The sequence below is a fragment of the Macaca nemestrina genome, chromosome 1 (genome assembly GCF_043159975.1).
Source record: "Macaca nemestrina isolate mMacNem1 chromosome 1, mMacNem.hap1, whole genome shotgun sequence".
NCBI classification, from domain to species: domain Eukaryota; kingdom Metazoa; phylum Chordata; class Mammalia; order Primates; family Cercopithecidae; genus Macaca; species Macaca nemestrina.
Window position 1 is genome coordinate 179,623,140 of NC_092125.1, and position 139,516 is coordinate 179,762,655.

The following is a 139,516-nucleotide window of genomic DNA, read 5'->3' on the forward strand; positions in this document are numbered from 1 at the left end:
AGCTGAGATCACACCACTGCACTCCAGCCTGGGAGACAGAGGAAGACTCCGTCTCAAAAATAAATAAATAAATAAATAAATAAATAAATAAATAAATAAATAAATAAATGTAAACTTTATTTCTCAATGTAAGCTCCATCAAGTTCAAGATATTTTTGTGAGCAATGATAGCAGCCATTTAGTCCGTCCGTAAAGAACTGAGGGTCCTGGGAGTTTAACCATGTCAATGCAATCTATTTTACATTATTAACAGAAGAAAAATGAATGCCCTTTAAAGATTTCTTAAGATTAGGAATCAAAAAGAAGTCAGAAGGAGCCAAATGAGGACTGTAAGGTGGAGGCCTAATGATTCCCTAATTGTCGCAACTGATGAGAGGAATGAGCAGGAGTGTTATTGTGGTGAAGGACTCTGGTGAAACTTTCCCGGGCATTTCTCTGCAAAAGCTTTGGCTAACTTTGTCAAAATACTGCATAATAAGCGGATTATATTGTTCCTTGACCCTCCAGAAAGTCAATAAGCAAGATGCCTGCTGAAAAACTGATGCCTTGACCGTTGCTCCTGACTGGTCCACTTCTGCTCTGCCTGACCTGCTGCTGTGATAGTGCTTTGTCTTCAGGATCACACTGCTAGAAGGCCATGTTTCATTTCTTGTTACAGTTCTTCAAAGAAATGCTTCAGGATCTGGAGCCCACCTGTTTAAAATTTTCACTGAAAGCTTGGCTCTTGTCTGCAGTGGACCTGGGCACAACAGTTTTCACACCCATTGAGTAGAACGTTTGCTCAACTTTAATTTTTCAGTCAGAATTGTATAAGCCGAGCCAACTGAGATGTCTATGGTTTTGGCTGTTGTCTGTACTGTTAGTCATCAGTCCTTTTCAATTATGGCATGAACAAGATGAATTTTTTCCTTACAAATTGATGTGGATGGTCTGCCGCTGTGGGCTTCAGCTTCAACATCATCTCATCCTTTCTTAAAACGAGTGAACCATTTGTAAACTGCTGATGTCTTTGGGGCATTATCTCTGTCAACATTTCATAAGGCATCAAGGATTTCACCGTTCTTCCACCTAAGCTTCACCATAAATTTGATATTTGTTCTGGCTTCAGTGCTAGCAGAAGTCATGTTGCTCTGATGGGGCTCTTTTCAAACTGGAGTCTTATCCTTCTCAGTGTCTCAAGCTAGAGCGCGTTCAGACACGTTATAACAAGTTAGTACGAATTTATTTTGGTGCAAAAAAAAATTGAGGCAGGGCACAAAGGCTGATGCTTGTAATCCCAGCTACTTGGGAGGCTGAGGTGGGAGAATCACTTGGGCCCAGGAGACGGAGGATGCAGTAAAATATGATTCCACCACTGCACCCCAGCCTGGGTGACAGAGTGAGACCCTGTCTCAAACAAAAAATTGAAATCCACATGTAGTTTTTCATAATCCACATTTTTCATGAACGTTTTGAAGGCCCTTCACATATATCAGGTCAGTGAGTTGATAGTGCTGTTCAGGTCTACTATATCCTTGCTGAACCTCTGCCCACTTGTTCTATCAATTATCAAGAGAGGGATATTGAAGTCTCCAACTATAATTGTGGATTTGTCTATTTTTCCTTGCAGATATATCAGTTTTTGCTTAATGTGTGTTGAATCTCTGTTATTAAGCATTTAGGATTATTATGTCTTCCTGCTCAATTGACCTATTTATCATTTTGAATTGCTCTTCTTTATTCCTGGTACTGTAGTCCCTCTGTATCTTCAAGGGATCTGTTCCAAGACACCCCATGGATGCCTGAAACCACAGATAGTGCCAAACCTTATATACATTTTGTTTTTTCCTATACATTCATACCTGTGGTAAAGTTTACTTTATAAATTAGGCACAGTAAGAGATTAACAACTGACAGTAAAATAGAACAATTACACAAATACACTATTAAAAGTTAAGTGAACGTGTTCTCTCTCTCTCTCTCAAAATATCTTGTTGTACTGTATTCATGTTTCTTTTTGTGAAGGTGAGATAATAAAGTAATGACACGACGAGATTAAGTGAGAGGAATAACATAGGCATTGTGAAGTAAATGGAAAACTTCAGAAATAAACAGTTCATAAATTTAAATTGCACACCATCCTGAGTAGCATGATGAAATCTCCCACAGTCTAGCATCATCTGCCCAGACTGCCATTAGTCATTCAATAGCTGTCTTGGTTATCAGGTTGACTGTGCTTATGTTGAAGTGCCAGTGTTCAACTAAATCTTATTTTACTTAATGGCCTCAAAGAGGCAGAGTATTTAAGTGATATTTTAGGGCCTGGTTGATCACAGACAACTAAAACCTCAGAAAGTGAAACCATGGATAAGGAGGGACTACTATAATATTCTTTTTTAAAAAACAAAACAAAACAACAAGGCCTTGCTTTTCACCCAGGCTGGAGGGCAGTGGCACAATCTTAGCTCACTGTACCCTCAACCTCCAGGGCTCAAGCCATCCTCTCATCTTAGCCTCCCAAGTAGCTGGGACCACAGGTGCACACCACTACATCTGGCTAATTTTTTAATTTTGTAGAGATGGAGTCTCACTGTGTTGCCTTAACTGATCTCAAACTCCTGGGCTCAAGCAGTCCTCCTGTCTCAGCCTCCCAAAGTGCTGGAATTAAAGGCATGAGCCACTCGCCCGGCCTACTGTAATATTCTTTTTTTTTGGAATCTATTTGTCTAATAATAGTTTGGCCATCCTAGGTTTTTTAAAAATTAGTGTTAGTATGGTATATTTTTCTATCCTTTTACTCTTAACTTTTCTGTGTCTTTATATTTAAAGTGTGTTTCTTTTAGTCAACATATAGTTGGGTCTTGTTTTGTAATTTAACTCACAATCTCCTCTTCTTTTAAATTGAAATGTTTAGGCCATTTACATTACATTTAATGTGAATATTGGTATGGTTTAAATATGTTGCTATTTGTTTTCTATTTAATGCCATCTGTTGTTTGTTTCCTTTCTCCTTTTTTTTTTTTCCTGACATCTTTTGGGATAAATACATTTTATGATTCCATTTTATCCCCTTTGTTGGCTTTGAAACTAAAACTCTGTTTTATTTTCATGGTTGCTTTAGAGTTTATAGTATAAATCTTGAATTTATCAGTCTATCTTCATGTGATATAATACCATTTCACATATAGTATAAGAACTTAATTACAGTAGACTTCCATTTCTCCTGAGCCGACCTCTGCAATTGTCATGCATTTTATAATACATTACTGTTATTCTCATTTAAACAGCCAATGATTTTTAAGGAGATTGAAATAGTAAATAGTAAATAGTAAATAGAAGTGTGCTTAGCGATGTAGTTATTTCCAGTGCTCCTTATTATTTCATGTATAGATCCATATTCCATGTGGTATCCTTTTCTTTCTGCCTGGAGGACTTCCTTGAACATTTCTTACAGGGCAGGCCTGCTGGTGATAAATTCTTTCAGTACTTTAAAGAGGTTTTCCCAGCGTTCGCAATGTTTCCAATGAGAAATCTGTCATCTGTATCTTTGTTGCTCTGTATGTAAGGTGTCTTTTTCCCTCTGGCTGATTCTAGATTTTATCGTTGCTTTTGAGCGATTTGATTATGATGTGTGCTTTTGTGTGGTTTTCTTCATGCTTCTTGTACTTAGGATTCATTGGGTTTCTTGGATTTGTTTTGATCAAGCCTGAAAATTTTTAAACTAGTATCTCTTTCTTTTTTCTTTTCTTTTCTTTTCTTTTTTTTTTCTTTTTTTGAGACAGAATCTTACTCCGTCACCCAGGCTGGAGTGCAGTAGTGCAATCTTGGATCACTGCAGCCTTCACCTCCTGGGTTTAAGTGATTCTTGTGCCTCAGCCTCCTGAGGAGCTGGGACTGCAGTTGCCCGCCACCATGTCCAGCTAATTTTTGTATTTTTAGTAGAGACAGGTTTCACCATATTGGTCAGGTTGGTCTCAAACTCCTGACCTCAAGTAATCCACCTGCCTCAGCCTCCCAAAGTGCTATGATTACAGGCGTGAGCCACTGCACCTGGCCTATTGTTTCTTTAAATGTTTTTTTCTGTCCCTCCCTTTCTCTCTCCTCTCCTGAATCTTCAGTTACATACATGTTAGGCTGCTTGAAGCGTACCACAGTTCAGTGATGCTCTGCTCATCTTTTAAAAATTATTTTTCCTCTCTGTATTTTGTTTTGGATAGTTTCTTTTGCTGTGCCTGCAAATCCACTAATTTTTTTCTTCTGCTATGTTTAATGTGCCCTTAACTCCACCAGTGCATTTTTCACCTTAGACTGTTTTTTTCCATCTCTGGGAGTTTGACTTGGGCCTTTTAAAATCCTCCATGTCTCTATTTAACTCTTTCAACACATGAAACACAATGGTAACTTTTAATGTCTCTTTCTCTGTGGATTTTAACATCTGTATCAGTTCTGAGTTGATTTAGACAGATGGGGTTTTCTCCTTATTATGGATTATATTTTCTTACTTCTTTTAATGCCTAGTAATTTTATTTTAATATAACAGTTTTATTGAGTTATAATTTACATATTATGCAATTTACCCATTTAAAATATACAATGTCGGCCAGGCACGGTGGCTTATGCCTGTAATCCCAGCACTTTGGGAGACCGAGGCGCGTGGATCACCTGAGGTTAGGAGTTTGAGACCAGCCTGGCCAACATGGTGAAACCCAGTCTCTACTAAAAATACAAAATTTAGCTGGGCACGGTGGTGCACACCTGTAATCCCAGCTACTCGAGAGGCTGAGGCAGGAGAATCACTTGAACTCAGGAGGCAGAGCTTGCAGTGAGCAGAGATCATGCCACTGCACTCCAGCCTGGGACACAGCGAGACTCCATCTCAAAAATTAAATTAAATTAAATTAAATTAAATTAAATTAAATTAAAATACAATGCGATGTTCTTTAGCATGTCCACAGAGTTGTGCAACCATCATCATAATCACTTTTAAAACATTTTAGCCACTCCCAAAAGAAACTCTGTACACATTAGCAGTAGCTCCCCTACTCCCCATCCCTAGGCAACCTCTTTTTCTCTGTAGATTTGCCAATTCTGAACATTTCACATCAATGGAATCCTACAATATGTGGTCTTTTCTCACTGGCTTCTTGTCCTTGCATAATGTTTTCAAGGTTCATCCATATTGTAGCATGTATCAGTACTTCGTTCCTTTTTATTGCTAATAATATTCCACTGTATTGAATAGACCACATTTTGTTTATCCATATTCATCAGTTGGTAGACACTTGGGTTGTTTTTACTTTTGGACTATTATGAATAATGTTGCCATGAACATTTGTGTACCTGTTTAGTATGGATCTATATTTTAATTTATCTAGGAGTGAGACTGCTGAATCATATGGTAACTATGTTTAACCTTCTGAGGAACTGCCAGACTCTCTTTCAGGTGACTATATTGTCTGACATTCTTACCAGCAGTGTATGAAGGTTCCAATTTTTCCACATCCTCACTAACACTGGCTGTTATCTGTTTTTTTTGATGATAGCTATCCTTATGAGTGCGAAGTGGCATCTTACTGTGATTTTAATTTGCATCTCCCTGATGGCTAATGATGTTGAGTACCTTTTCATGTGCTTATTGGCCATTTGTTTATCTTGTTTGGAGAAATGTCTGCTCAGGTAAATGTCTGTTGTCTTTTTGTTGTTGAGTTGTAAGAGTTTTTTTTTTTTTTTCTTTTGAGACGGAATCTCGCTCTGTCCCAGGCTGAAGGAGTCTCACTCTGTCCCAGGCTGAAGTGCCATGGTGCAATCTCAGCTCACTGCAACCTCTTCCTCCTGGGTTCAAGTGATTCTCCTGCTTCAGCCTCCCGAGTAGCTGGGATTACAAGCATGCGCCACCACGCCCAGCTAATTTTTGAATTTCTAGTAGAGATGGGGTTTCACCATGTTGGCATGGCTGGTCTTGAACTCCTGACCTCAGGTGATCCGCCCACCTTGACCTCCCAAAGTGCTGAGTTTACAGGCATGAGCCACTGCGTCCGGCCAAGAGTTCTTTATACATTCGGGATACTAGACCTTTATTAGACATGTGACGTAATGTTTTCTCTAATTCAGTGGGCTTGTCTTTTCACTTTCCTGATGGTGTCCATCAAAGGATAAAAGACTTTGGTTTTGATAAATTGACAAAAATAAAAAGATAAAATTTATTTTTCTAATTGACAAAAAAGATAAATTAGAAAAATAAATTTCAACTTATCTTTATTTTTGTCTATTGTGTTTTATTTGTTTGTTTATTTGAGAGACGGAGTTTTGCTCTTGTTACCCAGGTTGGAGTGCAATGGTGTGATCTCAGCTCACTGCAGCCTCCACCTCCCAAGTTCAAGTGATTCTCCTGCCTCAGCCTCCCGAGTAGCTGGGATTACAGGAGCCCGACACCATGCCCAGCTAATTTTTTGTATTTTTAGTAGAGATGGGGTTTCACCATATTGGCCAGGGCTGGTCTCAAACTTCTGGCCCCAAGTGATCTGCCCATCTTGGCCTCCCAAAGTGCTGGGATTACAGGTGTGAGCCACTGAGCCCTGCCAACTGTCAATTGTTTTTGGTGTCATATCTAAGCAGGCTTTGTCTAACCCAAGGTCATGAAGATTTATGGCTATATTTTCTTCTAAGAGTTTTATAGTTTTAACTCTGATATTTAAGTCTATGATCCATTTTGAGTTACATTTTGGATATGGTATGAAGAAAAAGTCTAACTTTATTCTTTTATATGTGGATATCCAGTTGTTGTCCGGTACTATTTGTTGGAAAGACTATTCTTGGCTAGGCATGGTGGCTCATGCCTGTAATCCCAATACTTTGGGAGGCCAGGATCACTTGAGGCCAGGAGTTTGAGACCAGCCTAGACAACATAGTGAGACCCTGTCTCTACACAAAATTAAAAAAAAAAAAAAAAAAAAAGCCAGGCGTGGTGGATGAGCCTGTGGTCCCAGCTACTCAGGAAACTGAAGTAGGAGGATCTCTTGAACCCAGAAGTTCCGGGCTGCAGTGAGCTCTGATCGCACCACTGTACTCCAGCCTAAGTGACAGATCGAGATCCCATCTCTAAAACAAGGAAAAATACAGAAAAGACTATTTTTTTCCCTTTCAATTATCTTGGCACCCTTGTCAAAAATCAATTGTTTTTTAAAGTGAGGGTTTATATATAGCCTATGCCAAGTAATTTTTTTACTGGACCAGACATTAAGATTTTTCATTTGTCAGGTGCTAGGTATTTTTGATTTCCTGTAAATATTCTTGAGCTCTGTTTTCGGACTGCAGTTAAGTTTCTTGGAACAGTTTGATCCTTTAAGGTCTTGCTTTTAAGATTTATTGGGTGGGAGCAGAGGCATGTTTTGTCTAGGCTAATTATTACCTAGGACTAATTATTCCCCATGACTGAGGCAAGACTCTCCTGAGTGCCCTATCCAATACCCCATGGATAATGAGGCTTTCCTGTCTGACTGGTGGGAACAGAAGCTGTTCTGTTTTTTGTGACCTTCAAAGTTAGATTCCTCTCATCCTTCTGGGTGGTTCCCTGGCCTGGAGTGGGTTCCTCACACGCACATGCTGAGCAGCACTCCGCTGAATTTCTCTCTCTCTGCATTATCTCTGGAGCTGTCTCTGTGCCGCTCCTCCTCTCCAGTATTCTGTCCTGGGAGCTCCTGCTGCCTCCGTTCAGGAATTCTGTTGGGCTCCGCTTCTGCTCCCCTTCCCTGTGCTGCAGCCTGGAAACTTCCCCCGCAGTCAGCTGGAGCCATCGCGGGGCTCACCTCATTTGCTTCCTGTTTCTCCGGGATCACTGTCCTTTGTTGCCTGCTATCTAGCATTTTGAAACTATTGCTTCACACATTCTGCCCAGTTTTTTCCAGGCAGGAGGGTAAATGTGACGCCCGTTATTCCTTCTTGGCTGCTTTCTGAAGCCTTTGAGCAAATAGTGATGTGTTTGTCTTAGTTCGGGCTGCCATAACAGAATACCATACACTTGGTAGCTTAAATAACAAATAATTATTTCTCACAATTCTGGAGGCTGGAATTCTGAGATCGGTGCCAACATGGTCAGGTTCTTGGTGAGGGCTACCTTCCTGGTTATGGCCTCCGATGGCCTTTCCTTGGTGCAAGCATTTAGGGAGGGAGGGGGAGAAGTAGGGGGCAAGGACGAGGAGGAGGTGGGTAGAGGAGGGGAGAGCAAGAGAGCACTGTCTCTCTTCTTCTTTTTATTTAGTTTTTTAGAGATGGAATCTTGCTCATCACCCAGGCTGGAGTGCAGTGGTGCAATCTCAGTTCACTGAAACCTCCACCTCTCCGGTTCAAGCTATTCTCCTGCCTCCAAGTAGCTGGGATTACAAGCATGCACCACCACACCTGGCTAATTTTTGTATTTTTAGTGGAGATGGGGTTTCACCATGTTGGCCAGGCTGGTCTCGAACTCCTGACTTCAGGTGATTCACCCGCCTCGGCCTCCCAAAGTGCCGGGATTGCAGGCATGAGCCACCGTGCCCAGCCTCTTCCTCTTTTTATAAGGGCATTAATTCCATCATGGAAGCTCCACCCTCATCATCTAACCTCACCCTAATTACCTCCCAAACGCCCTACCTCCAAATACCATCACCCTGGGGATTAGAGTTTCAACGTGGATTTCAGGGGGACACAAACATTCAGCCCACAGCAGCTTTCTCCAGAGTGTTCCAGCCCCACTCAGTCCTGGGAGTCCATACTTTGCAGATTTGTTCTCCCTCGTTCATGGAGAATATAGGCCCAACCACCATTATTTCATTTTATAGACCAGGAGACTGAGGCAATGATTTGAGCCTCCTGTTCTGTCCAGGTGGGAGTGATGAAAGTGAATGAGATCAAGGCCTGCAAAATTCTCCATTGAGCCTGCTCAGTGCCAAGGGGAAATACCTGGACCTGAGGTCAATCTGGGATTTACACTTGCCTCCAGCCTGTCCCGGCACACGTTCCACACTGCTGAGCCTTGTTTTCCCCAACTGCAAAGCACATCGCCATTTATAGAGCACTTTATTTGGAGAATTGTTGCTATCCTCAGTCCGTCATCACCCAGTTTCTCAAAAGAGGAGTCCTGGGATCTGCCACATTAGATTTTTGATGGGGGTGGAGCACTGTTGCTTATTTAAAACATAGATTCCTGGGTCCAACTTGGGTCCAACCTGGGCTCTTAGAGTTAAAATAGCGGGGTGGAGGTTATCTGCCCTCAAGTGACCTTTGGGAACCACTGATCCAAACCCTAGTCAATGATTTCCTTCTTAAGAGGTATAATACTTGCTAGAGGTGCTATTTTTTTAAGCCACACTATTCCTTTCTACCCCTAACCTCATGAGCCTTATGTAGCATGATTTTTTAAAAATAAAATGCATCACAAGTCTTTTTGACCATTTTCCAAAACCCTTCAAGATGACAAAGAAATCTGATAAGTGTTAGATATTCCTAAGTCTGGAAGGGACCTTAAAGGTCATGGAATCCAACCCCGACCTGAGGTTTGGATCATCTGTGTACTAGCCCTGCCAAATAATCACCCAGCCTCTGCACACTTCTGAACACAAGGGCCTTGCTACTCCTCTTGGCTGCTGGGATTTTAGAAAATTCCCTCTGCTACTGAATCCACTCTGTCTTGCTTTAATTAGTCCTGGATCCAGAAAACATACCTGTTCCCTCTGCCCTAGGAAAGCCCTTCCTCTGAAAACAGTTGATCATCTCCCCGAGGCCTCTCAAGTTGCAGAGTCCCAAGCTCTTTGGCTTGGGACTGGGATTTGGCTGTTCCTCCTGGGATCCAGGTTTTCAAGCACCTGAGCAAACCTCCCTGAACAGCTGCATGTGGCTGCCGTCATTCACTTATCGCTTGGTTTCCGTTTGCTCCTTGGGGGCCACCGCTTTCCCAAAGGGCAAGGACTGATGCAGCCTGGAGCTTGGTGGCCAGAGACCGCTCTCATTCTCCTGGCTTGCTCCTTGTAGCATATGAACGTGTGTCGTGCTACGGGCTTCCTGATATTAAAACGGCTTTCTTCTCTGGGAGGTTCTTCTCTGCCCACCTCTTCAACTCCAAATCAAATGACTGGTGTCTGCGGGTCTCCTTTACCTGCTCTGGACCAGGAGGCGCTGCTGAGCAGTCCTTGGCTTCTTGGGATGCTCCCCTCTCCAGGTTTCCATAAGGCTGCACTGTCCTGTTTCCTCTTTCTTTGAACATTTCTTCTCAGTTGCCTTTTCCTTTGCCTCATTTTTTTTTTTAAGATAGGGTGTCACTCTGTCACCCAAGCTGGAATGCAGCGGTGCGATCACGGCTCACTGCAGTCTCGACCTCCAGGGCTCAGGTGATCCTCCCACCTCAGCTTCCCGAGTAGCTGGGACTACAGGCGCTCACCATCACACCCAGCTAATTTTTGTATTTTTTGTAGAGATGAGGTTTCACCATGTCGCCCAAGCTGGTCTCGAACTCCTGGCTCAAATGATCCCTCCCCCTCAGCCTCCCAAAGTGCTGGGATTGCAGGCGTGAGCCACTGTGCGCTGCCTGCCACCCTTTCAATATTGCCATTCCCAGGGGCTCCACCCTCCGCCATCTGTTCACTGCATTCTATTTCAGTGTTTCCTAACTTGGAGGGGATATTTTCTCCCCTTTGAGAATGTGATAATGACTGTAGATCCTCTCTACAGAGTGGGGAAAAAAAACAACCAAACGCGCAATATTTTGCCTACAATTCCAGGTTCTTAACACAAAGCCTATTTTTCCTCCCTGATTTTAGTTTCACCCTAGCTTCTTCCCAATCTCTCTCTGACCCATAGCTCTCTTGACCCTCAGATGAACAGATCAATAGTCAATGCCAAGGCCCCTTTGTTCCGTCACCAAGCTCCCTAGAAGCAGAGTCCGTGTTGTTTATTATGGAGCTTCATCACTGAGCAGAGGGCCTCACTGGTAACAGGAGCTTGGCCACATGCTGAGGGAATGGTCACCTGTCATTGCCATCCCTCCTCCATCCTCTGCCTCACATCAGACCTCAACTGGCTCCTCACAGGTCCCCTCCAGGTCAGCTTCTACCTGGTAGCAGAGGCACTCTTCTGAAACACAGTTCCCTGTCTCCCCTGCTTGGAGTCCTTGAGGGCTCCCTGTGACTTCCAGGATAAAGGGCATCTCTAAAAGGGGTCCCCTGCTACTGCTCTTGCTTCACTGCTCAGCTCTCTCCAACACCCCTCAGCTCCAGCCACCTGGAACTCCCGAGGGTCTCATGTGCAGAGATGCTGTCCCTGCTTCCCATTCTCCTGGGCCTGAAGTGTCTGGCCCCTCTCTTCTTGGCTTTGCTAATCCATATTCATCCTTCAAAACTCACTCAGGCATCACTATCTTTTGGGAAGCATGTCCTGCCTCACAGCTCTCAGTTACCCATTTTAATATTCCTCCACTGTGGATCCACAGTTCCCAAAGCACAGCCCACACACAGCACTGGTCCCACGCTACACTGTATGTGGGAAGTCACTTGTCTATTCCCTGCCTGAGGGCAGAGACCCTGTCTTATTTGCTTTGCCTAACAGAGCCCACAGTAGGTGCCTAATAATTATTTGCTTCATGAGGGACAGGATGAATACATCAGTAAGGATTATTCAGAGAAACAGAATCAATAGAGAGTATCTGTGTATATGTACCTAGATCTATAACCTATCTATAATCTATATCTAAATATATACATAGAGAGAGGTAGGGAGAGAGACATTTATTTTAAGGAATTGACCCATGCAGTTGTGGGGGCCTAGCAAGTCTGAAATCTGCAGGCCAGGTCAATCGGATGGCAATTCCAGCAGGGGTTGTTGCTGAAGTCTTGAATTCAAAGGCAGTCAGGAGGCAGAATTCCTTCTTCTTTAGGGGACCTGTCTTTTCTCTTAAGATACTCAACGGACTGGATGACTCCCATATTTTGGAGGGTAATCTGCTTTACTCAAAGTCCACTGGTTTAAAAGTTAAGCTCATCTGAAAAATACTTTCACAGCAGCATTTTGGACTGGTGTTTGACGAAACAACTGGGCACTGTATCCTAGCCAACTGGACACATAAGATGAACTATCACAATGAGTAAACTTATCTCTGAGCCTCAGCTTCTCCATTTGTAAAATGAAGAGCTATGAGAATATTCAAAGATTCCACTAAGGAATAATTATAATTAGATAACTTCTGGATTACACTTTATAATTTAATGCACTTTCACCATATCGTATCATTTAATTCCTATAACAATTCTATCAAGCAAGTTTGTTATTGTCTTTTTTTTAGTTTTTTTTTTTTTTTTTTTTTTTAGACAGAGCTTTGCTCTTATTGCCCAGACTGGAGTGCAGTGGCACAATCTTGGCTTACCGCAACCTCCGCCTCCCGGGTTCAAGCCATTCTCCTGCCTCAGCCTCCCGAGTAGCTGGGGTTACAGGCACCTGCCACCATGCCTGGCTAATTTTTTGTATTTTCAGTAGAGATGGGGTTTCACCACGTTGGCCAGGCTGGTCTCAAACTCCTGACCTCAGGTGATACACTCACCTTGACCTCTCGAAGTGCTGAGATTACAGGCATGAGCCAGCACGCCCTGCCTTTACATTAAATTTATTTATTTATTTATTTATTTATTTATTTATTTATTTAGAGACTGAGTCTCGCTCTATCGCCCAGGCCGCAGTGCAGTAGAGCAATCTCGGCTCACTGCAAACCCCGCCTCCCAGGTTCAAGCAATTCTCCCGCCTCAGCCTCTCGAGTAGCTGGGATTACAGGCATGTGCCACCCCACCCAGCTAATTTTTGTACTTTTAGTAGAGATGGGGTTTCACCCAGGCTGGTCTCGAACTCCTGACCTCAAGTGATCTGCCTGCCTTGTCCTCCCAAAGTGCTGGGATTGCAGGAGTGAGTCACTACAACCAGCCTATTTATTTTTTAAGAGACAGGGTCTCTGTTGCCCAGGCTGGAGCGCAGTGGCACCTTCTTAGCTCACTGTAGTCTCAAACTCCCGGGCTCAAGCAATCCTCTCTCCTCAGCCTTCTGAGTAACTGGGACTGCAGGAGCGTGCCACCACACCTGGATAATTTTTTTGTATGTGTGGAGACAGGGCCTCACTAGGTTGGCAAGGCTGGTCTCAAACTCCTGGCCTCAAGTGATCCTCTTGTCTTGGCTTCCCAAAGTGCAGGGATTATAGGTGTAAGCCACCATACCTGGACTTTTTTTTTTGCGCTCCTCATTTCCCAGACAGTTGGTGGCCAGGCAGAGGCGCTCCTCACTTCCTAGTCAGTTGGGTGGCTGGGGAGAGGTGCTGTCTTCTTTTTTATGGCTGAGGAAACCAAAGCCCAGAGAAGGGAAGAGATTTGTTGGCAAGTGGAAGAATCTGGACTAGAGCCTGGATTTTCCAATGCCAGTCTCAGGCTGATCCTTCCGGGCCTGAAGAACCATCTTTGAAAGCTGAGGCCAGGAGGGAGGTGCTGGGAGCAGGAAGCTGAAGCAGGGGCAGAGGAGACCTCTACTATGGAAACTCAAGAGGAAAACCACAACAGCAGGAAGTCCAAGTGGGCCTGGTCAGGCCAACCTAGGAATTCCATGATGTAATTTCTCTTCTCCAATTGAGAGAATACAAGTATGGCCAGGGCTCAGCACCCAGTGTATTAAGGACTCCTAACTTGGGGTTCATGATAACTCATAAAAAATATGGCAAAAGATACATTTTAAAGGTGGTCAGAAAAGCTGGGCCATTGATCTTTACTCACCAGGAGTCATGTAGCACTTACCATTGCCAGAATATTCTCTTACAAATCTATTCCAAAGCTACACCTTCATGGCTCTCCCAAAACAAAGCTGCAAAAAGACTTTCAGAGGAGAGATTAGAAACAGAGCAAGGCCTTCTAGTAAGACATTCTATTTATTTTGACTTGCTATTACCTCTGTCTACTTACAGGATTCCAGAGGAGCAAAGCTAAGTTTAACATTAAAACTCAGTGTTAATGGAGTAGGGAGTAGGGAGTAGGGAGAATCTCAAACCAGAAAAAAATCTGCAAGTCAACTCTGCAAAACCTGTCAAGAAGCTCTCAGTCCCATATTGAAGTTGAGTTGGAAGAGGCAAGTCCGGTCTCAAATTGGAGGTAAAACCGCCACCTGTTGACCCCAGCCTGGCTCTAGCCGTCGCTGCTGGAGGGAGGAGGGCCACGATCCAAACGAACCAGAGCAGTTGAGAAAACTGTTTATTGGTGGTCTGAGCTTTGAAACTACAGATGATAGTTTCAGAGAACATTTTGAGAAATGGGGCACACTCACGGACTGTGTGGTAATGAGAGACCCCCAAACAAAACATTCCAGGGGCTTTGGTTCTGTGACTTGTTCTTGTGTTGAAGAGGTGGATGCAGCAATGTGTGCTCAACCACACAAGGTTGATGGGCGTGTAGTCAAACCAAAGAGAGCTGTTTCCAGAGAGGATTCTGTAAAGCCTGGCGCCCATCTAACAGTGAAGAACATTTTTGTTGGTGGTGTTAAAGAAGACACAGAAGAATATAATTTGAGAGAACTACTTTGGAAAGTATGGCAAGATTAACCACAGAAGTTATGGAAGATGGGCAGGGTGGAAAAAAGAGAGGATTTGCTTTTGCAACTTTTGATGATCATGATACAGTTGATAAAATTGTTGTTCAGAAATACCACACTATTAATGGGCAAAATTGTGAAGTGCAAAAGGCCCTTTCTAAACAAGAGATGCAGTCTGCTGGATCACAGGGAGGTTGTGGAGGTGGATCTGGCAATTTTATTGTGGAGGAAACTTTGGAGGTGGTGGAGGTAATTTTGGCCGTGGTGGAAACTGTGATGGAAGAGGAGGCTATGGTGGTGGAGGTGGTGGCAGCAGAGGTAGTTATGGAGGAGGTGATGGTAGATATAATGGATCTGGAGGTGATGGTGGCAACTATGGCGGTGGTCCTGGTTATAGTAGTAGAGGGGGCTATGGTCATGATGGACCAGGATGTGGAAACCAAGGTGGTGGATATGGTGGCGGTGGTGGAGGATATGATGGGTACAATGAAGGAGGAAATTTTGGCGGTGGTAACTATGGTGGTGGTGGGAACTATAATGATTTTGGAAATTACAGTGGACAACAGCAATCAAATTATGGACCCATGAAAGGGGGCAGTTTTGGTGGAAGAAGCTTGGGCATTCCCTATGGTGGTGGTTATGGATCTGGTGGTGGAAGTGGTGGATATGGCAGCAGAAGGTTCTAAAAACAGCAGAAAAGGGCTACAGCTCTTAGCAGGAGAGAGAGCAAGGAGTTGTCAGGAAAGCTGCAGGTTACTTTGAGACAGTCACACCAAATGCATTAGAGGAACTGTAAAAATCTGCCACAGAAGGAACGATGATCCATAGTCAGAAAAGTTACTGCAGCTTAAACAGGAAACCCTTCTTGTTCAGGACTATCATAGCCACAGTTTGCACAAAGTGCAGCTATTGATTAATGCAATGTAGTGTCAATTAGATGTACATTCCTGAGGTCTTTCATCTGTTGTAGCTTTGTCTTTTTCTTTTCATTACATCAGGTATATTGCCCTGTAAATTGTGGTAGTGGTACCAGGAATAAAATATTAAGGAATTTTTAACTTAAAAAAACAACCCGTCAAGAAGCCAAATGTCCCAAGCACTTCATGATTGGAAAAGCTAATGGCTGGCTCTTTAACACTCCGTGGGCTTTCCCATTCTCCTGCATTTTCCTTCTGCCTGGAGGCTTTGTGGGAGAATCCATTTCCTTGCCTTTTTTAGGATCTAGAGGCCACTGCATTTTCTGGCTCTTGGCTTCTTCAGTGTGTCACTTGAACCTCTTGCTTCCATCTTTGTATCTCTTACTATTTTTTTTTTTCGGGGAGAGACAAGGTCTCACTCTGTCACCCAGGCTAGAGTGCTGTGGTGTGATCATTGTTCACTGCAGCCTTGAACTCCTGGGCTCAAGTGATCCTCCTGCCTCAGCCTCCTGAGTACCTAGCACCACAGGTGCACACCATCATGCTTGGTTAATTAAAAAAATTCTTTTTTGTAGAAACAGGGTCTTGCTATATTGTTCAGGCTGGTCTCAAACTCCTAACCTTAAGCGATCCTCCCTACTTGGCCCCTCAAAGCATTGAGATTACAGATATGAGCACATCTCCTACCTTTTTTTTTTTAAAGAGACAAGGTCTCTGTTGTCTAGGCTGGAGTGCAGTGGCACAATTATAGCTCACTGCAGCCTCCAACTGCTGGACTGAAGCAATCCTCCCTGCTTAGCCTCCAGAGTAGCTGGGACTACAGGTACATGCCTCCACACCTGGCTAAATTTTTTATCTTTGTAGAGATGGGATCTCACTATGTTGCCCAGGCTGGTCTCAAACTCCTGGCTTCAAGTGATCCTCCTGCCTTGACCTCCCAAAGTACTGGGGTTACAGGCATGAGCCACCACTCCTGGCCCATCTCCTGACCCATTTACTATTGACTTTGATCCTCCCGCCTCCCTAAGGGTCTATGTGAATATACTGAACCCGTCTAGATAATCCAGGATAATCTCTCTTCAAGATCCTTAATTTAATCACACACACAAAGTCCCTGTTGCTGTGTAACATATCCACACGTTCTGTGGATTATGACATGGACATTGGGGGCCATTATTCACCCAAACACAATGGATAATGAGTACATGGGGGTTTGTTCTACTTTTGAATATGTCTGAATAAAAATTATGAAAGAAAACCTTCTTTTGACCCCAAGACCTGTTATTACCAGAAGTTTGAATTTTTACTCCCTTAACTAGTAAAACTTCCTGAACATTTTCTGCAGTTCTTGTCTCTACTTCCTTGTCTCCCATTCTCTTTAAGCTACATCCAGTCAGGTTTTTAACTTTCATCTCTCCACCCAACCCAATTAAGGCCACCAACTCCAACTCACCTCTTCTAATAGTCATTCACTACTCACTTCTTGTTGAAACATTTACATTTCTAAGTTTATATTAAATGCTCTCCTGGGTTTAATCTTCAACCTCAACATCTACTGCTCTCTGCCTGATCTTAAGTGTGGGAAGGATTGAGGCCCAGTCTCAGGCCCTCTACTTGTCTTTCTTTCTGTCTCTTGAATGTGCCAAACATTTCCCACCTTGACTTTTGCACTCTTCTTTCCTTCCCTGAGACCCTTCTCCTCTAGATGTGTGCATTATCAGCTCCTTCTTATCATACTTCTCAGCTCAAACGTCACTTCCCCTGAGAGGCCTTCTGTAACCCCCTAAGTTAATTAAAAATTTAAATTAACTTTCCATAACTCCCAATATCCCATTACCCTATTCCATTTTCTTTACTTATCGCTATGTGAACTTAGCTTCTTGATTGACTGTTCTGTTCACTTAACTTTGTGTCTGTCTCACCCTGTGCTCTTTAAAGGCAAATACTGTATTTTGTCTTGTTCATTGCTGAGTCCCTAGCACCTGGTACATGTTAAGTGTCCAACAGACACATGTTCAAATAAACTGATGAATGGCTCAGTTTTTAAAAAATGAATAAATGGAAAAAAAAAAGGCCTGATATCAGATTCTTAAGTAATTCTCATAAACTAAAAGATTCTGATTCAGGCCAGGCACGGTGGTTCATGCTTGTAATCCCAGCACTTTGGGAGGCTGCACTGGAAGGATCACCTGAGGTCAGGAGTTCGAGACCAGCTTGCCCAACATGGTGAAACCCCGTATCTACTAAAAATACAAAAATTAGCCAGGTGTGGTGGCAGGCACCTGTAATCCCAGCTATTCAGGAGGCAGGGAAAGGAGAATCACTTGAACCCAGGAGGCGGGGGTTGTAGTGAGCTGAGATTGCACCACTGCACTCCAGCGTGGGCAACAGAGCAAGACTCCATATCAAATAAATAAATAATAAATACGAGATTCTGATTCAATAAACATGGGTGGGGTCTAAGAATTTTCATTTTAACAAATACCACAGAAAACTCTGGGGCAGGGGTTCACAGAACATGTTTTGGAGAAATACTGATTTATTCATTTTTGTAAGCACTATGTAGGTACGCAGCATAGTTTTAAAGAGGTATGAGGATTTTCAGAATTGAGTCACTTTGCAAAGTTCATAACGATTCAGTAAGTAAATTCTAAGAAGGCAGAAACAAATTCTAATTTTAAAAAACAGCCTATCCTCACATGTAAATTACACGAACACACAAATTACCCTATCTATTGTATGCTGGTCATAAATTCTTAGCCTTCATCTCAGTCATGAAAACAAAGCCTAGACTTCTATAACTCTGTTTCAAAAAATGAATTGCTCAGACCAAAACAAGAAATATTTGTTTAAAGGAATCACCAGCAGAGAAAAATGTGCTTCTTGAAAAAAAGGATTGAAGAAAATGAAATCTTAGCTTTAAAAGTATACTGTGTTGATAAAAGAGAAGTGAGCACAAGTTGCTCTTAAGGGGTAAATGTGGAAGGAAGATTTGCCTTCCACAGTGATCAAAATGGGCGGATGTTTCAAGAGTAATTCCAGATGCTACTTGTTAACATGGCATTGCACCACAGGCAACAGTGGAGTCAGGTGGTGGTGGTATTGTGTGCATGAGGGGGTGATCAAATTAGACTCTGGTTTGATGAACAATACATGCCAACTTTGACAAGTAAAGCCGGCTGTTGATTGGCATTTGGAATTTGGCAAGGAGTGCTACTGTCCACTCAAATGATTTTTTTGTTTTGTTTTTAAAGATGGAGTCTTGCTGTCTGTTGCCCAGGCTGGAATGCAGTGGCATGATCTTGGCTCACTGCAACCTCTGCCTACAGGGTTCAAGCAATTCTCCTGCCTCAGCCTCCCGAGCATCTGGGATTACAGGCACCCACCGCCATGCCTGGCTAATTTTTGTATTTTTAGTAGAGACGGGGTTTCACCATGTTGGCCAGGCTGGTCTTGAACTCCTGACCTAAAGTGATCTGCCCGCCTTCGCCTCCCAAAGTGCTGGGATTACAGGCGTGAGGCACTGTGCCCGGCCTCAAATGGTATTTTAAAACTCTACTTTGTTGCAGAGAAAACCAATCTGCACTGTATTTGCTTTTTCATCTTATACATTTCAGAAATCAGAGCTTTTGATATGATCCTGGGTAATGGCCCACCTTTACAGAGGTAAGTACCTTGCCTAGCTCAGAGTAGCAATTAACACATACTATATCTAAGATCTACCTTTATTAAAATCCTGGTTAGACAGAAAACCACAGACTGCATGTTCTCACTTACAAGTGGGAGCTAAACACTGAATACACATGGATACAAAGAAGGGAACCATAGACACTGAGTGCCTGTTGACGGTGGAAGGAGAGGATCGAAAAACTACCTATTGGGTACTAACTATGCTTATTACCTGGGTGACGAAGTAATCTATACACCAATCCCCTATGAGATGTAAGTTACCTATGTGACAAATCACCACAAGTACCCTTGAGCCTAAAAGTTAAAAAACAATAAAAATAATGAATAAATAATAAATAAAATCCTGGTTAAACTCCAGAGCACTTGCAAATGTCAAACTAACGTTGTCAATTTCTTGAGGTATTTTCTCCCTTCCTTTTACTTGCCAGTAACTCTTGCTTTTAGCTCACGTTTTAAAGATGAATATGGTCTAGAGCGGTCCTGTCCAGTAAAAATAAAATGCAATCACAAATGCAAGCCATGAATGTGATTTTAAACTTTCTAGTAGCCATGAGAAAAATAGAAACAAGTGAAATTATTTTAAATTACCATTTTAACATGTAACCAGTATTTCAAAATGGAGACATTTTTCTTTTCTTTTCTTTTTTTTTTTTTGAGACAGAGTCTTGCTCTGTCACCAGGCTGGAGTGCAGTGGCACGATCTCAGCTCACTGCAACCTCTGCCTCCCGAGTTCAAGGGATTCTTCTGCCTCAGCCTCCCAAGTAGCTGGAATTACAGGCGCATGCCACCACACCTGGCTAATTTTTTGTATTTTTAGTAGAGACGAGGTTTTACCATATTAGCCAGGATGGTCTCGATCTCCTGACCTTGTGATCCGCCCACCTTGGCCTCCCAAAGTGCTGGGATTACAGGCGTGAACCACCATGTCCCCGACTGAAACGTTTTTCATTCAAACTTTTGGATACTAAGTCTTTGCTATCCGATATCCAGCATCCAGCGTGTATTTTATAGCACATCTCAATTTGGACCAGCCACATTTCGAGTATTTAATAGCTACATGTAGCTAGGAGCTACATATTGGACAGTAAAGGTCTAGAGCTTTGCTACTCAATGTGTAGTCCACAAATTAGAGGCACTTTCAAAATATTTCTGTTCATAGACAATGTACCTGATCACCTAAAAACTTACAAGATGAATGTTGTTTTCATGCCTGCTACCACAACACCTATTCTGCAGCGTATGGATCAAGGAGTAATTTCAACTTTCAGGTCTTATTATTAAATATGTTTCATAAAGCAATAGCTGCCATAGATAGTGACTCCTCTAACAGATCTGGACAACGTAAATAAGTAAATTAAAAACCTCTTGGAGGCCAGGTGAGTGGCTCACGCGTATAATCCTAGCACTTTGGGAGCTGAAGTGGGCAGATCTCTTGGACCCAGGAAACCAGCCTGGGCAACATGGTGAGACCCCATCCCTACAAAAAATACAAAAATCAGCCATGTGTGACAGCATGCACCTGTAGTCCCAGCTACTTGGAAGGCTGAGGTGGGAGGACCACCTGAGCCCAGGAGGTAGAGGCTGCAGTGAGCTGTGATCACACCACTGCACTCCAGCCTGGGCGACAGAACAAGACCCTGTCTCAAAAAACAAAACTAAACTAAACTTTCCCTCCTGGAAAAGACTCACCATTCTAGATGCCATTAAGAACATTTGTGATTCATAGGAAGAGGTCAAAATATCAACATTAGGCCGGGTGTGGTGGCTCACTCCTACAATCCTAGCACTTTGGGAGGCTGAGGCGTGGATCACTTGAGATCAGGAGTTCAAGACCAGCCTGGCCAATATGGTGAAACCCCATCTCTCCTAAAAATATAAAAATTAGCCAGGCATGGTGGCATGTACCTGTAATCCCAGCTACTTGGGAGGTTGAGGCAGGAGAATCACTTGAACCCAGGAGACAGAGGTTGCAGTGAGCCGAGATCATGCCACCGCACTCCAGCTGGGGCCACAGAGTAAGACTCTGTCTCAAAAAAAAACCAAAAAAGTCAACATTAACAAAGGTTTGGAAGTTGAATCCAACCCTCATGGATGACTTTGAGGGGTTCAAAACTTCAGTGGAGGAAGAAACTGCTGATGTGGTAGAAATAGCAAGAAAGCTAGAATTGCAGCCTGAAGACAGGACTGGAACGCTGCAATCTCATGATAAAACTTGAAAGGAAAAGGACTTACTTCTTACGGATGAGCAAAGTAAGTGGTTTCTTGAAATGGAATCTACTCCTGGTAAAGATGTGACCATTGTTGAAACAACAAAGGATGGAGAATATTACATAGACTTAGTTGATAAAGCAGCAGCAGGGTTTGAGGGGACTGACTCCAATTTTGAAAGAAGTTCCATTGCAGGTAAAATGCTATCAAACAACATCGTGTGCTCTAGCAAAATATTTTATGAAAGAACAGTCAATCCATGTGGCAAACTTCATTGTCTTATTTTAAGAAATTTCCACAGCCACTCCAACCTTCAGCAACCACCACCCTGATTAGTTAGCACCCATTCACCAACAAAGGAAAGACCCCCCCAGCCACCAACAAAACAACTGGAACTTGCTAAAGGCTCAGATAATTGTTAGCATTTTCTTTTCTTTTCTTTTTAGCAATAAAGTATTTTTAAATTAGGGTATGTACTTTTTTTTTGTTTTTTGGAGACAATGCTATTGAATATCTAATAGACTGCTATATAGTGAAAACATAACTTTTATATGCACTAGGAAATGAAAAAGTCTGGTGACTCACTTTACAGTGTTTGCTTTACTGCGGTGGTCTGGAACCAAATCTGCAGTATCTCTGAGGTATGCTAAGCTGCCTTGTTAGTTCACCTGGCCTTCCATTCCAAACCAACGTGTTATTTCCTGCAGCTCCAATCTATAATCCACAAGCAGAACTTAAGGACAGCAAAAATGTTTATTTGAAAAAATTACTATGTATTGAAAATATACATTAGAAATTATTACATACTTCCATAGCATTCCCCTCCCCCACCACAAAAGTAGAAATATCTGCTTGCTATGCTAATGCCATAGGTAAATTCAAACAAAAAGTAAATCATCCTCAGTCTCCTTTACTCAAACATTAGAGCTGGGGGCCAGAGAAAGGTCAACCTGTATCTACTAATCAATAGGAATTTAACAAGTTCCAGTCATCCACAGCAAGACATACATATTTCTGCTTTGAAGGTTGTGAAGAATTATTCTGTTCTGTCTCTGACTCCTCAAAAGGTCTCTTCTTGCTCTTCTTTGACTCCTGGCTTGAGATAGCTTCGTGTTTCAACACTGGCCCGTGGCAATCTGGGGCTTTCTCTTTATAGAACTGGAGTTTCTCAGAAGAGTTCATGTGGGGGTCTGCCAGGGGACACTTCAGTGGGGCTTCTGCTCGAGACCGCTTCCCATCTGTGACAGAGGTGAAGGGTGATGAGTTCACTACACTGGCATGCTAATCCCCTCATCAGTCTAGGATACCCCCAGGGATATGACAAAGGCCCAAACAGGGTGATATCTGCATTGACTGCATTTTGCCTTGAGTGCCCTGTAAGGTCGCTGTGGTATGCATGCAGGCATAGGTTGAAGGCAAGGACTCATACTACAGTTTGACAGATTTGGATTTAAATCCTAGATCTGCCTCTTCCTAGAAGTGACCGTGGGCAAGTGACTTGTCTGAAATTCTGTTTAATCACCTCTATAGGGATACAAAACCTATTTCATAAGGGTAATATGAAGATAAATGAAATAATGTACATAAAGTGATTAGCACAATGCTTGACACACACTAAAAGTCCCCAAAATGTTAGCCTTCATTATTTGAAATCTGGATTTGACTCCGTCTTCTAAGGGCCAAAGAGCAAACGATACAACCTATTTTACATTTTTTTTGGTATGTCCTGGATTCTTACTTGGTACCTTTATATTTTCTTCACTTTGATTTCATCAATTCCTTCTCTTTTAAAATCATGATAAAATATACATAACATAAAGTTTACCATTTGCACCACTTTTAAGTGTACAGTTCAGCGGTATTAAGGACATTCACATTGTGGTGCAATCATCACCATCCATCTCCAGAACTCTTTTTACCTTGTACAAATGAAACTCTGCACGTATTAAACAATAACTCCCTATTCCTGCCTGTGCCACCCCTGCCTCCCTAGTCACCACCACCATTCTGCTTGTTCTATGAATCTAACCTAGCTACCTTATACAAGAACAATCACATAGTATTTGTCCTTTTGTGACTAGTTTATTTTGCTTAGCATAACATCTTGCAGGCTCATCCACGTTGTGTCAAAGTTTCCTTACTTTTAAAGCCTGAAATACATTGTACGTACATTTCACATTTTGTTTATCCATTTATCTGTTGATGGACACATGGGCTGATTCCAACTTCTGGCTACACTTAATTCCTTTTTCATCTTCCGTATTCTATCTACTTTTGTACCACCACAAATCTTTTTTGGAACAAGATGATACATAAGTAATTTTAAAAAGCTGTCTTCCTGGTGCTGATGCTCAAAGCTAAGTGTGAACTTCTACTGTAAGCTATGCTAAGGGAATACAAGTCTTGGTGATCATAAATAAGCCAATACTACCATAATTAATTTTTCCAAGGAGGGAAAACAGGTGAAACTGCTTTAAGGATGCAAATAAAGGGCAAAAAACTTCAAAGGAAAGGGAATTTCTCACAGAAGCGCTGAGCTGTCGTTCTAGGCTCTGAGGTTTCCCGTGGCTTCACAGCTTCCGCAGTCACACGCTCCCACTGCAGAACGATCTGAAACATATTTGGAAAGATTTGAATCCAAACAAAATCTCGAGATTTTAATCTCAAGCCTTTCTTGTTCCCCCTTTTTCCCTCTCCATAAGCACAAACCCCTCTGGGAAATTTTACTTCAGATGCCTGGTGATGATAAGAAGAACCAAATCAAGTCTGAGTTTTCTGTTCTAATGCAGGAGTTGAGTCAGAACGCAAACACGTTGGATATATGTATCTGCATGACTAAGGGAAATCTATAAAGCTGATTTCCTTGTCTATTTTCATCTTTATTCCAAGCTGGAAATAAATTACATATCCTTAAACTAAATATTAAAACTTAAAACTTTAGTCATAACACTTTCCACACATTCCTAGACTTACTCTCGTGCCTTAAAATACTCCAACTATAACTCAAACTCTTGTATGTAAAACGCCCATGTTTCCATACTCTCATAACATTATCATGACCAGTTTTTACTTTTTAAACTGTTACAAATATATTTTTATTATAAGCTGCTACCAATTCTTTTAGAAATAAGTGGCTGGGCCCGGTGGCTCATGCCTATAATCCCAGCATTTTGGGAGGCCGAGGCGGGCGGATCACGAGGTCAGGAGATTGAGACCATCCTGGCTAACACAGTGAAACCCCGTCTCTACTAAAAATACAAAAAAAAAAAATTAGCTGGGCATGGTGGTGGGTGCCTGTAGTCCCAGCTACTCGGGAGGCTGAGGCAGGAGAATGGCGTGAACCCGGGAGGCGGAGCTTGCAGTGAGCTGAGATCACGCCATTGCACTCCAGCCTGGGCAACAGAGCGAGACTCGGTCTCAAAAAAAAAAAGAAAAGAAAAATGCCTGAATATAAACTATACATAAAGAAAAGCTAGGCCGGGCGTGGTGGCTCACGCCTGTAATCCCAGCACTTTGGGAGGCCGAGGCAGGCAGATCACAAGGTCAGGAGATCGAGACCATCCTGGCTAACACGGTGAAACCTGGTTTCTACTAAAAATACAAAAAAATTAGCTGGGCGTGGCGGCGGGCGCCTGTAGTCCCAGCTACTCGGGAGGCTGAGGCAGGAGAATGGCGTGAACCCAGGAGGCGGAGCTTGTAGTAAGCTGAGATCATGCCACTGCACTCGAGCCTGGGTGACAGAGTGACTCCGTCTCAAAAAAAAAAAAAAAAAGAAAGAAAAGCTAATGATCCTCTCAGTATACCACGAATAACAAGAACTTTAAATTTAATATTTTTTTTTTATTATGGAATGCAATGAAATGACCATAAAAAAGGTCAAGAAAAACATTTTCAGGACATAGGCAGTACAACACTGAATTTAAGAATATAGTTCCAGGCCAGGCTCAGTAGCTCACACTTGTAATCCCAGCATTTTGAGAGGCCGAGGCAGGCGGATTGCAGTCGAGACCAGGCTGGCCAACATGATGAAACCCTGTCTCTACTAAAAAATACAAAATTTAGCCAGGCGTGGTGGTCCCAGCTACTCGGGAGGCTGAGGCATGAGAATCACTCGAACCCGGGAGGCGGAAGTTGCAGTGAGCCAAGATCACGCCACTGCACTCCAGACTGGGCGACAGAGCAAAACTCTGTCTCAAAAAAAAAAAGAATACAGTTCCAGGCCAGGCATAGTGGCTCACACCTATAATCTTTGCACTTAGGGAGGCCGAGATGGTAGGATTCCTTGAGCCCAGGAGTTCGAGACCAGCCTGGGCAACATGGTGAAACGCCATCTCTATTTAAAAACAAACAAAAAACCAGTTCCAGAGTTGGCTCCACTACTTAATTGCCAGGGGACCCATGGCAAGTGATTTCTTAGTCTCAATTTCTTCATCTGTTAAGGATCAACGATAGTACACACTCCATAGGGCTATTTTAAGGATCAAACAAGATAATATACATAAAGAGTTTAGCACAGTGTCTGGTACACAAAAGGCACTTAATAAATATTAGTTGCCATCTCTTCTATAATTTCCTGGTGATAAAAATGGGAACAGATTTCAGGGAACACCAGGATGGATTAATCAAACGTGTTGACTCAGTGGGCAATAGGGAAAATGGTGCTTCCTTCCACTAAACAGAAATAAGAATGTCAATAAGAGCTGGTCGGGGATGGGGAAGAAGAAAATGAGTTTGGTTTGGGACAAGCTGAATTTGAGATGGCAGGTGGAGATTTACAGAGGATACCTGGGAATGGCTCTAGTGTCTAGAGAGGAATGCAGAGTCATCCTCGCAAGGACAGCTGGAGCTCTAAGAACACTGAAAGAGCACCTGGGGACTGTGGAGATGTGGAAGAGGAGAGGAAGAAAGAGGAATCAGCCACAGCCAGAAGAGTGAGAAAGCTGTGGGAGAGCCAGGAGAGAGGCCCAGAGAAAAATAATAAGGCATGCATGTTTCTATCAAATGCTGCAGGAAAGCCAAAAAAGGTAAAGAATATCAGCACCCACCTTCAAGAGGACCCTGTCAGGAGAGCAGGAGAGGCCAGAACTAAGTCGCAAGGGAGTAAGAACTGAGTAGGCACCGAGGGGATGGGGCAGACTGGACAGGAAACAATGCACAGCTGCACTGGGGAATGAGAACCATGCTAGAATAAGGACATCTTGCATTTATCTACAGAAAGCAGATGGACAACAAAGAGGGACAAATGAAGACATGCTGGGCAGGGGCAGGAGGGAAAAATCATTATTAGTAATTATCACAAGGGAAACTGGGTATCTTCAGGAACAAAATTTTTTAAAAAAGAAAAAAAAAGGGCTTGTGACTAGAATAAAGGAGCATACTTGTTCTCTCCAATAGTAGGGAAGTGGAATACGGTTGAAGAAATGGAGAAATTCTGAGACAGAAATAGGGAATTAAGTGGACCCCTGTGAGACAAGAATGAGGGCAGGTGAGTGGAGTCAGTCTGCAACAGTTTCAATAACAGATCCCCAAGACATAAGCAAAGCAAAGCATTGCTACCAAGTCCTAGGGGCCCAGCTGAGGGTGGAGGGCAGGACTGCACTGGTCATCAACTTACTCTCAGGTCAGGCTGTCAGGTATTCTACTTGATCCTTCCCAAGCCCTGCTCAAGAGAGAGCCTGGTTTCTGCATTTTATGGATGAAGACAGAGACTGAAAGTTGCTTTAGGTTGTACAGCTATTGGGCTGCTGAGCCAGGATTCCGTGCCCAGGTCTTTCTGGCTCCACAGCCTATGCTCTTTCCACCATGTCACCTGCTATCAAACTGCAGCAAGCCTTTGTAAGACCATCCCACACCTGTCCCAAGTCCACTGGATGCATCTAGGTCTCATACAGCACTAGAAACTTTATCTGGCAATGCACCATGGTAATTCTTTCATCATGCATGTTCTGGACCAAGCTCAGTGTGCTTCTGAAACACAACTCACCAGTCTCCCTGCTTACTGTGGAGAGGTGATGCTACAATCCAGCAGGTAGACAGTTCTACCATTATGCATTATGGCTTGGAGCTAAGAAGGGATCCTGGACAGTTTGGTGGGTCCTCTAGGCCTCCACCAAGAAACACTGGTTAAAAGCATCTAAAGGAGAAAGCCACCAGTCACAGGGAAGGTGACATCTACTTGTGCTGTCCTACTTGGTTACTTTCTCACTTCCAACTTACATAGAAGACTCTGAATCTCACTTAAGTCTGTACTTTACCAAGTGAAGAAAGACCATCAAGACAAAAGGGAGTCAAAGTAAAGTTCTCTCACTGGTAAGACTCAGTGAGAGACGGACACGAGAGACACTTTCTCACTAAGGCCGTGGGAGGTAAGAAACTTTCCCAAAAGAAAGAGAAGAATCATATTTGAATCCTTATTTGCTGACACTAGAGTTTATTCTCTCTCCTGTATATACATACTACTAAGAGAATCCGTCCTTCTGAAGTTGGGTCAGACTGCTTTTTTGTATAGCAAGCCAGAATTCACTTATTTTCTGAGACATCTGTAAGATGACATTTTCTCCTAGGTCCAGTAAAGATAAGGCACAATCTAGTGACCAGAGCATGAGATATAAGGTCTGGCATCAATTATTTAAGTATATGGGCCAGTTATAGCCCATCAGTGTCTCCAATTTGACATGAAGATGACAATTTAGCCAAGGAATACCAAGTGGATTACTGTTTATTCAATGTGTTGGATAAGACACTTGGAATTAAGATGAAAAGCTGCATCAACAGCAGGGAAGAAAAATCTGGAGTACCTGGTCAGCCCAGCCCTCTGTCTTGCAGTTACTATGATCAAATTCCTTCAAAGGCACTTTGGAGTGAACAAGGCCTATGTGGGTCTGGAGCTTGTGCTTGACGGTTTTGATATCCTAGTGAGGCAGAGACAGATCAGAAATGCAAATGCATTTGGTTAATTCTTACTTGCTTTCAGTAGTAAATAAAGACCATCATAAATACCAGCCCTTTCTAAATACCAATTAGCACAGGCAAAATATCAAATTGCTGAGTCTAGAAAAATGAGCGAAGGAACCAAAAGTCTTACCTTGAGCCCTGTCCCAGAGATATCTAAGCAGTTTAGTTTCCTAAAAGAAAAGAGGTATCCAATGCCTGCATCTGTGATCTCAGGGTTACCTAGATGTCAAAAACAAGGTAGCATTCTGTTACAAAATAAATGTTGTTAAAATGACAACCAAAAATAAGCTCAGAAAAAAGTCCAGGCAATGATAAACTACAAAACATTTGAGTTGGCAAACTTTTCAAAGTAAATTAAATGCAGAAGTCTGATCTTTACTATTCATAATGTAGAAGAGCTACACTCAATGATCCTTAAAGATCCTTTACAGCTCTTACTTTCTAGGAGTTGGGGATGAGCAGAAAAATAAATGAACCAGGTAGTTATCCCAAAGGGTTTAATTTGGAACCATATGAAAACATATATAAACATGTGTTAAAATGGTTCACCATACTTTATTCATGGCCATTTCACCTCCAAAGTAAAAGCATTTATTTTAAAAACATATTCAAGGGAACTTAGACACAGATACTATCACCACTCTTACCAACTTGCATTTTTTTTCAGAATCCTTTCTTATATATTACTTTCTCGCGTCAGAGAGTACTACACTTAGCCTCGAGTCCTCAAGGCCATAAGCATACTGCCTGGCACATTATAGATGCTCAAAAAATATCTGGTGAATGAATACACTTCCCTGGGAGGCAGACAGGACATTCATTATTATCCTCATTTTACAAAGGCCAAAACCAATGCTCAAAGTGGTTAAATAACTGGTCCAAAGGTATATAACTGGTAGTAAAAGTGGCAGAGCAAGAAGGGTCCTCGGACCTCAAACCCCTGCTCTTTCTATTCTTTTGGCACCATACTGTCCTGCCATAGAGTCAATGGATGCTCAGTTCAATTGCAAATGATCTCTGTCAACCTCTTACCATTGGAGTCAATGTCTTGTTAATTCAAGTAAGTTATCCGTTCATCCAGCTTTTCATCAGGCAAACATTGATAAAAAAGGACCTAGCTGACAGATACCAAGGATCAGAGGCTCAAGGAAAATAAAGATGAGTCAAAAGTCCTTTAAGTATGCAATGAATATGATGAACGGTATCTCTGTTTGCACACAGCGAGTGGCATGGATGAATGTGAAAGGGTTTTTTCCTACCCTAAAGAGGTGGTATATGCTGGAAAAGTCATTTGACCAGGAGTCAAGAGTCTCTGGCCTCGGTCCCGCTCTGCCACCAAGTTTCTATGGCACCCTGGAAAGTCACCTTTCCTTTCTTACCTCTAAAATGAAGGGGAAGAACAAGATGATCTCTAAGGCCATTCTTCCAACATTAAAATAATCTATAATTTCGAAGAAAACTTACATGATAAGTCTAATAACGTTAGATTCTCAAGGCCTCTTTTCATCACTCGAACTGGTGCTGTCATCTTCCGCACCCCAGCATCAGATAAACAATTATCCTTCAGGTGGAGCTGAGTTACACTAGGGTAACAAAGTACATACATAAATTACTCAGAGTTTGAGACAGTCTAGGTATAAAAACATGCTTTCAACATTTTCATTTAAAAATACAACATATCCTCTACCTCTTGCTATTTCATACCCAATGCATTTAACAGAGTTAAGCTCTTTTGGACTGGGCATGGTGGCTCACACCTGTAATGTCAGCACTTTGGAAGACTGAGGCTGGAGGATCACTTGGGCCTGGGAGTTAGAGACTCCATCCCTAAAAGAAATTTTTAAAAATTAGCTTGCCAAGGTGCTGTGTGCCTGTGGTCCCAGCTACTTGGGAGGCTGAAGCAGGAAGATGGCTTCAACCAAGGATTTCAAAGCTTGCAGTGAGCTATGATCGCACTACTGCACTCCAGCCTAGGAGACTCACAAAAAAAAAAAAAAAGATTTTTTGGTGCCACTTCAGTTACCAAGTGAGGGTTAATTTAGTGTCATGCAGTACTAATTTCAGAGGGCAGAGGGCACTAAAGGTATATTGTTGAATAAATGGACTTCCACTAAGGGGATAAATATACTTTAAAACAAAAGCTGCTTTTCTGACACATCGTGTGAAAATCAAAAACATTCTAAATATGTCAGGAAAAGCTGCTAAAGAACTCCTATGAGAATTCTTTTTGCAGAGCACACCATCCTCTAAATTTAACCAGCTTTATCAATCTAGATTTTCAGATTGGGTTAATAAAATATACCCATAACCCAATCCATCTGCTGCTAAGCTGGAATTGGTGTATTAATATGCTCCGTTTTCACATAAGAAATCTGAGCCTTGGTGCTGCCTAGGCTCACACAACAGTATCTTTTTATGGGGCAGTAGGTAGGTGTCACTGTCAGAAGCAGGCCTCAGGTAGCAGGTTAGACCCAGGTTTGTAATGCTGTTGTTCTGGGTGTTTATAAAACCACAGAGGAATCCATCTGTCCTCCTCTTTGTTGGTCAGAATAATCTGAGAGCAGTCAGACTATTTGTGAATGGTATGAACTGGGCTATTTCTTTAAATCATGGTTCCTGAAAATAATTTCTTTGGCTATCTTTAATAGCTCATTTCCTTTATAGTTGTAGCTCATTAATAGTTAAAGTAGCAAATGATAATGATTATTGACTATGGTATAATGTCTCATCCCTTGCTAGAATAAACTAGGACTGGATAAATAAAGGGCAAAACCTGAGGCGGGCAGATCACCTGAGGTCAGAAGTTCGAGACCAGGCTGGCCAACATGGCAAAACCCCCGTCTCTACTAAAAGTACAAAAATTAGCTGGCGTGGTGAGAGGCGCCTATAATCCCAGCTATCAGGAGGCTGAGGTAAGAGAATAGCTTGAACCCAGGAAGTGGAGGTTGCAGTGAGCCAAGATCGCACCACTGCACTCCAGCCTGGACAACAAAAGCAAGACTCCATCTAAAAAAACAAATAAATAGGGCTGGGTGCGTTGGCTCACACCTGTAATCCTAGCACTTTGGGAGGTCAAGGCAGGCGGACCACCTGAGGTCAGGAGTTCGAGACCAGCCTGACCAACATGGAGAAACCCCGTATCTACTGAAAATACAAAATTAGCTGGGCGTGGCGGTGCATGCCTGTAATCCCAGCTACTTGGGAGGCTGAAGCAGGAGAATTGCTTGAACCCTGGCGGGTGGAGGTTGTGGTGAGCTGCGATTGTGCCATTGCATTCCAGCCTGGGCAACAAAAACGAAACTGTCTCAAAAAAAAAAGAAAAGAATAAATAAAGGGCAAAACTATTTTTCAACCCAGGTAGCTTCAAGTATTACATGTTTAAATAAAAGTTACTTAGAAAAAGAGAATCAACTAACTGACTTGAGTCAACTGACTGACTTTCTAAGGGTTGTCTAATCTACATTGCTTGTACCAAGTAAATGGAGATTTGGAGATTGACAATGTTTTAGAAAAAAATAAGCAAATCAACATAAGAAGAGGAAGTAATCAGCACTCCTGAAGATAATCCTGTTGGATCAGCCTTTAAAACAATACTGAAACAATTCATCTACAAGTGGTGACAAGTCAGTACCTAGATAGGGCTTCATTGGTGAGATGTTCTAGAAGTTCATGCTCATCTCCAAGCTTGCAACATGAAAGATCCAGGCAGGTCAGCTCCCGGAAAGACTTAATTTCCTCAAGTTTTTCTGAAATCACCAGATACCTATAAAGCATGGAGAGCAATCAATAGCTTCCCCCAACTCCTCTTAAAGCATTACCATTTGCGGATTTCTATCATAGTCAACATCCCACCACCCTATCAGGACACAGTACTATGGAATAAGCAGACTTCACTAATTACTATCAGGGCAAAGGCTGAAATTTTCAATTAGTAAATGCCTTGAACATCTTTTTATGTGATGGTGAAATAAAAATTCTGAATAATAAAAAAATGTATATTAGCAAAGGAAAGTCACAAGTGAAGACATCTGCTTTGTTATCAGACAGACCTTGGCATTGGTTTTGGGACCTTACCTGAGAATTTCCAAACTTTAGGATACTCAAATTTTTAATTACTAATTCTTTTAAAGTCGCTTTTAATCTAATGCTCAACATCCTGTGATTTGAAAACTGGAGCAAGGTCAAGACCGGTTTCCAATCTGCACATCCCCCAGAACATACCAAGAGATACTTGGCACATCACATTTTATCTTTCCTGAACACTTCCCTGTGCCTTTGTTACCCTAACTTTACTCCAAAAGTATGTACAGCAAGACTGCTACAAGGACTCACTCCAGTCTAGATGGATATTAAGACAAACCCTGAGCACCAGCAACTTAATTACATTGTAGCACCTTGCCAAGTTGTTATCTGGAAGCGTCAGGGAAGCCTCTGGAGAGGGAAAGGAGATCAAAACAGCATTCCACAGCCCAGGCTGGGGCCTCCGCCCTGCTTTCTAGTGGTTCATCTATCTCAGATGAGGTCAGTGAGAAAAAATGAAAGGGATTAGGTGTGACAGGAAACGGAGAGGAGAGGAACCTAAGAGGACAGGGAAACTGACTTGTGGCAAGAGCAGGCCTCTCTCATCCACCTTCCTCTTGGATGTCTAGAAGTTTCCACAGTAAGATGGTGTGTTAGGATCAGTGGGGTTACACCTAAGAGGTCACACCTCTCTTCCATCAGCAGGATCACAACTGCCAAAAACAGGATGGAATAATCAGAGGGCAAGAGGGGAGTTAATCTCTTTTCTTCCTACTTCCAAACAAAAAAAGATGTACTCAAACTAATGACTGGCCTGGCTGCTAGGTACAGATGGCCTGAGGCACTGATACCCCTTTAAAGGGTGGAACCTAAGCTGTCTGGAGATCGAGCTCAGCTGGGTACACAAAAGAGCCTTATTTACTCAGATGTATTTTAATTGCACTGTAAATACAGCTGCTGTTTTTCACCTTCCAATCACAGAGTTGAAGTGTGTTAATGGGGATTTAGGGGATTACTGGCAATCAGAGAAAGGAAAACACATATCCTTTGATCAATTAACCAAAAGATTTTTAGTAATTCTGAAACAAGGGTTCTCTGCAAAGGACATAACACTGTGTAATGTGATTAAGAAACATTACGAAACTCAAGGTTGAGGAACAAACGTGTTAGGCCACAGACACTACTAGATGCTAATCTAGGACATAATCGAAGCTCTAGGTTCTTGCTTGCAACCAGTCTTCCAAATTTTCCCTTAAAGGGTTCAGAACGGTACAGTGGAAAGGCAATAGAAAGAGCACAGACCAGATCTGAGTTTGGATTCTAACAGCCCAATTACTTGTGTGATTGTGAGACAGTTACTTAACCTTTCTGACCCTCAATTTCTCCAGCTACACAATGGGGCCAATGATTACTTCTACATCTAGTGTAATGCTACACTAATTTATGTCCTCATCAAATGTGAATGAAAAGTGCTATTCTCATTCCAGTCCGACCAATCTGCCACTACAACAGTATCCAGATATTGCAAATGGATAAACAGCATTTTCAATAGCATGGGAAATATTAAGCTATAAAGGTAGGTGGGGAAAAAACAGAATACAAGTTTTTTCAGGATTTTTGAGAAAAAGAGAAACAGTATTTTAAAATTCCATGGCATCTTGCAGGACCTCATGAAATAGTAGCTATTACTATTATGTCAATAACAAAAGGTGGTATTTTAAGGAAAACATACTTGCCTCCCCGTGACCACCAGCGGGATTAAAAATCACTGGGGTTTCAACACAAAGAAGAGAGTTTTCGTAAGGTTGGAATCCAGTTGCAAAGACACTTGCTTCTGGCAGGTAGCTTTGTGACTTAACCCCAAGATAGCAAGTGCCTGCACCTACCCAGTTATTTTATTTTCATTTATTTTTTCAAGCTCATTACTTTTGACCTGAACTCCTTTGTGCTGACAAAACCTCTTGGACTGCAGCTACAGCCCTGGATTGCAAATGCAGCCTCAAATTTCCTGCCCTCTATTTTCCTTCAAGGATTCAAAAGAAGAGGGGTTTTGATCACAATTCAAAGTCTTACATTTGAATGAGACAGTCAAGTCTGGAATTGCAGCAATAAAATACAGGCTAAAAGATTATGTTCAAAATGTTTCCTGTATTTTCTGGCTGGGCGTGGTTGCTCACGCTTGTAATCCCAGCACTTTGGAAGGCTGAGGTGCGTGGATCACTTGAGGTCAGGAGTTCAAAACCAGCCTGGTCAACATGGTGAAACCCTATCTCTACCAAAAAATACAAAAATTAGCTGGGCACGGTGGCAGGCGCCTGTAGTCCCGGCTACTCGGGAGGCTGAGGTGGGAGAATCACCTGAACTTGGGAGGCGGAGGCTGCAGTGAGCCAAGATCACGCCACTGCACTCAAGCCTGAGCAACAGAGTGAAACCCTGTCTCAAAAAGAAAAAAAAAAAAAGTTTCCTATATTTTCTGATTATTATATAAATGTAAATGTTTCTTACATTTTCTGATAATGTATCACTTTCATTGAAAAAAATAAAATATAGAAAAGTATAAAGATTATAAAATCAATTCCAATCCCACCATCTAGACTACATTTTGGTAGGTTTCTTTTTTCTATCTATGCAGTACATACATTTTAAAAATCTCTTTCTTAGAATATTATCTTAATAGTTACATAATATTTCATCATATAAATATACTATAATTTGCTTAACCAATTCCCTACTGTTGAACACTTAGTTTTTAGATTTTCACTCATACAAACAGTACTACAATGAACACTCTTTTGTAAAAATATCCGTTCCCATCTTTGATTATTACATTAGGGATTAGAATAGATTCTTAGTAAGTAGAATTAATGGGTCAAACAAACAGTATGGATGTTTTCAAGGTTCTTGATACATATTGCCAACCTGCTTCCAGAAATGCTACACTAATTTATGTCCTCATCAAATGTGAATGAAAAGTGCTATTCTCATTCCAGTCCGACCAATCTGCCACTACAACAGTATCCAGATATTGCAAATGGATAAACAGCATTTTCAATAGCATGGGAAATATTAAGCTATAAAGGTAGGTGGGGAAAAAACAGAATACAAGTTGTACAAAGTATATATTCCCAAATGCATAAAAATAATATATTTGAAAATGATCACGTGAGATTATGAATTTTTTAGTACCACAATTTTATGTATTCCCCAAATAGTATATATTGCTTTCATAAAATAATTTTAAAACAAGATATACATCACAATTCTATTTTGCCACTGTTCTAACTTTTCAACAACGAACATAAATAACTTGGAAGAAAAAATGAAGGGTAAAATGTATTTTAAATGCATAAGCTACAATGAAATATTGCTTGACTTTTTCCTTTAGGCAAGGTAATTTTTTTCCTTTCCACTGGCAGCAGCTCCAAGCCCAGCCACGACTGAGACCATAGTCCAGAGACAGAGCTTTCAAGGTGCCTGCTCAGTTTATGAGCCAAGTTTCTGTCCTTTTCTACATGTGTTTATGTCTTTTCTTTTCAAAATATAGTATTTGGCCTGTGGTGAAACCATTAATTCTATGAGCTGATTAAATAAAGATCATTTTTCCTTTATTAAGCATATGAGTTTACCTTCTGTTTTCAGATATGGCTTTCTCTTACATACATTTTTTGTTCAGCCCTTGTTATAATGCTCATACAGATAAGCTGCCGGCTGGGCACAGTGGCTCACGCCTGTAATCCCAGCACTTTGGAAGGCTGAGGCGGGTGGATCACCTGAGGTCAGGAGTTTGAGACAAGCCTGGCCAACGTGGTGAAACCCCGTATTACTAAAAATACAAAAAATTAGCCGGGCGTGGTGGTGGGTGCCTGTAATCCCGGCTACTTAGGAGGCTGAGTCAGGAGAATTGCTTAAATCTGGGAGGCGGAGGTTGCAGTGAGTCGAGATTGCACCACTGCACTCCAGCCTGGGAAACAAGAGTGAAACTCCATCTCAAAAAAAAAAAAAAAGAAAAAAAACAGTAAGCTGCCTTTCAGGTCTAATCACAGAATAGTTCATACAGTAGTATACAATAAAGCTATTTTTAAAACCTACAAGTAGGCCAGGCACGGTGGCTCACGCCTGTAATCCCAGCACTTTGGGAGGCTGAGGTGGGCGGATCACGAGGTCAAGAGATCGACACCATCCTGGCCAACATGGTGAAATCCTGTCTCTACTAAAAATACAAAAATCATGGTGGCACATGCCCGTAATCCCAGCTACTGGGGAGGCTGAGGCAGGCGAATCGCTTGAACCAGGCAGTTGGAGGTTGCAGTGTGAGCTGAGATGCCACTGCCACTCCAGCCTAGTGACAGAGTGAGACTGTCTCAAAAGAAGAAGAAGAAAAAAAAAACCTACCAATATTGATGATAAATGATTTTCAAATTATGTGAAGAAAGCAAGGTCCATTAGAATGTATGCAGCATGCTGCCATTTGTATAACAAAGAAGGGAACTACATAAACATGTATGTGTGTAGAATATCTTTAGAATGGTATTTTAAAAACTGGTAACAGTATTTGGTCTCTGGGGAGAGGAAACTGGAGATGAGATAGGAAGAAGGCTTCTGTTTCGTTTTATGCCCCTCTGTGTTTGTGTTTAAATTGTTTGCCTTGTATATTTTTATTGTTTTTTGCAAGTTTAAAAAGAAATTAGATGTTTTGAAAGTGTTTTTACATGATGGTAGAGTAAAAATTTTAAATAAAGCATATGAGCAAAGGCAAGTCACAAGAGAAAAAATATCTGCTTTGTTAGACTATAGACCTTAATGTAGGGACTTTATCTGAGAATTGCCAAACTTTAGGATATTTGAAATTTTAATCACCCAATCTTTTAAGGTCATTTTTTATCTAATGGTCAGTATTTAGTGGTCTGAAAACCAAAAACAGGCCCCCAAACTCTGGATACTACTCTCCCCATCTGCAAGAGCATATCAAGAGATATTTGGCAGATCACATTTTGTCTTTTCTATTTTCTCTTTGAAAGCTGGTAGAAGAATATTTTCTACTTAATGGAGGAGCTGTGACAACTTAATCCTTGTAAAATGATTTCAGAATAAAGTTAAGTGTCGTCTCGTCTAAGACATGAGGAGAAGGAAGAGTGATTTTTTCAATATGGTCTTTCACTTTGTATATGGAAGTTCTAACCTGAAGTGCTATTTGATGAGGGAAGCCCCTGAGCCCACTAAGCCCCAGAGCTTGACAGAATTAACACACCCAATAAAATACTGAATAACCTAATTAGAACACCCACCTGTTTCGCAAACACAGGGAGCAAAGCACCAAACTTCCATAGGCCTCAGTGAATTTCTGTAAAGCCCTCAGCCCTGCACCTGGCTCAGTGAATTTCTGTCTGGCTTCAGCAGCAGAGAACAGCTTTTCGGCAATCTGCTCAGGAAAGCCAATAAGGGAATCAATGTGATCCACATTGTCGGAGATGAAGCCCAGGACAAGGCTGAAGAGGGATTTGGCGGAGTACCGAAGATTCCCCTCCCGGGTATATGTGAAGATGAAATGATCAGTCTTCTCTTTCCGTGCAGTGTCGTCTTCCCTGTTCATGCAAAGCTCCACAGAAAAGCCTTTGGGGAATAGTCTGAAAGGCCTTGGCTTCTGCAGGCTACTCCTGACACCATCCAGAGCCAGATTGACCATGTGCAGCTGCCCATTTTCTCGCACGTAGATGGGCCCTGGGTCTAGGTGGTTTTCTGAGCTGAGGTAGTAAGACATTGCCTTGGTAGCAACTGTGAAAGCAAGGCACAGGGAAGCAAATCCAATTAAAATGCCATTTGTAACATGTAACTTCATCTTGCTGTGCCCAGGGCTTTATGAGCCTACCAGGCAGGACTGGTGGCTGTTTTAGGAAAAGCAAAACTTACCAGTTGCCTGGGAACTTTGGCATTCGAGGTTGCCTTTATTGCCTCTACCTGGAATGCCCCTTCCTACTCTCCCCTTTTTCTTGTTTATCTGGCCATCTCCTACTCATCTTTCAAAACCCAGGTCAAGGCCAGACGCAGAGGCTCACGCCTGTAATCCCAGCACTTTGGGAGGCCGAGGCGGGTGGATCACCTGAGGTCAGGAGTTCGAGACCAGCCTGGCCAACATGGTGAAACCCCATCTCTACTAAAAATACAAAAATTAGCCAAGTGTGTGCCTGTAGTTCCAGCTACTCGGAAGGCGGAGGCAAGAGAATCGCTTGAACCCAGGAGACAGAGGTTATGGTGAGCCAAGATCGTTTCACTGCACTCCAGCCTGGGTGACAAGAACAAGACTCCAAAACAACAACAACAACAACAACAACAACAACAAAAACCCCAGGTCAAAATCTCATCTTTAAAATTCACACTAAGGAAGTTGTCACAGATGTCAGCAAAGATTCATTTATGTGTAAATTAATGGCAGCAAGTTTATACTAGCAAAACAATTGGAAAATAACCTAAATGTCCAATAATTGGGATGTTAATAAATACGTTACGACTTATACGTACCATGGAATGTGATAAAGTGATTAAAATTATAAATTTTTAAAAAATGTGTTTACACACAGAAAAAAGACTAGAAATAAATAACTTCCTGGCTAGCTTGACACAGTCCACAAACTTCTTGGTTGCGCTTGGTTCACTGTTCTATTTATTTGTTTCTGAGTCTGCCATCTGCTGCTTTGAGCTCCTTGAGAGGGGGAACCATGTTGAATTCATGCAGACTCTATAACACAGTGCCCTGGCATCTTACAGTCCCTGAGCAGATAGTGTGCAACCAACGTTTACTCATTTGCTAAATTTTACAAAGCCCAAAAGTAACAGGATTTTTTTTTAATCTAGAAATAAACACCTCCACTACAAGAGCTACATAAAAGCTATTCTAGCCTTTGGACACTTCGTATCTATTAAAGTTCTATTAGGGCAGTTTTAACATAAAAAAGTCAAACAGTTGGGCATTTCTGCAGTCATGTGGGTAATATTATGTGCCCAAGAACTGGAATACTTGTTTTCCTCCTGAGTAACCGTGAGATTTCAAAATACATGAAAAAGTGCTATGTTAAATAAAATGAAGGTATTTATTTGATGATCATTTCTACAATTTAAAGGGAGAAGAGAGGTAGAATATCATACAGGCCTGATAATATCCCTAAAAGAATATGACTGAGTTTTAGAGTGAACCAACTCAGCTTCTTCTGCATCAATGTGGGGCCACAATGTGGCCCTGAAGCCACTTACGAGTGTCAGCCACATTTAAGTCCGTGATCAAAAATGCTGAGTCTCTGGAGATGAAACAATGGTCCTGTGTGTGGGAATCAGTACTATCCATGTTTCTCTCAAGGATAATTATGTGTATAAAAGCACGAGAGAAGAGTATTCTGCCTAGCTCTAGAGCCTCACTCTTTCCTGCTCATCTCCTTATGTCCTACAATCTTTGGCCCTGTCATACTACCCAGGTAAACTGGCCATGCTCTCATGTCCCACTGGCCATTGCCCGTTCTGTTCCCTTTGGCTGGAACATCCTGCTCTGCCTCCCTGACCTAGCTAATTCCTACTCATCATTAACATCGTTCCTCTTCTGGGAAACCTTCCCTAACCCCTGCACCAGTATGTGCCTGTCTGGTTTTCCCAGAGCACCTAGTCTCTCCTACATAGCACTTAGCACCATGTACTATGTCTGTTCACTTGTTAATGTACCCAGAGTGGTGAGCTTTTTGAAGGCAAGGTACTTATTTGATTCATCTATCTTTCCCAGGCCTGACATAGTGCCTAGTACTAAGTAAGCCCTCAAAAGATATTTGCTGAACTGTATGAAAGGAAGGGTAAGACCTCAAAGGACAAACTTAGTGCTCTCAGTTGCAGGGCCTGCTGATACTGTTGCTAGGAGCCAGCTCCTTTTCCAGGCAACAGCTGCAGGCTCCTCCCCCACTTGCCAGACCATTCTGCAGGTGGCAAAGGCAAAGCAGACGATGGGAGTATATTGCTACTGGTACTACAAGGGGTGGGAGACAACTAAACTAAAAAACAAGGGGAAAAAAATTCTGTCACAGTGCTAGCTCTTACAACCCATACTTTTCTCTTGCCAGCATGCATTTACAGCGCCTGCTGCTAAGGAGATGCCTCATTTATTCTGAGCTCTTCTTCCAGTAGGGGTGAGCATCTGGACCCTCCAACCTTGCAGACCTTAATTTTGACTGAGGAAGTAAAGCAGATGTCCTTTGGTTTTTTATCCCTGTCATTTAACATTCAGAGCTCTACTCTACCTGTAGATCAGAAAGCAGATGCTAGGTATGGCCCTAAAAAGGACTGACGTGATTTTAACAACAGAAAGACAAATTCTATGGAAGATACCCTATTATAGTGGATGAATACACTGTGAACTCCCTGAGCAATGAAACAGGGTCTGCCCATCTGTATTGCCCCCAACCCTCACCCCTAATAGTGTCTTCCACAAATACTGTTGTAAAATGGACAAATGGATGGATGGCTGGGTGGGTGGGTGACCACTTCAGATGAAAATCAGAAGTCTGATTCCATCCAGCAGAGGGCACAAGCAGCTTGGGACTAGAGTAAGGACCCTAATCTGGGCTCCTCAAAATCTGGGATGCTCTGGCTTCCAGGGATCATTTTCAAAAAAAAGGGAACGGTTCTGGTTTTTTGTTTGTTTTTCTTTAGATTACCCATCAAATACCATTTCTCTTTCTAAATGAGGAAAAAATAAATACAATTTTTTCCTGGAGAGTAAACCCACATCATTTGTCCAGAAGCCACTGGAGGAATTGACTTTGGTTCAGGAATCCTGGTGTCCTTTAATTTCTACTACTAAATCAGCACGTCCTGCATTCTCCCAAAAAGGAGCTTCCTGAGAGTCTATGAGGTACTATAACATGATCTGAGGTACTATAACATGATCTAAGCATTAAATTAACATTTGAACCCTTCAAGGCTAAGGACCAGAAAGGCAAGAGAATTCTACATAAAACTTCTCTACTTGGGTTTATTTGACCCTCGCTAATGTACAGGATGGTGTACAGGGTGGTGTATTACAAATGGACCTGTTCTAAACCATGGTGAAAACCCCATCCAAATTGAAAAACTAAAATACTTAGTCACCACAATAATAACAATGTCCAATGTAGATCGTAGTAGCTGTATTATATATTGGATCAAGAGTAACAGCGACATTTTGATAGTCTCCCAGCCTGCTACAGTAAGGCAGCTTTGTAACCCATACGACAGCATAGAAAAATATTATAATCATGTATGTTCTAGCATTTGGTCACCACAAGAGAGCCAAAGTTACCACGAAGTGTACCATTTCATCAAATGAATGAAACATAGCTGTATTACATTAAAAACTCAGTTCTATACAGCTTTCTTGAAAAAGGCCAGATAAAATTATTGATACTACACATGACAGTTTTTTAGACCTTGAATCCAGTTTTCCAAGCAAAAAGCATGACTATCCCAGTCAGGTGAACTGGGGTTATCAGGGAGCCCACAGGGTAAAATTATGAGCTGAATTTACAGCTAATTTGAAGAGAAGAAGAAAATACCTAACTTCAGAAGATAAAGTAAGATAAAAATCCCCTAAGAATAGTAAGTTGTAGGAATAACTATGATGTTTAACGATACTGGATGATGGCTACCATTTATTAAGCACCTACCAGTTGCCAAGCACTGTTAGGTACTATATAAAGTGATCTCATGTAATCTCTAATGAACCTATGAGGTCAGTATTGCCTTTTAATAGACAAAGAGACCCACGGAAGTAAAATAACTTACTCTAGAACAGAGCTAGTAAGTGGCAGAGCCAGAATTCAATCTCAGGGTCGCATTACTGCAAAGCTCAAGCTCTTTCCTTGGCATGATGCTGTTTCTCAAGACTAAAAATATGACATCAGCCTTAAGGATAGAAAAAAAAAATGTGAAAAATTAATCTCACCCACCTGTTTGATCCCTCTAGTATTCACTGGTTGAAGCCTGAGGGGAGGGGGAAGGGATAAGATTGAAAAAAAAAAAAAAACGAAAACCGGTGCACATCTAGGGAAAGAGCTGGTGGGAACAGAGCCAGGACAGTTACAACGAGGCCTCCCTTCTTCCCTCTGCCAGGCCCAAAATGAGCTACATCCATATACCAGGAGAACATCTGCCAGCCCATGGCCTTCATCCCAAGGCTGCCCACACTTAGTTTATCTGAAAATGCAGTATTCTTGGGAAAATTTCTAAATAAAAACCTGAACAGAAACTAAACTGTGGGTAGTTCTAAACCAGCAATAACCAACAATCCACCTTCATTGTTCTGTGTGTCCCCATTCTTCAATTTTCAACTTTCCTCACTACTTTTTTCCTATAATATGCACTTTACTGCCTTCTCACCCATACCTTTTCCTCTCTCAGGCTCCCTACTGCCCCCCAAGAACATGCCAATTTCTCCCACAATGTGACTCTTAACAACTCTAGCGCTTCTCACACCAAAAATCCTAACCCCACTCCCTTCGCTCACCTCAGCTCCCCTGCCCGCCTCAAGCCTCAGACCCTTCCAGCCCTTCCGTGCTCCTGCTGAAAGGTGGCTTGCTTGTTCCAGAGACCCAACCCTTCCAACCTCCAATCTCCCAACCTCCACCTGCCTCCCTTTCTTTCCCCAACTCCTCCACCCCCACTCCTTCCCTCCACCATCTATTCTTCCCGTCTTCCCACTCTAGGGGCTTCCCTCTCCTAGGCCCCCAATCTCTCCAACCCTTTCCTTGCCTTCTGTTCTCAATCTTCAAGACCTTCTTCCTTCACGCCTATCCCTAACTTGGCATTCCACACCCCCAACTTTTCTTCCCTGTCCCCAAGACCCCACCCTCTCTATTCCTATCCTAGCTCTTTTCCTCCTTGAACCCCTAAAATCCCATTTCCTTTCCCCATTCCTTCTTCCCGCTCTCTCCCCACGCATGCCTTCGTTCCGCTCTCTCCCCACGCGTGCCTCTCCCCGAGTCCACCCAGGCTAATCCTGCTCGCTATCCCACCCCGGCCCCGAACCCCAATTCTCACACGTCCCCATAGCCTGCCCCCGCACCCCTACGCCACCCTTAAACCCATCGTCCACACCCATATACCTCATCCTCCCCTCAACCCGCGCCCCGCCGTCCCTCTCGGGCTTCCCCTCCCCCACCCCGCCGCTCCCTAACACCCCGCCCCCGCTCCCACACGCAACCCGGGGCCCCGCGAGCTGCCCGGCCCGCGGCCGCCACCTACCTGTGCCCCTGCCCGGGGCAGCGAGCGGCAGCTCCTCTGTGGCGGCTCCCTCCTCCCGCGGCGCGGCTGACGGGGAACGGCTCAGCACCCCGGGCACAAAGCTAGGGAGGGTGGGACACAGCGAGGGTGGGAGGAGGGAGAGGGCTAGGGGCAACCAGGCGCTGTGGGACCGCGGGACCGGCAGGGACCGGGGCAAGGCTGGGCCGGGGAGGCGCGCGTGCGCGGGCCCCGGCACGAAGGCGGGGCCGGGCCTAGAGGCGGGGCCGGGCCCCAGGCAGGCGACCCGAGGGCCGAGGGTTTGGAACTAGCAGAGGTGGGCCCTGCGCGTGCGTGCTCGCGGGAGGGCGGATCCCCTGGGTCCTGCGGCCCCAGGGATACAGCTGAGCTGGGGGAGGGTAGGCAGCGCAAGTCCTGGGACTGCCCTGGGAAAGGCGCTCGGGAGTGGTTGCGCATCTTGGCCCGCGAAGTAATGGGAGCTAGAGAAGGCGGGGTCAAGGGCGGGCGGGGCCTGTGGGAGGCGTGGCGCGAAGAGCTAGGGGTAGGAGGGGCCGAGGCCGCGGCGAGGGGGCGGGGCTGAGGCGGGGTGGGGCCTGTGGGAGGCGTGGCGCGAAGAGCTCGGGGTAGGAGCGAGCGCGCCCGGGAACTCTGCGGAGGCCGCGGCGGCGCGGGGGGCGCGGCTGAGGGCAGGGCGGGGCTGTCGGAGTCGTGGCGCGAAGAGCTCGGGGTAGGAGCGCGCGCCCGGGAACTCCGCTGTGGTCGCGGCGAGGGGGCGGGGCTGAGGGTGAGACGGGGCTTGTGGGAGGCGTGGCGCGAAGATTTCAGAGTTGGAGCGCGCGCAGTCCCGAACTCCGCTGAGGCTGCGGCGAGGAGGCGGGGCTGTGGGTTGGGGCGCTCTGCGTGGGGCGGGGCGAAAGGGAGGTTTCGAGCCAGGAAGGTACGGCGCCCAGAACTAAGGGGAGTCCCAGGCGAGCGGGCCGCGGGGTGGGCAGGCTGGTACCAGGGGGTGTGGGGGCCTGGCCGGGCAAGGCAGAAGGAAGGGGATGCTGGTGGGAAGGGAGCAACAGTGGAGGGTGGTGAAAAGACGAGCAACGGGAGGCGTGGAAGGGCCGTCGCGGGAGGTCTGACGCGGACCCGCCTTCTCCTCTAGACCCTGGAGGCGCCAGTGCCAGGCCTCGAAGCTCTTTGAGGCCAGAAATAGCGTCTTGACCACCAAAAGGGAAAACCAATTGTAAATCGAAATTAATTAGCCTACCAAAATGTAAGCTGTCAGCCGCAACGTAAGCCATCTAGCTATGAGTTGTACTTAAGGTCGGGGGCATTTATTATATTCTTTACATAATTTGGGGCGAGGCCTCCACAAGTCTGAGGCTCTAGGGCCCTCGGAAGTCTGTCTCCACAGGGCCTGGGACTGAGGAGGAGGGTTTGGGATGGAGGTGAGAAGGTGGTGCCAGGGCTGGTTTGTCTTGGAAGCGGTGGCCTTGTCCCCGCGGAGACAAGCCGTAGGCCAGGTCCGCGTTTTCTAAAGTACACCACGTTCCCAATGGATGGTACTTGAAAGAGCATGAGGAGTCCAGCTGTAGCACCAGAACCAAGGGGGCTGGTCAGGTTGAAGGTCCTCTAAGGACTTGACCTGAAGAGGTTTGGAGAAAGAAGGACCACAAAGGGCATGTGAGCTAGCGATGAAGGGGTGAACTGGGGACGAAACCAGTGGCCCTAATTTGAAAGACAGGATAAAGCATCAGGGAATTCCAGGGTCAGGGATTGTAAAAAATGGAAAGGATAGCACCCCAGAGTGTACCACCTTTGGTAAACTGCGGCCCTGAGGAAATTACCTTGTTCTGAAGGGGTGGGGGATTAGACTACCTCCCAAACCTGCACTTTTGTTTTGTTTTTTGGAGACATCATCGCTCTGTAGCCCCTGCTGGAGTGCAGTGGCGCGATCTCACCTCACTGAGCCTCTGCCTCTTGGGTTCAGGCGAGTCTCCTGCCTCAGCCTCTGGATTAGCTGGGATTACCGGCGCCCGCCACCACACCCGGCTAATTTTTATATTTTTAGTAGGGACGAGGTTTCACCATGTTGGTCAGGCTCGTCTTGAACTGCTGGCCTCAAGTGATCCGCCTGCCTGGGCCTCCCAAATGCTGGGATTACAGGCGCCTGCCAACAGGTCCGGCTAATTTTTGTAGTTTTAGTAGAGGGGATTTCGAGGTTTCACCATGTTGCCCAGGCTGGTCTTGAATTTGTGAGCTCAAGCTGTCCACCCATCTCGGCCTCTCAAAGTGTCAGGATTACAGGCGTGAGTCACTGGCGTCATTGTATGTATTTCTCTAAGGTTGGTTGTCTCTTGTCATTAACTGCAACAAAAGATAAAGAAAACCCAGTCTCTGCCATTTCTACTTAAGTAATTCTACCCAAAACAGGAAATAGGGAGGATAATGTTGAATATAGAAGGTGTGAAATGAGTTTTGCATTAAAGCATGTGTTTGCTTCTCAGAAAACTTAAGAATGTGAGGTAAGAAAAGAACTGAACACTTGGGAAGTACATTCTTTCCTATTCATCTGCTCCATATCAACCCTGAAGTGTAACTCTTTTTTAAAAAACAAGTTCTTGACTGGACACAGTGACTCGCTCCTGAAATCCCAGCACTTTGGGTGGCCAAGGTGGGCGGATCGCTTGAGCTCATGAGTTAGAGACCAGCCGGGGCAACATGGCAAAACCCTGTCCCAACAAAACAAAAAAATTAGCCAGGCTTGGTGGTGCGTGCCTGTAGTCCCAGCTACTAGGAAGGCTGAGGTGGGAGGATCGCTTGAGCCGGGGAGGCAGAGGTTGCATTGAGCCGAGATCACATGGTTGCACTCCAGCCTGGGCCATAGAGCCAGACCTTATCTCAAAAAAAAAAAAAAGTTATCTCCCTATAGCTCCAACCCTCACATTTCCACCCCCAAATAGATTACTGCATAGTTTCCCCAGCTTTACACTATTTATACATGGGTCCAATAATTACTTGTGGATGTGCTGTCCTCTATATGATGGTATATTTAGCAGCATTTTCCCTCCCAAGTTGTGACAGCTAAAACTTCACATGTTGTGAAGTGTCCGTTGGAGGCCAAAATCTACCCCCAGTCCAGTTGAGAACCACTGGAGTACGGAGTACAAGATAAACTTCATTGCCGTTAACTTGGCTTTTCAGATCTTTCATTATCTTTTCCCAATCTACCTTTCCTAGAATTTGACTCAGTCCAAGAGAACTACCAATGCAGGAATCCTGTCTTTGGCTTCCTCCATAGATTTCTTTGGCTTCTTCCATAGATTATGATCTTTTACTGACTTTTCTTGGATGTTTCCAGGGATGAAAGAAATTTAAAATCTCTACTTTGCACGAAAGTCCTTGTCTCTCCAAAGTTCCTGCTCAAAATGTGTATTTGTTGAGTTCAGTTCACACCCCTGGAGGTGTAAAAAATCCTTTTTCCATTTGTGAGCACCACTGAGAATAAAAATGGTAGTCATATTTCTATTTTTCACCTTCCTCTATGTAATATGGTTTATAGATCATCATGAACTTTTTACTCTCCTCTGAACAATATCGCGCCTGACGATGTCCTACTTAAAACATACTACCCAGGCCGGGCGCGGTGGCTCAAGCCTGTAATCCCAGCACTTTGGGAGGCCGAGACGGGCGGATCACGAGGTCAGGAGATCGAGACCATCCTGGCTAACCCGGTGAAACCCCGTCTCTAGTAAAAAATACAAAAAAATAGCCGGGCGAGGTGGCGGGTGCCTGTAGTCCCAGCTACTCGGGAGGCTGAGGCCGGAGAATGGCGTAAACCCGGGAGGCGGAGCTTGCAGTGAGCCGAGATCCGGCCACTGCACTCCAGTCTCGGCGACAGAGCAAGACTCCGTCTCAAAAAAAAAAAAACAAAAAAAAAAAAACAAAAAAAAAACATACTACCCAGAACTGAAAACAGTGTTCTGGATGTGCGTCACACGATGTTAGTACGTAGTATATTATACTATTAGCTTCATGCTTATTCATCTTCCTTGACTCTGAAACTTGAAGGCAAGAACCAAGTCTTAGTCCCTAGGTTGTTATATTCGTCTTTGCAATACTAGCACAGTGCTTGGCCCTTAGTTCAACTGGTGTTCAAAAATGTTGATGGAATGTGGTACTTCCTTAAACTCTAAGATAGCATTCCATTACCTTTAGGGGCAGATAGAGTACACTGTTGCCTTATATTGACTTTGTGATCAACCAAACCTATATGTATCAGATCAGAGGTTGGCACACTTTTTTGTAAAGGGCCAAATAGTAAATATTTCAGGTTTTATGGGCCTTGTAGTCTGTTTCAGTGACTCAGCTATGTCACTGTAACATATAATCAGCCATAGGCAATATATAAGCGAATGAGCATAGCCACTTTCCAATATAATTCATGGACATTAAAATCTGAGTTTCATGTAATTTTTGTGTGTCACAGTATATTTTGATTTTAAAAAATATTTTAAAATGTTAAACACATTTTTAGCTTGTGGGCAGTACAAAAACAAATGGCAGGCTAGATTTGGCTCACAGGCAGTAGTTTGCTAACCCCTGATTTAGACTAACCCTTGTATGATTGATTTTTTCCAAAACTGAGTAAAGGTTTTTACTTTTATCCTTATTAGATGACTTACTCATTGCAAGCCATCTTTCTAGCTTGCTCATTTCTTTTTGAATGCTAATTCTGTCACCTAGCGTATCAGCTGACATCCCAAGCTTTGTGTCTGCAAAATTGATGAGCATACTTTGTGCATCCTTAATTAATAAAAATGTTGAGTAGGATAAGGATAGAAGTTCTCCACAAGTTCATTTTCTTCCATTAATCATCATTCTTTGAGTATAGCCACTCAGAGTTAGAAATATCTACCTAGAGTACTGGCTGTCACCCAATTCATATTTCTCTGTCGGGTTCACAGGGTATCTTGAGAAGCTTTGTCTGAAGCTTTGTCGAAATGTTTAGAACATGTTCCAAATGGGTGGGAATTCCATCAGACAAACAGAAATGTATAGGTTTGGTTTAGCTTGTAAACTAATGTTACTGCTACTTCCAATTTTAGTACTTCCTTGGTTACATTTTCAAGGCTACCATTTTAATAATGAATTTTAATAATTTTAGGGTTTTGTTGAGAATTAGCATTCAAGTTTATCAATCTGTATTTACAGAATTCATCATCTTTCTCCTCTTAAAACTAAGGCTTGACAATTCATCCCACACTGACTGTTTCTCTGGTATCAATAGTGTCAAAAGCTGTGGTAAGATTGATAGAGAAAAGAGGCACAAAAAATTAAAATATATGTGTTTTCTTACCAATGTTACCACACTTTTAATACTATCGATACTAGTTTTTAAAATATAATAGAAAGTGAACTGTATTCTAATAAATAAAGACTAAGAATAAATGCATTTTTATAAAATACTGATACTGGCCGGGCACAGTGGCGCATGCCTTTAATACCAGCACTTTGAAACGCTGAGGCAGGAGGATCACTTGAGGCCAGGAGTTTTAAGACTAACCTGAGCAAGCTGGGTGCGCTGGCTCACGCCTGTAATCCCAGCACTTTGGGAGGCTGAGGTGGGCGGATTACGAGGTCAGGAGTTTGAGACCAGTCAGGCCAACATGGTGAAACCCCGTCTCTACTAAAAATACAAAAATTAACCTGGCGTGGTGGCGGGTGCCTGTAATCCCAGCTACTCAGGAGCTGAGGCAGGAGAATCGCTTGAAACCGGGACGCAGAGGTTGCATTGAGCCAAGATCGTGCCATTGCACTCCAGCTTGGGCAACAAGAGTGAGACTCCATCTCAAAACAAAGACTAGCCTGTGCAGCATAGCAAGACCCCATCTCTACAGAAAAAAAAAAAATTTTTTTGGCCTCCCAAAGTGCTGGGATTACAGGCATGAGCCACCGCACCCGGCCTAATTGAGTATTTTTATGGTATTCCATGTTGTTCTCCTCTGTTGACCTTCTTCCTGTACCTCTGTGTTTTTGTTTTTTTGTTTGGCTTAGGGTAGTCAGGGACTTATTTTGTGAAGCAGAGTGGCAGAAATAGTCATGTCATATAGATTATCCCTGGGAGAGGTTTCTTATATAAACAAACATGTTAGAGTCCCTCCCACATGTTGAATAGCTTGGCTGTTAAACCATCTGCTAGGCAACAGCCTTTCCTTCTCACTTGGTTTTCTCAGATAAAGTTTAGAGAATCAAGAAGTTGCTTTTTTTGTTATTTTTTGATTTGCAGGTTAAACATTTTAAGATGAGAAAAATTGATCTCTGTCTGAGCTCTGAAGGGTCCGAAGTGATTTTAGCTACATCAAGTGATGAAAAACACCCACCTGAAAATATCATTGATGGGTAAGAGTTACTATAGTTTGTTGTTTACAGTCTTAAATCAGTGAATCCCTTGAGTACTTGGACTGTGTTTTATAACAACTTGCCCTATTAAACATAGTTTAATAAATGTTTGGTGAATTATCTGATATCCACTTTTGGTACCATTTCTGAAACTAATTCAGTTGTGTATATTTAGGTTTTTGATCCTTTTCTTTATAATGCCTAAACTGAACTCTTCATACAAATAGGTTTTTTTAGAAGTGGTTTACCAAGGCAAAAACTCAAACAACTTCATTTTATGGAAGTGTAAATTTTAAGGTCTGGTTTTGGTTTTACTCCAAGTTTTTCTTGGAATAAGAATGTAAATATTATAACTTCCTATATACTACCTATTTCCTTACTGGTCTAAGTGATATCTTTGCAGAACTGAATGCTTCATTCCGTGCTATCACGTATTGTTTTGCCTCTCCCCTTGTTGATATCCTTCCAATTTCTACTCTTCATTGTGCTACAGCTTTTTCTAGGTAGATATTTTTCTAAATATTGTTCTTAGACTTCTGATTCCAAGAAAAAGCAGTTAATGGGAGAACTCCTTTTTTTCTTTTTTTTTTTTTTTTTAAGACAGAGTCTCACTCTGTCACCCAGGCCAGAGTCCAGTGGCACCATCTTGGCTCACTGCAACCTCCGCCTCCCGGGTTCAAGTGATTCTCCTGCCTCAGCCTCTTGAGTAGCTGGGACTACAGGAGTACGCCACCACACTGGGCTAATTTTTGTATTTTTTAGTCGAGACGGGGTTTCACTATATTTGCTAAGCTGGTCTCAAACTCCTGACCTTGTGATCCACCCACCTCAGCCTCCCAAAGTGCTGGGATTACAGGCATGAGCTACTGAGCCCACCTGAGAACTCCTTTTTATTTTGAGACGGAGTTTTGCTCTTGTTGCCCAGGCTGGAGTGCGATAGCACAATCTCGGCTCACCAAAACCTCCACCTCCCGAGTTCAAGTGATTCTCCTGCCTCAGCCTCCCGAGTAGCTGGGATTACAGGCATGCACCACCACGCCTGGCTAATTTTGTATTTTTAGTAGAGATGGGGTTTCTCCATGTTGGTCAGGCTGGTCTTGAACTCCCGACCTCAGGTGATTTGCCCACCTTGGCCTCCCAAAATGTTGGGATTACAGGCGTGAGCCACCGTGCCTGGTGGAGAACTCCTTTTTTAATACTTCTGGCTTATTACTTTCTTGAACCCTCTTTCTTGGTATATGTACAGTGACCAGAGTTTGACTCATAGAACCATCTAATTTTAGGCCTGGAAAGACTTGTGGGTTTATTTTGCCAAAACCCTTTATTTCAGACTTGTGGTAAGAGAGGTCTAAGGAGGTTAAGTACTACTTTTAATTATTGAAGGCAGAACCAGTTGTAACAGAGGTTTCATGATACTTTATGTATCTTGAAGCCCATGTATCTGGATGAAATTCTAGCAACTCAGCCTCTTCCTTGAAGCCTAGTTGTAATCTTTATGACAACTGACTTTTCCCCTCAGATTCCTTTAGCTCTTTGCTGGGGTCCAATAACAGTTGGTATATACCTCTGTTACCTTACTTTTTCCTTTATTGTATTGTTTATTTTTAATGTTTGTTTCCTCTCTCAACTGTGAATTCCTAGAAGTCAGAGACTATTTCTATGAGTCAAACTTGACTAATATTGGAAGGTAATCAACATCTACACACACACGCATACATATAAACACATATATATGCACATATTACTCTACATTTGCATAGGGCTTTATAATTTCATAGATACTTTGTCAGTTGACCCTTACAGTAATCTTGGGGAATAAGAAGCACAAAAAAGTATTTTCAACTCCTTCGTAAAGATGAAGAAAAGAATGATCAGATGACTTGCTCAAAATAAAAATGACTTGCTCAAAATTACACAGATAAGCAAGAGGCAGAATCAGCTAACACTCATGTCTTCTAACTTGTACTCAGGGATCTTTGTGCTACACTGGGTTAACTCAAACTTAGTTTGAATCAAAAATTTAAGATCTGCTTTTTGCCTGTGTCTCTTCTTTCTTTTTCTTAGTTGTTTACTTCCTGAAATTCAGGTAATAGTTACTATCCTACTCTGACTTGGAGTAGAAAAATTAATATGGGAATTGCTTTAAGAATACACAGAACTGTGGAGATTTGCCTTAAGTTGTTTGCCAGAAATAGAGGACTTTCCAGAAACACTCCTTGATTTTGATTGGAGATAGATTAGTTTTCCAAGGCAAGATCAATTTACCTTGCAATACTTTGGTGATCTTTCTCTCAAGCGAGTCTGTTTTATATGTTTATAGAATGTTAGGATTAGCTATCATATATTGCAGTTAATATTTTAGGCTCTGTCCATTTTGATAAATAAGGACATAATATTTTTTAGATTAGACAAAAACTCTTAGTACAGGAAAACATAAGGAATAATGTAGTTACTGTCCTGATAACTGAACAGAGTACATAGGGGACTTTTAATGCATACGCAGTTCTAGAAAATATAATTAGACTGTATATTGTAGACACTAAAAGTTAATTTCTGGCCAGGTGCGGTGGCTCATGTCTGTAATCCCAGCACTTCAGGAGGCTGAGGCAGGCAGATTAGTTGAGGTCAGAAATTCAAGACCAGCGTAGCCAACTTGGTAAAACTCTGTCTCTACTAAAAATACCAAAAAATTAGCCAGGTGTGGTGGCGTGCGCCTATAGTCCCAGCTACTCGGGAGGCTGAGGCACCAGAATTGCTTGAACCCAGGAGGTGGAGGTTCAGTGAGCTGAGATCGTGTCACTGCACTCCAGCCTGGGTGGCAGAGCGAGACTGTCTCAAAGAAAAACAAAAAGTTATTTTCTGTTCACAGTTGCTTTATCTAAATAGAGTAACCATAGAATTATTTGGAGAAAACAGTGCTATAAATGTGTCCCTACGGGATAATGGAATATTGTTTTATGGCCCTGCTCCAAACTCTCCATTCCTTCAGAAATAAGAGTTAAATAAATAGCCAGGCATAGTGGCTGAGGCAGGAGGATAGCTTGAGGTCAGGAGCTTGAGACTAGCCTGGGCAACGTAACAAGACCACATCACTAAAAAAAGAAAATGACTATACTTCTACTTTTCCTCTGCCCTTTGTATTTAATGTGTCAGTGAAAAAGGGGAAAAGAGGTTCTACACTAGGAAAAAAAAAGCCAAGGAAAAAAGAAGAGAGAGAATCAGTTCTTTTGGTGTAGTGTAGAAGAATACTGTATTTAGAATTAAAATTCCTGGGTAAGTGAACTATGTGTCATCTTGGTCAAAGAGTATATATATTACTCTTTGAGCCTCAGTTACTGATCTGAAAAATGGAGGATAATACCACCTTTCCTGCTGACCTCAGAATTGAGAAAAAAATCACATGAGATAATCCATGTAAAATAGGTGTTAGCTATAAAGTCATATTTAAAAGAAAACTACTACTTTGATGACTTCCTTATATATAATTACAAGATTTAGTTAGATGTCTTTTCTTTTTTTTTTTTTTGAGACAGGGTCTCACTCTGTCACCCAGGCTGGAGTGCAGTGGCATGATCTCGGGTCACTGCAACCTCTGCCTCCTGGGTTCAAGCGATTCTCCTGCCTCAGCTTCCCGAGTAGCTGGGACTACAGGCATGCACCACCATGTCTGACTAATTTTTGTTTTTTTGTTTTGTTTTGTTTTCTGAGATGGAATCTTGTTCTGTTGCCCAGGCTGGAGTGCAGTGGCACAATCTCAGCTTAGTGCACCCTCCGCCTCCCAGGTCCAAGCAATTCTTCTGCCTCAGCCTTCCGAGTAGTTGGGATTACAGGTGCACGCCACCACGCCCAGCTAATTTTTTGTATTTTTAGTAGAGACAGGGTTTCACCATGTTGGCCAGGCTGGTTTAAAACTCCTGACCTCGTGATCGGCCCGCCTCGACCTCCCAAAGTGCTGGGATTACAGGCATGAACCACCGCACCCGGCCTAGTTACATGTCATTTTAAAATTCAAGTGTATCTCTACATGATATTTTATGTTATTCTATTGGTTATGTTCATTGAAAGCATCCAAAGAAAAACATGGGGCAATTAAAATTAATTTAATTAATTTCAATAAGTAAAATTTAAAATAATATAAATATGAAAGGAGACTGTAAAATATTAAGCATTTTATAAAAACCCAGAATTTTGAGTTAGGAGAGCTGACCTTGGCTGGACACGATGGTTCATACCTCTAATCCCCAGCACTTTGGAAAGCCAAGGCAGGAGGATCACTTGAGCCCAGAAGTTTGAGGCTACAATGAGCTGTGATTGTGCCACTGTATTCCAGCCTGAGTGACAGAGCAAAACCCTGTCTCTTAAAAAAAAAAAGTAGTTCTGGCCTTTTTTTTTTTTTTTTTTTTGGTAACAACCTTATTGACATATTATTCACATACCATACAATCTGCCCATTTAGAATATACAATTCAGTGGCTTTCAGCCTATTCACAGTTACACAGTCATCTCCACAACCAATTTTAGAACAGTTTCATCATCCCAAAAAGAAACTCCACACACACAAGAAACCTCACACTTGTTATCAGTCACTCTGTATTTTCCCATCCATACTAGCCCTAGGCAAGCATTAATCTACTTTGTTTCTGTAGATTTTATCTATTGAGATATTTCATGTAAACAGAACCATACACATGTGGTCTTTTGTGACTGGTTTCTTGGTGTCTTTTTTTTTTTTTTTTTGAGACGGTGTTGGAGTGCGGTGGCATGACCTTGGCTCACTACAGTCTCTGCCTCCTGGGTTCAAGCGATTCTCCTGCCTCAGTCTCCTGAGTAGCTGGGATTAAGGCAGGCACCACCACATCTGACTAATTTTTGTGTTTTTAGTATAGACGGGGTTTCACCATGTTGGCCAGGATGATCTTGACCTCTTGACCTCATGATCTGCCCACCTCTGCCTCCCAAAGTGCTGGGATTACAGGCGTGAGCCACCACCCCCGGCCATGAGTGGTTTCTTTCTTTTGTTTTTTGTTTTTTTGAGACAGTCTTGCTCTTTCATCCAAGCTGGAGTGCAGTGGTGCAATCTCAGCTCACTGCAACCTCTGCCTCCTGAGTTCAAGTGATTCTCGTGCCCCAGCCTTCCAAGTAGCTGCGACTACAGGTGTGCACCACTACACTGGCTCATTTCTTTATTTTTAGTAGAAACAGGGTTTTACCATGTTGGCTATGCTGGTCTTGAACTCCTGACCTCAAGCAGCCTACCTGCCTTGGCCTCCCAAAGTGCTTGGATTACAGGCATGAGCTACCACACCTGGCCTGGTTTCTTTCACTTACGTGTTTTCAGGGTTAATCCATGTTGTAGCATATATCAGTACTTCATTCTTCTTTATTGTCAAGATTTCATTGTATGGATATAGCACATTTTATTTATGCATTCATCAGTTTATGGACACCTGGGTTGTTTCTACTTTTGAGCTGAATTTTCCCCAATTTTATTTTAAAATAACAAATTATGGATCCAAAAAACTCAGCATAATTTGATCTTATAGATAATTTGATTTATCTATAAGCTAGATAAATACAGACGTTGTATCTTAGTCAAACTGCCGAAAAAGAAAAAGAAAAAAAATATTTTAAATAGCTAAAAGAAAATAAAAACTATTATATACAGAGGAACAATAGCACTAATGACAGCTGACTTTACATCACAAACAGTGGAAACCAGACAACAATGGAGCAATATCTTTAAAATACTGGGAAAGGGAGAAACAAGCAAATATTTAAAAACCCTGTCAACCCAGAATTCTGTGTCTAGCTAAACTATCTTCCAAAAATTAAGATAGGATAAAGGCATTTTTCATCACAAGTAGACCTGCATCACAAGGAATGCTAAAAGAAATTCTGCAGTTTGAAGAGTATAATACTAGGTGGAAAATCAAACCTATAAGAAGAAATTAAGTGTACTGGAAATGGTAAATATTCAGGTAACTATAAAAGACTGCCTTTTTTTCCTCTTTTAATTTTTTTGAAAGATAACTGACCACTTAATGAAAAAAATTGTATTATGGGGTATATTATATATATAAAATATATGACAACAATGGCACAAAAGTGATGTTCAGTGTAAATTGACTATCATGAGGATTTTATGTTGTAACCTAGAGAGGAGCTATTGTAAAAATTCCTAATAAAAGTGGTATAGCTAAAAAAGATAGATGAATTAAATGGAATGTAAAAAATTTATTCACTGAGAAACAGGAAAGGAGAAACAGAACAAGAATAGATGGGAGGGATGAAAATGAATAGCAAGATAGTAGATTTATACTCAGCCATATCACTAGTTACACTAAATGTCAATAGGGCTAAACACTCCAATTAAATATCAGAGATTGTCAGATTGGATAAAAAGCCAAGACCCAAATATATATTGTCTAAAAGATACGCACTTTAAATATGAAGATACGAATAGGTTGAAAATAAAAGGATGAAAGAAGATGCATCCTACAAACAGTTTACATAAGAAAGTCGCTGTAGCTATATTCATATCAGACAAAGTAGAATATAAGACAAGGAGTATTACCAGAGACAAAGGGGACATTTTATAATGTTAGAGGGTCCATTCATTAGGAAGAGAGGATAATCCTAAGTGTATATGGACCTAATAATAGTTATTTAAAATACATAGAGCAAAATCTGACAGATAAAAGGGAGAACTAGATAAATTCACAATTATAGTTAGAGATTTTAGTACCCTTTTCTCAGTAATGATAGAACAATTTGGCAGAAAATCAATAAAGACATAGATGATCTGAATAATATCATAACCTTGACTTTCTTGATGGTTATAGAATACTATAATCAACAACATGGAATAAGAACATATTGATGAGTTGCGTGTGGTGGCTCACACCTGTAATCCCAGCACTTTGGGAGGCCAAGGCAGGCAGATTGCCTGAGCTCAGAAGTTTGAGACCAGCCTGGACAACATAAAAAAACCCCGTCTCTACAAGAAAACACAAAAATTAGCCAGGCATGGTGGGGCATACCTGTAGTCACTGTTCCTTTTGGAGCTGAGGCAGGAGGATGGCTTGAGCCCAGGAGGTCAGTGCTGCAGTGAGCCAAGATAGTGCCACTGCACCGCAGTCTGGGTGACAGAGCGAGACTCAGTCTCTTAAAAAACCTAAAACCCAACATGTTGAACATTCACTGAAATGTGCTGAAACATAAAATAAGTCTCAATATATTTCAAGATTAAAATCTTAAGAGAGTATGTTCCCTGACCACAGTGTAATTAAATTGGAAATAAACAACAAAAAGATATTCAGAAAACCTCCCCAAAACTTAGTAACCACTACACTTCTAAATAACCCATGGGTCAAAAAAGAAATCATAAGGGATCTTAGAATTTTATTTTGTTTTATTATTATTATTATTATTATTTTTGAGATGGAGTCTCCATCATCCAGGCTGGAGTGCAGTGGTGCAGTCTCGGCTCATGGCAACTTCCACCTCCTGGCGTCAGCCTCCCAAGTAGCTGGGACTACCGGCGTGTCCCAGACACCTGGCTAATTTTTGTGTTGTTAGTAGAGACGGGGTTTCCCCATATTGGCCGGGCTGGTCTTGAACTGCTGACCTCAGGTGATCCACCCTCCTTAGCCTCCTAGAGTGCTGGGATTACAGGAGTGAGCCACCATGCCTGGCCTTAGAAAATACTTCTAACAGAATGATGTTGAAAATATAACATACCAAATTTGTAGCATGCAGCTAAAGCAGTGTCTCAAGGGAAAGTAATAGCATATATACTTATGTTAAAAAGGAAAAAATTGTAAAACCAATAATCTAAATTTTCACCTTAGGAAGCTAGAAAAAAAATGAGCAAATTAAACCCAAACTAAGTAGAAGAAAATAAATAGTAAAGGTAAGAGCAGAAATCAGTAAAATAGACAATTATTAGAAAAAATAATAAAGCCTAAAGTTGATCATTTGAAAGGATTAATAAAAATTATAAAGAACAAATTTAAGCTAATACATTTGACAACTTAGATGAAATGGACAGATTTCTTGTAAAGCTCAACTTATAAAAATGACACAAGATCAATTGGAAATTCTGAACAGCCTCATATCTATTATAGAAATTAAATTCAATCAAATATTTAGAGAAGAAATACCAGTCTTCCACAAACTTTCTCAAAAATAGAGAAGGAAACATTTCCCAAATTGTTTTATGAGAACATTATCCAGATAGCAAGGCCTGACAAAGACATGACATGACAAGAAAGAAAATGGAGTGCAAAATAGTACAACCACGTTGGCAAGCTGACAGTTTCTTATAAAGTTAAATATACTTTTACCCTATGTCCTAGCAATTCCACTCTTAGTAATTACCCAGAGAAATGAAAACATGTTCACAAGCACTTGTACAAGAATACTTATAGCAGTTTTGTTCCTAATAGTAAAAAGCTGCAAGCAATTAAAATATCCAACAAAAATATCAAACAAAATCACGAATGAAAACGTTGTGGCATAGTTGGTGGTGATAGAAATCAGAGCAGTGGTTGCCTAAGGGAGGTAGGGATTGTGTGGAAGGAAAGATAAGGGAGATTCTGGGTCATGGAAATGTTCTGTATCTTCATTGGAGTATTGGTTAGATAAGCATATACATTTATCAAAACTCACTAAGTTATGCACTTAAGGTAAATTTCACTGTAGGTAAATTTTACTTCCCAAAAAAGTAAAAAGCTTATATAGTTAAAATAGAAATGATTATTTCTGTAGTCAAAACCATATATACTATTTTGACTATATATGACTTAAAATTCAGTGCATGTTTTAATTTTGTTTGAACAGACATTTAGCATATATCTACTATGGGTGAGCATTGCAGCAGTTGTAGGGTTATAAAGATGAGTAAGAGAAAGAAGCTGGACTCAGAGCTCAGCATCTAGTGGGAGCCATAGAAACACAGGAGATTAAGTGCCAATGTAGAGATGGAGGCTGAGTATGAGATAAGTGCAAAAGAGGGAGGAAGTGATTCTGATTTGGTGGTGTTAGATAAATGGGACCAGAAAGTGAATTAACTTATGCAAGGGGAAGAAGGGTTTTTCGGGTAAAAAAAACAAAAAACAAAACCTCATGAATGAGCTAAGGTACAGAAGCAAGAGCCTGCATAACGTATTTGCAGAATTTTAAGTGGCCCAGTGTGACCACAGTGATAGAAGAGAATATAACTTAATGATGGAACCAGATTGTACAGTCTTAAATGCCATACGAAGGAGTTTAGAATTATAGGCAATAAGGGACCACTGAGGCATTTAGATAGGAGTGACATCAATTCCGTTTCTGTGTTTTAGAAAAGAATACCTGGTAGTAGTAAAGAAGAATTATTAAAGTTAGAGAGAGATTAGAGGCAGAATTAATAGAAAGGAGATGTAAGAATCCAGTAGTCATTTAATTTTAAAAAAACAGGTATTCAGTAAAATTTTATGATTAACCATTTATATTTGGCTATTCTTATTTTTTCTTTAAAATTAACAATAGGAATCCAGAAACGTTTTGGACCACCACAGGAATGTTTCCCCAGGAATTCATTATTTGTTTCCACAAACATGTAAGGATTGAAAGGCTTGTAATCCAAAGTTACTTTGGTAAGCAAATCTTACATTAATTTTTTCTTCTTTTTTTTTTCGGTGCTCCAGGTAAGGCTCATGTGTTGATTTTCATTATCCTTTCATTTTTTCCATAGGCAGAAGGCATGTATGTAAACTTTTGGCAAAACACTAGTTTTTCTTTATAGCATGGAATCCAGTTTTATTGCTGGGGTGAAAGGATGGAGATTATGGGTTAACTGCCTTGAGCTCAACTGGCCTCTCTGAAACTGCAAATTTGAAACCCTTCCAAAGCACATAATAATTTCCATGCAATTTACTATGTAAAAGTCTGGCAAAAGGCCCTATTAGGAATATAAGACTCCAGCTTGCCAGAACACTAAGTTCCATGACATCTTTATTCTAGATTCATTTGTCCTGGAGTTCTTTGTCAAATTCTTGTTGAAAATCTGATAACCCTGATTATTTACATTGGATAGTTGTGATTCTTCTATTACTAGTGGCATTTTCTCAGGAATTTAGGGGGATAATCTCCCTTGGGACATCATTCTAATCCTATTTATTTAAGGATAAAATGTATCAGACAAAATCATGGCAGGAAACAGAATACATCCCAGATGGTTCAAATGAAGAGGCTCTATTGATGGGGCTACTTGCAAAATTATGGCCTGGGTTAAGGGAAGAAACAAGGCAAGGAATGATGAGGCCCTCAGAAACTAGCTGTAGCAGGAAGCTGTGACCAGCCCTGGCACAAGGGAAGGAAATAGTGTTATCAGAGATCTGTGAGAGCTGGAGCCTGTGTAAAAGGGCCTAACAGGAGCTGTAGGCAGGAGAAACTGTCAAAGATGTCACACTGAAGCAGGAAGGGAGTGGAGATAAAATTGGCTGATCTCCCTTCCCCACCCCAATCTCCCCCTGGTGTCTCCCACTGGACAAATCCGGTCAGAAGGCAGTGGTAAATGAATCCATGTGATACAGTCCACAGAGGTTAGCCCCTCATGGCACAGAACAGGACAAAGAAGAGGAAGAGTGGATCTGGAGTGGTAGAGACTGGACTGAGAACAGTGGAGAAAAACCAGTTTAGGAGGAAGATGACTGTATTCCTGATAAGTCTCTTTTCTCATTAATTGTGGAGGCTCTGGGTTTGAATTCCATTTCTGGTACTTACTAGCTGTATATCATTGAACACCTTGCTTGGCTCCTCTAAACCTGTTTTCTCACCAGTAAAGTGGGTTAAAATACCTTTCTCATAAGATTGTAGTCAAAAGTGAATGGATAAATATGTTTGACTCATCATAGGCTCTCCATAAATGTTTATGACCAAGACCACCAATAGTATTATTATTGCCAGTACACACAAAAAAATTGGAATAATGCCAAATTCAAAAAAGCTCTACTTGCTCTGTGTTGTATGGTTGCAAACATTTGGAAGATTAGTTACACAAGACTATATTTTACTATAGGGTTTTTTGGAAAAATACAGAGTAACTTCCATGATGTTTCTGATCCCAGTGTTTGTGTAGTTCCACTGTGCATGACAATCTCAGGCAGAGGGAAAAAGAAATATAGGGTCAAAAACGTAGAGACAGATTAACACTTTACTTACTTTGTTTATTGACAATGTCAGTACAGACCTTGAAGATTGAAAAGAGCACGTCTAAAGAGCCAGTTGATTTTGAGCAATGGATTGAAAAAGGTATGTGTTTCACCAGCATTGTTCTGAGCATGAAGGAGTAGATAATATTCCTTTGACTCTACATTTCTCATCTAGCTGCACTTTGGTGAAAAAAGATGACTTCAGTGATCCTTGTGACACATTTAGGACCTAGAAAGACCCAGGTTTGAACACAAAGCTGCTTCTTCATTTACTGGTTATATAACTATTAACATGTGACTTAATTTTTCTCAGTTTCAAAATCCTTATTAGGAAAATGGCGATGATATCTATCATTTAAGGTTTTGGTGAACTAGTGTCTGGCATATAATAGACAATAAATATTAGTTTCTCATCTTCTTTCCTTTCCTCCCGATTAATGGTACTATTTAAATATCACCAGCAGAATTGATAGCCTCTACTTAATTAAACACAGCATCTTGCCTTCATATGTCTATCTCTTTTCCCTCTCAAAATATCATGAAAATAATAGTAAAGGAATAAAAACAGGCATAAACCTACAAGGACAAAGATTAAACAACCAGCAAACTAAAGCAAATGTGAGAAAGCAGATGGAAGAGTAGTAACTTCTTTAGCTGAATGAACTAGGTTATAACCTAAGGTCTTGCCAAGAAGCATATCAATAAGAAGCAAGCCACTTTGTCACACAGAACCCCAGAAAGGCCTAGAGCTCAAAGGCAACAGGTGCCATGGGAAGTATGAATGAGACCTGGGTCAGAAAATAAGGATGATTAGTTGAACATCTATATACAGAGTAATCAGACTCTAGGTACCTTCTTCCATCCTGCAAAGCTAAGTGACCACTCCTTTCTCCCACAGACCTCCACCACCACCCTCAAGAGACAACTGCAAATATAGAATGTTGAGGCTCAGGAGACCAGATACATAGTAGGGAGTGAGTGAGACATGGAGTTGAAAATTGGATACTAGTGGAAGTCTACATATTGAATAGCAGGAACACCAGCCTCCTTCCTGTGTTCTGGTATTAATGTCAGCAGCCAAGAATATACCCTCAGCTGGAAGACTGGAACATTCATCTTTGGAGAAACTAAATGGCCCTAGAAAAAAGACCTATGGATACTGATAAAGGCCAGCTCATTTCTGGTCACCCTATGGTCCAGTAATCAACAAGTGTAGCTCATGAACACAGTTTTCAAATGATGCACAGTTTTCAAATAATCCAGAAGTAACAAAAGACAAAGATCACAAGACATTGATGAAGACCTCAGACCATGAATGTAATCAAGCTTTTAGCTCTAATTTCCAATCTATAAGAAATATAGAGGATAGAGGAACAAATTAAGTGAAACTACGAATAGGCAAGATGATAAAATCTAGAATGTGGGGCATGGGCACAGTGGCTCACGCCTGTAATCTTAATACTTTGGGAGGCTAAGGGAGGAGGATTGCGTGAGCCCAGGAGTTCAAGACTGGCCTGGGAAACATGGCAAGATGTTGTTTCTACAAAAAAATTTAAAAATTAGCTAGGGATGGTGACATGTGCCTGTAATTGTAGCTACTTGGGAGGCTGAGATGGAAGGATCACTTGAGCCCAGCAGGTTGAGACTGCAATGAGCTGTGATCATGCCACTGCACTTCAGCCTTGGTGACAGAGCAAGACCCCATCTCTAAAAAAAAAAATCTAGAATGTGGGACACTGTACAGGACAACTGACCTGGTGTCTTCAGTAAGTCAGAGGCATTAAAAAATGTGTGTGGGGGAGAGAAAGCAGTTCAAGGTTAAAAGATACTTAACTCTGATTTTAATAAACCAATTATGAAAAGACAGGGACAATTGGGAAAATTAGAATAGGAATTGGGTTTCATATTATATTAAAACACTATTTTTAATGTTGTTATGATGGTGGTATTATGGTTATATAAAGAATTACTATTTAGAAATGGATAATTAAGTATTTAGGGGAAGCTAGGCTCACGCCCATAATCCCAGCATTTTGGGAGGCTGAGGTGGGTGGATCGCTTGATCTCAGGAATTCAAGAAACTACCCTGGGCAACATGGAGAAATCTTGTTTCTACAAAAAATATATATACATATTTGCTAGGTGTGGTGGCATACACCTGTAGTCCCAGCTACTTGGGAGGCTGAGGAAGGAGGATCACTTAAGCCTGGGAGGTGAAGGTTGCAGTGAGCTGAGATCGTGCCATTACACTTAAATCTAGGTGACAGAGTGAGAGCCTGTCTCAAAAGAACAAAAAAGTATTTAGAGGTAAAATGTCAAATAATGTCTTGCACTTGCTTTAATTTTTGTTTTTTTTTTTTTTTGAGGCCGGAGTGCAGTGGCACAATCTTGGCTCACTGCAACTTCTGCCTCCCAGGTTCAAGCCTCAGCCTCCTGAGTAGCTGGAATTACAGTCATGCACCATGATGCCTGGCTAATTTTTGTATTTTTGGTAGAGAAAGAGTTTTCACCATGTTGGCCAGGCTGGTCTCAAACTCCTGACCTCAAATGATCTACCCACCTCAGCCTCTCATAGTGCTGGTATTACAGTAGTGAGCCACCACACCTGACCTAAAATACTTTAGTGAAAAAAAAAATTGATAAATCCACTATGATGAAATGTTAGTAATTATAAAATCTAGCTTATGGGTATATGTGGGAGTTTTGTTATGTTCTCTCCTAAGTATGTTTGATATTTTTCTTTTCTTTTTCTTTTCTTTTTTTTTTTTTGAGATGGAGTCTCTCTCTGTTGCCCAGGCTGGAGTGCAGTGGCACGATCTTGGCTCACTGCAAGCTCCACCTCCCAGGTTCATGACACTCTCCTGCCTCAGCCTCCCGAGTAGCTGGGACTACAGGTGCCCACCACCACGCCTGGCTAATTTTTTGTATATTTTTTAGTAGAGATGGGGTTTCACCGTGTTAGCCAGGATGGTCTCGATCTCCTGACCTCGTGATCTGCCCACCTCGGCCTCCCAAAGTGCTGAGATTACAGGTGTGAGCCACCGTGCCCAGCTGATGTTTTTCAATTTTTCATAAATAAAAAAACTATGCAAATGAAAAAGTTTATTATTAATTTCTGGTGATAGAGTTGTACAAGAAAGAAAATATCATTATAATTCATTACTTATTTCAGGAGTAAATAACCTTTAGATAGACAAAGTAATGTAACCATCAAGTAGGATTTCAAATTTGAGAGGAGGGAAAGAGGGAGAAGTTGAAGGAGGAAAAAGAGGGATTTCGGCTTTAAAAAGCTAAAATTTCACCTACTATACTATAAAGTCAGTAAAAAATTTATCAAAAAGGAATAAAAGCATATAATTTCAGGAAAAACAGCTTAAATAGTTGAGAATGTTTACTTTTAGGAAGCAGGACTAAAGGAGAAAGAAGGGGTAAAGCAGATTACTGATTTTCATTATTTCAGAAAAGGGTTAGGAAACAGAAACACTTCTTTTAATACTATGGGGCTTTTACATTGTATACATTATTTTATATGAAGTTAATTTTGAATACTGTCATTAGCTATCATTATAGCAATTAAATCTTTCATGTTTCCAAAAGAATGTTTGATATGATTAACTCATGATCAAATAAATTAATCTGCTCTAAAATTAGATAAGGAAACATTTTTAAAACTTGGATACCAGAAAAGATTACTTAATGGGCCACACAATTGTGCATCATAGTGAAAGTCTCACTGAGAAATTCAGCTCTAGTTGTTACCTTTGGGTATGGCAAAATGGCTCCTTTCTGTTAGTAGCTGGATCCTCAAATGTTCACTTTTTTTTTCTTGAAAAGGGGATTTTTAAAAATAAATGTTTTAAAAAGAAATTTTCACATTTTATCAGTTCCTTATATTCTTTTACTATTAATATAATTGGCATTTACTTTTCCTTTTGTTTATACTCACTAGGATATTTTATAGCTCATAGATTATCTTTTTTGCCTTATATATCATATACCTCTATTTTTAAATCAAATTTCAACATGCAAACGATGAGTCCTTCAAACCTGGTCTTATAATTTACCAGATATCATATTTTGCTGAACATAAATTTCAGTAGCTATTCTCATGTATTTTGACCCTTAACTCATTTCTTCTGTTACATTTGTGTTTTAGATTTGGTACACACAGAGGGGCAGCTTCAAAATGAAGAAATTATGGTAAGTGAATATACTTTATAGAATTAAAAATTAACGTGCACAATGTATTTAGACTTTAAACCTATCTCCATAGTCATATATAATAAATATCCTCATGATATTATAGGTTCTGTATCTAAATCAACCAGTAGAGAAAGTTATTCTCAATAATAATATAAGCTAAATGTACATTCATAAATTAGGCTCTTTCATAGAGAGTGACGGCAAGATAAAACAATTCATTTTTTTTTTGTTTTATTTTTCTCATTCATTTACTTTGAAGTATTTATTTGGTTTGCTTTTTTTCGTTTGATTCTGTAGGCATTTTAGAATAGGAATCAAAAAAGGTCGAGATGCCAAAATTGAATGTTAATTTAAGCATGAAAGGACAAGGGAGATTCAGATAAGGGGAACTAGAGCATAGGATCAGCAACAAATAAGCCAAAGAGAGGTGAGGTGGAAAGAGAACCAGTATTTTTCGACAACATTCCATTGGGCTTTGCTTGTCAAGTGAAATGAATGGCTGTTGATGAGGAAGCTGCTGCCTCATCAGGAGTTCCTCTGTTCCTGGTAGTTGGTCAGGCCCCGGTTTTAGACTAACACAAAAAAGTAAAACAACTGAATATCTATTAGGTGGTCATGCTTTGTTTAATTAAAGTTTCCCTAAGTGAGGGTTAAAATCGTACCTTATGCATTAAGTTTACTTCTTCACAACTTGCCGGAAGCTACTATTAAATCAGTGTTTCAAAAAATTCTGTAGGAAGTTTTTGAATCCCTTTTGTTCCTTTCTCTCCCACCAAAATTCACCCGAGTACTGGGGAGGCCAGTGAGGTCCTGAAAAATAATTAATGTTACTGAATTTTATCTTCCTGTTTTTTTCTGTCTTTACCTAGTGGGTTATGATTAGTAAGTCCCTGCTACCTTTCGTATGTTGTTTCAGGACTCCACTGTGGAGAGTCACAGCATTATAGAAAATTTGAAAAATAGCAGGGGGGAATGGGAGGCTGGAAATCACCCATAATTTTATTACCCTGTCACAAAAACTTTTACTGTATTTATTTTCTTCTAGTTGTTGACCATTTGCTGTACAGTTAGAATAATAATGTGTGGACAATTTTGTGTCTTTTTTTTAACTTAGTATTATATTATACAGGCTTCATAAGTATATTATACAGGCTTCATAAGTACAATTTTAAAATAATGTTTGCCAATTGGCATACATTTAAACTAATTTTCTTTTTCTTCCCTCTGTCATTACACAGTTTGTCCCCTCTGTATACACAGGGGACATCTATGCATATTCCTGCTACTGTGACCTCCACCTTTTTTCTTACTTTCTAAGATTAAATTTCAAGGAATAGAATTACTGGGTGCAAGGTTATAAGCATACTTAGAGCTTTTAAAATATATTGGCTAATTGCTTTCCAGAGAAATTATGTAAATATAAAAATGTAGTCATGCTTCAGGGTAGTATATTCTGAGGCAACACTAACCAAAGGAAACTTCTTTATTATGAAAAATACTTCAGAAAGACACTTTTTTTCTTTTTTTTGAGACGGAGTTTTGCTCTTGTTGCCCATGCTGGAGTGCAATGGTGCAATCTCTGCTCACTGCTGTCTCCACCTCCCAGGTTCAACCAATTCTCCTGCCTTAGCCTCCCAAGTAGCTGGGATTACAGGCATGTGCCACCACTCCTGGCTAATTTTGTATTTTTAGTCGAGACAGGGTTTTTCCATGTTGGTCAGGCTGGTCTCGAACTCCCAACCTCAGGTGATCTGTCCACCTCAGACTCCCAAAGTGCTGGGATTACAGGCGTAAGCCACCGCACCCAGCCAACACTTTTAAAAAATTAGAAACTGGGCATGGTAGCTCACACCTGTAATCCCAGCACTTTGGGAGGCTAGTTTTGAGGCTAGTTCAAGACCAGCCTGGGCAACACAGCAAGACCCTGTCCCTACAAAAATGAGAGTTGCAGTTTTTAGCTCCAGTTGCTATTTTTCATCAAACCAAGGCTTATATTTAGCTGATACGTACCACAACTATTATATGTAGCTGGCCTTATATATTGTTATGTATTTAGAATATTACTGTTGCATCAAGCCATTTCTTCTGCTAACTGCTTGTTAACAGTTAACTAGCACTGCTAAAAGCATTTATATTGATTTTTTTCCCATACAGGCACGTGATGGCTCCGCTACTTACTTGAGATTCATTATTGTATCAGCCTTTGACCATTTTGCATCTGTGCATAGCGTTTCTGCAGAGGGAACAGTAGTCTCAAACCTTTCCTCATAATTAAAACAAAATGCTCTTGCATGATTTTTTAACAATATATTTATTTAAACAGGAAGTTGTCACTGATATACTTTATTAAAAGGATTTGTATCAATTTGTTTCAGTTTTTATTTACATTGTTTTCAGTATTTGGGGTAAAGGAATTTTGTTTTTATCAGTCAGCAGTACTGGCCACCATGGAGGAAATGAGGAAGCTTTGGCTTCAGTATATAGCTTAATCGAGGAAGTGACTGCACATGAAAATTTAATGTGTAATACATTGCATCCCCACAGCATCCACTCTGGTGCTCTTCAGCTTGTAGTGCATTAATTTTTTAATTGATTGATTGATGCAAAGAACTAAATGAGCAATATAGACAGTAAACAATTTAAGAGGTCAGAAAAGAGAAAGTACTTATGGACAGGTTTCATTGAGGTCATGGAACCTGAGGTGGGCCCTGTAAAACAAGTGATTTTACTTTTTCTTTTAATTAAAAAAAATTTTTTTTGTAGTAGGGTCTAGCTGTCTCCCAGGCTATAGTGCAGTGGCTCAATCTTGGCTCACTGCAACCTCTCCATCCCCTGGACTCAAGTCATCCTCCCACCTCAGCTTCCCAAGTAGCTGGGACTACAGGTGCATAACACCATGCCTGGCTAATTTTTGTATTTTTTTGTAGAGAAGGGGTTTCACCTTGTTGTCCAGGATGGTCTCAAACTCCTGAGCTCAAGCGATCTGCCCACCTTGGCCTCCCAAAGTGCTGGGATTACAGGCATGAGCCACCGCACCCAGCCTTTACTTTTACTTTACTAACCTCAGAGAAGGGTTAGGAAATACATCATCTTACTTTTTGTTGTTGTTTTTGAGACAAGGTCACCCAGGCTGGAGTAAAGGCTTGTCTCAAACTCCTGGGCTCAAGCAATCTGCCCACCTCAGCCTCCCAAAGCGTTGGGTTTATAGGCATGAACCACCACACCTGGCCCTCTTTCTCTTTTTTAAGAATACTATTTCTTAAGTCCATGAAAAGATCTAGAAGCAGTGACATCCAAATATCAGTGAGCATATAAAGTACCCAGATTGTGATCTCTAAATACCTTTTCCATTAATTGGAACCAAGACTCTTTGGAGGAATGGCCAATTCCAAAAGTGTGACAAGAAATAGACAAGATGAGCCTGGGACATTTTGTTGTGCCAGAAAGTAGAGACTAATGGATAATGTCAAGAGGATACAGAAGCCACCATGAAAGTACTATTATTAGCAAAAAAAAAAAAAAAAAGGGGCAATTTGAGCAGGAAAAAAAAATTTACAATTGACTACAACCATACTGAATGTATTTAAAAGTGAATTCATATTGATAGAAGAGAAAAAAGACCAAAACAAAACCCTCATTGGACTACATAGGATGTAACTAGGGCAGAATTACTCATTTGAATATTTGTATTTAAAAAGAAAGAATTGGGCATCTATCTGTCATGTACAGACTATATTTGAGAGTTACTAGATAACCCTAGTAGATGAGAGAAAGTGCTTTGCAGAAGAATTCCTGCTTATTAATGTGCAAGATATGATAGAATTAGAGAATCATCATTAGTCCAGGCATGGTGGCCCATACCTATAATCCCAGCACTTTGGGAGGCCAAGGTGGGAGGACGGCTTAAGCTGAGAAGTTCCAGACTAGCCTGAGCAACATAGCTAGACCCCATATCTACAAAAAAAAGTTAAAAATAACAAAACTAGGCAGAGTGGTACATGCCTGTAGTCTCAGCTGCTTGGGAGGCTGAGGTGGTAGGTTTGCTTGAGCCCAGAAGATCGTGGTTTCAGTGAGCCATGATTGTGCCACTGCCCTCCAGCCTGAGTGACAGAGCAAAACCCTGTCTCAAAACAAAAAAAAAGGAAAAAAATAATCATTGATTTGCATGAAATTAAACATTGATATAGGCAACAATCAGTGGATGAGCTGATTGAAAGATTGGTGGGGAACTTTGCAATGCAGGGATCTGAGTCTGTTGATTTATTAAAAATGTATTTGTGTATCAGTTAGCTTTTGCTCTGTTACAAACCACTTCAAAGCATAATGGCTTAATGCAACAATTTCATTTGCTCACAATTCTGGGGATCTGCTGGCATTTTTTTCTGGCTTGTGCTTGCTTTGCTGTACCTGTGGTCAGCTGGCAACTCCTATGGTCTAGATAGCGTAGGATGATTTCACTCACATGTTTTAAGGTTTGCAGGTTTCTGCTGCAAGTTTTTTCTTGTCCTCCAGGGGGCTAACCCAGGCTTCTTCAGATGATGGTCTCAGAATTCTGAAAAGTAGCAAAGAGGGAAATCTCCAGCATGCAAAGTTTTCTTTTTCTTCTGCTATCTCTAAACACAGTGCAAATGATTTTTGAGTCTCGATTTGCCATCAGATTTGCTGTTGTCTGTTTGCCAAATCATGTCATGTGTCCAAGCCCAGAGTGAAAACAAGAGGTGCCTGCCCAAGGGCATAAATACAAGGAAGTCTGAAAAAATTGGGGCCAGGCACGGTGGCCCATGACTGTAATCCCAGCACTTTGGGAGGCTGAGGTGGGCAAATCACCTGAGGTCAGGGGTTCAAGACCAGCCTGGCCAACACGGTGAAACCCTGTTTCTACTAAAAATATAAAATGAGCCAGGTGTGGTGGCATGCACCTGTAGTCCCAGCTACTCAGGAGGCTGAGGCAGGAGAATTGCTTGAACCTGGGAGGCAGAGGTGGCAGTGAGCCGCGATCACGCCATTGCACTCCAGTCTGGACAACAAGAGCAAAACTACATCTCAAAAAAAAAAAAATTGGCTGGGGTGAGAGGGAGCCATTACTGCTACAATCTACTACAGTCAAACACGGTATGCTTCCTGATGTGATTTTTTGTGAAGCACACAGACCAACCTATGAAGTCCTCTTGCCAAAATTACTGAACCTGAAATTTAATCAAACTCTAGCGATAACCTCCATTTTCAGGAAACTCAAGAGATAGAGGAACAAGTAAAGCAACACTGCAAGGAATGAAATACACTAGTAGCCATTAATGCAACTTCCTGAAATGTCCAGATCTGTGCTTTTCCTGGACATGGCAAGATAATACTTCCTGGCATTTGTTTTTTTTTTTTTTTTTTGAGACGGAGTCTCGCTCTGTCGCCTAGGCTAGAGTGCAGTGGCCGGATCTTGGCTCACTGCAAGCTCCACCTCCCGGGTTCACACCATTCTCCTGCCTCAGCCTCCCGAGTAGCTGGGACTACAGGCACCCGCCACCTCACCGGGCTAGGTTTTTTTGTTTTGTTTTTTTTGTATTTTTTAGTAGAGACGGGGTTTCACCGTGTTAGCCAGGATGCTCTCGATCTCCTGACCTCGTGATCCGCGCGTCTCGGCCTCCCAAAGTGCTGGGATTACAGGCACTTCCTGGCATTTGTTTAGGTAGTACCATGTGACCAGTTCTGGCCAATGAGATGAAGAATACTTCGCGGCTGAGGCATTTAATTGCCTATGAGAGCTCGTTTCCTCCTGTGCCCCTTGGGGCTCTTTTCCTCCTGTGCCATAATTGACCGACAATGTTCTGCATAGTAACTACTTTATCAGTCTGGGTCTGGAAATGATACTGATGTTTGACAGGTAGCAGAGCTCCTCAAATCTTTCCTAGTAATAACAAAATGCTCTTGCATGATTTTTTAACAATATATTTATTTAAACAGGAAGTTGTCACTGATATACTTTAAAGTATTTTATCAATTTGTTTCCGTTTTTATTTACATTCTTTTCAATATTTTGGGTAAAGGAATTCTGTTTTTATCAGTCATCAGTAGCTCAATCTGAGATGGGTATATAGGAGAAGTAAGAAATTAAGCTTCATTGTTTTAAGCCAATTAGATTTTGGAATTGCTTGTTACCACAGTATTACCTAGCCTATCCTAACTGATAGACAAGTCTAGAATGTGGCTTATCCTACAGGGCAAGTGACCTGGTTTCTTCATAAATTCAGTGGCATAAAAAACGTTAATTAAGGAAAGGGGCCAGCTCTAGATTCAAGGAGACCTAAGAGCTCCTATAACCACATGCCATGTATGGATCGTGATGGATGCTGATTTGAATAGACAAACTGAAAAATGACTTTTTTTTTTGAGATGGAGTTTCTCTCTTGTTGCCCAGGCTGGAGTGCAGTGGTACAGTCTCAGCTCACTGCAACCTGTGCCTCCTGGGTTCAAGTTATTATCCTGCCTCAGCCTCCTGAGTAGCTGGGATTACAGGCACCTGCCACCACACCCGGCCAATTTCTGTATTTTTAATAGAGTTGGGGGTCTCACCATGGTGGCCAGGCTGGTCTCAAACTCCTGACCTCAGGTGATCTGCCTGCCTCGGCCTCCCAAAGTGCTGAGATTACAAGTGTGAGCCACTGTGCCTGGCCAAAAAAGGACATTTTAAGATAATTGAGGAAATTTTCTTGTAGACTGGATGTTATTCATTTTACTACGTGTGAGACTGGCTTTAAGCTTATGTAATAAAATGCATAAGCTTAAATGCATATAGAACTATGGGTGACTGAAATGCATATAAAGCATATGAGATGCATATAGAACTATGGATGAAATGCATATATGCATGAGATGCATATAGAACTATGGATGACTGAAATGGTCTGATAATCTGGAATTTGCTTACTATTTAAGCAGAGACTTTATAAAGGAAAAGGGGTTAGTTGAAGAAGCAAATGTGACAATAATTTATTGAATCTGGGTGATAGATATATGGAGGTTTATTGTACTAGTATTTCTACTTTTATATAAGCTTTAATTTTTTTTTTTTTTTTGAGACAGAGTCTCACCAACTTTTTCTTTTTTTTTTTTTTTTTTTTTTTGAGACGGAGTCTCGCTCTGTCACCCAGGCTGGAGTGCAGTGGCCGGATCTCAGCTCACTGCAAGCTCCGCCTCCTGGGTTCACGCCATTCTCCTGCCTCAGCCTCCCGAGTAGCTGGGATTACAGGCGTCCGCCACCTCGCCCGGCTAGTTTTTTGTATTTTTTAGTAGAGACGGGGTTTCACCATGTTAACCAGGATGGTCTCGATCTCCTGACCTCGTGATCCGCCCGTCTTGGCCTCCCAAAGTGCTGGGATTACAGGCTTGAGCCACCGCGCCCGGCCAACTTTTTCTTTTTTTTGAGATGTAGTTTTTCTCTTGTCCTCCAGGCTGGAGTGGGATGGCGCTATCTCGGCTCACTGCAACCTCCACCTCCTGGGTTCAAGCGATTCTCCTGCCTCAGCCTCCCTAGCAGCTGGGATTACAGGCATCTGCCACCATGCCTGGCTAATTTCTTTGTATTTTTAGTAGAGGCAGGGTTTCGCCATTTTGGCCAGGCTGGTCTTGAACTCCTGACCTCAGGTGATCTGCCCGCCTCGGCCTCCCAAAGTGCTGGGATTACAGGCATGAGCCACTGTGCCTGGCCAGTTAGCAACAGTTTTAAGATTGTTGGTACTTACTGATAAGTCACCTTCTAAGATTTGTTACACAGATTTACTCTTGGAAAAGCAGGGGTTTCTTCGTTTGTTTGTTTAGACAGAGTCACATTCTGTTGCCCAGGCTAGAGTGCAGCGGCATGATCTCAGCTCACTGCAACCTCCGCCTCCCAAGTTCAAGTGATTCTCCTGCCTCAGCCTCCCGAGTAGCTGGGATTACAGGTGCCCACCACCATGCCCAGCTAATTTTGTTGTATTTTTATTAGAGACGGGGTTTCACCATGTTGGCCAGCCAGACTGGTCTCGAACTCCTGACCTCAGGTGATCCACTGCCTTGGCCTCCCAAAGTGATGGGATTACAGGTGTGAGCCACTGCGCCCGGCCTGGAAAAGCAAATTTTAAATGGAGAAGAGTAGGAAAGGCATTTCAAAAGTCACACTGGTATAACACATAAAAGATGTGGGCCGGGCGCGGTGGCTCAAGCCTGTAATCCCAGCACTTTGGGAGGCCGAGACGGGCGGATCACGAGGTCAGGAGATCGAGACCATCCTGGCTAACACAATGAAACCCCGTCTCCACTAAAAATACAAAAAAATTAGCCGGGCGTGGTGGCGGCGCCTGTAGTCCCAGCTACTCAGGAGGCTGAGGCAGGAGAATGGCGGGAACCCGGGAGGCGGAGCTTGCAGTGAGCCGAGATCGCGCCACTGCACTCCAGCCTGAGCGACAGAGCGAGACTCCACCTCAAAAAAAAAAAAAAAAAAAAAAAGATGTGAAGGTGAGTAGTCATTCATAATAATGAATTTGGGGAAAGATGAATAGAAAAGTCTAAGTAGAGCAAAAAGTAAAACTAAAACTGAACATTACAGCTATATCACAGGCTTTCAGGTATTTTCTTGTAACATTGGAACCATTTAAGTTTTTGAGAAGTAATGTGAATTACAGCAATTGTGTTCATGTTCAATAAAATGAAATGCTGAGCATTTTCTTTTTGCCAAGTTTCTAAACTGAAATGGCAATAACTCTTTGTGTAAGAAACACTATGTTGAGGCTTACAGATTGCTAAAAGGGATCTCCAGAGGTTATCTGATTGATTTCTTTGGCATAGGCCTGGTGAGTTATCTGTAAGTCTTTTTTCTCTGTCTTCTGTGGATGCAGGAAACAAATGATGACTGTAGAACATCCACTTCATATATGGTATTTGAAAACTGCATGCTTTAACCTTCATTTTTCTAGGCTTTAAAAAACTCATTATCACCTTAAACCACTCCAAATTTCAGGCAATAAATATGACATGTAACTTTACCTTTTTGCTTTGTTTTGTTTTTCACTGCTGAACTACCCCCTTACCTCTTTTCTTTTTTTGAGACCAGGTCTGTCGCCCAGGCTAGAGCTCAGTGGTGCAAACACAGCTCACAGCAGTCTTGACCTCCCAGGCTCGGGTGATCCTCCCACCTCAGTGTCCTGGGTAGCTCGGAATGCAGACATGCCACCACACCTGGCTAATTTTTTCTATTTTTATAGAGATGGGGTTTCACTATGTTGCCCAGGCTAGTCTCAACCTCCCGGGCTCACAGGATCCTCCCGCCTTGGCCTCCCAAAGTGTTGGGAATATAGGTGTGAGCCCCTGCTCCCAGCCCCTCACCTTTTTAAAGTCTCATTTGTCCTCAGCTAGCATCCTTTTTCCCCCTCATGTGGCCTTTTCTCCACCTGCCCATGGACTCCTGACTGCCACTGTGCTGTGTGTACTACGTAATGAGGCCTTTGTGTTTGCTGTTTCCTCTGCCTGTAGTGCTCTTGCCACTGGTATCGGTATAGCTGGCTTCCTCATTGACATCAGGTCCTTACACAAAATTTCCTTCTCAATAAGTCTTTCTCTGGCCTCCCTATCTAAAATTAGAGTGTTCCTGCACCTTTCCCTCGCAAGAGAAACACATTCAATCTTTTTTCCCTGTTTTATTTTTCTCCTTTTCTTAGGTTAGGGACCTGACGCAGCCACCCTGTGTTCTGTATTTGGGAGTTTTTATACCTGACTCTTCATTTCTATCATTAAAATTCCACTTACATTTTTTTCTTTTAATGATATTAATGATAGCCCAAGTATCCTTTGAAAGATGAGGGCAGTGCCACCTGCATTCAGGTGTGAGTCTCTTGAGTAGGAAGTTTAATCAATTGAATTACCCCAGGTGCTCTCACCCTTATAGGGACAGCCCTGCTTATCACTCTCTAACATATATTTTTTCTATTTATCATGTATATCATGTTTATCAACTCTCTCACTAGAATGTAAGCTCCCCAAGGCAGGGAGTTTTGTTGCTTCTGCTCATGACTATATGCTCAGGGCTTAGAATAGTGCCTGGCATATATATTCTCAATAAATATCTGTTGACTGAATAAGTGAACATTGTTCATTTATTTGCATGCTTGTATCTCTTTATACTGTAGAATCTTTGAGGAGCTTTGAATAAAGCTAGTCAATAATATATGATTTTTTGGATCACTTACTGTGGACCAATGCCTATCACAGCGCCTTGCATAAAGTTTAAACCATAAATACTTATTTAAAGGGATGAATAAAAAAGTAAAAATCTAATGACCTTTTAACCATGTACCAAGTCTAGGCAAAGAAATATTACAGAAATGAAAATTGTGTTTATCACTCATTTATACAGATTTTTTTATAGCACATTGCATTTATTGAGCCCTCTCTCAGTAATGCCCCTCTGCAGGGGCCAGGCTGGGGGAGGCATCCTTTGTGGGCTTCACCTTCTAGGTGATGTTCCAGCAGCCCTTTGTAACTTGACCCTGATAGACAGCCTTCTGGGAGATAGTGTGTGGCAGTGTACATCAAAGTTTTAAACATGCATGTAGTCTTTGACACAGAAATTCCATTTCTAGAAATATATCCTATTAATCAGATAAAGGAATATACAAAGATAAGTGGACAAAGATTTATAGCAATATTTATAAGATAGAAAAACTGGAAACTACTATGCAGCCATATATTAGAAAGTATGATATATACAAACATCATTTTATAATGGGCTATGAATTTTATATATATATATATATATATAAGCTTATAAATATAAAATGGATACTTCTGGTTAAAGATGATGGGGTAAAGGGATTTTTACCTCATCCCCTTTCTCAAAACATTCACAACAAAAGGAATTATAAAAAGAAAAACATTTTATCTTCAAGGAAGCAGCTATAACCCCTAACATCAAAATGGGACACCTACTCGCTAAGTACTGTGAAATGAGGATTTGGGTAAAGGAAGAAGCTGAGAACTGGCATATGTTCTCTCAAAGCTAGAGACTTCATTAAACGTGTCATGGTTATGAAAGGCTTATCCAAGAGTCCCTTGTTTAGATTGAAAAAGGCTGCAGGTGAGTCAGGAGGATGGCGAATGTCTCCAGAGAGCCTTGAGGTTAATCACAGAATGGCAGGGAAGATGGAGCTGGAGGAGAATCAGGCAGGATACACCAGAGGAGACTGCTAGAGGTAAAGCATGATGAAAGAAGTTGTCTTAGCTCCAGCTGCTCTAACAAAATACCATAAACTGGGTAGCTGAAACAACAGACATTTATTTTCTCACTGCTCTGGAGGCTGGAAGTCTGAGATCAGGGTGCTGGCATAGTTTCTGGTGAACCCTTTCTTCCTACGTTGTAGGTAGCTGCCACCTTGCTGTGTGCTCACACGAGCTCTTCTTTGTGTGTGTGCAGAGTGCACTCTGGAGTCTCTTAAGGAACATTATTCCTGTCTTATCAAGGCCACACCCTTATGACTTCATGTGATTTTCATTACCTCTGTAAAGGCCCTGTCTCCAAATAAAAGGAGGTTAAAGCTTTGACATATGCATTTCGGGGGTTAGAGGGGCACAATTCAATCCATAACAGAAGGTGGAAAAGCATCCAAAGCAAAGGGAGTGTAACTGAACGGGATTTCCCTGAGCCCCATCTCAAAGGAAGGAACTTAGTTAATAATAGGCGACTCAAGACAGCGAACGTCAATGAAAGTTGCAGATTGCGCCAGCTGACTCCTCATCCCACACTATGTTTCAGTAGATAACAAGCCCCACTAATGAAGACTCATAATCAGAAAAGACCCAGAAGGGAACTGCTGTGGGTCAGGTTCTCTAGAAGCAGAGCGTCCAACAAGGATTCTTTGAAGAGTGATTTATTGAGGGAGCGCTCTCAGGAGAAACCTCTAAGGTAGTGAGAGAGCAGCAGGATCAGGCAGAGGGAAAAATTAAACATATGGCTTCTGCTGAAGTCTAGCGTCAGTCTGATCCCATAGGGAGCTCTGGAGCATGACTGGCACCAGAGAAGTAGACTGCCCCACCTTGCAGCAAGGGAGCAGGCTTTTATAATTTCAATCCATCAGCCATTGGCTGTGGGCCACACTCAGGTGGAGGACATAATCTCACAGGTATTTCTGGGTAAGATAGCTCCTATCATGAGGGCAAATTCTCAGGAAAGAGTGCATCTGTGAGTCATTAGCAGCCAACACTCACAGCAGCTGGCTGATGAGTACAATGGCTTGGTAAAAGCATCTGGGCAGAGCACCAACACCACCTACTATAGCAGCGGTTCTCAAAGTGTGGTTCCTGGGAAAGCAGCATCAGCCTCACCTGAGAACTTGTTAGTAATGCAAATTCCCTAGCTCAACCCCAGACCTATTGGAATCATAAACTCTGGGGATGAGCCCCAAGAATCTGTGTTGCAGCAAGCCCTCCAGGTGATTTTGTTGCATGCCCAAGTTTGAGAACCATTGAACTACCCTGGCCTGTGGCTAGCACTGTAAAACAAAAGGATTGGAACTGACCCCAAACTTCTTGCAGTCTCCTGCACATAGCCCTTTTTCCACCTTTGCCCATGTAGTTCTCCCCACTTGAAATGCCCTTCTCCCTTCCCATCTTCTCAAGGCTCCCATCCCAACTTATGGAAGTACTGGGCATCTTTGAAGACCAAGCTCAAATGCCACCAGCTCCAAAAAGCGTTGTTGGATTCACCCAGCTCTGAGCATTTAGTCTTCACTCTAACATATATTCCACCTTGAGTTATTGTCATTGGAGTGTATGTCTGGTCCCCTGTGAGATTAAGCTGCTGGAGGACAATAGCTGTTCCTTGTCTATCTTTGCATAACTCTGCACCCAGAAAAGTATCAATGCTCAATGTTTGATGCATTAAGTTGAAGAGAATCGAATTGGAAAGCTGGGGGTCTATTTTTATCATTCTGAAAACCTCCTCAGTTTCAGCTACTATTACTTGTTGAAAACAGGGAGATTTCTGTGCATTTATAGACATGAATTGGAAGACCATCAGAGAAGTGATTCAGAAGAGCCTTGCCTTATATGCTGTCTCCTTTTGTGGAACTTAGGAGGGACAGTGAGTGCTCAGCTGTGCTTCAGTCCTATCATTCTCACAGCTTCTCATTTTCAGTATAACCTCAAAAACTCATGCCTGTATTGGTCATGAGTGGCTTTGGTAGGATGGAAAATTTTTATTCAGCGTCCCTATTGTCTTGTCCTCCTTCCACCCCCAACCTCCAAAAAGAGGGCCTGAGGAAGCAGTTGTGAGACAATAATTATGATAATCGTAATAGCCAACACTTCATGACATTTTCTCCAAATCAGGCACAGTTCTCAGTGCTCTACTGATGAATCTATGGACTAGGCACTATTGAAACCCTGTTTTATAGGTCAAGATACCAAGGCAGCTTGATCAAAGTCACCCAGCTGGCAGGAACAGAGCTAGGACTCTGGCCTTCGAGTTAGAGATCCGGTTTGAATCTCGGCTTGTTACTTACTAGTTCTGAGAAGTTATGCAAGTTACTTAACTCTCTGAGCCCTGATTTCCTTATCTGTAAAATGGGGATAATCATCTCCTCTTTGAGATATAGATAGATTAAATGAGATAACATATCTGAAAGTGAAAGTGACTGTGCCTGGTAGATGATTAATAATGACTTTTTTTTTTATGGAGTCTCACTCGGTCACCCAGGCTGGAGTGCAGGGGCACCATCTTGGCTCACTGCAACCTCTGCCTTCTGGGTTCAACGGGTTCAAGTGATTCTCCTGCCTCAGCCTCTTGCAATAATAACTATTTTTAAAATAATAAAGTGACAACATTAATAATATTAACTTTGTAGCAACTAAAGTATAGCTAAAGACAATATGTTCTCATGCTAGCAAAAGGTCTCCAGATCCATTCTTTGATGTCATGTTGTAAAGGTAATTTGATTCCAATGTGAAAAATTGTTTCACTCCAGCAGGAGTTCATAAGACAAAACCACATTTAACATGTAACATAGGGCCTGAATGTTCTTCCCCCCAGATGGCCCTTCCAGCATTTGGTAGTTTTGCTGGTCAGATTACATGGGTAATCAGATACAAATTGGAAAAGAAAATGTAAAGATCACACTGAAGCCATCCAAAATAGCCTGATATATTTTAATCATTCTGTTATTAGCTTACTGCATCTTATAACATTTTCTTTTGAATCAAGTCACAGCCGTGTGTACTTTAGGCTGTGGCCATCATAAACAAATATGTAAAGACACAGAGTTGAAATAGATGAATACCAATGGTTATCCGTCACTTTGATGTAATCTAACACAAATGACCATTAAGAGACTTGCGAAGAAATCAGAGAAACAGAATTTCACATATGAGCTTCTGCATAACTGAATGACAGCATTGCTGGTGCCTATTGTTTGGTTTGGTCAAGGTTATGCTTTTGGGAAGCCAACCCTCCCTTCTAGATGACTCTGTTGAAAAGTGAGGCAAGTGGAAGATTTCAGGGTACAGAGAGCTAGATTTCTATGAAATATATTCAAAGATGGTAAAGTGAGTACTCTCCTCTTCCCTGGTAAAATTAGAGATGTGTTACCATGGGAACTCACCCATCATCACCAGCCATGTGGACAGGTTTAAATCTTTTGGCAAGGAGAGGATGACTGCCTCCTCCTGTTTCTAATCCCTCCTCTTCCAACTCCTCATCTCTTCCTAACAACTGGAATTCTTCCCATACTTGGTTCTAAAAACTAATTTAGTGTCTTAAATGATCAATTCCATAAATGCAAATTGGATAAAATGAATTTCCCTAGTAGAAGGAATGCCAGCTTGAATTACTTGGTATCGGAGTGGCTGGAGAGAGATACTGTACCTCAGAAGTGTGCCTGTACAGTGCAACTGCTCTTTCAAAGATGGTGTGCAGGGAATGTGGTCTCCACAGTGGGAGCAGTGTCAGGCTGTACTTTCTTCAACAGGGAACTAGCCTGAACAGCTCAAGTGTTGCGTCATTTTCTGATAATAACAATTTGTCTTGATTGGGTGCTGTGGCTTGCATTCCTCAGCTGGGAATTGTTTGCTTAGATCAGAAAAATTTGAGCTAGCGATTCAGCTAGGGACACAGGTCAAAGGTAAAAGCCAGCTGGGTCTCAGGGAGAGCCAAGCCTTGAGAAGCCCTCCCGTTGGTCACCTAGAATTGAGGTATCTGTCCAGATTAACTGTAGAGCTTTTCCAGAACAGCACGAACTTCCTCTGGATTGTAGTTCCAAGGGCCAGATTTACCCTGCAAGAGAAATGAATCAGGCATTCCCAGATATCCAACTTGCAAGGAACATGTAGGTCTGGAGGTTAGTTGCAAGATCTGGTCAAATGATGTCTATGTAGGAGCCGTCAGCATGGCTAATTCAGTGGCAGATGCAACCGTGAGGTGGGTGAGAAAGTGTGTACAGTGGCATCAGCAGTTAACAGGAAGGTTGGACAGAGAAGCAGGAAAACTAGAGGACATAAAGTGACATAGTCTTTCAAAAAGAGAAGAGTTCTGTACAAATAAGCTTTTCTTCCATACTTAGACCTTCAGACTGACCTAATCTTCTCCAGCCTTCACATCAAGTTCTACCCATCCTACCTCAGAACCATCTCTGCCTCTCCAGTTCTACTGCCCTAGGTCAGCCCTTTTCATCCACAACTTGGGCAGCTGCCACCCCTCCCAACTATCCCCAGTCCTTAGTCCCTGCTCCCTCCTGTCCATTTTTCAACCAGGAACCAGTGAACTTTCTTTTTTTTCTTTTTTCTTTTTCTTTTTTTTTTTTTTTTTTTTTTGAGACAGAGTCTCACTCTGTTGCCCAGGCTAGAGTGCAATGGCGCAATCTTGATTCACTGGAACCTCCGCCTCCCAGGTTCAAGGGATTCTCCTACCTCAGCCTCCTGAGTAGCAGGGAATACAGGCGCACTCCACCACGCCTGGCTAATTGTTGTGTTTTTAGTAGAGATGGGGTTTCGCCACGTGCGCTAGGCTGGTCTCCAACTCCTGGCCTCAAGTGACCCACTCGCCTTGGCCTCCCAAAGTGCCAGGATTACAGGCGTGAGCCACCACGCCCAGCCATGGAACCAGTAAACTTTCTTTTTCTTTTCTTTTTTAGAGAGTCTCACTCTGTCACCTAGGCTGGAGTGCACTGGCACAGTCTTTGCTCACTGCAACCTCCGCCTCCTGGGTTCAAACAATTCTCGTCCCTCAGCCTCACAAGTAGCTGGGATTACAGGTGTGTGCCACCATGCCTGGCTAATTTTTTTGTATTTTTAGTACAGACAGGATTTCACCAGGCTTGTCTTGAACTCCTGACCTCAGGTGATCCACCCACCTGGGCCTCCCAAAGTGCTAGAGTTACAGCCGTGAGCCAGTGAACATTCTAAGTACAGGTCTGATCATGTCTCTTTCCTGCTCCAAACCTGTCAGTGGCTCTCCTTTGCCCTAAGATGAAGGCCAAACCCCTTGGTCCAGAATGAGACCCCTGTGTAACCCCAATGTCCCCAATTCTTTATTCACACTCTGCCCTACTAGGCCTCAGTGCCTCCGCCCACCCTCTTCCCTATACTGCAGTGATTTTCACTCACTGTGCTCACTGGGCCAACTCCTTACCCTTTAAGGCCCAAGCAATTGCTGCCCCCTCTGAGAAGCCTACCCTTCCGTAGAGGTTGAAAACCTTACAGTCTGAGAGCCAGACCAGTCCTGATGCCTCACATGCTTTCATTTGCATGTTGTCTGCAGCTGCTGTTGAGCTATAACAGCAGAATTGAATTGTTGCAACAGGGATTACTTGGCACAAAGTTGAAAATATTTACTATCAGGCCCTATACAGAAAAGGCGTTCTGACCCCTGCTCTGGAGTCCCCCAGCAGTTGGGACACTGTAATAGTCTTATTTGGGTCTTCCTTATCCCTCAGCCTGTGAGTAAGGGTGTGGGCCATTTTCTTTTTTTCTTTTTTTTGAAACGGAGTCTCGCTCTGTTGCCAAGGCTGGAGTGCAGTGGCACAATCTCGGCTCACTGCAACCTCCGCCTCCTGGGTTCAAGCAATTCTCCTGCCCCAGCCTCCCAAGTAGCTGGGATTACAGGCACATGCCACCATGCCTGGCTAATTTTTGTATTTTTAGTAGAGACGGGGTTTCATCATGTTAGTCAGTCTGGTCTTGAACTCCTGACCTCATGATCCACTTGCCTCGGCCTCCCAAAGTGCTGGGATTACAGGCGTAAGCCACTGTGCCCGGCCGGTCTTTTTTTTTTTTTTTTTTCAAGATGGAGTTTTGCTCTTGTTGCCCAGGCTGGAATGCAATGGCGCGATCTCAGCTCACCGCAACCTCTGCCTCCTGGGTACCAGCTATTCTCCTGCCTCAGTCTCCCAAGTAGCTGGGATTACAGGCATGCACCACCACAGCCATCTAATTTTGTATTTTTAGTAGAGACAGGGTTTCACCATGTTGGTCAGGCTGGTCTCCAACTCCCGACGTCAGGTGATCTGCTTGCCTTGGCCTACCAAAGTGCTGGGATTACAGGCGTGAGCCACCGTGCCCAGCTAGGTGTGGGTCATTTTCAATTCATTTTTGTGTTTCCGGTATTTGCACAGGGTCTAACTCAAGGTAGGGACTCAGTGCCCAGGGTACCTCAATCATGCCTGAACCATGTCCCAAGGTACAGGAAAGGATGAAGGACCCAAATTCTTCTACCGTGACCATTGCACCATGGGGAATTTGCCTGCAAGTTTTTGCTTGTTTTATCTGAATAAGTAGGGTCAGCTTGATCTTGATCTGTGGACAGAGGAGCATCCATATACTTGGTTTTATCTGCTCCCTAAGGCTTGAAATCCCTTCAATCGCTTTAAAACGTAGTTTCTACCTTCTTAAGGGAGGCCAAGCCAACTGTGTCTAAAGAGTCAGAGGCTATGCACTTACCTCCCTCACCCTGACCAGGCTGGAACTTTCGAGAGGAAGCAATCACAAGAAAGGGAGCCTGAAATGCATTTCTGCCTCACATCCCTGTGTCCAGCATTTCCAGCTCCAAACCACGGGTTCCATTCCCCTTGAGCCTTCTACACCACCAGTCCTGGTTCAGGCCTGTCTCAGATGTTAGCAGCTTCAGACCTTCTCATTTCTGGCCCACCCGATCAGGGGATTTAGAATCGAAATCAGAGCCTTGCCCAGTGTGACCTTGGACAAGTCAATTCCCCTCTCTGAATACTGTTTATAAAACAAAAACAGACTGGGCACGGTGGCTCACACCTGTTATCCCAACACTTTGGGAGGCCAAGGCGGGCAGATCACTTGAGGCCAGGAGTTCAAGACCAGCCTGGCCAACATGGCAAAACCCCGTCTCTATTCAAAATACAAAAATTAGCTGGGCATGGTGTGTGCCTGTAGTCCCAGCTACTTGGGAGGCTGAGGCAGGAGAATCGCTTGAATCCGGGAGGTAGAGGTTACTTGGGAGGTTGAGCCAAGATCACTCCACTGCACTCCAGCCTGGGCAACAGAGTGAGAATCTGTATCAAAAACAAACAAACAAAAAACAAAACAAAAACAAAACAAACAAAAAAACCCCAAAAACCAAAACCAAAAACATTCTCTGTCTCTCAGTTTGAAACCAGACCAGGACTGCGCCATCATCTGGGTTTGAAAGGCAGGCGGGAGGATGCAGCTCCAGTCCAAATGCTAGGGACTTTTGTGTGCATTATTTCATCCCCTGTGAGGTGGAGACCAACGTTCCCATTTTGCAGAAGAGGAAATTGAAGGTACTCCAAGAAGTGAAAACACTTGCCCGTGGTCACATGGTTGGTAAATGGCTAGGTGGTGATTTGAATCCAGTTCTGCTTGATGCAAAACCTTCTCTTTGCCCTTCCCCTCCCTGGGCCCCTTTGCCCTCCCTGGACCCTCTGTCCCCAGGTCACCACCTTGTAGAGGATCCTGCCCTCCTGGATTACGTAGAGCCTCTCAGGCAGTGCTGCGTAGAGCTGGCTGCTCTGGTTCTGCATGGTGTCCACCACCACAGGGCACTGGGGGCTCCTGGCCAGCAGTAGATGGGCTGCCTGCAGGCGGTCCTGAAGGTTCCGGTGATTTCTGATGTCCATGTTGTTCTTAAAAGCCCAGCCATCTACAAGAGAAAGGCCAGGCACCAAGTCCCACTGACATAGCACACACTTCCTGCAGACTAAATAGCCCCTCAATTTTTTTTTTTTTTCTTTAAGACACAGTTTCGCTCTTGTTGCCCAAGCTGGAGTGCAATGGCGCAACCTTGGCTCACCGCAACCTCCGCCTCCCAGGTTCAAGCAATTCTCCTGCCTCAGCCTCCTGATTAGCTGGGATTACAGGCATGCGCCACCATACCCAGCTAATTTTGTATTTTTAGTAGAGAAGGGGCTTCTCCGTGTTTAGGCTGGTCTTGAACTCCTGACCTCAGGTGATCCGCCTGCCTTGGCCTCCCAAAGTGCTGGGATTAGAGGCATGAGCCACCGCGCCCAGCCAATAGCCCCTCACTTTTAACTGACGTTCTCAGAGCCCTTGGCAATGATTTGGTCTAGTTTCCTATCATGGTTGAATGTGCAAGGTCACATCAGGAATTAGTGATTGATCCAGAACTGAAGCCCAGGGCTCCTGGCTGTCAGGCCCCTGCTCTTCAATGTGAAATAGTCCAATAAACCAGCACTCCTTGATCTTGAATGTGCATGAATCATTTGGGGACCTTGTTATAGGAAGATTCTGATTCGGTCTGTTGAAGGTGGAACTGAGAGTCCTTCTAACTCCCAGGATGCCAAGACTGCTGGCACCTAGACCATACTTGGAGAGGCAAGGGTTTAGATCAGTAGTTCTCTAAGTGTGTGTCCCCAGACTAGCAGCATCAGCATCACCTGGAAGTTTGTTAAGTAGTGCAAACCCTAGACCTCAGCCTAGATGGACTAGGAATGGGACCCAGACATCTGCATTTTAACAGCCTTCCAGATGATTCTAATTCATACTGAATTTAAGTACTACTGCTCCAGAGTCTAAACACTTTTCTCCTAATTCTTCACCACAGTGTTCTTTCAAAAATGCAAATATAGGCTGGGCGCAGTGGCTCATGCCTGTAATCCCAGCACTTTGAGAGGCCAAGGTGGGCAGACTGTTTGAACCTAGGAGTTTGAGACCAGCCCAAGTAACATGGTGAAACTGTTTCTACAAAAAAATACAAAAATCTAGCTGGGCGTGGTGGCGTATACCCGCAGTTCCAGCTACTTGGGAGGCTGAGACGGGAGGATGGATTTAGCCCAGGAGGTTCAGGCTGCAGTGAGCCATGTGAGTGCTACTGCATTCCAGCCCCAGCCCAGACGACAGAACAAGACCCTGTCTCAAAAAAAAAAAGTTCTTCTCCCTTAACTTCCCTATTTATCCGATCAAAATGTTAGAATCCTCTCCTAGCCAGACCCTGTCACTCCAGGTGTTCTGCTCTCTGTACCCTGGTTGAAAGCACAGACTGTGAGGTTAGCCTAGTGCAGGGCCTGGGAGTGATGGGTGCTCAGTGAATAGTGGCTCTTTCCCTCTCCCCTCCTCTTCCTTCCTCTACCTCCCAACCTTGAGATGGGGCCTGGGGAAAAGGGAGAGAGAAAAGAGAGTGAGAAGAGGTAGAAGAGGCAGAGAATCTTTCTGTACCTGATGCATGTGCTTCTTCAATGTAAATGATGAGAAAATCTGCTATGGAACTAAAGTCTTCAATAAGCCTCTTGAATTGGTCGAATTTGAACATAAATGAAGGTCAGGTACAACTTCCAAAATTCAGCACCAGTGGCCTATTGCCTGAAACAGCAAGAGCCATCACAAACTGAGAATCTACACACAGTTTTCTTTTACAAGCACCATTTTCACTCCTATGTTCAATTCTGTTATTTTTATTGCCCCCCCACCCCCAACCCCAGGATGGGTCCTAGGCACTGGGGTCCGAAGCCTAGACAGCATGACTTAGCAGGGGATGAAACTGGTTTACTCCTCTCCAAAATGAGAGGTTTTTTTAGGTGGTCTCAGTGGACCACCTGTAGTTGCCGCATGGTAGTTTAAATATAAGAGGAGTCCCTTTCAGGCAGTTTATAAGGCAGGTATGCATCCATTCTCTCCTGCGATGGGATTAGTAATACAGCAAGGTTGGTAATTTTTTCCCCCATTTTATAGACAAAGAAACTGAGTTTTACATACTTGCTTCAGGTCACACAGCAGGTCAGTGAGGAGTTAAAATGAACATTCTGGTTTCTGAACTCTCAATTCAGTGCTTTCTATTCATAGCACTTCAGTTTCCTCATCCACAAGGGGGCATAATAATACTTTGTAGCATTGTTATGATGATTAAATAAATTAATAGAGATAAGGGCTTAAACTGGTTCCTGGCCCATAGTAAGTGCTTAATAAATGTAAGCTCTTGCTATGAGCTTTTATCTCCTCCCTGAGCTATGAAGTAGGGAGGCACCGAAGGCAGCTCCACAAAGACAGTGAACGCTAGGAGCAGGACCAGCTGCATAATTTGCTGGGCCTGCTGCCAAATGAAAATGCAGGGTTCTTTGTTCAAAAAGTGGGGGAAAGTGCCGTTAAATTTATGAAAATATAAAGACTTTTCTTTCTTTTTTATTTATTTATTTTTTTGAGATGGAGTCTCGCCCAGGCTGGAGTGCAGTGGTGTGATCTCAGCTCACTGCAACCTCTGCCTCCGAGGTTCAAGCGATTCTCCTGCCTCAGCCTCCTGAGTAGCTAGGACTCCAGGTGTGCGCCACCACACCTGGCGAATTTTTGTATTTTTAGTAGAGATGGGGTTTCGCTATGTTGGGCAGGCTAGTCTTGGACTCTTGACCTCAAGTGATCCACCAGCCTTGGCCTCCCAAAGTGCTGGGATTACAGGCCTGAGCCACCATGCCCGGCCTAGAATACAAAGACATTTCTAATCTTCTGCAGTCCCTCTCTTGACCTGGCATCGTGTATTTTAGTTGCTATTTAATATCATATTCCCCTGGCACAGGGATATTCATAGAGTGAGGGCAGATCCTCACAGCTACCCAGCACCCCAGAGACCGAGTGTGTGTGCACTTCCCTCCCCCTCCAGCCACCAGACCAATATGCCATGCCCTGCCCAGCATCACAGAAGTTGAGCCAGACATGGCCCCTTCCCACCTGCCCACCACTCCAACCCACAGGGTACTGCAACCACTGTAAGGGACATACTAGGTACCTTGATGGGGGAAAGGATGGGCAAGAGGCTTCCCCCACCCTCAGTCACTTGGCGAATTGCACCATGGCACTGCGAGTCCAGGATGGGGACAGCTGCCAATCAACACGGGGATGTGACACCTGCCCCCACCTTCCTCACATCTGTATCCAGGCCCACTCTGGGGTCAGGAGATGGCAGAAGTCACTGGGTGGGAGCAGGAAGGAGCACCTGGGGATGGGAGAGTGGGCCTTAGAGAACATGTCCTGGAGGGGCAGGGAGGCTGTGGAAGACAGGAGCCTGTGTGAGCGGAGGCTCCAAGTCCTCGGGACATGCTCCGTTGTCCCATAGGGTTTCACTTACAAAATGCAGATTCAAAGATAAAATTATGAAGAATTTCAAGACATACTTTGCAACTCTGGTGTGCTAAAAACAACAGCAACAAAAATTCAAGACAGCTGCTGCAGAACATTATACCTCAAGGACAAGGCCCTTTTGAGTGTAGGTCCCTGTGTGCTTCACTGGTCCCATATCCATGAAGCCAGCCCTGAGTGGAAACCTTCTGTACCTCTCCATCCTAGACCAAGGACAACTCTGGGGAGCAGCCGACCCCCTCTGGTTTACGACCAGAGCTGACGTTGTTGAGCCCTTACCATATATTTATTGGAGCATGGCTGGTCTTGCACTGTGACATGGCCTGTTTAAGTGTCCACATACCCCCAAATCCCCCTGCTCATTGTCCCCTGAGGGCAGGGCCTGTTCCTCATTCATCCTCGAATCCCCCGCATGTAGCACACTCTCATTCTATCTACAAGTATTTATTCAGCACTTTAAATATGCAAGTCTCCCTGCCACACACTGGGGATCTGGCAGAGAATGAGACAAGCAGCTCTCTGGCTGTGTGCAGTTTGAAGTCTGCTTAATGGGGAGACACGCAAAAAAAAAGTAAGTAAATGCATAAATGAAGAAGTTTCAAATTGTGATCAGTGTTATGAGAGAGGCTGTAAAGGGGTGACCTACTTTAGACAGGTGGGGTAGGGAAGGCCTCTGAGGAGCTGCCATTTAACCTGAGAAATGAAGGACAGGAGAGAACCAGCCATGGGCAAAGGGAGAAGGAGATTCTAGTCAAAGAGACTCACACAGAGCCCCCAAGGAGGGACAGAACTTGGTGTGTTCAAGGCCCCACAAAACCACTGGCAGGAAGCAGGCATGGAGAGCAACAAGAGAAGGGCTAGAGAGTTAGGGATGGACCAGAACAGGCAGGCTCCCATAAGCCTTTGTAAAGAATCTGGATTTTATCCTAGGTATGTGGGCTATCATAGGAATATAAAGCAAGGGTGGTGAATATTGTTGCATATTTTCTTTCCTTTTTTTAAGAGACGAGATCTTGTTATGTTGCCCAGACAGGAATGCAGTGGCTATTCACAGGTGCCATTGTAATACACTATAGCTTTGAACTTCTGGGCTCAAGTGATCCTCCTGCCTCAGCCTTCTGAGAAGCTATAACTATAGGCACACTTGACTATATCTGACTCATTTGTTGCAATTTTGGCTGCCCAGCTCTTAACTCTCCTTTCTACTTAGAATTCCCTATTTTGTATTCTATTTATCAAACAGTGTGCCCAGCCTTGCTCTATGGAAGACAGAAGGGCCAGGTTCACACTCTGCCCCTGGCAGCCAGGGCTCAGGCAGTGAACCCAGCTGGGCTAATTATACCCTTCCACATAGATCTTTGATTCTGGGAGTCATTGAGATGGCAGAATTCATCCACAGCCCAGTTGTGGTGCCCCGTAAGGGATGGTGATGGGTTCCCCTGGCAACCACAATGACAGCAGGATCCAAGCCCAACTATTGATGCTAAAAGACAGTCCAATCAAGACCAGCTGGTATTGTTTCTGGAAAGCACTCAACATCTTTCCAGTATGTTCCTTTATGTACAAATGTGTGTGTGACCAAGAAAACCAGAGGGAACTTCTGTTGCTTACAAGTCAGAACCCTGACAGCTACAGTAGGGCCATGTAATGACCAGACGTACACTTGAAGATCACTCTGGCTGCTCTGCGGAGAAAGGACTAAGAGTGAAAATGAAAGTGATGGATAAGCAGTTAGGGGGCACTGGAGAAGTCTACATGAAAGACAACAGGCCTGGACGCAGTAGCTCACACCTGTAATCCCAGCACTTTGGGAGGCCAAGGCAGGAGGATCGCTTGAGCCCATGAGTTTGAGACTACTCACAGTGGGCAACATAGTGAGACCTCATCTCTGTAGTTCCAGCCACTCAAGAGGCTGAGGCCGGAGGATCCATTAAGCCCAAGAGGTTGAGGCTGTAGTCAGCTGTGATTGTGCCATTGCACTCCAGCGTGGGCCACAGAATGAGACCCTGTCTCTAGAAGAGAAAGAGAGAGAATGGGAGCCTGGGCTAGCTAGTGTGGGGCAGTGGAGCTGGGGAGGAGGCAGAATTGACAGAGTTTGCTGAGAGATGGGGAGTAGAGGGCATCGTAACTTGCATGTGGTTTATTTGGTTAACTATATCCCCTCTGTGTTCTGCGAAGAATTTAAAGCTCCTTACACCTATACTAACACATTAAATCGAATTTTTTATTTTTTATTTTTGAGACGGAGTTTTGCTCTGTCACCCAGGCTATAGTGCAAAAGCGTGATCTCAGCTCACAGAAAGCGTGATCTCAGCTCACAGAAACTTCTGCCTCCCAAGTTCAAGGAATTCTCCTGCCTCAGCCTCCCAAGTAGCTGGGATTACAAGTGCACACCACCATGCCTGGCTAATTTTTGTATTTTTAGTAAAGACAGGGTTTCTCCATGTTGGCCAGACTGGTCTCGAACTCCTGACCTCAAATGATTTGCCAGCCTTGGCCTCCCAAAGAGCTGGGATTACAGACGTTAGCCACTGCACCTGGCCAGAATTTTTTTAATCATGCCCCTCTGGGAGGCAAAGAACAGGAGGGGAAAATGGAATACACACAGGCCATAGGTCCCATGCATTTGTTGTAACTGAGCTATATTTTGACTCTGAGTTTCCTGGTGGCCAAGTAAAAGAAGAAACAAAATTGGCTTATAGTCCTCAATGTTTAGTATATGAGAGGAAAGCAGACTAGTTTCACTGGACACACGCAGCAGCTCTCCTTGTCTTTGAGTCACAGACTTTTTCCTAAGAGGCCTGAGGAGGCATTAAGTGACCTCAGTCTCTGCTGGTTGACTGCACTATGATTCCTCACCCATGTGACAAGGAGGCCCAGGCTTCAGGAGGGCAGCTAGCTCAGAGGTCAATTGTGGCCAAGTGGCCAGTCACTGGCCTCCGATGACCCCAGAGAGTCAGTCACTCTGTCACTCTTTAGGTAGGAACCCAAAAAGCCTGGGCAACATAGCAGGACCCCATCTCTAACAAAAAATTATCCAGGCGTGGTGACACATGTCTAGTCCCAGCTATTTGGGGGGCTGAGGCCTCAAGACCGCTTGAGCCCAGGAATGAGGCTGCTGTGAGCTATGGTCATGCCAGTGCACTCCAGCCTGGGCAACAGCGTGAGACGCATCTCAATAAAAACAAAAAATAAAGAATCCGAAAGACTTATGGTCATGATCAACTCTAAGTATCAGCGGTATGAAATTTTGTTTTTAATTGGGAAAAAAACTCAACATCCACTGATTCAGACGCTGGGAGAGACAGAGTCATTTGTTTAATTATTTATAGTGTGGTTGGGTACAGTGGTCAGTATTGAGGGCAAAGTTTAAACTAAGTTCTCTGCTTTCCTCAGTAGCAGAGAGGTAAAGGATGGGTGCATGGGGGTGGCACCCTGCCCATGTCCACAGACCACAGTGCAGAGAACACCATTTCCAGAATCCAGTGAAGACTATCAAGTCCAACTCCTTTGTATAAATGGGAAAACAGCCCAGACCACTAAATTACCCCCGACATCAAGATCTCTCAACAGAGAAATCCTATTTATAGTTACTGGACAACACTTGTAAGTACACTTGGAAAGATGTTAGAAGATTTTAAACAGGGGCTGAAATAAAACCAGTTTCAGATTAACTCTCAAGTATCCAGAAAGTAAATCATCCAGAACTTGCCTTCTGCCACACCATGCCAGTTACTCGATGTTTTATTCTGTGTGTGTCCAAGAGTGTGTGTATATTGTGTTATTGTGTTTGTGCATGTGCATGGACACACAGAGGGCTGGAGGTGGCTGAGAGTTTCCCTGAGCTCCTGTTGTCTTATCCAGGAACAGCAAGTGCACGAGCTGAGAGTCAGAAGTCCAGTTCCGGCTCTTCTAAGAATTCACTGTGTGACGCCAAGCAAGTCATTCACCTCTCTGGGCCTTTGCATCTCAAAAACGAAGCAGTTGCTTTAGATTATCAGTAAAGATTCTTTATGTCTCTCTGTCTGTGGCTCTGAGTTCAGAGTTCATACACAAAGCATACAACAGAGCTTTTTGGTGGCCTGGTGGGTTTCCAAAGTAGTTACAACATGTCTTTTTTTTTTTTTTTTTTTTTTTTTTTTTTTTTTGAGACAGAGTCTCATTTGTTGCCCAGGCTGGAGTGCAGTGCTGTGATCTCAGTTCACTGCAACCTCCACCTCCCGGGTTCAAGCGATTCTCCTGCCTCAGCCTCCCAAGTAGCTGGGATTACAGGCGCCTGCCAGGATGCCTGGCTAATTTTTGTATTTAGTAGAGACAGGAGTTCATCAGGTTGGCTAGGCTGGTCTCGAACTCCTGACATCAAGTGATCCACTGGCCTCGGCCTCCCAAAGTGCTGGGATTACAGGCGTGAGCCACCGCGCCCGGCCAATGTCTTTCTAATAAGCAGAACTGATCATGTTTACTTCCCGCTTGGAAACCACTCCAGAACTCACCAGTACTCTCAGGATACAGTCAACCTGCAGCTATGACACACAAAGCCCCATAAGCTCTGGTTCCTGATGATGCCTTCAGCCTCATCCTTCACCCCTTCCTGCCTCTGGGACCCGACTTGTGCCAACCTGAATGTTGCTCCTCCACTGACCTCTGCTCCTCCTCCTCTCTGCCCTGCCCAGCTCCCCATGCCCCTCTTCCTCACCCACCCCAAGGTTTCACTGCCCCTAGACAATCAGCTCACCATCCTTTCCTCTAGGAAGCTTTCCCTTGGCCACCTCCTTACCCTACTCTTCCCCCAGTGCCCTCTGCTTCCCTGTCATGACACCATCTCTCACTCTGGGTTATGAGGCCTTCCAGGACAGAGGCCCTGGTGTTTATTTCCGTATTGTTAGTACCTATGATTTCAGGGGACTTTAGGTTAATGTGTTGAAAGTAAACTCTATTTTGCAAATAGATTTTTTTTTTGCCTCAGTCCCCTCCTCTTACCATTAAAAAATTTTAAATTAATTAATTAATTTTTGAGACAGGGTCTTACTTTGTCACCTAGGCTGGAGTGCACTAGCACGAACACGGCTCACTGAAGCCTAGACATCCTGGGCTTAGTGACCCTCCTAACTCAGCCTTCTGAGTAGCTGGGACTACAGGCTCACACCACCTCATCCCACTAATTTTTAAATATTTTGTAGAGACAGGGTTCCATTCTGTTGCACAGGCTGTTCTTGAACTCCTGGGCTCAAGAAATTCTCCCACTCAGCCACTCACAGTGTTGGGATTATAGGCATGGGCCAGTGCACCTAGTCACTCTTACCATTTTTTAGTCTCAGCTGCAGCAGCAGGGAGCAGAGACAAATTGAACAGTTTTTTATTTTATTTTATTTTATTTTTTTATTTTATTTTGAGACAGAGTCTCTCTCTGTCACCCAGGCTGGAGTGCAGTGGTATGATCTCGGCTCACTACAACCTTTGCCTCCTGGGTTCAAGTGATTGTCATGCTTCAGCCTTCTGAGTAGCTGGGATTACAGGTGCATGCCACCATGCCTGGCTGATTTTTGTATTTGTAGTAGAGACAGGGTTTCATCATGTTGGCCAGGCTGGTCTTGAACTCCTGACCTCAAGTGACCTGCCCGCCTCAGCCTCCCAAAGTGCTGGAATTACAGGCATGAGCCACCGGGCTCAGCCCAAATTCAACAGTCTTTAACATGTAAACTGCCTCACTGGAAGTGGACAGTTACATGATGCAAGTACATTCGTTTCAGGGAACTGATCTGCAGATGATTGACATTCAGCAAATTGGCCTGGTTCTGTTATAGTGCTTGGCACATGGGCATGTGGTAAGTTAGTTATTACCATTCCTCTTACTACCAGTGGAATTAGTGAACATTTGTTGAATAAATTGAGGTCATCTGTGCACTGTGGTTTAAAATTATGAATGAACAACAACAACAAAAGAAGCTCTTGCCTTCCCCTCTGAAACACTCTTCCCTTTTTCCTTGTCAGGCTACAAAAATCTTACTCATTCTTCAAGGCCTAGTTCCAGAATCACCTCCTCCAGGAAACCTTCCAAGTCCTCCAGGCAAAAGTCCTATTTTTTATAGCCTCCCCCATTTCATGGGACTGTAAGGATTTGTTTATTACCTCCATCTGTTCTATGGAACTGTAAACTCCTCATGTGCATATGCTCATATGCACATGAAATTCCAGGAGGAGGATATAGCATTCAGGGTTTCCCAACTACTTTGACCAGGCAACACTAAGCATATCTGTGGAACTTAGGTTCTAAAGAACAAGCTTTCAAAAACACAGGATAGGCCAGGCACAGTGGCTCATGCCTGTAATCCCAGCATTTTGGAAGGCCGAAGTGGGTGGATCACTTGAGTCCAGGAGTTCAAGACCAGCCTGGGCAACATGGTAAAACCCCACCTCTACAAAAATTGCAAAAATTAACCAAGCATTGTGGTGTGCACTTGTAGCCTCAGGTACTAGGGAGGCCACGGTGGGAGGATGACTTGAGCCTGGGAAGTCGAGGATGCAGTGAGCCGTGATCATACCACTACACTCCAGCCTGGGCAGTAGAGTGAGACTCTGTCTCAAAAAAAAAAACAACAAGAAAAACACGGAATAAACCAACTGCCTCAGGTGCCTTCTCTACCTGCTGTATCTAGGCCCTGGGCCAAGCATGCTGAAGAATCCAGAGAAAAATCAGACACACACCTTCTCCTGAGGCTCTCCATTGGGCAGGGAAATAAGACTTGTGCTTAGGTACCAGGTGCTGAGCAGGAAGCAGCAGTGTACAAGGACAGGTGCAGACAGAGAGGCATGAGCCAAAGGGAGAGAGCACATGCCTAGCTGTAGGGAGCTGAGGTGGCTTCACGGAGGACAAGGCGGCATGAGAGCTGGACCCACATGAATGAGGGGGATTTAGACAGCAATGGAGAGGGGAAGGGCATTCCTGACCAGCTGATATCAGCAAAGGCAAAGACAAAGGAAAGTACAAGAGATGCATAAGGCCCAACAGTTTGTCCGAAAGAACTGAGTGTGGGGGGGAGCTTGGAGGTAGAATTGAGAAGAAAAGCTGGAGCCTGAACACGGAGGACCTAGAATCCATGGCTGAGCCTGGGCTTCATCCTAAATGCAGAGGGGAGCTGCTGAAGGTGGTTGAGCTGGGATGTACTCACAGAAGAGTAATCTGGCAGTCATTCACAAGCTGGGATGGCTGAGTGGGCAAGTGGGGGAGAAGGAAGTTCTGGCAGGAAGAGAAGCTGGGAGGACAAAAAATAGAAAACTGGAGAGGTCAAGAAAAGTAGATGAAACTGGTTTTCCTGGACTGGGGAGTGGGTGGAGTTAGAGAAAACTGAGACTTTTTTTTTTTTTTTTTTTTTTTGTGACGGAGTCTCGACTCTGTCGCCCAGGCTGGAATGCAGTGGCGCAGTCTCTACTCACTGCAATCTCCGCCACCCGGGTTCAAGCGATTCTTCTACCTCAGCCTCCCGAGTAGCTGGGATTACAGGTGCATGCCACCACGCCCAGCTAATTTTTGTATTTTTAGTAGAGACAGGGTTTCATCATGTTGGCCAGGATGGTCTCAAACTCCTGAACTCGTAATCCAGCAGCCTCAATCTCCCAAAGTGCCGGGATTACAGGCATGAACCACCACGCCCAGCTGAGAGCTCTTTAACAAGTATTTACTGAGCAGGTACCATGTCCCAGCATCAAGCATGGGTGTAATAGTGGGTGAGAGCAATGGTGTCGACCTGCATTGAGTTTGCAGGTTAGTGAGGGAAACAGACATGAATCCTAGCCAGCCATACATAATTACAAACCACAACAGGTGAAATAAAGAAAAGTTTAGGATGTTAAGCAGGCAGATGAGAGAGGGTACTCTAGTATGGGGGAGTTGGGCTTGGGTTCTCGAAAGAAGTGTCGTTGAGCAACAGTCTGAAGATTGAACAAGAGTTAACCAGGCAGAGGGGTGGGCAAAGAGCAGCCCAGGCAGATCAGCCTGTACAGTAAGAGCAGTGTTCCAGGGGCTGAAATGCCAGACAGGATGGTTTGCGATTTGAGTGCCTGGGAAGGTGGTGATGTTTCTTAGAGAAACAATCTACGCCGGGCGCGGTGGCTCACGCCTGTAATCCCAGCACTTTGGGAGGCCAAGGCGGGCGGATCACAAGGTCAGGAGATCGAGACCACGGTGAAACCCCGTCTCTACTAAAAATACAAAAAATTAGCCGGGCGCGGTTGTGGGCGCCTGTAGTCCCAGCTACTCGGGAGGCTGAGGCAGGAGAATGGCGTGAACCCGGGAGGCGGAGCTTGCAGTGAGCCGAGATCGCGCCACTGCACTCCAGCCTGGGCGACAGAGCGAGACTCCGTCTCAAAAAAAAAAAAAAAAAGAGAGAAACAATCTACAAGAAGTCCTAATTTCAGGAAGCAGGAAGAGGACAAGAAGGTCCAAAAGGAGCAGCAAGAGTAGTAGGAGAATTCAGGACTTTCCAACCCATCTCTTCATCCCCCTCTACCACTGCTATTTCAAGCACCCCTCAAGTGTGCGGCAGCCTCCTGACCTTGCATAAAGTCCCAAATGTTGCACCTCTGTCCTGAGAGGCGGACCACTGGGCAGTTTGGGGCCAGACCCCCTAGCTCAGTCGTGTCCTCTAGTCGCTGCCAACGGACCTTCAAGACGAACCAGAAATACTGCGTGCTGAAAAAGGTCGGGATCCAGTTGTCGTGGCTGAAATGAGGGTTCCTGGTCATACCGGTCTTCTCGCCCATGGCCAGGATGTTCCGCTTGACTCTGTCTGGAAACAATATCAGAAGCACTTTACCCACGACCACATGGACAGCCACCTCCAAGAGCACCCAGAGCTTCTTCACCCACAGCCCTGACTGGGGCAGCCCCATCTCGGCACAGCCAGAGTAAGCTCTGAGGCCTCTGGGCAGAGAGGCTGCAGCCAGGCGACACTGGGCGGAGCTGAATGAAGGCTCAGGGTAGAAGCAGCCAACCCTGGGCCAGGGGAAGGAGTCAGGTTAGAAGGTGTTTGCCTTTCTGTCATGAGACAGAAAATTCCTAACCAGGTGCTCAAAGGTCTGTTCTAATCACTATCATTTCCGATTCTTTGCCTTAGCTTTTGAGAGATTCTTGGATTGGTAGATTCCACATCTTAAATTCTCCCTCTGATTAATTTTTTAAAAAACAAATACTTAAAAAGACCACACTTAAAGAGACCCTGTTAGATGCTCTCTCACAAGTCAGTAGGTTTGGATGTTAGTTATTCTTTATATACAAACTCTTCTGCTACTAATAAAAGGTTTTTCCCAATCATGGTTTTTTGTTGTTTTTTTTTTTGGAGATGGAGTCTCACTCTGTCACCCAGGCTGGAGTGCAGTGGCATGATCTCAGCTCACTGCAACCTCCGCCTCCGAGGTTCAAGCAGTTATCCTGCCTCAACCTCCTGAGTAGCTGGGATTACAGGCGCCTGCCACCACACCCGGCTAATTTTTTTTTTTTTTTTGAGACAGAGTCTCACTCTGTTGCCCAGGCTGGAGTGTGGTGGCGTGATCTCGGCTCACTGTAACCTCCACCTCCCGGGTTCAAGCAATTCTCCTGCCTCAGCCTCCCAAGTAGCTGGGATTACAGGCATGCACCACCACACCCAGCTAATTTTTTGTATTTTTAGTAGAGATGGGATTTCACCATATTGGTCAGGCTGGTCTTGAACTTCTGACCTTGTGATCCGCCCACCTCAGCCTCCCAAAGTGCTGGGATTACAGGTGTGAGCCACTGTGCCTGGCCCCCCATCGTGGCTTCTAGCTGGTGGTTGACTATTTCTGTAGTCAGAGCCCTCCCCAGGGGACATGGATCTGAAACCTTCCAGGGCAGAGACAGAACTGGGACCATCCCTAACAAAACCTGGGGCCTGCAACTCCCCTTAGCACTGGGAGTGGAGCAATAAATAAAACACCCTCTTCTCTCAAGAAGTCATGGTTTAGTGCGGGGAATAGACAAGTAAACAGAAAACTACCATTTCCTAAATGAAGTCCAGAGGCGGAGTGTGTGTGGGGGCTACCAGAGCAGGGAGAAGGGGAAGCTTATTCTGATTAGAGAAGTCAAGAGGACTTCACTGAGGAAGTGATTTCTATGCTGAAACCAGAAAGACGGCAAGCAGTCAGCTGACCAAAGTGGGGCTAGTGTACTGGTGGAAGGAAGCACGTGGCCAAAGGCCCAGAAGCCAGAGATAGCATGGCTCATTGGAGAAACTGAAAGAAGAATCATAGAGCTCAGAGTTGGAAAGTGTTTTAAAACACAACCAAGACTTTGTTTTGTTTTGTTTTTAATAATTGAGAGGGGGTTTCCTTGTTCTGTCACCAGGCTGGAGGGCAGTGGTGTGATCATAGCTCACTGCAGCCTCAAACTACTGGGCTCAAGCCATCCTCTCACCTCAGCCAGGGTAGTTAGGACTACAGGTGTGCCACCCAAACCCAGCAAATTTTGTGACTGTTATAGTGTCTCCTTATGTTGTCCAGGCTGGTCTTAAACTCCTGACCTCAAACAATACTTCCTTGGCCTCTCAAAATGCTGGGATTATGCGAATAAGCCACCATGCCCAGCCCCCAACTTCTTAAAGTAATCAGGGCCGATTTTCCCTACCATGTGTCACATTTATTTATTTATGAGACAGAGTCTCGCTCTGTTGTCCAGGCTGGAGTGTAGTGGCACAATCTCGGTTCACTGCAACCTCTGCCTCCCAGGTTCAAGCAATTCTCCTGCTTCAGCCTCCTGAGTAGCTGGGATTACAAGTGTGTGCCACCACACCCAGCTAATTTTTGTGTTTTCGGTAGAGATGGGTTTCGCCATGTTGGCCAGCTGGTCTCGAATTCCTGACCTCAGGTGATCCGCCCACCTTGGCCTCTGAAAGTGCTGGGATTACAGGCGTGAGCCACCGTGCCACTCTTTTCTTTACCTGCTGGTGCAGTGGTATGAGAAGCCAAAAATGCTTACGTGGCAGTTACAGCTTCCAATTCAGCGGAACTGTACCTGGAGTGGAAGTGTTCTCTCTCCTCCTTCCCTACTTCCCTGGGACCAGGATCTCCAACCAAGCAGAACTTGTGAGGCAGGAGGCACACATTCTATGTGTGTAGGTTTCACTGAAAGTGCTAGTAAGAAGTGCTACCCCTTGGTTTGCAAATCTATAGGTATTTAGAACAAAGTACCATTATAAATAATTGATAAACCATTGGTTTAGTGTATGTACTCCGTGCTGGAAGACAATGCCTCAATCTCCTGAGTGTTTTCCCCAAGCTGGAGCCCTAACTGTGCCTTTAACAAGCCATTCCACCATCCTATTAGGCCACCTACTGTTGGATGACTGAGTCACATGGTAAGACCAGTGGGTAAGACCCATGGTTTTGTGTCACTGTTGCATGTTCTTTACAATTAAATTGGTCCCTTAGTCCAAAGCAATGTTGTGCAGGTAATCATCACAGGATCTCTAAGCAAGAGGACTTCGCTTTCCTCTAACAAGAGGGAAGGGACTACTTCTGCCACCACCACCTTTCCCTTGAAAGATTCAAGAGAAACTGGAAATGAGGGATGGTCAAGTCTTAGGCTTTCCCACCCAAATATCCTCATCCCAGTTCTCAGGTTCCCATTCATTTTCTGACAATGCCCCAGCTTTGATGGAGGAGACCTACAGAGGCTGTGCATTCAGTCTTCATTGAAACTTTGCCACCCTTACAATTAGATCTTGGGCCTGATTTTCAGTCCAGTCTTTCTCAAGGCTATAGAAGAATAAGAATCTTCAAAACTTCCATAGAGGCTCTCTAGCTTTCACAAAGTGCCTCAAGTTGACAGTTGGCTGTTCTAACTCTGCCATTTTATTTTCAAGGTTTCCAATGGAGTTAAGAAAACCCAGTTAATTCCATAGTCCTTATAATTACCATTGTCCTCTTAATGTTCCAGTGCCACAGCCACTAGCTAACTTAGCACCTTATCTTCTACTTGCACCTTATCCCAATCAACTGTAGACAGACACCTTAGTAATTGTAATGCCATTCTATTCTAAGTGTTATCATACCACCACCACCACCCTCCTTCCCTCTGCCCTTAACACCAGCAATATATTTGTTGTTGCCATGTGACTGGTGAGCCGTTCAGTTGCAAAATGCCAACCTAAGGTTTTATTTTCTGGGGCCACTTTTGGTACCAACATGCCTTCATATTGGTTCCTCATATGAGTAGTTTATTGGCAAGTATGAATCCAAGGACCAGGAGTGAAGGACAGGCATTGTAAATCAGGGAAGGAAGGAGACCTATTGTGAATATGCATTATCAAATGCGTCACTTCCAAAGGCATTTGGTTGCTTAATCCTGCTAGGTAGTTTGAAAGCTATATGAAAAGGCGCCTGAGGGGAAAAACAGGAAAAGCATATATTCATCAATTGTTGACCCCATTGGTCAGAGATTTGCCTCGTGAGAGATTAACAACTCTCTACCTCTACACTTCTGGGATGCACCTGTCTGGGTGCTGAGTAGTTCCAGCAAGGTCCCATGACCTCATAGCATCAAGAAACAAGCCTTGAAGCAGAAGGTGAGAAGCCTGAGGCATAGACTGGAGGCAAAACTCAGTCAGGTTATATCTGCTGACGCTGGAATAAGATGAGTGGCGGTGAAATAAGCAGCAGGCCAGGCCAAGATGATCTGAAATGGGACATAAGAGGTGGCTGATATACTAGCACAGCTGAATTCATGAACTGAGATTCATTCCTGGTACATATTCAACCAAAAGTGCCCTGCGCATGCTCTAAACCTCAGCTTTCTCTTTGTAAAATGAGGATCACCCTAAGATAGCAGGATTATTCTGATAATTAGAGATCCTGCATGTACAAAGCCTGATCATGATAATCTTGAGGAAAAAAAATACACTATATATGGCTACTATTAGACGTAAAGTCAGGCCGGGCGCGGTGGCTCAAGCCTGTAATCCCAGCACTTTGGGAGGCCGAGACGGGCGGATCATGAGGTCAGGAGATCGAGACCATCCTGGCTAACAAGGTGAAACCCCATCTCTACTAAAAATACAAAAAATTAGCCGGGCGTGGTGGCAGGCGCCTGTAGTCCCAGCTACTCGGGAGGCTGAGGCAGGAGAATGGCGTGAACCCGGGAGCTGGAGCTTGCAGTGAGCTGAGATCGCGCCACTGCACTCCAGCCTGGGCCACAGAGCCAGACTCGGTCTCAAAAAACAAACAAACAAACAAAAAAAAGACGTAAAGTCTTTCCGATTGCTCACTTACTTGGGGTGTTCATATGAACAGACATCACGCTTTCGATCACTCATTCAGAATGTAATTGACTCATGCAACTTCTCACTGGTGAAATTTTTATGGCCAAAAGAAACTGAGGGACTGGTAACGCAGGTGACTTATTTTTTGTCTTTCACAGTCGTCTTCCATTACCCGATTTTATATTTCCATAGCAAAAGAGGTATAAACACACAGTAAGAAAACCCTAAACTCGAGAATTTTCTGCGTTCCCTGGAGCAAGGCCAGCCAAAGTAGTCACACTCAGCGACCCCACCACTCCGCCCTCGCCTGTCTCTTTAAGAACCCGAGACTCACCCTCGGGAGAAGGGAGGGAGGGAGCGGGCTCTGAGCGCCGCAGCACGCAGGTGTCTCTGGGAGCTGCTGCCTCTTTAAGGAGGCGGGGCTCTTCCCGGAGGAGGCGGGGAAGTTCCACCCCCCGGATCTCCGGCTTCCGGCAACTGGGCTGGACCGAAACCGGCGCGGAGCAACTGAGCCCCGAGGTTTCCCGGGACCCGGGGGACGCCTAGCCCCGCGAGGTGAGGCGGCCGGGTTTGCGGGACCAGTACGGGGCTAAGGGGGCTCAGGATCTCCTGCTCGCCGGGGCCGCCGTAGCCCAGCTTCTCTCCCTGAAACACTGCCTCTGCTTCGCGGTGTCCCGGGCTGCAGGGTCCCCGACACCCCATTGCCTACTAATTGCCTGACTCCGCGCTAGGCACCTTACACGCACTGTCCCATTTAATGACCCCCGCACTGTGTGACTAGGTACCATTATGCACCCATTTTACAGATGAGGAAACTGAGGCCGCGGGGAGCGCGCACACAGCAGAGAAGCAGCAGAATCGGGAATCAAACCCAGCTCTGTCTGACCCCAGAGCCTGTGCCCTTAACCACTGGCTAGGCTGAACTGCCTTTGTTCTTCACTGTCCCCATCATCTCTTTCAAACCTCAGCCTCATCCTTTCTCATCGTTACATCTCTAGGCTGCACCTGGTCTCTAAACATTTACACAGTGAGTTGAGATTCATTCCTGGTACATACACAACCAAATAAGGTTGGAACCTTTGGACCCCCGGGGTTAGTTTCTTTGTAACAATTTTAATATTTAATAATACCTGACGCTTAGTGGTTATCTTTATATAAACCTATTAAACCCCACTGAAAAGGGAGGCAAGGTAAAGTGATAACATTTCTAATACTGAAATAAGATTTGTTTGCAGATACTTTATACTGTTATCCTATTACGTTTACCTGTTTTTTTTTTCTTTTAGACCCCTGCAAATTTTCTTCCTCACAACTGGGAGAAGATTCACTGGCCGAATGGCAGCAGTAGATGACTTGCAATTTGAAGGTATATCAGTTGGGTGCCCACCTTTATATTCATGATTACTATTTCCACAGTTACAGCAAGTACTTTCATTGCTATACTGCCTCACACATTGAAGGATATTATTTCAAACATCTTTGGGGCTGGTTAGCCACATCCAGGTATTTTCCGTTTGTCCACACCAGCTGTTTTTGTTTTTTTGCCAGATAATCCTTCAGATTGGTAACAAGTATCATAAATTTAGTACAGTGATTACAGAAAATGTTTATACAGTTCCTGCTTTAGTTCAGAAAACATTTATTGAGCACTTACTTTGTGCTTAGAACCGTACTAGATACTGGAGATAAAAAGATGAAGAAGTTTATCCACTGGTGGAGTAGATAAAAATGTAAAAAGATCATTAGGATGAAATGTGATCAGATCATTCCCTCATTGAATCAGTAAATATCTCCTGATTGTGACCAGGAATCGGGCAATTGTTCTAGTTATCAGAGATAGAAGAGTGAACAAAGTAGTCAGTTTCCTTCTTTGTGAAGCTCTCAGTCTAGTGAGGGGGACATTTATTTATTAAATGATCATTTAAATATATACCTACAAACTATGAAAGTGCTAGAGGAAAAGTTCAAGGAGATATTAGAACTCATAACCCAGAGCCTGACTTAGGCTGGGTATTGATGAACACTCTGTTTGTTTGTTTGTTTTGACGGAGTCTCGCTCTGTCACCCAGGTTGGAGTGCAGTGGCGTGATCTCGGCTCCCTGCAACCTCTGCCTCCCGGGTTCAAATGATTCTTCTGCCTCAGCCTTCTGAGTAGCTGGGACTACAGGTGCCCGCCACCACACCCGGCTAATTTTTGTATACAGACATGAGCCACCATGCCTGGCCTAAGAGTGATTTTTATCCTGTGATTTCTATTTTCTTTTTTCCTTTTTTTTTTTTGAGACATATTATCTCTCTGTCACACAGGCCAGAGTGCAGTGGTGCGATCTCGGCTCACTGCAACCTTTGCCTCCCGGGTTCAAGTGATTCTCCTATCTCAGCTTCCAGAGTAGCTGGGATTACAAGGCATACGCCACCACAGCCGGCTAATTTTTGTATTTTTAGTAGAGACAGCATTTCATCATGTTGGCCAGGCTGGTCTTGAACTCCTGACCTCAGATGATCTGCCTGCCTCAACCTCCCAAAGTGCTGGGATTACAGGCATGAGTCACTGTGCCCGGCTGATTCCACTTTCATTTTTTTTTTTTTTTTTTTTTGAGACGGAGTCTCGCTCTGTCACCCAGGCTGGAGTGCAGTGGCCGGATCTCAGCTCACTGCAAGCTCCGCCTCCCGGGTTCACGCCATTCTCCGGCCTCAGCCTCCCGAGTAGCTGGGACTACAGGCGCCCGCCACCTCGCCCGGCTAGTTTTTTTTGTATTTCTTAATAGAGACGGGGTTTCACCATGTTAGCCAGGATGGTCTCGATCTCCTGACCTCGTGATCCGCCCGTCTCGGCCTCCCAAAGTGCTGGGATTACAGGCTTGAGCCACCGCGCCTGGCCCCACTTTCATTTTTGTTCCCATATTTTCTGTAGTGATTATGTAGACTTACTGGAAAAAATAACTTTCATTAATATTTTTTGGACTTGAATCAAGAGAAGTTTAGGACTTAGGTTATATTCCTAATTCTCCCAAAAGTATTCAAAATAAATGTTACTCTACCCATGATACAGATGAAAACACTGAGGTTTAGAGAAGTTTAGTTGCTTACTTAGGCTTGTTTATTTAGTAAGTGGCTAGCTGAGCCAGGACCAAAATCTAGGTCTGACTCCAAATTCTGTTGTCTTCATAGTCATTTTTCTGTCAGATTGATCTGATGAGATTTTTTTTTTTTTCCAAAGCTTTTGCCTTTTGTATCAGGTAGGGTCTATAGCAAAGCTGAGGTTGTGACAGCTTGTCTTTAAATTGAAAATATAGCATTTCTAGTGTGGGTAAGGTTTCTGAGGCCCTTGTGCTCTAATTGATTTCAGAATTTGGCAATGCAGCCACTTCTCTGGCAGCAAACCCAGATGCCACCACAGTAAACATTGAGGATCCTGGTGAAACCCCAAAACATCAGCCAGGACCCCCAAGAGGCTCAGGAAGAGAAGAAGATGATGAGTTACTGGGAAATGATGACTCTGACAAAACTGAGGTTTGAACTTGTCTTTGAGATCTTTTTTGAACAATTTTAAAAACTTGTTTATGTGCTTATTCACTGTCTACTGTGTGCCAGGTATAGTGTCAGGCAGTGACAGCTCAGAGATAAATGACACATGGCCTCTTCCTTGGTGGGGGAAACAAGCAAGCAGACTGTTATTATTTGTAAGTACGCTGGTGGAAGGGAATACTCGGGTAGTGAGCAGAGAGCCTAGCTTATGGAATGCGGGACTCCCATGCTCAGTATTTTCTAATATTGGAGTAGGAAAGAACCTTCATGGCCCCCTGTCTTAGCGTCTCTCCCAAGATATTCCTGGCTGTGTAGGAAGGATAACACTTGGAGCCAGGCGTGGTGGCTCACGCCTGTAATCCCAGCATTTTGGGAGGCTGAGGCAGGCAGATCACTTGAGCCCAGGAGTTGGAGACCAGCCTGGGCAACATGGTGAAACTCCTCCTCTACAAAAAATACAAAATATTAGCCAAGCATGGTGGTACACACCTGTAGTCCCAGCTACTCGGGAAGCTAAGGTGGGAGGATTGCTTGAGCTTGGGAAGTGGAGGTTTCAGTGAGCTGAGATTGCACCACTACATTCTAGCCTGGGCAACAGAGTGAGACCCTGCCTCTGGAAAAAAGAAAGATTGAAAACCCTTGCTTGAATACCTCCAGGAATGGGCTGCTGTTTACCACCATGTAAGGCAGTTGCTGCCATTGTCGACTTTAATTGTGAAAATGTTTTTCTTAATTTTTTTTTCTTCAACTTTTAAGTTCAGGGGTCATGTGCAGGAGGTACAGGTTTGTTACATAGGTAAACATGTGCCACAGTGGTTTGCTGCACAGATGACCCCATCACCTAGGTATTAAGCCTAGCATCCATTAGCTATTCTTCCTGATGCTCTCCCTCCCTTGTGTCCGTGTATTCTCACCATTCAGCTCCCACTTATAAGTGAGAAGATGTGGTGTTTGGTTTTCTGTTCCTGTGTTAGTTTGCTAAGGATAATGGCTTCCAACTCCATCCATGTCTCTGCAAAGGACATTATCTCATTCCTTTTTATGGCTGCATAGTATTCCATGGTTGTATCTATATACACACACACACACACACACACACACACATATATATATCATATTTTCTTTATCCAGTCTATCATTGATGGCCTTTTAGGTTGATTCCGTATCTTTGCTATTGTAAATAGTGCTGCAGTGAGTGTATATGTGCATGTATCTTTATAATGGAATGATTTATATTCCTTTGGGTATATACCCAGTAATGGGATTGCTGGGTCAAATAATATTTCTGCCTCTAGGTCTTTGAGGAATTGCCGCACTGTCTTCCACAATGGTTGAACTAATTTACACTCCGACCAACAGTGTAAAAGCATTCCCTTTTCTCTGCAACTTCATCAGCATCTGTTGTTTCTTGACTTTTTAATAATCACCATTCTGACTGGCATGATATGGTGTCTCATTGTGGTTTTGATTTGCATTTCTCAAATCAAGATATTGAGCTTTCTTTCATATGTTTGTTGGCCACATGTATGTCTTTTAAGAAGTATCTGTTCATGTCCCTTGCCCACTTTTTAATGGAGTTGTTTTTTTCTTGTAAATTTGCTTAAGTACCTTGTAGACTCTGGATATTAGACCTTTGTTAGATGGATAGATTGCAAAAATTTTCTCCCATTCTGTAGGTTGTCTGTTCTGTCTGAAGATTGTTTCTTTTGCTGTGCAGAAGCTCTTTAGTTTAATTAGATCCCATTTGTCAATTTTTGCTTTTGTTGCAATTGCTTTTGGTGTTTTCTTCATGAAATCTTTGCCCATGCCTCTGTCCTGATTGGTATTCCCTAGATTTTCTTTTCTTTCTTTCTTTTTTTTTTTTTTGAAATGGAGTCTTGCTTTGTCACCCAAGCTGGAGTGCAGGGGTGTGATCTTGGCTCACTGCAACCTCCACCTCCTGGGTTCAAGCGATTCTCCTGCCTCAGCCTCCCGAGCAGCTGGGACTACAGGCGTGCACCACCACACCCAACTAATTTTTGTATTTTTAGTAGAGGCGGGGTTTCACCATATTGGCCAGACTGGTCTCGAACTCCTGACCTCGTGATCCACCCATCTTGGCCTCCCAAAAGGCTGGGATTACAGGCATGAGCCACCACACCCAGCTGGTATTCCCTAGATTTTCTTCCAGGGTTTTTTTAGTTTTGGGTTTTCCATTTAAGTCTTTAATCCACCTTGAGTTGATTTTTGCATATCATATAAGGAAGGGGTCCAGTTTCAATTTTCTGCATATAGCTAGCCAGTTCTTTCAGCACTATTTATTGAACAGGGAATCCTTTCCCCATTGCTTGTTTTTGTCAGATTTGTTGAAGATCAGATGGTTAGAGGCGTGCATTCTTATTTCTGAGTTCTCTATTCTGTTCCCTTGGTCTATGTGTCTGTTCTTGTACCAGTACCATGCTGTTTTGGTTACTGTAGCCTTGTAGTTTAAAGTCAGGTAGCATGATGCCTCCAGCTTTGTTCTTTTTGCTTAGGATTATCTTGACTATTTGGGCTCTCTTTTGCTTCCATATGAATTTTAAAATAGTTTTTTTCTAAGTCTGTGAAGAATGTCAATGGTAGTTCAGTGGGAGTGGCATTGAATCTATAAATTACTTTGGGCAGTATGCCATTTGCACAATATTGATTCTTCCTAACTATGATCATGGAATGTTTTCTCATTTGATTATTTCTTTGAGCGGTGGTTCATAGTTCTCTTTGAAGAGGTCCGTTACTTCCCTTGTTAGCTATATTCCTAGGCATTTTATTCTTTTTGTAGCAGTTCATTCATACAAAAGAATGAGAGTTCATTCACAATTTGGCCCTCTGCTTGCCTGTTGTCGGTGTATAGGAATACTAGCAATTTTTGCACATTGATTTTGTATCCTGAGACTTTGCTGAAGTTGCTTATCAGCTTAAGAAGCTTTGGGGCTGAGACCATGGGGTTTTTTAGATATAGGAACATGTCATCTTGCAAACAAAGGTGATTTGACTTACTCTCTTCCTATTTGAATACCCTTTATTTCTTTCTTTTACCTGATTGCCCTGGCCAGAACTTCTAATATTATTGAATAGGAGTGATAAGAGAGGGCATCCATGTCTTGTGCTGGTTTTCAAGGGGAATGCTTTCCTTGGTTGTGGGGGGTGGGTGTTCCTTTGTCTCCATGCTGCTCCTTGGTGAGCCATCGCCCCACCCTGCTTTTCTTCATTCTCCATGGGTCGAGCTACTTGCCTAGTCAGTCCCAGTGCAAGAACCTGGATATTTCATTTGAAGATGCTGGATTCATTCAACGCTTTCACTCCTCTCTGTGAGTACTGCGGACCACAGCTGCTTCTAATCGGCCATCCATTTTCCTTTATAATGAACAAAAAATATCTGCCTATAGCACCTGCCCTTGTCCTGCAAAGCAGCTCAGTGTTCACCTGTACTTTTTGCTGTATGAATTCCCTTCATACAGCAAAAAGATGACAGGCATAATTCCTGGCATTGGGCCTGCATTCTGCCACCAGAGAGCTGTGTTATTGGGATAGGTGTGGCCCTCCTCGTGTGCCTCTTCTCAATTGGAATTTTTTTTTTTTTGGTCAGAGTAGTAATATTTTTAGTACTTTAGAGTGAGTCAATATATCAGATTTTTGAGAATTCAGGTGGCAATAGTAGGGAGGATTGTGGATGGATTGGGGAGGAAGGGATATTTACACTGCTGGGTGCAGTGGCTCATGCTTGTAATCCCAGTGCTTTGGGAGGCTGAGGTGGGAGGATCACTTGAGCCCAAGAGTTTGAGACCAGCCCGGGCAAAATAATGAGACTCTGTCTCTACAAAAATTAAAAAATCAGCTGGGCATAGTGGTGCATGCGTGTAGTCCCAGCTACTTGGGAGGCTGAGGTGGGAAGATTGCTTGAGCCCAAGGGTTCAAGGCTGCAGTGAGCTATGATTGCGCCAATGCACGCCAGCCTGGGAAACAGAGTGAGATGCCATCTAAAAAAAAAAAAAAAAGCATAAAGATATTTACACTGACTGCCTTCTGTATGTGTTGTATGTATGTATATGTATTTATTATTGTACATAATTCTATATACTATTGAATCTAGATAAGGGAACTAAGCCTGACAAGAGTCTAGTGATTTGCCAAAGCTCCCCTCAGTGGCGGGGGGCAGGATTTGAACCCTTTTGGTGTGACTTCAAAACCAATGCTTGTTTTTCGAATCAGGCTGGGAGTTGTGAATTGGCTATTTCAGAGTTAGTTACTGAATGCAGAAGAGCCTATTGTTTCAAATGTTTTGATTTTCCATTAGATCATATCCCTCCTGCACCCCCACGCAGCTGGAATTAAGAAATTGCTTATGTGTTCGTTATGTTTTATTTTATTTCTGACAGTTACTTGCTGGACAGAAGAAAAGCTCGCCCTTCTGGACATTTGAATACTACCAAACATTCTTTGATGTGGACACCTACCAGGTTTGGAAACCAATTTCACCTTCGCTTTTACGTGTAATAGAGAATTGTTTCTTTAATGGTTGAACAACCAAATAATGTGAAAGCCTTTATATGCTGGAAATGGTCTCACAAAAGTAAAGGGTTACTAGCATTTGAAAATACTGTCATAAAAGCTCTAATGACTGAGTTTCAGTTTTGTAGTAGTTGAATTTATTAAAGTTAAAAAACTTCAGTAGAATTACTGCTATCTTGTTTTCCAGGTCTTTGACAGAATTAAAGGGTCTCTTTTGCCAATACCCGGGAAAAACTTTGTGAGGTTATATATCCGCAGCAATCCAGATCTCTATGGTATGTGTAGTACTGATTTGTTTACCATATTTCAGTTGACTTGGGTGAGTGTGAGGGTTGCCTGGAAACGTGGAGGACTGCACTATTGGTGGGGCATGCCATGTTTTATTTGACTCTTCTGAACTTCAGTAGCAACTCTTGGAAATAATTTTGGAGAAATACAATTATGTGTTATATTAGTGCCATGTCGTCATTACAAGTACTAGTATATCTTTCAAAGGTCTTTAAATGGGGCTGGGTGCAGTGGCTCATGCCTATAATGCCAGCAGTTTGGAAGGCTGAGATGGGAGGATCACCAGAGACTAGGAGTTTGAGACCAGTCTGGGCAACATAGCAAGACCCTGTCTCTGCTGAAGGCTGGGTTGGCACAGTGGCTCCTGCCTGTAATCCCAACACTTTGGGAGGCCGAGGCAGCAGAATTGCTTGAGCCCAGTAGTTTGAAACCAGCCTGGGCAACATAAGGAGACCCTGTCTCAACTAAAAAATAAAAATAAAAATAATTAAAAAAAAAATTCTTCAAATGACATTACAACTTGAGACAAATTTAGTCACTTTGACTAAGTGGAGGTTGGCCCATTTGATGTTGGAGGAGAAGGTATTCTCACACTTTTTCATTGATATGCTGAGTTCCAGCTCTGCCCTCAGATGAGCTGGCTCCTTTTAGGATTTGGTTACCAGCAGGTGGAAGTCTGAAACAGGATTGGGCCAGGGATGGTTGTCATCCCTGACCTTAATGCTGTCTGAGAAAAACTCAGAGGTCCACCCCATACTCCTGAGGAAAAGGCCCCAACAGTGGCCTGTGTTTGAGGGGAGAAGAGAGTGCTGTCCGTGTGCCAGGTGCTATACCAGAGACTGTGTGTGTACTTGATCATATCTCATTCTTGCAACAACCCTTGCAAAGTATCCCCACTTTTCAAATGAGGAAGCCGATGCTCAGTGAGGATCATTGATATATATGCTGAATCCGAAATGATAAATAGTAAAGCAGTCATATATGTTGATTTTAAATATGGACTCTAGGGAGCCTGGTGTGAAAACCATTGCATTGGCCCATGCTTTTCATCTGAGGGTTGTCAAGCGGGTGTCGCTGTCTATCTCATTCATTCTTACTTGTAGCCTGAGAACATCCTGAGGGGCAGGCTCTGTGTGTCAGTGTCTTTAGTGCCTGGCAGAGGCCTTGGCACACAGCAGGTGCTCAAACAATTTTTAGCACCTTATTTTATGCTAGGCCCTGCGCTAGAGGCTGAGGATTTAAAGATAAGGCCATAGTCCCGAGCCCCAGTGAGGAAGAAGAGAGAACACTAACATCTGTTGAATACCTTATAAGTGCCAAGCGTGGAGATAAGCACTATTTTAGTATTTTATGCTATTTTATTTCCTATACTCCAAGGTGGCCTTATCTTACAAAAGAGAAAACTGAGGTTAAGGAGATAACTTGCTCGTAGTTACAGAGTTAGCAATAATAATGGCAAACACACATATAGTGCTTATTATGTGCCAGACACTATTATTAGGGCAGTACTTATATTAACTCATTTAATCCTTATGACAGATCCAACTTTATGAGGCAGATACTATTATTATGCCCATTTTATAGATGAGGACACTGAGTCACACAGAGGTCCAGTAACTTGCCTAAGATTATACAGCTAATAAGTGCTGGGCTCAATTTTCAAATCAACACTGTAGCTCATAATCCATTTTTTCATCACTGTGCTATGCTGCCTCTCATGACAAAGCCAGGGCTTGAATCCAAGGCTTGCTTCTTTTCTGTGACACTAGTAGCCTCATTAGCTCATAGACATGGTTAAAAGAAGAAGGTACAATATAGGTGAAGTGTTTGACAGCAGAGAGGATTAGGTTTTGTTGTGGGTGGAGGTTAGAGGAAGGCAGTTAAGAAAAAGATGACAATTTGGCCGGGCGCGGTGGCTCAAGCCTGTAATCCCAGCACTTTGGGAGGCCGAGACGGGCGGATCACGAGGTCAGGAGATCGAGACCATCCTGGCTAACACGGTGAAACCGTGTCTCTACTAAAAAAATACAAAAAACTAGCCGAGCGAGATGGCGGGCGCCTGTAGTCCCAGCTACTCGGGAGGCTGAGGCAGGAGAATGGCATAAACCCAGGAGGCAGAGCTTGTAGTGAGCTGAGATCTGGCCACTGCACTCCAGCCTGGGCCACAGAGCGAGACTCCGTCGCAAAAAAAAAAGAAAAAGAAAAAGATGACAATTTACAGAGTGTAAGGAAAAGATTGATAACTTTGACTGAATTTCAACTAAAATTTAAAATTTCTACACAACAAAATAAACCATAAACAAAGTAAAAAAATAAACCACAGACCAGGGGACATACTTCCAATGCATGTAACTAACAAACAGTGAGAAACAAGAATATATGTCAAACTCCCACAAATTACAAGAATAATAACAAGCAACTCTGGAGAAAAAATGGCCAATAAATATATGAAAAGATGCTTAGCCCTGCCTGCAACCAGGGAAATAAAAAGTAAAATAAGATTATTTATGCTCATCATTTTAGTAAACATATACAATTTGGCTTGTCTTCGTTTATTCATTCAATTCATTCAACAAACATTGAGCTCTTACTGTTCTAATACTGGAGATACAGCAGTGAAAAGAGATAAAAATCTCTACCCTTAGGCAATTTGTAATGTACTGAGCTTAACAATAAGCAAAGAAAAGTAAAATATATAGTTTTCTAGTAATGAATGCTTAGGTGAAAATTTAAGAGCAGAGAGAAGAAGGACATGAAGTGTTTGTATAAATGTGTGAATTTGAAAATTTAAAAGGGTGAATTTTGAGTAATGACCTGAAGTAATTGGGAGTGATTTATGTAGCTAGATCTAAGGGAAGAGCACTTGAAACAGAAGGATCAGCAAGTGCAAAGGCCCTGAGGCAAGAGCTTGCCTAGTACGTTCAAAGAACAGCAAGAGGCTGCTGGCACTGGATGAGAGTGAACATGGGGACCTAGAAGGAGATGAGGTGAGAGAGACTGTGGAGGGGCAGGTAAGGTCTCATAAGTCACAGTGAGGACTTTGGCATTTGCTTGAATGCAAAGCCATCGGAGGGTTTGGACAGAGGAGTAACATACTTTTTTGTTTTTCGGGACAGGATCTTGCTCTGTTGCCCAGGCTGGAGTACGGTGGCACGATAATGGCTCACCGCAGCCTCAAAATCCCGGGCTCAAGCTATCCTCCCCAACCTCATCTTCATGAGTAGCTAGGACTACAGCCATGTGCCACCATGCCGGGCTAATGTTTGTATTTTTTGTAGAGACAGGGTCTCACTATGTTGCCCAGGCTGGCCTCAAACTCCTGGCCTCAAGCAGTCCTCCTGCCTCACCCTCCCAAAGTGCTGACCTTACGGGCATGAGCCACTGCACCAAGCCAGGAGTGACACACTCTAAGTCAGATTTCATGAACATTGATATTAAGTGTGGTCAAGGATATGGAGCAGTGGAAACTTTTGTATGGTGGGTATGTAACTGGTGGGCAGGTAATTGGTACACAAATTGGAGCAGTTTGAAGATGCTCATACCCTATAATTCAGCAGTTTCACTCCTAGGTAGATAATTTTAGAGGAATTCACATATATATGGGACAACATATAGAAGAATATTATTCACTGTAGCAGTATTGTTTGTAATAGCAAATATTTAGAAACAACCGAGATATCCATCAGCAGGAGAATGGACACATTATACTACTGTATTCATACATGGAATTCTGTAGCTTAAAAAAATGAACGCGAGCTAAAAGCATAAATATAGATAAATCTCAGCACAATGATTTTAAAAAGCATGTTGTGGAAGGATATAAATAGTATGACACCATTAAAAATATATATATATTTTTGAGATGGAGTCTCATTCTGGTACCCAGGCTGGAGTGGCAAAGGTGCACAACCTCCGCCTCCTGGGTTCAAGTGATTCTCCTGCCTCAGCCTTCCCAATTAGCTGGGACTACAGGCATGGGCCACCACACCCAGCTAATTTTTGTATTTTTAGTAGAGACGGAGTTTTACCATGTTGTTCAGGCTGATCTCGAACTCCTGACCTTAAATGATCTGTCTGCCTCGGCCTCCCAAAGTGCTGGGATTGTAGGTGTGAACCACCACGGCCGGCCTAAAAATATTTTTTAAAAGTGACATGATAGGTAACCAGTGTTTGTGTTATTCTTCGTGCTTTTCTATATGTTAGAAATTTCATAATATAAAAGTGCATAATATGAAATTTTAATTATAAATACAACCTAAATTAAGGCTCTCTCCCACCCCCATCCCATAATAAGAGTAGGAATTTGGCAAGAAACAGGGAGAAGGCAGTATGAAGCAACATGGCGGGTCCTGGGATGAGTGGGTGTCGTATGTCTCTGGAGTCCAGCCTTCTGCTGGGGGTAGCTGGAGAAGTTACAGAGCCCAGATCCTGGGGCCTTTTATATCAGCCTCAGGAATTAGGATTTTGTCCTTAAGCAGTGGAGGTTCACTGAAGAGTTGCAAACAGGGGAGAGGGATGATAATAGGAGGGGGACAGAAATGCTGAGGGCTGGGAAGGTTTTCTTGCTTGTGTCCAAGGATGAGCATTGGGCCACATAGAGGTGGTGGGTGCGCAGGTGTTGGACCTTTCAGGCCACCTGAAAATATTGTTTCTCCAACTGTTCCTGTGCCAGAGTTGTTAGGTAACTTAGAGCATGGGGCAGCTAGAGAATGCTAGACAAGTCTTCAAATTAGTATAAATATCTTCCCATACCAGCCTGCCTTTAAAAAAATTAATTAATTAATATTTTAGTGACAGGGTTTCATCATGTTGCCCAGGCTGGTCTTGAACTCCTGAGCTCAAGTGATCTGCCTGCCTCGGCCTCCCAAAGTGCTGGGATTATAGGTGTGAGCTAGGTGTGAGCCACTGCATTCTCCCCTGCCCCCATCATTTTTTTTTGAGATGAGGTCTTGCTGTGTTGCCAAGGCTGGAGTACAGTAGCTATTCAGAGGCATAATCATAGCTCCCTGCTGCCTCAAACTCCTAGCCTCAAGTGATCCTCTCACCTCAGTGTCCTGAGTAGCTGGGACTACAGGCTTATGCCACCAGGCCCAGTTCACAGGCTTCCTGTTGCCCTCAAGATAAATTCCTAACTCAACAGGGCTTCTAAGACCCCTCATGATCTGACTCTGGCCCATCTCTTCAATCTCTGGTTACTCCTGACCTGAAACTTGGCCTTGAACTGTTACCTCTTACTTCAGAGTCTCTGCTCCTGCTGTTCCCTCTTCCTGGACCTCTCTTCAGTCCTCACTTGGTGAACTCCTGTTCTTCTTTAGATCCCAGCTTACACATACCTTTCTCTAGGTTTTGCACCCTCCCTATCTGCTCCCATAGGCACCCTGTACTACCCTCTGAGATTAGATATTTTATTGACTGTCTCCCCGAAGTGCATGGATGCACTAGAGGCAGTGACTGTGTCTCTGTTCCACATCATCGTGTCCCCAGTAGAGGGTAGTGGGTACTTAGTAAATAATGACTGAGAGGACATGATATTCTTGGTTTTCTAGTTATATGGGTATCGTAAGTTAATATTTTGGCCACTTGTGGTCATATGCTTGGATGGTCTCAGCTCATCTATAACACATGGTCAGTTTTATTCATTCATTCAATAAAGCTTTTTGGCTATAGGGGTTTTGTGGTTTTTTTTTTTTTGTTTTTTGTTTTTTGTTTTTTTTGCCACTCTTATGTGTGGGCCCTCAGAATAACACTGTGAAATTTAGTCCTTGGCTACAGCAGAGAGCTTTCCGTCTAGTGAGTAAAGAGACAGTTTGTGGAGAGCTAATATTGGTGACTTTTTGAAGCACCCCATTTGATTGCTTGTGTTCCTTTTCCCACACTCAGAAGCCAGTGCTTGGCTTTGAAAAGTACTAATCTGTTTCTGCTAGTCATGTCCCCTATGATAGTAATGTTTTTAATTTTGTGACGTGTCAGGGTACCTGAAATTATCCCAGAGGGTGTTGCAAAATATTAGTGAAATTGAAAAATGAAATTCATGCAATTTATTAAAATCTCTCAATCTAAAGATTGTATTTGTTCCACATAGTACTTTTTCTAGGTGGGGAGAGACAAGGATAGTATTCATGAAATCATGCAAATAATGTAAGAGATTTGCAAAACATGGTCCACTCATCTGCTCAGTGGTATATCTTAAAACTATTAAAAAAGAATAAGCTGATTTTTATGAATAGCTGTGATAGACTCTCCAGGCTATATTAAGGTGAAAATAGCAGGGTACACAGGAGGACATGTATGTATCTTATCTGTATAAAGTGTACACATACACACATATGCATTTGCTTATATACATGAGTGGAATATTCCTGGCAGTTTTCATCAGAAACAGGTTACTTGGTGAGCTTTAGGGAGGAACGATACAGAGCCAGGGCACAGAGAGGGAGTGGATCTTGCTATTCTCCATATTCTCTTTGTACCTTTTGAAACACTGGACCATATACATGTATTACTTTTTAAAAATTTTTTATTTTAATTTTTGTGGGTCCATAGTAGGTGTATATAGTGCATTGTATTACTTTTTCATTAAAAAAAAGAAAAAGCCTTGGCCGGGCGCGGTGGCTCAAGCCTGTAATCCCAGCACTTTGGGAGGCCGAGACGGGCGGATCACGAGGTCAGGAGATCGAGACCATCCTGGCTAACACGGTGAAACCCCGTCTCTACTAAAAAATACAAAAAACTAGCCGGGCGCGGTGGCGGGCGCCTGTAGTCCCAACTACTCGGGAGGCTGAGGCAGGAGAATGGCGTGAACCCGGGAGGCGGAGCTTGCAGTGAGCTGAGATCCGGCCACTGTACACTGTACTCCAGCCTGGGCAGCAGAGCGAGACTCCGTCTCAAAAAAAAAAAAAAAAAAAGAAAAAGCCTTAAGCATACACACACACATACACACTCACACTCGACACGACCGTGGTGAACTGGTAGGTTTAATCGACTCTGCCCTCGTGTGTGCTGCTTGCCCTGCTCTTTCTGTATGCTGCAGAAGCTCTGTCTGATTTAACTTCTTTTTCTGTGATGCTAACGTTTGGCACTTAGATAAGGGAAGTAATCTTTACTTCATGTATTCTGGTGGAAGGTTTAATAAAAAGCCTGTGAATTTTCCTTTGTCGGTGGTGATCCTCTAATAAAAGAAGCTATACACAAATCAGTGTCTTCATTCACCTAATTGTGGAAGGCATTTTGGCCTTTGGATTGGAATACCAACCCCCCACCTTCTTTAAGGCAGCTAATTACTGAGTTGTGTTTGACCTTTGAAAAAAGAAAATTTCCTTTAAGCAAGTGTTGATCCCATCTAGAAAATTCATTTTCTTTTGCTAACATGAATTCAAGAGGAAGATAAGAAATTCTGTAAGAATCTAAAGGCTTGTGCTTCATTTTCTTGTTTCTGAATTTTCTGGTTTCCTTTGCAGGCCCCTTTTGGATATGTGCCACGTTGGTCTTTGCCATAGCAATTAGTGGGAATCTTTCCAACTTCTTGATCCATCTGGGAGAGAAGACATACCATTATGTGCCCGAATTCCGAAAAGGTTGGTGAATAGCTTGACTCATTTGGAATGCTGTCAGTTTCTAGCTTTGAGTTCTTTTTACCCCCTGAGCTCCTGGGCCCCATCTCTAGGTGCTCTAGCCCTGCTTTTGTGTTTTAGGGTTCAATGTATCTACTCAAATGTGTAGATGAGCTTACCACCCATCTATATAAATCCACTTAATCTTTTTCTTCTTACAGTGATAAAATATATGTTACATAAAATTTACCATTTAAATGTGTAATTCAATGGCATTAAATACATTCACAATGTTATGAGTCCACATAATCTTTGGGAAAGCTGTAAATCAAGGCCCAATAACAACTGCAATTTATTCCCCCTCCTTTTTTTGAGATAGTATCTCACTTCATTGTCTGGGCTGGAGTGCAGTGGCGCAATCACTGCTCACTGCAGCCTCCACCTCCCTAGGCTCAGGTAATCCTCCCATCTCAGCCTCCTGAGTAGCTGGGATCATAGACATGCAACACCATACCTGGTTAGTTTTTCCATTTTTTATAGAGACAGGTCTTCCTATGTTGCCCAGGCTAATCTCAAACTCTTGGGCTCAAGTGATTCTCCCGTCTTGGCCTCCCAAGGTGCTAGGTAGGATTACAGGTGTGAGCCACCACAGCTGGCCACAACTGGAATATATTCTAAGACAAGGGTACAAAATAAGTTAAAGGTGTGCGTGAAGGTCTCCTGTGTGGCATTATTTGTATTATCCACATTTTGGAGACGATGGAAACATTGTTTTAAGTTGTGATGGCTCAACTAGCTGGGGTCATCTGCAATTGCCAATCACAAAGCACCTAGAGCAATGTGGAAAATTCATAACTTATTCCAAACTGGTGCCTATTCTGTTAGCAACTTTGTTGAAGAGAAATCTGGGTTGGGCATGGTTGCCCATGCCTGTAATCCCAGCACTTTTGGAGGCCAAAGTGGGAGGATTGCTTGAGCTGAGGAGTTTGAGATCAGCCTGGGCAACATAGTGAGACCTTGTCTCTGAAACCCAAAGCTAAAAAAAAGTTACCGGGTATGGTGATGCATGCCTATACTCCCAGCTACTCAGGAGGCTGAGTTGTGAGGATCACTTGAGCCCAGAGATTGAGGCTGCAGTGAGCTGTGATTGTACCACTGCACTCCAGCCTGGGTGACAGAGCGAGTCACTGTCTCAAAAAAAAAAAAAAGAAAAGAAAAAGAAAAAAGACACCTGGTGTGGTGGCTCACGCCTGCAATCCCAGCACTTTGGGAGGCTGAGGTGAGTGGATCACAAGGTCAGGAGTTCGAGACCACTCTGGCCAACATGGTGAAACCCCCTCTCTACTAAAAATACAAAAATTATCCGGGCACAGTGGCACGTGCCTGTAATCCCAGCTACTCAGAAGACTGAGGCAGGAGAATTGGTTGAACCCGGGAGGCGGAGGTTGCAGTTAGCCGAGATCACGCCACTGCACTCCAGCCTGGGCAACAGAGAGAGAGACTCTGTCTCAAAAAAAAAAAAAGAAAAAAAAAAGGGAGAGAGGTCTGTAAATGATCAAAGACTGGAAGGGAAAATGCAGAAATGAATGTGTCCAGGGATGGGCTTGTGAATGACATTCTTGTTTTAAAACGTCCTTTCTTGTGTCAGTATTGGTACTTAAAAGAAAAAGCAAAACAGCTTTTAGAGACCTACAGGTGACAGCTGCCCCCAAATGAGGAGGTTTGGCTTTGTCAGAGATTGACCTGTACCACTTTCTCAGTTCCCTGGCTCCCTCCCTGCTTGCTCTGCTGTCGGGGGGCTCTAAGTAGCCTGGATAAGAGCACTAGTTCTGGAACTAGACTGCTAGCTTCAGTTCCAGCTCCACCACTCACTAGTTTCTACTCTGTTGGGCAAGCTATTTCATCTGTCTTAGCCTCAGGTTCTTCGTTGGTGAAATGGAAATAATAATATTTCTGTTACAGGACTATTGTGAGAATAAAGAGTTAATACATATAAAAAGCTTAGAATAGTGGTTTGTACCAAAAAAAGTTCAATAAACATTACCTATTACTACACACACACACACACGCACACACACAAATATGTACACATATACTCAATCCCATTATTTATCCAGTAACCTTGGTTTGAATTTAACTCAATAAATATTAACCGGCTGGGCGCCGTGGCTCAAGCCCGTAATCCCAGCACTTTGGGAGGCCGAGACGGGCGGATCACGAGGTCAGGAGATCGAGACCATCCTGGCTAATACGGTGAAACCCCGTCTCTACTAAAAATACAAAAAAAAAACCAGCCGGGCGATGTGGCGGGCGCCTGTAGTCCCAGCCACTCGGGAGGCTGAGACAGGAGAATGGCGTAAACCCGGGAGGCGGAGCTTGCAGTGAGCTGAGATCCGGCCACTGCACTCCAGCCCGGGCGACAGAGCGAGACTCCGTCTCAAAAAAAAAAAAAAAAAAAAAAAAAATTTTAACCATGAGATAGAACCCTGCCTTCAACTAGTCCAATGTATGTGCATAGAAAGATATGTATTTGCCTGTATGTGTGTGTGTGTGTGTGTGTGTGTGTGTGTGTGTATGTGTGTGTGAGAGAGAGAGAGAGAGAGGTGAGAGAGGTGAGAGAGACAGAGAGAGAGAGAGAATGTATCCATGTATCCTTCCTTCTTTTCTTCCCCTCTACCTTCCATGCCCACTTTCCCTTCTTGTCCATCATGGAGTCAGACTTGGATTCAATCCCAACTCTATCAAATAACCTTGATTTGAGTTTAACTCAGTAAATATTAACCATGAGATGTAGATCTTGCCTTCAAGTAGTTCAGTGGTTAGAAAACTAGTGAATGACTATTGCTGTAAACAGTTTACAGCCATAGAGCAATAATATGTTTACAATGTAAACATATTAACCTCTATATCAGAGATAAGTGTAGGTATATTGACATAGAAGAAGGAGTGACCTACTTTGCCTGGGGATCTGGAAACTCAGGGGAGTCTTTTTTTTTTTTTTTTTTTTTGAGACGGAGTCTCGCTCTGTCGCCCAGGCTGGGGTGCAGTGGCCGGATCTCAACTCACTGCAAGCTCCGCCTCCCGGGTTTACGCCATTCTCCTGCCTCAGCCTCCCGAGTAGCTGGGACTACAGGCGCCCGCCACCTTGCCCGGCTAGTTTTTTGTATTTTTTAGTAGAGACGGGGTTTCACCGTGTTAGCCAGGATGGTCTCGATCTCCTGACCTCGTGATCCACCCGTCTCGGCCTCCCAAAGTGCTGGGATTACAGGCTTGAGCCACCGCGCCCGGCCTTCAGGGGAGTCTTTATCTGTTCTTATCCTCTTTGGCTGGGCATCCCAGTATCAGGAAGTGTTGTGATGTATATACTGGTAAAGTGGTCATTGACCCTATCAATAAACATTTTTCCATTTCATGTAAAAAGTATGAGTCACGTCTGAGATGAGATCCTGCTTCTACCAACTTGTTAATTATGTGACCTTGACCAAACAACTTAGCTTCTCTGACCCATTTTCCTCATCTCTAAAATGACGATATAGATTGTATGAAATAAATGTAGCTGCATATTAGTTAACAAAATAAACACTAATTCTTGACTGAGCATTTATTATCGATCAGTCACTCTTCTACTTAGAACAGTTCTTACCTGCTTTTATTCATTTAATTCTCCTATTACTCTTAGAAGGTAGTATATTATTTTTCTTCCAATTTTATAGATGAGGAAACTGAGACAGGAAGGCTAAGTAACTTACCCCCCAGAGTTACTTTTCCTAGGACTAGAACCCATGGAATCTGCATACAGAATCTGTGCCCTTGACCATTATTCTACATTGCCTCTCAAAAAAGCACCGAGTGTAATACCTGATGCCCAGTAGTTGATCAGTAAGTGACAGCTATAGCCATGGGAGTAATTCCCTCCTCTTCCCTTAGTTATCCAAGAAAAAGGCAGTATATCAGCAGAATTACATTTGGCCTAATGAGGCAATTCCCAGTGTGAAAAAACTGTTCTGGGAGCTCAAAAAGTTTTGGGCATTTATGTCTTAACCAGAGTCTGACTATAATTGTTAGGGGTGCTTTTGTTCTTGCCAAGATGCATTAGGTGAGTTACCTGCTGATTTCATGTAGAAAGGGCTGATGCCATGGTTTACCTATAACTTCATGACCCTCCACTCCAGAAGAGGGAAAGGAAATCCTCCAGGGCATGCTGCTACTAGAGGAAGAGGAGAGATGTACATGGATATGCAGAATGTTGCTGTTCTGAGGAGCCACTCAATAGCATTTTTTTTTTTTAAGAGACAGAGTCTTGCTCTGTTGCCCCGGCTGGAGTACAGTGGTATGATCTCAGCTCACTGCAAGCTCTGCCTCCCAGGTTCACACCATGCTCCTGCCTCAGTCTCCCGAGTAGCTGGGACTACAGGCACCCGCCACCACGCCCAGCTAATTTTTGTATTTTTAGTAGAGATGGGGTTTCACCGTGTTAGCCAGGATGGTCTTGATCTCCTGACCTTGTGATCCGCCCGCCTCGGCCTCCCAAAGTGCTGGGATTATAGGCATGAGCCACCACGCCTGGCTCTATTCAATAGCATTTTTGCCACAGTGGCAGAATTATTTATTTAAGGAAGAAAGTAAAACTGGAGAATATTTCAAGCAGTTAATCAGTGAGCTACATCTCCCAATTTCAGAGACAGAGGAACTCTAGAGAGCATGCAGAGTGAGTTAATCTCTACCCAGGGCTTTTTGATACATTTGCTAAAGAAGTCAGTGTCAGCTCTTGTTATACCAAGGAAGAGAACGTGTTCTTCCAAGGCGATAGTCGGTTTTTATTTGATTGAAATATCTCCTATATATAAACATTTGCAGTGTGGCCCTCTGAAGTATTTCATTTGCATAGTTCAACTGTTTAATAATATTAGTTGTTAGTTATTAAATGAATTATAAAAACCATATGAGGGACTATTGTTCCTCACCACAAAGACGAATGGTAAAGGTTCATTAATTCAACAAACATTTCTAGAGTGCCTACTGTGTGTTAGGTATTGTGCCAAGCTCAGGGATTACAGACCAGTAAGACATGATGTCATGGTCCAGTGAAGTCAATTGACATGTTAGGATTTAAGTACAATAAGGTGTTGGAAGTGCTCTGATAGTCTATTAAGGCATAATGGAGATTGAAACTTGTATCCTGTCATCCTCAGTGTCCATAGCAGCTACCATCATCTATGCCTACGCCTGGCTGGTTCCTCTTGCACTCTGGGGTTTCCTCATGTGGAGAAACAGCAAAGTTATGAACATCGTCTCCTATTCATTTCTGGAGATTGTGTGTGTCTATGGATATTCCCTCTTCATTTATATCCCCACCGCAGTAAGTACCACACTTAGGGAGCAGATTCTGAGTGATGCCCTGTTCTTGGTGGAAACTTCAACCAAGAATTTGACCTAACATCATTATTTCCAGTGCAACACTCATGTGCTCCTGAAAAATCTCCTTTGAATTTAGAAGTTCAGCATGAAAGGGGTCTGGGGAGCCAAATGCCTTCACTGGATCTTGGGCCCTTTGTTATGAAAGTCTATGCCTCAGTCTACATGCTGGTGGTGTTCCTCCAGCCTATACTGAAAAACCAGGGTGGCAGTGGGGGCCCAGCTGCCGATTGGCTCAGGGGCCTTTGTAAACATATGTGCCTGGAATGAACGAATGCCTCCCAAGACCTCCCCCCTCCTCCTTTTCTCTTCTTTCAGATACTGTGGATTATCCCCCAGAAAGCTGTTCGTTGGATTCTAGTCATGATTGCCCTGGGCATCTCAGGATCTGTCTTGTCAATGACATTTTGGCCAGCTGTTCGTGAGGATAACCGACGGGTGGCATTGGCCACAATTGTGACAATTGTGTTGCTTCATATGCTGCTTTCTGTGGGCTGCTTGGTATGGGTTCATTCCTATATTCTTTTGGTGTGTTTTATATCCAAATGCTAAAAGACCTTAAACTGTTAGACACAACAGTTCTTTTAAAATTGACTCCATGGGCTGGGCACATTGGCTTACGCCTGTAATCCCAATATTTTGGGAGGCCCAAGTGGGTGGATCTCTCGAGCTCAGGAGCTTAGGACCAGTCTGGGCAACATGGTGAAACCCCGTCTCTACTAAAAATACAAGAATTAGCTGGGCGTGGTGGCTTAAGCGATCCTCCCACCTCAGCCTTGCAAGTAGCTGGTACTTGGGAGGCTGAGGTGGGAGGATCGCTTGAGCCCAGGAGGTGGAGGTTGCAGGCAGCTGAGATCACACCACTGCACTCTGGCCTGGGTGACCGAGGGAGACCCTGTCTCAAAAAAAAAAAAAAAAAAAAATTGATTCTGTGAAATAAAATTTCATTTTAAGTAGACTCATCTACATGGGAAGTGGTGAAATTATGAGAATTTGGCTTTAGTCTTTGGTTTTGCCTAATTTCAGTAATCTGATCAGAATGTGGGGTCTGACCAGAGCAAATAGAGATGGATGAGTGTCTATATACATTTGTTCCTCAGTATTGGGGTTGTGGGGGTGTGGTTGGTTCCAGGACCCTCTATGAATACCAAAGCATGGATGTAAGGCCGGGCGCGGTGGCTCACGCCTGTAATCCCTGCACTTTGGGAGGCCGAGGCGGGCGGATCACGAGGTCAGGAGATCGAGACCATCCTGGCTAACACGGTGAAACCCCGGCTCTACTAAAATACAAAAAATTAGCCGGGCGCGGTGGTGGGCGCCTGTAGTCCCAGCTACTCGGGAGGCTGAGGCAGGAGAATGGCGCGAACCCGGGAGGCGGAGCTTGCAGTGAGCCGAGATGGTGCCACTGCACTCCAGCCTGGGCGACAGAGTGAAGACTCCGCCTCAAAAAAAAAAAAAAAAAAAAAAAAAAAAGCATGGATGCTCAAGTTCCCTATATCAAAATGGTGTACACACTTCCTCCTATGTGCTTTACATCATTTCCAGATTACTCATAATACCTAGTGCAATGTAAATGTTATGTAAATAGTTATTATATTGTTTTTTAGAATATGTGTTATTTTTATTGTCATATTGGGTTTTTTTACTTATATATTTTTAAAAAATATTTTTCATCATGGTTGGTTGAGCCTGAGGATGCCGAGCCTGTGGGTGTGGAGGGCTGACTATATAGGGTTAGGGAGCTGGGGTGGGGGATTCTGTTTTTGGATACCTTTGCTGATTTTCTGCACATACCTAGAAAGATTTTTGAAATTTAAAGTTTTATTTAAATGTAGAAAGTTTAAAGTTTAAATTTAAAAGTGGAAATTAAAAGTTTTAAATTTGAAGGTAGAAAGCTTGAAAATGAAGTCAGATATGGGAAAGTGGAGTTACTTTTAAGGTGAACAACATTTAAATAGTGTTTGGGTTCATATGTAGATGTCTTTTTAGGGAGAGCATGTGCTTTTGAGTCAGATAAGCACAGATTGAAGACCAGCTCTGTCACTTATTGGCTGTGTGAACTTGGAGATGTTATTGTTCCTCTCTGAATCTTAATTTCTTAATCTGTGACATGGGTATATTTCCTGCCACAAGATTGTTCTGAGAGCCAAATAAAATGATATCTATAAAGCACTTAACATGGAACTTGTCCTATAAATGCCCATAAATTGGGTCCCTTTCCTTTGATCCTAAGGAGACATGGTTCTGTGTCTTCTGTATGCATCGTACACAAAATTTGCTGTCCACGGCCTTAACAAGCCCTGTTGCAGGTTTTGAAAAAAAAAATCCGAGTCCAAGAATGTTAAGGTCCCTAATGAAGGAAAGGACATGGCCATGGAAGGTGTCTTATAGCACTTATAGTCCACATGGCAGGTTTCCAAACCCTTGGTCATGTTTTGCAATTTTAGGAGTAAATGTTTCTTTGACATCATTTGATCTTTAACATTTTTGTGTAGATAACCTGTCTCATTAAATGCATCAATGAGATCCCAATGCTTTATCATTAGACAAGTTTCATAAAAAGTGCCAAGTTGTGAAACACAAACCTAGTTTACATGCACTTTACATGTGCGTAAGCTTTAAACCCTTGAGGCAGGCCTGTTGGTTTGACTCATGGCAGAATGACACTATTCATTTCTGGCACTTGGAATCTCTGAGTTGATCACTTAAAATGCTGCAGTGATTCTTCTGGAACTTTTCTGTCTGCTGAAGAACATCCTTTTCATTGTGACCAACTCTCACTGGCATCTCTTGTCCCTCACTGGCATCTCCCGTCTCTCTTCTGAAGTTCTTCCGCTCATGTACATGGCTGAGAAGTTGGTGAGGAGAAGGAGGCAGGAGAGGAAGCATTGCCTTTCTAATTTCTCTAAGGAATAGGAGCAGGGCAGGTTGAGCAGTGGAGCAGGGAGGTATTATGGTTATTATTAAGAACCCATTTCAGGCCAGGCTTGGTGGCTCACACCCATAATCCCGGCACTTTGGGAGGAAGTCGCAGGCAGATTGCTTGAGCTCAGGAGTTTGAGACTAGCCTGGGCAACATGGTTAAACCCTGTCTTTACCAAAAATATAAAAAAATCAGCCAGGTATGGTGGCATGTGCTTGTAGTCTCAGCTACCAGGGAGGCTGAGGTGTGAGAATCGCTTGAGCCCAGGAGGTGGAGGTTGCAGTGAACTGAGATTGCGCCACTGCACCCCAGCCTGGGTGACAGAGCGAGACTTCATCTCAAAAAAAAACCAAAAAACAAAAAAAGAACCCATTTCATCTAGTACCTATGGCAGGACCTTTTACCTCCTGTGCCTATTGTTCCGTTTCGGGGCAGAAGGCGCTGAACCCAGGATTTACCTGCCCATCTCGCTGCTCAGGAACTTTCTGAAAGAGAGTATAATTCTGAAGCAGGGAGTGCCCTGGACTGAGTGGTGCTCAGTGCTGCAAACATAGGCAACAGACTTGCTTCTCAGAACCTTGGTTTCCTCATCTGTGAAAGGGATTGTTGTTTTCATGGGGTTTTGTGAGATGCCGTGAGCTGGCTGTGAAAGCCCTCCACATACTGTGAAGTGTTCCTCAGATGCAAAGTCATTAAAGGAGCCTGTGTTGTCAGACGCGGCCAGGGCCAGTATGCTGCTTATTCCTCCACAGCACCCAAGTGAGAGTGGTCCAAGGTCCCACAACTAGTACTGGGGCCAAAGCTGAAGTCTCCCACTCTTAATGACAATGCCCTTCCTTGATGCCTCTCACTGACCTCTTCTCATCTCTCCTGAACTTTTGACCCATTACACACCTGGATGAGAAAGCAGTGGAGATGAAGAGGCAGGAGAAGAGGCCGTTCAGTCTGTAAGGGACTCAGAGGAGCAGCACGGGTTGGACTGTGGAGCAGGGAGGTCCTTGTGGGGTGCAGGGCCTCTTCCTGGAGCGGAAGGCACAGTTTTCTCCTTCTGGAGGAAGGGAACCATCCTGTGGTCAGGTGTCTAGCCAGGGGCCCACCATGCCTGGGTTTTGTTCTCCACAGTGACCAGCCCCTCCTTTTTCTTCTGGAGGCGTTGTTTACTGCAGAAGGACTGAGCCAGAAGTTAGGAAACTTGGGTTCCAGTCCCAGCTCCACTACCGCCTGCTTGGGTGATTTCCCTTCTCTGGATTCCTGCCCTCACTTAGAAACGGGCCAATCGTGCATGCCATGGCAACGTCTTTACTGTTGCTAGGATTGAATGATATATGCAGCATGGAAAATATGATGAGTCATGTAAATGGAAGACATTATTGTTAAGGCAGAGGGAGGAACTGGCAGGGGAGTTATTTGAGCTGAGGGGTACCGGCTGAACCAGACAGCTTGGCTTGCGCACTCTCCCCTGGGGAACACAGATTGGTGTTTTTGCCTTAGTGCAGTGAAGCATATAACAGCCCCACACCTGCCAGGGGCCCCTCGGTGATTGCACATGTAAATGATGTCTAAGTTATACCAGAACACATCTGGCAGGGATGACTAAGGAAGCACCTAGAGGCTGCACCCCTGGTGTATGTTGGGAGATGTACAAGCCTAAGTTTGAGGTGGTTACTGCCGGCTTTTACAGGGAACTGTGCCCTGCCCCTACTCACAGAGAGCCTGCTGATTCAGCTTCGAGGTCTCCATGGTGCCTAGATCTGGACTGGACATAGACTAGGTAACAAATCGCAGGAAGTGATGGAGAATTAGAAGAGCACAGACTATGGAGATGGACTCAACTGGATTGAAATCCTAGCTCAGACACATAGTTGTCTAGCCTTGGGAAAATTCCATCTGTTTGAGTCTCAGCTTTCTCATCTTTAAAAGGGATAAAATGGCCTGTTATAGCATTTTTTGAGCAGATTAATGATCAAGTATGTGTCTGGTGCACAGTAGGCATTCCCCAAATGATGGCTGTGATTATTATTAAGCATTTGTGGAATTAATGAATCATAGAATTCAAGATTGTTCAAGGAATGGTCCTAAGAGATCATCTTTTCTTTTCTTTTTTTTTTTTTTTGAGACGGAGTCTTGCTCTGTCACCCAGGCTGGAGTGCAGTGGCCGGATCTCAGCTCACTGCAAGCTCCGCCTCCCGGGTTTACGCCATTCTCCTGCCTCAGCCTCCCGAGTAGCTGGGACTACAGGCGCCCGCCACCGCGCCCGGCTATTTTTTTGTATTTTTTAGTAGAGACGGGGTTTCACCGTGTTAGCCGGGATCGTCTCTCGATCTCCTGACCTCGTGATCCGCCCGTCTCGGCCTCCCAAAGTGCTGGGATTACAGGCTTGAGCCACCGCGCCCGGCCCATCTTTTCTTTTTCCAGTCAGGGTTTCCCTCTGTCACCCAGGCTGGAGTGCAGCAGTGTGATCTAGGCTCACTGCAACCTCCGCCTCCTGGGCTGAAGCAATTCTTGTCCCTCAGCCTCCTGAGTAGCTGGGATGACAGGCATGCGCCACCACGCCTGGCTAATTTTTGTATTTTTAGTAGAGGTGGGCTTTTGCCATGTTGGCCGTGCTGGTCTTGAACTCCTGGCCTCAAATGATCCACCTTCCTTGGCCCCCCAAAATGCTGGGATTACAGGTGTGAGCCACCACATCCAGCTGAGATCTTATTTATTTGCCTGCCTGCCTGCCTGCCTGCCTTCCTTCCTTCCTTCCTTCCATCTGTCCTTCCTTCCGTCCTTCCTTCCATCTGTCCTTCCTTCCGTCCTTCCTTCCTTCCTTCTTTCCTTCCTTCCTTCCCTGCCTTCTCTCTCTTTCTCTCCCTCTCTCTCTTTCTCTCTTTCCCTCTCTCTTTCCACCACACCCAATCTCTCTCTCTCTCTCTCTCTGGAGCCACCACGCCCAGCCCCAAGATCATCTTTTCTAATCCTTAAATTTTATAGATCAGAAAGCTGAGGCTGAAGTGGGTGGAGCAACTTGTCCAAAGTCACAGTGTGAGCTAATAGCAGAGCCAGGTGTAGAACCTGGGCGTCTTTGCTCATTCTGTCTTACAAGGGTGTCCTGCGGTAACCTGGAAGAAAGACTTTGTTCCTGCATCCTGGGGGCCTGTGGCACAGTGCACCTGTGGGAGAACTGGAGGAGCCCAGCACTAGCACTGCGGCCTTATCCCCCACTTAAGTTAGGGACTCTTCTTTTCTTGCCTCAGAAAACAGCTGCTGGAAGGGTTCCTAGGGAGGAAGCTTCTTAAAAGTAATAGAGTTACCCTGGGAATGGGGCAAACTAGAGGGAATCTGCAGAGAAAGGCATCATCTGGAAACTTCAGAAAGTTAACACGGAATAGCAACAGATAGGGTAGAGCTCCAGCATGTTGTGTTGGTGCCCCCTTCTGGCTGATAGAGAGCAGAGCTGGTGAAAGATGGTTGTTGGCTTTCTAACAGTGTACCTTCCTAAGGGCACTGACCCCAAGGTGGTGTCATGAATATTCAGTGGGCCTTGATATAGTAACAAATTCACCTTTCCTTTGAACAACCAGTATTCAAGGGTAGTGAGATTGGTATTTTCCTGGGCTCAAGTTAGGCTTCGCTCAAGTTAGGCTTCTCTAGACCTTGAGATGGGTGGAAAGATTCTCCTTATGTCTTCCCTCCTCTACCTCTGTCTGACTTTTGACAGCTAAGTTGTAGATGGTAAGTGGAAGCACTTAGCAAACCTTTCGTTTCCCAGCTGAAAAATTTTTAGGGAAAGCATGCCTAGCACTTTCTTTTCAAGGTCTTTGCAGAAAGCCAACTAACTAGTTTAGCAGCAAGCTAATGTAGTTCAGTTCATTCAGTATTGATTGGTTACCTAGTATGCCAGGCCCTGTGCAGGGGTGCTGGTGACACAAAGATGAAGAAGGATACAGCCTTTGCCCTGGAGGAAAGATTGTATAATGTAGTGATTAAGAGCTTGTGCTTTGGAGTCAGACAGACCTAGCTTTGAGTTCTGGCTTCACCACTCATTAGCCATGTTTACCTGATCAAATGACAGTCTCTCTGAGTCTTAGTTTCTTTATCTGTCTAATGAGGATAATCCTAACAACCTCATCGGGTTACTAAGAGTAAGTCATGTAATATAGTAAGTGCTCAATACATGGTAGCTAAATTTTTAAAAGTACTCACAATTTAGTGAGACAAACATAAACAGATGGTTGTAGTTTAGTGTGATGACAAATATGGTGGGAAGAACTTAGGGGCCGTGAGAGCCCAGAAGTACTGTTAGCATGGACTCTAAAAAATACTTACCCGGACCATTGTCTTTTTAACTCCCTGCTGGGTCTTTGCTTCCCACAGGCATACTTTTTTGATGCACCAGAGATGGACCATCTCCCAACAACTACAGCTACTCTGAACCAAACAGTTGCTGCAGCCAAGTCCAGCTAATGAGGAAAGTAAGAGATTCTATTTTTATTTTGCTGTGTGGTGCCATAAAACATGGGCAGGTGTATCAATTCTGTTACTGTTAGCTTTAAGCACAGAGGGCCAGACCCTTTTATCCTTCTGCCAGTTCAGTGTGGGTTTGTGCATGTGCATGTCTGTGTTTCTGTGTTCCTCTTATTGAAGGCCTCTATTTTGAAATCCACATGATACTGGCTTTACAGAGTTGGATAACATGAGCTGTTAGGTTCTTTTGTAAGAGGAGCTCCTGCCTTTGGTCCCAGCAGAGAGGACTCTCTTCTCCTCCCTGAACCCTTTCCTAGAGCACAATATGGGTTTGTTCCATTTTATAACAATCCTGGTGATTTTTTTCTTTTTCTTTCTTTTCTTTTCTTTTTTTTTTTTTTTGAGACCGAGTTTCGCTCTTGTTGCCCAGGCTGGAGTGCAATGGCATGATCTCAGCTCACTGCAGCCTCCATCTCCTGGGTTCAGGTGATTCTCCTGCCTCAGCCTCCTGAGTAGCTGAGATTACAGGTGCGTGCCACTAGCGCCTGGCTAATTTTTATATTTTTAGTAGAGATGGGATTTCACCATGTTGGCCAGGCTGGTCTTGAACTCCTGACCTCAGGTGATCCACCTGCCTTGGCCCCCCAAAGTGCTGGTATTACAGGTGTGAGCCACTGTGCCCAGCCATTTGTCTGGTCCTATCATTTATCTGGTGATCCCATTACACTTTGTATTAAGCATCACTCTCATGGTGCTTGAAACACTAATGGCTGACTAATCATGTGTCCGTCTGCCTATTCATTCATTTGTTCAGCTATTTATTCATTCATTTGTCCACTGTATACTACAGTGTCTCCCCAGTTAGACTGAGCTCCACAAGAACAAGGAATGGTGTTACTCTATATCTTCATTGCCTACCACATAACCTAGTATACAGAGGGCACTCAGTAAATGTTTGTGGCAAGTATAAATGAAGCACACTCTGCACATGATCTTGCTGCAGGCCAAGAACCTTTACTTTGCTTTGTAATCACAGACTGTCCTTTCTGCCCAAGCTGCTGTCTCCCAGAGCCATGAGATATGTGCAAAAACCAGGGGCTTAGAATTAAATAAAATTGCAATTTAATCCCAGGCTGGCTGTGGTGGCTCACGCCTGTAATCCAGCACTCTGGGAGGCCAAGGCAAGCAAATCACTTGAGCTCAGGAGTTTGAGACCAACCTGGGCAATATAGCAAAACCCCATTTCTACAAACAATACAAAAAATTAGCTGGTCTTGGTGGCATGCTCCTGTAGTCCCAGCTAGTTGGGAGGCTGGGGTTGGAGGATCACTTGCGCCTGGGAGATGGAGGTTAAAGTGAGCTGTGATTGCTCCACTGCAGTCTAGCCTGGGTGATAGAGAGAGAACCTGTCTCTAATAATAATAATGATAAATCCCAGCCCTACCATGTACTAGCAATGTGCCTCGGGTAAGGGGCTTATAACTCTTTGAGCCTCAGCTAACTTGAAATAAGAATGACACAACCTATATAAGATTGTAGTGAAGGTTGGAGATCATTTTTATAAAAGCTCCTGGCACATAGTTAAGGTGCTCAGCAATAAAATCAAAGCTACTACCCCTCTCAGAGTGCATCAGTAGTTTGTGTTCGGTGGCTCCCACTGACTTTACCTTGATCCTTTTTTCCTTTTGTAAAACAAATGGAGATTTTCCCTCGTAGTTGAGGAATCCAGGTGGTAGGCCCTGCAGGTTGACTAGATATGACTGGTCAAATGCTTCCAGTTCCTTGATGGTAAGACAGTCACCCTGGCCAGTAGAATGACTGGGGAACTATTGTAAAATGTCATAGTCTACCACTTTTGCCTCTTTCTCTCTTCTCATGGGTATGCGATGTTAGAATCAAAGAAGGTCAGGCTGGGCACGGTGGCTCACACCTGTAATCTCAGCACTTTGGGAGGCCAAGGTGGGTGAATCACGAGGTCAGGAGATCGAGACCATCCTGGCTAACAGGATGAAACCCCATCTCTACTAAAAATACAAAAAGAATTAGCCGGGCACGGTGACAGGCACTTGTAGTCCCAGCTACTCAGGAGACTGAGGCAGGAGAATGGCATGAACCTGGGAGGCAGAGCTTGCAGTGAGCCGAGATCGAGCCACTGCACTCCAGCCTGGGCGACAGAGCGAGACTACATCTCAAAAAAATAAATAAATAAATAAAAATAAATAAAAAATAAAAGAATCAAAGAAGGTGAGAGCCCTTGTACACATTAAATAGCATGGGCTTCCCTCCTCATTTTACAATAAGGGAGCTGAGGCCGAGAGAGGACAGTGCCTTACCCAAGGCCACCCCAGAGTTCTGGGGCAAACTAACATGTGTCTATCACATTCCATTTGACAAAACACTTTTTTTTTTTTTTGAGATGGAGTCTCACTCTGTCGCCCAGGCTGGAGTGCTTGGTGCAGTCTTGGCCCACTGCAACCTCTGACTCCCAGGTTCAAGCAATTCTCCTGCCTCAGCCTCCCAAGTAGCTGGGATTACAGGCATCCGCCACCACGCCTGGCTAATGTTTTGTATTTTTAGTAGAGACAGGGTTTCACTGTGTTGGCCAGGCTGGTCTCGAACTCCTGACCTTGTGATCCACCCACCTCGACCTCCCACAGTGCTGGGATTACAGGCGTGAGCCACTGCACCTGGCCTGACAAAACACTTTCTAGTTTATTCTTTCATTAGCCACTCTTACCCGCCCTATTGACCACATTTTATGTATAGATGAGAAGGCTGGGCTTAGTAAATCTGGGTTGACTAAGATCACCTATCTCTTAGAGGCAGAGCTGGGACTCATATCTAAGTCTTGGGGAGCCAATTTTTGAGGTTTTTCACTTTCCCATTTTTTAGACAAATGTTCTTTTTATCACTAAAATGCAGGTTCTTAACAGCCTTTGGCTGTTTGATGGAGCCTTCCTCTGCACGTCTAAAGGTGTTTAGTAGCAGTCTCCACACTCCTTTGATTGCATGTCTTACCAGCTGAGAGTTTGCGTGCTGTGTTAATTATCTATTGCTGCCCAGTGGCATTACCACAATACACATTCTCACAGTTTCTGTGGGGCAGGACTCTGGGGATAGCTTAGATTGCTCCTCTGCTTCAGATTCTCTCCCAAGGCTGCGGTCAAAATGTTGGCCAGGGCTGGTGTCTCACCTGAAATCTAGACTGGGAAAATATCTGCTTCCCAACTCACAAGGTTGCTGGCAGAATTCAATTCCTGTGGCTTTGTAGAATGAGGACCTTCTTGCTGACGGTCATTTGGAGACCACCCTCAGTTCCTTGCCACGTGGGCCTCTCTGTATGATCACTCACTTCATCAAAACCATAAAGGGAGAGAGAGGCAATCGAGTCTGATAGTGAAATGGAAGTTGCTATCCTATGTAATGTAAATATAGAAGAGATGGTCATCACCTTTGCCATCTTCTATTGACTCGAAGCAAGTCACAGGTCTCGCCTACCTTCTAGGGGAGCGAATTACACAAAGGCATGAATGCCTGGAGACAGGCAGGGATCATTGGAGGCCATTTTAGATTCTTGTACACAAGCATAAAGTAGTGATATGTATATATTTGAAGTATTTGCATATACTGTTGTCAATCCATATAGGAACTATTAAAACTTTAAATGCCATAGCCAAGTTGTCAGTGTAGCATTATAGGGTCAAGAAGGGTGGGACTCAGTTGGAGTTGGCCGGGAGGGAAGCATCAGAGAGGGGCTCTTGTTTGAACTGGGTCACGAAGGTTGAGCACAGTCAGTTAGCTGTTCTGGAAAAAGCAGTCTGTTTCCCATGGCTTTTGGGAAGGTGAAGACCTAGGCTGTACAGGGGAACATGATAACACGATGTGGACTCACATCACTGAGAACAAGACAATTCAAGCCCAGCTGGAGAGGGACAGAGGTAGAGAACGCAACGGCAACAGTTTCCTGGGTCTCTCTTTTGGCCCAAAGTACCTGACATCGCCATGTTGAGGGTCTCTCTCAACCTGCCCCTGAGCTAGGACTTAAGTTACTTCATTTCATTTTGGTTGTAAAGGCCTTCAGAGAGTCAGAGCAGCATCTGAGAAGAGCCTGGCCCTCAGGGCCCTTGAAGACTTCACAGACTGGTGTACACAGATTTGACACCTCTGCACTTTGCTCAGATCTATAACGTGGGTGTTAGTGCCTCCATTTGGGTGTCAAGTCTCCAAATGAGATAGTGATTAACAGCTTCTTTGCAACCTCCCTGGCAGAAGCATCAGTTGCTTCTGAGAGACTGTCCAGAGCCCTGAATGCTGCTGATTTATGAGCTGGCTGTGCCTTCTACTGTCATCTCTGGACTCCCAGCTTTCACTGAAAAATAAAGGTTTCCTTCTAATCTCACCAGTAACCTACCTTCCCTGTGTAAATCTGTGTATTGGAAAACTTAGCTTAGGGCACATTCCCAGGAGAGCATTGGAAGGCTTAGGTTAGAACACATTCCAGGGAGACCCCCTTCTCTCCCTGGAACCTCAGGATCATAGGGGAGCTTCCAGTTACAGTCATGCGTTGCTTAATGACGGGATACATTCTGAGACACGCGTCATTAGGCAATTTCATCATTGTGCAAATATCATAGAATATACTTGAACCTAGATGGTATAGCCTACAACACACTTATGTGGGATAGCCTATTGCTCCTAGGCTACAAACCTGTGTGGCATGTTACTATACTGGATACAGCAGGCAGTTGTAACACAATTGTAAGTGTTTGTGTATCTAAACATAGAAAAGGTACAGTAAAAATATGATGTGATCTTATGGGACCACTATTGTATATGTGGTCTGTTGTCAACTGAAACATCATTATGCAGTGTGGGACTGTACTTGTAATCAGCATGCTACCCCTACGTAAGTTACTGAAATAATATAAAGAATATCTGGCTTCCATCCTTCCTTCTTCATTAACTCTTCACCTGAGGGCAGTGCTATGTCTTCTCTGAGCCAAGACCCTGGTAGAGCCTGGAAACTGTACCTGGGAAGCCCTGCTTTGGCTTGAGGGATGGAGTATCTGAAAGGCAGCATCCAGATTGGGGCGAGCTTTCGAGGGGCACTGACAGGTGGGGCTGTGCAGAGGAGGGCCATCAGCAGATTATCATATCGCAGTGTGATCAGGGCTTTAATTAATGATGCAGAGAGGGCTTCCGGAGAGTCCTGTGTCATTAAACCCTCCTGACTGGATACACAGGGTTTGTATGCTGGTATCCTTTCAGTCGCTCACGTTGTCAAGAGTGTTCATTTCACAAGCCTTGTCTACTTGGCAATTTCCTGTTTATTTTTCAGGACTCTCTTCAGATACCCTCTGCTTGCTGAAGTTTTTCTTGACTTCTCCAGGTAGTATTACTTATTTTCTTTTCTGTGCTCTTCTACAGCTCTCGTATGTTCTTTTATTATGGCAGTTTGCTTATTCACTGTAACTTCATAGACTGAGAGTTCCTTGAGGGCAGAACTTTATTTACCAATATAGCCCCCTAGCACCCAGCAGACACTCGGAGAAAGCTTCATTTGAACAACTTGTTAGGCCTATCATATAGCATCAAAACTTTCCTGGGTTTATGTGGCAGGTTACTTGGGAAATCTTTACTTGTTCATTCATTGAAATTCTACTGTGTGCTGGTGAACGACGGAGATCAGTCCTTACCCTCCCAGATTCTATACTCCAGTTTTACATCTCATGCGCCACACAGACTAGAAGGCCCTTTTACGTTAAAGAGAGAATCATGATTATAGGAACTTCTGATTGGAACATCCCAGATCAGACAGTGGTGGGATTGGAAGGCTTGGCTGCAGGGCTGAGCCAAGGAAAGGGACAGAGAATGCCCATGCCATAGTGCAGCCACCCAAGATGGGAGCCAAAAGTGGTCAAGAGTCAGGTCGCAGGCCAAGAGGTGGTAGAGGCAATCTTCAAGAGATAAGGAAGTGCTGGCTGATGGTGACACTGGGGACCAAGTTTGGCACAAAGGGCAATAGCGTCTTACTTTTCTCCCTCTGGCCTAAGTGCCAAGAATTCCTAACGTCTTTGCTTCCGGCCCCCCATTAAAAGTTGGCAGCAGGAGAAGGAAATTTCTTTTTTCTTTTCCTTTTTCAGACAGTCTCACTCTGTTGCCCAAGTTGGAGGACAGTGGTGCATTCTCGGCTCACTGCAACCTCCACCTCCCAGGTTCAAGTGATTCTCATACCTCAGCCTCCCGAGTAGCTGGGATTACAGGAATGCATCATCATGCCTGGCTAATTTTTTTGTATTTTTGGTAGAGATGGCATTTTGCCATGTTGGCCAGGCTGGCCTCTAACTCCTGGCCTCAAGTGATCTGCCTGCCTCGGCCTCCCAAAGTGCTGGGATTACAGGCATGAGTCCCCATGCCCGCCTGAGAAGGGAATTTTCTAGTCTTCAAATTCTTCCTTAGTTTTGACATTAATTTGGAATAGACAGCCAGAAAGATGAGAGAAAAACAGAGTACATATCTATGCAAATAAAATCTTGAGTGCTTGCTCTGTGGGCCCATTTGTCCCTACCGTTACTTAGCATTTCAGAACCCAAGTTGATGGTTACTAAAAGGCTGATCAGGGCTTTAGGTTCTTTCACGCCTGCAAATTACAGTGTCTGACCTTCTCCAGCCACTTTTCACAGATATTTCGTTAGCAATGTTTCTCTTTTCTTGAGCCAGTAGACTTGGGCAGATAGCCCTTGCCTCAGCCTCACCTTCGTGGTATCATCAAACGCTGACGTCTGAATGTGGTATTGCCCTGTTGATGTCTCCAGGAAGGCCTAGCTCATTCTCCCAAGTGGAAGGCTATGCATTAGGAACTTATTCTCCAACATATTCCTTAGTCTCCCCTGGATTTAACTCTCTCTCTGGCCCCTCTTTCCAAGTTTCTGTCTCTTGCAAATCCCCAGCTAGGTATTCCAACAGTTGCCTCTAATTCATTACATTCCAAGCTGTACTCATCCCCCACTACAACCAGATCCTCCTCATGTTTTTCTGTCTCAGGGAATGGCACCATCATTTATATTGTCCCTGACTGCAGAGCAGGTTAGATTCTTTATTACACCCTCGCCTGGCAAGTTAAGATTGTAATTAAGGCCGGGCATGGTGGCTCACGCCTGTAATCCCAGCACTTTGGGAGGCTGAGGCGGCGGATCATGAGGTCAGGAGATCGAGACCATCCTGGCTAACACAGTGAAACCCCATCTCTACTAAAAATACAAAAAATTAGCCAGGCGTGGTGGCAGGCGCCTGTAGTCCCAGCTACTCGGGAGGCTGAGGCAGGAGAATGGCGTGAACCCGGGAGGCGGAGCTTGCAGTGAGCCGAGATCACGCCACTGCCCTCCAGCCTGGGCAACAGAGCGAGACTCTGTCTCAAAAAAAAAAAAATTGTAATTAAATAAATAATATTTTCTATATTTGTTTGCCTGCTCTGTTGCTTCTCTTGGTAGACTGGTTCCTCGACAGTTGGGACCGTGTCTGTCTTGTTCATCACCATACCCAGTACCTGGCACGTGGGTCCTCAATATTTGTTGGATTAATTAAGAAATCCATCCAGTCACCCAAGATAGAAACCTCAGCATCAAAGTAGATTGTAGATTTCCCCCACTCACCTTCCACATAGTATCAGTCAGCAAGACTTGTCTTTTCTACCTCTGAAGTATTTCTCGTCTCTGTCCTGTTGTTACCATACCTAGCTTTCAGGACCGATCATTTCGTATTTGAACTGTAGCAGTAACATGATGGCTTTCTCCACTTCTTTTCTTTTTCTCCTTCCAGTTCATCCTATACACAGCCACAGGGGTCTTTGAAAATTTATAATTCTGACCACGCCTTTGACTATGTCACTTCCCTACTTAGAAACTTTTTTTTTGGTCCCCTATTGCCCAAAGAATAAACTTGAAACCCCCTGTATTGCCACAATCTATCCCTGATTTATTTGACCTGCCTCATATCCTGCCATTATCTCCTGTATAACCTTACATTTCAACTACCATGGTTTTCCAGGTCCCAGATCTTTAAGTCCCTCCATATCCACTCTTACCTTTTCTCCTCTAATGCTTAACACAGTGCTGTCATGGAGAAGAGAGAGAGAGAAGGATGGGCAAAGGTAGCTTTGGGATCTGGCTTGGAGAGAGTCACTGGGTTTCCAAGGAAATAGAAGAAAATTTTTTAAAGCATCATCTTTCTTCCAACAGTAAGCTCTACTTTGAGCATCAAAATCAGACTCAAGGCTCAAGATTTGGGGAATTGGTGGCAGCAGACTGCTCTGGTGTTGGAGTTATACCTCTAAACATACATGAATATCCTTTTCTACAATGTGGCTCTTTCCTTTTGTGGGGGTTCTTTATCTTGAAAGTGTCCCGTTTTGTTTTTCAGTTCTCTTTTGTTTTTTGGAGCATGGTTCTTTGGGAAGTGGCATCCACTGCAGGAAAGCAGAATGAGCAGAGCCAGCAGAACTGATGGAGTGGCACAAACTCCCAGTGTCTGGATGGGGCCATACTGGTGCCTAATCACCCGTTTAACAAGCAGAAATTAAATGTTGCTCAGCACATGTGTCTTTCAGCTCTTCTTTTTCACACATGGATGGTCATTGTGAGCATGTGCTGATTGGACTGAAATGCCGGGGAATGGGTTAGGCATGCTCAGTGCCATCCCTTTGCCACCCACGTCAAATGACATGCTTCACTGTGGTACCTTAATACCCGAAACAGACCCATGCTAAATTCTGATGTCCTCTCTCTGAATTATGTACAGACTACCTGGGGGATCCTCTTCTCTCCAAATGCTAGCCATCCTGAAGTAACCGAACAGTAGAAACTTTGGTGGAGATTAACCGGGAGCTTGAAAATTTGTCTTTGGTAACCTGATACTGGACAGCTGAACTAAATGGTTGCAAAATAAATATCTCACATGATGTCTGTGACTGCATTTTGTGACTTTGACCTTAAGTTTTTCCTTGATGGTTTGTCTGTACTGGAGGCTGCTGGGAATCGGATTGAATGTGCTTGATGTTATGATGTGTGGGTTAAAATGGGACATCTGTATGTTTCCTCCTATAAGAATGGAGTATCAGTTTTAAAGAACACATTTGGCCAGAAGTTGTGGCTCACGCCTGTAATCCCAGCACTTTGGGAGGCTAAGGTGGGTAGATTGCTTGAGCCCAAGAGTTGAGACCAGCCTGGGCAACATGGTGAAACCCAGTCTACAAAAAAAATACAAAAAATTAGCTGGGCATAGTGGTGCATGCCTGTAGTCCCAGCTACTCGAGAGGCTAAGGTGGGAGGTTTGCCAAGGTGATGTTAAGCATCCTCGAGAGGCTGAGCCTGGAGGTTGAGGCTGCAGTGAGCCCCTCCCACCTAGGTAACAAAGTGACACCTTTTCTTAAAAAAAAAAAAAAAAAAGTTCATTTACATCCCATTTTGACAAATTTCAGAAAATTCTCTTAGGGTGCTTTGACTTCTTGGCTAGTGTGCATTAAAGAGAGAAACCAGTGACAACGCAAAGCTAGCTTTAACATACTTTTTGTTCAAAATGCATATGATCTGGGAGGCTGAGCTTCTGATGGTC

At 43.4% G+C, this 139,516-nt stretch overlaps 4 protein-coding genes and 1 pseudogene across 19 annotated transcripts; 3 read left to right on the forward strand and 2 right to left on the reverse strand.

The window, feature by feature from the left end:
* Positions 1–8,066: 8,066 nt before the first annotated feature.
* Positions 8,067–15,596, forward strand: LOC105495243 (heterogeneous nuclear ribonucleoprotein A3-like; annotated as a pseudogene).
* Positions 15,597–19,180: 3,584 nt separating this feature from the next.
* LOC105495090 (leucine rich repeat containing 42) lies at positions 19,181–43,815 on the reverse strand. Of its 4 annotated transcripts, none has more exons than XM_011764280.3 (9): positions 43,597–43,811; positions 42,139–42,258; positions 37,632–38,118; positions 31,958–32,089; positions 29,791–29,909; positions 28,457–28,545; positions 28,170–28,283; positions 23,898–23,982; positions 19,181–22,610 (listed from the first exon to the last, which is right to left on the reverse strand). In XM_011764280.3, the coding sequence occupies exons 3-9, from the start codon at positions 38,102–38,104 to the stop codon at positions 22,336–22,338; spliced, it is 1,287 nt and encodes a 428-aa protein (XP_011762582.1). In that variant the 5' UTR covers positions 38,105–38,118; positions 42,139–42,258; positions 43,597–43,811; the 3' UTR covers positions 19,181–22,335. The 4 variants fall into 4 exon arrangements, with proteins under 4 accessions (XP_011762582.1, XP_011762580.1, XP_011762584.1 ...); XM_011764278.3 differs by lacking the exon at positions 42,139–42,258 and adding an exon at positions 42,303–42,336; XM_011764282.3 differs by lacking the exon at positions 42,139–42,258 and having other exon boundaries at positions 43,597–43,806.
* Positions 43,816–43,840: 25 nt separating this feature from the next.
* IFT25 (intraflagellar transport 25) lies at positions 43,841–67,746 on the forward strand. 7 transcript variants are annotated; one of them, XM_011764287.2, is made up of 6 exons: positions 43,841–43,909; positions 49,871–49,983; positions 59,515–59,621; positions 61,210–61,278; positions 65,335–65,378; positions 67,536–67,746. In XM_011764287.2, the coding sequence occupies exons 2-6, from the start codon at positions 49,886–49,888 to the stop codon at positions 67,650–67,652; spliced, it is 435 nt and encodes a 144-aa protein (XP_011762589.1). In that variant the 5' UTR covers positions 43,841–43,909; positions 49,871–49,885; the 3' UTR covers positions 67,653–67,746. The 7 variants fall into 7 exon arrangements, with proteins under 7 accessions (XP_011762589.1, XP_011762590.1, XP_070948804.1 ...); XM_011764288.3 differs by lacking the exon at positions 43,841–43,909 and adding an exon at positions 44,211–44,320; XM_071092703.1 differs by lacking the exon at positions 43,841–43,909 and adding an exon at positions 44,359–44,377.
* An 11,781-nt stretch (positions 67,747–79,527) lies between these two features.
* Positions 79,528–96,894, reverse strand: LOC105495089 (iodothyronine deiodinase 1). 2 transcript variants are annotated; one of them, XM_011764277.3, is made up of 4 exons: positions 96,512–96,891; positions 86,052–86,195; positions 84,320–84,519; positions 79,528–80,667 (listed from the first exon to the last, which is right to left on the reverse strand). In XM_011764277.3, the coding sequence occupies exons 1-4, from the start codon at positions 96,846–96,848 to the stop codon at positions 80,599–80,601; spliced, it is 750 nt and encodes a 249-aa protein (XP_011762579.2). In that variant the 5' UTR covers positions 96,849–96,891; the 3' UTR covers positions 79,528–80,598. The 2 variants fall into 2 exon arrangements, with proteins under 2 accessions (XP_011762579.2, XP_070948789.1); XM_071092688.1 differs by lacking the exon at positions 84,320–84,519 and having other exon boundaries at positions 80,583–80,667; positions 96,512–96,894.
* A 4,767-nt stretch (positions 96,895–101,661) lies between these two features.
* On the forward strand, positions 101,662–138,865 carry LOC105495088 (Yip1 domain family member 1). 6 transcript variants are annotated; one of them, XR_011620703.1, is made up of 12 exons: positions 101,662–101,782; positions 102,034–102,254; positions 102,514–102,593; positions 104,577–104,740; positions 109,150–109,230; positions 109,470–109,557; positions 117,028–117,144; positions 122,313–122,479; positions 122,854–123,036; positions 129,818–129,915; positions 135,246–135,296; positions 138,326–138,865. XR_011620703.1 is itself a non-coding variant. In XM_011764272.2 (11 exons), exons 3-10 carry the CDS (start codon positions 102,563–102,565, stop codon positions 129,905–129,907), a joined length of 921 nt encoding a protein of 306 aa, XP_011762574.1. In that variant the 5' UTR covers positions 101,662–101,782; positions 102,034–102,254; positions 102,514–102,562; the 3' UTR covers positions 129,908–129,915; positions 138,326–138,865. The 6 variants fall into 6 exon arrangements, 4 of the variants coding, with proteins under 4 accessions (XP_011762574.1, XP_011762577.1, XP_011762576.1 ...); XM_011764272.2 differs by lacking the exon at positions 135,246–135,296; XR_011620714.1 differs by lacking the exon at positions 102,034–102,254 and having other exon boundaries at positions 101,668–101,782.
* Positions 138,866–139,516: the final 651 nt, after the last annotated feature.

Excerpts from the sequence above, each read along its gene's own strand:
- LOC105495090 (XM_011764280.3), bottom strand. The coding sequence starts at position 38,104 with ATGTCTTACTACCTCAGCTCAGAAAACCACCTAGACCCAGGGCCCATC. Across the intron at positions 32,090-37,631 it reads TCCCTGTGTTTGCGAAACAG|GTATCTGGTGATTTCAGAAA; the intron begins GTGGGTGTTCTA and ends CATGCTTTATAG. Across the intron at positions 28,546-29,790 it reads AACGTTATTAGACTTATCAT|GTAACCCTGAGATCACAGAT; the intron begins GTAAGTTTTCTT and ends TTTGACATCTAG.
- IFT25 (XM_011764287.2), top strand. The coding sequence starts at position 49,886 with ATGAGAAAAATTGATCTCTGTCTGAGCTCTGAAGGGTCCGAAGTGATT. Across the intron at positions 49,984-59,514 it reads CCTGAAAATATCATTGATGG|GAATCCAGAAACGTTTTGGA; the intron begins GTAAGAGTTACT and ends AATTAACAATAG. Across the intron at positions 59,622-61,209 it reads TGTAATCCAAAGTTACTTTG|TACAGACCTTGAAGATTGAA; the intron begins GTAAGCAAATCT and ends TGACAATGTCAG.
- LOC105495088 (XM_011764272.2), top strand. The coding sequence starts at position 102,563 with ATGGCAGCAGTAGATGACTTGCAATTTGAAG. Across the intron at positions 122,480-122,853 it reads TCATTTATATCCCCACCGCA|ATACTGTGGATTATCCCCCA; the intron begins GTAAGTACCACA and ends CTCTTCTTTCAG. Across the intron at positions 123,037-129,817 it reads TGCTTTCTGTGGGCTGCTTG|GCATACTTTTTTGATGCACC; the intron begins GTATGGGTTCAT and ends TGCTTCCCACAG.